The sequence below is a fragment of the Sarcophilus harrisii genome, chromosome 2 (genome assembly GCF_902635505.1).
Source record: "Sarcophilus harrisii chromosome 2, mSarHar1.11, whole genome shotgun sequence".
Lineage (NCBI taxonomy): Eukaryota > Metazoa > Chordata > Mammalia > Dasyuromorphia > Dasyuridae > Sarcophilus > Sarcophilus harrisii.
This window is the reverse complement of record NC_045427.1, coordinates 34,540,268-34,684,446: the sequence shown is the minus strand read 5'-3', so window position 1 is coordinate 34,684,446 and position 144,179 is coordinate 34,540,268. Positions and strand designations below refer to the sequence as shown.

Below are 144,179 nucleotides of genomic sequence, written 5' to 3'. Positions count from 1 at the left end.
GGAAGAGCAATCTGAGTGATTTATTATAAGTCTGCAGAGCTCAGATTTTAAAAGGTATTATTCCTTACGTGAAATCAGAATCTTCCTTTTCATTCCTATCACTTGGTTCTGGGACTCCTGATTCTTCCTTCTGGAAATAAGCAGAACAATAGTGACTTCCTCCTTTACATGCTAGACCTTCAAGGACCATCCTAGTCTCCTCTGCAATGAGCAATGAGACAGGTAGTGCTAATATTGTAATGGAGAGAGAAGAAATAAATGTCTCATCAGATCCTGCAAATCTTTAAAAAATAATGGAGAACAGAGTCTTTTTTTGAAAGTGGATTGATTCCATTCTTTGGGTTTTAAAGGAGAATGCAATGTGAGAGTAAGAAGGAATATGCTAATGTAAAAAGAAGGAAGAAAGGGGAAGAACTTGGTATTTCCCCCATTGGTTTCTGTCTCTGATCCAAGATATTATGTAAGTTACAACCCCAGGCTTCCTTGAGCCAGTTCCTATATGATGTCAGCTAAAGGGATTCATCATGCTTCTGGCCCTGCCTAGATACTGTGAAATCAGGCACAAACTCTTCTGCTTGGTCTGCAAAGAGTTTCATAGGCTTGAACCAACCCAGCTCCCCAGGTTTGTTGATCATTATTTTCTTTTGTGAGCTCCATATCCAGGCAGAATGGCCTTCTTCATGTTCCCACATAGGACATTCCATCATATATCTCTATGTCTTAGAGCACAATGCTTGAAATGCATTCATTCCCCATGTTTACTCAACACTTGCCTTCAAGGATCTATGACCCAAGTCAGGGAAATTAGAAAACCCTCTGATAAAGCCCTTGTGTAACTACAGATCTCTTGGGTAAGGACCCAGTAAATTCTGGATCTTAGATGTTAAGAAATCATGAATCAAAACTTCAAAACCAAAGAGCAAAGTAAAAACAAAAAGAATTCATTAATCACCTTCAAAGAACCTCAGAAAAAACTGGGGTTGTCAGTCCAAATCCAGAACATACACATCAAATAAAACTCTTGGAAGCATCCAGAAGGACACAATTCCAAGACCAAGGAACCAGTCAAATTTACACAAGGCCTTGCAGCTTCTACTATAAATCAGAGACCTTAGAATACAATATGTCAAAAAGCAAAAGACCTGGACCTTCAACCAATAATAGTTTGAAAAACTGGACAGAATCCTATGGTGACAAAATTGACTCTAAAGGATAAAAGACTAGAGATGAGTAGGAAAGTTGAAGTACGGAGTCAGGACTTTAGAAAGACCAATTTATTTGAGCAATGTGATAGGTAGTGCTAATATTATATTGGGGAGAAAAGAAACAAATGCCTCATCAGATCCTGCAAATCTTTAAATAATAATAGAGAACAGTGGATTGATTCCATTCTTTGGTTTTTAAAGGAGAATGCAATGTGAGAGTAAAAAGGAAGGAAGAAAGGGGAAGAACTTGGTATTTCCCCTGTTTGGTATATATGAGAAGAATATACAAAGGAGGAAGTAGTGAGGGAATGAGAATCCAGGGAACCATACATTTATCTGTAATGGGACAAGAAAAGTTGATCACATTTTCATTGAAACTTTTAATACAGGAAAAATATCAAACTCAATAGGAAAATAATGGTGGGAGAGAATGATAAGTGAGGATGATATCCTCTTAACCTTGTGATTTTGCTGAGTTGTTTCTAAGTTTTCATGATCCCATTTGAGGTTTTTCTGACAAAAATATTGGAGTGGTTTGCCATTTCACACAAAGCATAATTTGGAGGGTCATGGTAGATGTCAGCAGGCTCTGATGAATAATGTTACTGGATACTGAAAATTGGGATTAAAAGATGTTATTGATGATTATGTGAAGAGAAGGGAAAACAGGCCGGTCCTGTGGCCAACATCAGAGATAACAAGTGGACAGCCAGAATGTTTCACCAGCATTCTGGAGATAACAGGGGAAGGTAAGAGAAACCTCCATTTCATCGAGTGGATATGGCTAGGAGTTACAGGATGGACAGCTGCTGTGATTGACATTGCTGATGGGAACTTCTGAATCCATGGCATTAGCAATCCATTGCAGCATCCTCCACTTTGCTTTTCTGTAAGCATGAGTACAATTGAATCTCTCAACCTGGACCTGATAGTGCTTTTATTAATGAAGCAACAAAAGAAATTAGGACCCTTCTACATTTAGAAAATCTTTATTTTCTTTTCTTCCAATTTGTTTTGTTATTACATACACATATCTACATATATTCATTGATATGTATTTGGAAGTATAAGCCTCCTTGATGGGATTCCCTGCCCTTCTCTTCATCCCTTTTCATCTTATGTGACTCCTATCAAATCATCTGTAACACAGTTCAAACACTGAACTGAGAGGTAAATCCAGAACTCAGTATTTTGTCCAGCCTAATTTGACATAGGGAGACAGACTGGGAGGTCCGGGGACACTGGGATCAAGTTAAGCTAAGAGTATGTTGCATGCAGAGCATACTCGGAAAGAAAAATATTTCAGACATAAGTAGCACATGTTTAATAGGGGAAATAAAGCATTGGGGATTCCTCCTGGCAGGAGGGGAAATAAAGGAGGGAACAAGGATGTATATTGAGATGTTGAGATGACCCTGAAGATAATTACAAAGGCAATCTAGGAAAGCCTGGCTTCTCATCCTGGGTATCTTCAAGTTGTTAATCAGGCCCATCTGGGCACATCATAGTTACCTCAACTATGGTAATAAGACATTTTGGGAAACTAAGTTGCTTTGATGAGTGCTTTAGCCAGTGAAAGGGAGAGAATAAGCTTGTTTCAGAATTCACATTAATTTTAATTTCTATCTCTTCACTTTGCTGACATCTCCCTTTCTATGCCTACTAGAACCCAAGGGTACTTTCTTATACCTTTTACAAGGATGGGAAAGGACACTTGGAGATAAAGAAAGAATGCACCATGAAAAGTAAAAACTCCAGAGACTGCCACTGTACACAAACTCAAAAGTGAGAGGCAAGATTGGCTGGCAGAAATGGAGCTGGAAAGATCAGCTCTTTTTTTTCTTCCTTTGAATGTGTGGGTCTTAGAGAAAAGAAGAAAAAGTTTAAATGTGAACTATGAACTAGAGAAAGTGCAAAGCATTGGAAATTTTTTAACAAGTAACCACAATTCTTGCATTCAAGAAACTTACTTATGAAGGAATAGTGTACAGAAAGGGAAGGTGAAAAGCAGGGAGAAAGGTGCCAGTCAGCCTGAGTAGCCTACAGAGCTCTAGGTAGAAAGTAGTGACTTTAGTTGTAAAGTTCAAATTTCAGCCCCCCCATAAAGTAAAGGTTTAACAGGATTTTAGTGCTTCACCAACCACCCCTCCAATCTGAGGAGAAATGAGGGAGATTAGTCTTGGCAAAGATATTGGAGCGTCTGCCACTTCCTTCTCTAGTTCTTTTTACACATGAGGACACTGAGGGAAAAAGAGTAAAGTGACTTGTCCAGGGTCGCACATTTAGGAAGTATCTGTGACCAGAAGTGAACTCAAGAAAATGAGTCTTCCATATATGAACTGATGCTAAGTAAAATGAGCAGAACCCGGAGATCATTATACACAACAACAAGATGATATGAGGATCAATTCTGATAGACGTGGCTCTCTTCAACAATGAGATGATCCAAACCAGTTGCATTTGTTCAGTGATGATGAAGAGAGCCATCTACACCTAGAGAGAGAATTGTGGGAACTGAGTGTGGATCACAACATAGCATTTCTACTCTTTCTGTTGTTTGCTTGCATTTTTTGCTTTCCTTCTCAGGTTTTTTGAACTTTCTTTCTAGATCAAATTTTTCTTTTGCAGCAAGATAACTGTATAAATATATATATACACATATTCTATTTAACATATATTTTAACATATTTAACATGTATGGATGTGCCAGCCATCTAGGGGACGGGGTAAGAGGGAAGGAGGGGAAAAGTTGAAACAGAAGGTTTTGCAAGGGTCAATGTTGAAAAATTACTCATGCTTATGTTTTGTCAATAAAAAGCTATAATAATAATTTTTAAAAAATAAAAGCAGTACTTTATGACTCCAAAACAAAAAAAGAAAAAGAAAAGAAAATGAGTCTGGAGGCAGCCTTCGTTTCAGTTAAAATCAATAATTACTCCAAATGCAGCCAGGTGATAAAAGTTCAGATCTTTTATTGTCTCCAATATAACCCAGTTAGCTCAGAGGCCTATCTTTCTGCTTGGTTCCAAGAGCTCTTGCAGCTTTGTCCTTTGTCTCTGCTTTCTTCAGCCTCCGGCCAGCACCAAGGTGGAAGATGCAATGAATCTCTCTTGTCTCGGAGAGAGGGCTTGTGGGCTTCCTCCCAGAGTGCTCCTCTCCGACCCCTGGGAATGTTCCCAAGACTTCACACCAGGTACTTTATAGAGTAGGAATGCAGGGGCATTACTAGAATTCTGCCATTATTTGGACTGTTAAGAGTGATAGGTTATAGATAATATTATGGTTGCTATTTTTTTTTTTTTTTTTTTTTTTTTTGCTGAGGTAATTGGGGACTTGCCCAGAGTCACACAGCTATGAAGTGCTAAATGTCTGAGGGCAGATTTGAACTCAGGTCCTCCTGACTTCAGGGTTGGTGCTCCATCCACTGCACCACCTAGCTGCCCCACTAACATTAGGTTTGCTATTGCCAATATTTCTGCCACCAGCCATTCTAAGTGCCTAATGAGTGATGATGATTACACCTGACTCCATCTCTTTCCCAGTCTGCAGACATTCCTTCTGAGCTTTAAAGATTCTGATGGTTATTGTACCTGGGCAGGGATGGGCAAATCTCCCACATACATATACAGACACACTGCCTCAGCTTCAAATGGCATTACAATTACAATAAACTTTGCATTGGAAATAGGTTCCAGCCTGCAAATTCTTTTGAGCCACCTCTTAACACCAATGGGTGACTTCAACCTTCTGGGATCCTTTCGAAACCTCAACAATGGGACAGTGAGAAGACACACCCACAGACACACTCACTTTCTTCCTCTCTGACTGTATCTGTCTCTCTCTCTGTCTCTCCTTTCTCTCTGTCTCTCTCTTTCTTTCTCCCTTTCTCTGTTTGTCTCTTTCTCTCTCTTTGTGCAGAACTAGTATTGCTGAAGAGTGACATGGCACCAAGTTTCTCTTATTGCAGTTTTTCTGACACGGAACAATCATGACAAGATATCATTTTTTATGTGAGTACCCAAGGGGAAAAATAAGTTCTCTAAGTTCAGGGAAGCAATTCCTAGGTGGACATACACATGTGACAAATTCACAAGATCTTGTTCTTAGCCAAAATGGTACATTTATTTAGGAGAAGAAATAGGCAACAGGAGTGATAAATATGAAATAAAATTGGGAGTTCAATAGGGTTACCAAGGAAAGGAGTTTAGAAGAAGCAATTAAAAAAAAATAAGACATGACATATGAATATGCCACTGACTGGCAGATTAAATCCATAAAAGAGTTTGGCGAACTAATCACATTAATTATACTTTGGAGAAAGACGACATTAAAGGGAAAATCCTAGGAGAAGGGAGATAGAGAATACCTCAAAGCAGGCTTAGTTCTGTAGCAAAGATCTTCATTATAAGTACATTTTTTAATAGGAGAAATATAATATTGGGAATTTTTAGGGGAGGAGGGGAAGTAAAAGAGGGAACAGGAATGTGTACTGACATGTGGAGACTACCTAGAAGATACTGAAGAGGTGTGAGGAAGTAGCAACTCCTGAGAAACCCTAGGGTCACCTGTCCTTGGGAGTGCCACAACGAGTGCTGGCTGTCAGTTAGAGTTCCATGATGGGAACTGCTTCAACCCTATCACTCCTCACTTGTGCCTCTACCAGATCTTTCTTTTTTCTGTAAAACTGTGTAATTGTTTCTGGCTCTTTGTTAAAATTCCTTTGGAAATTAACCCTCTGTCAAGCAGCTTATGGAGACTGAGGGTGCAAATTCTTTCACCAAACCTGCAACATGACTTAGGGATCCCAATCTTGTTCAGTGTCTTCTGCCTCAACATAATAAGGGCAGTCAGGGAAAGCTCTTAAAGTTGCTAATCAAGGTAGTCTGGCCACTTTGGGATTACCTTAACTATGGCAACCAGACAGTGAAACTAAATTCTCAGAATTAGAAATGAGTGTTTTATCATTTCCAGAGAAAGGGAGAGAAAAAACTGATTTCACAATTCACATCAGTTTTAATAACTACTTCTACTATTTGCTGACATCTCCCTTTCCATGCCTGCTAGAATTTCCCTGCAGCTTATATAAAAGGGAAGAAAGGACTTGGAAATAAAGAATACACTATGGAAAGGTGTATAAGTAAAAACTCCAAAGACTGCCACTGTCGACAACTTCAACAAAACGGGAGGCAAGATAAACTGGAAGAAATGAAGCTGGAGAGAATAGCTCTTTTTTTTTCTCTTTTTTTTTTTTAAGTGTAAAAGTGTAGGTCTTAGGAAGAAGGAAAGGTTATGAAAAATGAGAGGATTTTCAATTTGCAAGGGATTCAATTCAAAAAATTAAATAAACATTTATGAAATCTCTACTCTGAGGCAGGCATAGTGCAGAGCACTGGGAATATAAAAGAAAAAAAAAAAAAGCCACAACAGTTCTTGCACTCAAGGGAGTTATCTATGCAGGAAGACCATATAGAAAAGGAAGATGAAAAACAGGAAGTAATGTGGCTTATGACTCAGAGTTTGGCAGCAAAAGTTAGAGTTCAGTCGTGTGAAGATTTCAGAATGGTCATTCCTTTAGTCAAAAGGTACATTTATTTAGGGGAATAATTTACAGACAAAATGAAGGGATACAATAAATACCAGGAATGGTAAATATGAAATAGAGAGGGAGAGCATATGAAAGACAAGCTCCTCAGTGGAACTCACTGTTACCACTAGAAAGGGAGCACCCATAAGGTTGGGGCATGTCCCAAGCAGGCAGGCTAAATCTGAAAGGGACTTAGCCCCCTACAAGAGCTAGTTAGCTGTAAGGAGAAGGGGAGATAGGAAGTATAGTAGAATTAGGGGAGAGGCATGTGGCATGGGGGAAAGAGAAGGGGAAAGACACCAGCAGGCAGGATGCTGTGGTGGACTGACCCAAAGGAAGGCAGCAGCCATGGGAGCGCCCCCAAGAAGGTTTTTACAGGGAACATTTCACCTCAGGGCCATGGACTAGGATTCCTGACAGGACATGGCAAGGTGAGACTGCTCTAGACCTCTATAGAGGGTGGCTCTCTGGGGTCTGACATAACTTGGATTTCAGACTGGTCTGCTTCCCCAGAGGGCGAGACCATGGAGTCTCGCTTCTGGGAAATCTAGTCTCGGAGATGGCACGCAGGAGCAAGGGTGACTTCAATTCACCAGAGCTTAAACTGACTTTGATTAAGCACCAGCTACAGGGGTAGAGCTGAGGTCCTTCTCAACTCTACTTTCTCAAGCCTGCCACAGGGATTAACTTTTATCACTTCCTCTGTTAACCACACCCAACATTGAAGACTTCATCACTTAGTACTCCACCATCTAGCCCTCCAATCCTAGGGGAGGTGAGGGAGATACAATGTTTAGTTTTAGCAAAGAAACTGGAGTGTCTGCCATTTCCTTCTACAGCTCATTTTACAGATGAGGAAATTGAGGCAACAGGGGGAAATGACATGTGTGTGTGTGTGGGTAACACTGCTAGAAAGTGTTTGAGACCAGGTTTGAACTCAGGAAAGTAAATCTTCCTGACTTCTGATCAGGCAACTTAAAGAGTAGGAATGTGGGGACGTTACTAGAATTCTCACGTTATAGTATTAAGAAGAGTGGTAGGTACAGGTGATACTGTATTTCTTACCAATAATTCTGTCCCTAGCCATACAATCACTGCCTAATGATTGAGCGCTGATTCCATCTGACTCCACCTTACTCCCGTCCGCAGCCATTCCCCCTGAGGGTTAGAGAGGGTTATCTTATCTGGGCAGTGATGGACAAGTCTCAGACAGACACCGCCTCAGCCTCCGCACGTGTGACAGGAGAAGCTGGGCAGAGGCCCGGCCCCCGAGAGCCGCTCCAGCTCCGGACCCGCCTAGATCACCGCCATAAAGCGCTTGGCAGGTAACAGCGCTGTTCACCTGCGCGCTAGGACCAGGGCTGTCTAGGAGCGGAGCATCCTATGACGTCACTCTGCCCCACGGAGCGCTAGAGCCTGGACAAGGAGATTCTAGAAGCATCAGAAATATCTGCGGATAAATTGGGTATTTATTTTGCAAATGTTTTAAAATCACTTCTCGGTGTGTGGCCTTACCTCTCTCTGCCCGCTCCTTAGGGACAGGGACTATCTGGGTCAGCCTCCTGGCACCTCAACTCTACCCCCGTAGCTGGCGCTTAATCAAAGTCAGTTTGAGCCCGGGTGAATTCAAGTCACCCGTGCGCCAGCGCGCCATCCCCAGGACTACATTTCCCAGAAGCAAGGAGGGAATTCTCGGGTCGGACGGATGGCAACAAGGACCAGGTTACCTCTACGCAGGCTCAGTTGGGGACACGTCTATTTCCATCCTTTCCCGCTTAGCTTCCAGAGCTGGGAGACGGAGGAACAGATCCCAAGAGTCCTGGGTTCTAATTCTGTCATCGAGGTTACCTGGCGGCGTGACCTGAGATAGACCCTTGAGCCTCACTTTTTTCTTCAGTTTAAAAAAGCCTCACTTTTTTGTTCATCCTTAAAAGGGGCGCACTACGTACGTGAGGACTAGCTGCAGCCTGCATTGATTAAGCACCAACTGAGTGCCAGCAAGGAATATGTAGATACCTATAGACAATAAGCACTGATCGAGCGCCTGTGGAAAAAGGCAAACAGAGGCCCCGCCCTCTCGGGTCTGCGCACCGAGGGAGAAGCTGGGGCACCTTATTGAGGTAAGGCAGGGAGAAAAAAGCCGAGGGGGGCGGGGGAGGGGGGTTGGAGTCAGGGGGGTGTGGTTGCAAAGGTCCACTTTGACCCGTTTTTGTGAGCCTGAAAGATAACAGCCAACCCTCTGCAAAGACCTTAAAAGGTGGGTGTCCAGATTTAGGGTCCAGGTGTGTACATTACTGGGAGTGAGATAAAGGGGAGGGTGAGAGGAGGGCGGGATCCCTGGGTGGGGGAGGGTAAGGAAAAGCCAGGCAAGTGAAAGACACCAGGAGCGGAGTTAGCCGGGACAGGCAAGGGGAGACTTCCGGCTACATTGTAACAAGGAGCCGCGGGAGAGTTTATTAGAAAACCACAAGGGAGGCCTTGAAACCGACTGATTCCCGCAGGAGAGAAATGCACATCACGTGTCAGCGCCGCTGGTGGTGTTTCAGATGCGTGTGTGTGTCCGGGCAAATGCGGGAGTGTGTGACGTGTGTGTGTGTGAGATGAGGTGGGAGAATGTGGCAGTTCCTGGGAAGCTCTAGGGCTGACCCGTCTCGCAGTGTCACACACGGTGCTGGCTGGGGGAGAACCACCTGTTGGTCTGTAAGCCCAGTGGCTTTAATTCGGTGCTGGGAGCTACCCCACCCCTACCACTCCTCAGTTGCACCTCTAAGCCATAAAATGAGCGTATCCGTGACTTCTTTCCTATACAATTACCTGGCTCTCTGCTAAATTCCCTTGGAACTTTAGCCAGCTTCAGTTGGCGTTTTAAGTATAATAAGCCTTTGCTCCTTTGCTTGAAGACGAACAGAGTTTACGAATTCTTTCCCCGTACCCGGGATTGGGTTTGGGGACCCTGATATTGTTGGGGTATCTTCTGCCTGAACATGTGGGTGTAGATGTTTGTGTGTGGGTGCTTGTAGGTGTATAAAAGTATATGGGGGGGTACGGATAAGTTGTCTATCTGTGTGTGGATATACATTTTTGTATATAGATGTATGTATGTGTTGGGTATGGATGGGTTATATATGTATGTATACATGTAGGTGTATGTAAATGTGTATATAGATCTAGATATGTGGGGAACGGTACAAATGGCTATATGTGTTTATGTATTCATGTAGGTGTAGCTAAGTGTAGATAGATAGTTGTGTGTGCTTTTGTGTATGAATATGTGAACATCAATCAATGTATCCGCTTAATTGTAGCTGCTTAGGGGAAGTAAATAGGATGAAAGGAGAAAAAAGAATAAAGCAAAAAGTGTATTGTAGGGAAGAAAAGCAAAGAAAACATGGACATTCATGAATATGTCTTGTTGTCATATATGCTTTCTTGAAATGGAAATTTATTGTAACATATTTTGAATCGTCTCTCATGTTCTGTGCACATGACAATTTTTTTTTCTATTTTCTGTCTTTTCCCATTTCTTTTCTTTTTTATATTGTATTAAGTTTTAAATATTTTTTTTGGAAAAATGTTTTGTAAAGCATTCAACATAGTTATCTCATTTAATTCTCACAACAGCCCATTTTTCAGATGAGTTAAGAAGCAAGGAAATAAATACACATTGAGTGCCTTTTATTCGTTAGGCATTGTTTCAAGTATTTCTTAGAATATTATCTCATTTAATCTTCATAACAACCCTGAGAAGTAGAAGCCACTGTTATGTCCATTTTTCAGATAAACTGAAGGGAAATAAGTAGGAGCTATGATTATCTTCAAGTTATAATTGGAGAAACTGAGGCATACTGGTGGAGAGACTTGTCCAGGACCATACAACCAGTTAATTCTTTGTGCATTATGATGCTGAACAAAAAAGGAGTTAGCCAGGTAATGATCCTTTCTAAACTTAGATACAGCTGGTCTTCAGTGCTCTGTATCAAGGAGCCTTGCCAGTCTGGCAGGAGTCAGCTGTGATGTTGTATCCATCTACAAGGATGAAAGAGAACTTTTGTCCTTGGAAAGGATACAAATGGATAATGGAAAAATCCAATTCACTTGGAGAGGCTTCTGGGGATAATCACTAGCTGTCCTTCAAGGCCTGTTCTGGCCAAGTTCAGAATCAGATCAGGAACAGGTCTTGAAGTTTTGATGAAAAGAATTCTGAGGTTTTGTCCCAGGTCACAGAGAAATGATGCTCTGCGCCTGGAGAGAAATTAATCTCCCCAACCAATGAAATGATGCCAAGTTTGAAAAAATGTATAGATGTGTAGGTACTACATCCCTACTGATCTCTTACTATCTGAGAATACTTTGCGATCTGGAGAGGAGCTTTGTTGTGGAGTTGTGTCACTTGTATCAAGCTCATTCTCAGTCTTTCTTAACAAAGGTGCTGGAGTCCTTTCCAGCTCATTTTATAGAAGAGGAAGCTGAGGCAAAAAGGATTGAGTGACTTGCTCAAGGTCATCTAGCTATTAATTATCTGGGGCTGAATTTAAACTCATATCTTCTTGCCTCCAGCCTAGTTGTGTTTTTACTTTGCTACCTACCTGCCTGGGAAAGGAATATAGACTTCTTCAAGTCCAACCCTCTCATTTTATAGGTCTGGAAAGTTAATGTGACTTGGCCAGGCTCACAGGGATGGTAAATGCCAGATCCTACTAAGATAGGATTTGGAGCCAGTTCTTCCAAAAGTTTTACTTTTCTCTTTCTTTACTTTTCTTTTTCTTGTACTTTTCTTTCTCTTTTCTCATTGTTTAATTACTCTTCTCTTTGTATTTCTCAGTTGTATTTGTCTGTTATGTGTGAGTATATATAACTACATATCTCAGTATAACTAGAATATTTATTTACTGACCGCTTCCTTAATCAGTTCTTTTAGACACCAAAGGATTTGTATTTAGTATTTATTATTGCTGTGTTGTCTTCAATTATGATAATTCTATTTTATGCAGTACTTGAAAAAGTGGGCATTTGTGTGTCCTGGTGTCAGACTTGAATGTGAGGTTTCTGAAGGTGATGTGGGATGTCCCTACACCTTTTGGTAGAATCTGCACAAAGTCTGAATTCTTGCTCTGCTGGTAATGACTATTGGTACTAGTAGCAGGTCAGCCCTGGGAAGCAAAAGTGTATTCTAAGGTAACTCTGTCATCTTTCTAGGGAGACAAGACTTGCATAAGGTCAGAATCTCAAAGAAAACACTGAAGAAGGAATGATTTTGGAGGACCATGGCCTTAAAGAAAAAGGTAAGAATATAGACATATATAGGGAAAGAAGAATAAACATTGCCCGGCCTAACTTGTCTCTTGAGTATCTCTCTTGCATCACAGTCCACCTGCTGGACGCATCCCAAGTGAAACATGTCCAAAAGAAAGCTCACCTTCCCCCACAACCCCCTACCTGGCATTCCTCCAGACTTCCTGTTTCTTTGCAGAGTGCATCATTCTTCTAGTTACTTTATTCTCAATCTTGGAATCATCGCCACCTCCTTCGGCACATTGTCCATTCTTTCTCCAAGTCTTCTGCCTTCATGATATTTCTTTTTTAAATTTTTTAAAATTTCATCTTGTTTTTCCTCACTTAGGTGTTAAAACAATCTTTTACAGTCGTTGGTTTTTCAATTTTGAGTTTCACATTTTATACCTCCCTCCCTGCCTTCCTCCCTCAAGATAATACTAAGCAATCTGAGATAGAGATATATCTATACATACAAACACAGACATATTATACATGTTCTGTCATGTAAAGCATTATGCTATTCATTTTGTGGAAGAAAACTCATACAAGGAAAGAAAGAAGAGGTCAGAAAAAAAGTGAAAGATAGTATTTTGGGTCTGTATTCATATATCATTCTTTCTATGGCATTGGATAGCATTTTTCATCAACATCATCTTGCTAAGAATAGGTAAGTAATTCACCATCGAACATTATACTGTCCTGCTGTTACTGTGTGCAATCTTCAGGTTCTGCTCACTTCACTTTTCACAATTCATGTGAGTTTTCCAGGTTTCTCCATGACAGTCATGTACCGTAACATGTTCAACCATTCCCCAATTGATGGGCATCCTCTCAGTTGCTAATTTATTTTCCAGAATGGCTAGAACAATTTGCAGCTTTTCCAGTAGTATATTAGTATGTCTGACTTCCCCTAGACCCTTTAATACTGACTTTTTTTTTAACATTGGTAGTTTAAAATCATCTTTTGCCAATTTGTTGGATAGCAAGCAAAACTTAAATGGTGTTTTTATTTGAATTTCTATCATTAGCACTGTGGAACATTTTTTTCATTTGTCTGGTAATCATCAGTGTTTTCCCATATGAAAACTGTTAATCATGAGTACTCAGGAACTAAGTTTTGCATGACTACACTTGTGTAATCTATATCAAATTGCCTTCTCAGTGAGGAGGGAGGGAAGGAGGAAATTTGGAATTAAAAAAGTTTAATGAATATTTAAAATTGCCTTTATTTGGAAAAAAATTTTAAAATTTTCATCTTTTATCATCACTTAAATGTTGTAGACTGCTCCTTGGTCTGATATATTTCTTCCCATCCCTATATATCTCAGATAGCAAGCTTTTATTAGCAATATTTGGTGCATTGAGGTCTGCCCCTATTCATTACCTTCAAAAATAATTATATAACTAACAAAAACAGTAAGAACCCATTAAGAAAAGTCTTTGGTAATAGGCTATATACTTAATTGTTTTTACAAAATCTAAAAAAGGGTAGGGTTGGAAAAGTCCCTCTTTAATATAATCAAAAGTGCTTATCTAAAGACATGACCTTATTTTAATCTGTACTGGCAAAATACCAGAAAACTTTCCCTATAAATATGAGAATAAAGCAAGGATATTCTGCTCTCCAGACCACTGTTTGACACAATTTTCTAAATGCTAAGTATAGGAATAAGGGAAGAAAGAAAAGGTACAAATAGATTGGCAAAGAAGAAAAACAGTATTTCTACTTGTAGACAATGTGCAAATTTCTGTAGAAAACCCCAGAGAATCAGCATGGAAAATTAAGTCATTCATAACTTCTGTCAAATAACAGGATATGAAATAAATTCAGAAAAATCACCGCTACTTCTTTACAGATTTAGAAAAACAGTAGCAGGATCCAGGTCTGAAAAGAGAAAGTTCATTCAAAATAATTATTAGATGCCTAAAGCCTTTGGGAATTCGCCTGTGAAGATCTTGAAGACACCCCATGACATCCCTGTGACAGAGCCGAGTTACATGTATGGGACTGTGGGTGACCGGACCACTAGGAGTTGGACTGCTCTGCCACGGGTCAGACACAAGTCATCCCAAGGACCCTTTGCAGGGGGCTTTTCCCCCTGAGCACATCTCGTGTTTCTTCTGAGCGAATCCAGCTCTTCTTCCCTGGTGGAGCCTGGCGCCTTCTGCAAGGGCACGCCGTGCTGGGCAGTCCTGGGCCAGTGTCTCCCTTGTCAATCACTCATTCTGAAGCTGGAGCTGGTTTGGAATCTCAGCTGGTGAAAGGTCCCTTCCACGGCGGGAGGCCGCATAGCGCTGATCGGCCCGGGCTCCGGGCCGCGTAGGTGGTTGTAATCACTCATGTGTAATGGTGAAATACTAACGATGAGGCCCACGCAGGGAGGGGCCCCGCTGTGTGTACTTTAGAACCCCCACCGCACGGCCTCTGCCAGAGGAAAGGCACCTGCCTGAGGCCGCACGTGGGGGTGACCGAGGCCTGGGCTGGGGCAATGCGCTCTGGAGGCCTCAGATTTCCCCGGGAGGGACCAGCCGGCTCTGGGGATGGAGGGCGGAGGTTGGCGAGCGTCCAGCTAAGGGCCCAGGCTTAAACGGAGTGGAGACGGAGGGGGCTTCGGGGACCCTCTGGTTTTGATGGGAATGTGCCCCTTGGGTCATTGGAGGGGAGGTGCCCGTTCTCTGCATTCAGTGTTTTATACCTTTATAAGCATATGCTCCATTTAATATGATCTTGTCTTATCTGAGCATCCTCTTAATTTATTTCTGATTCCATCTGTTGTCCACATTCTTTAATTCTTTTTTCAATAATTCATTTCCAAACTTATTCTAGCCTTATTACACAATTATAACTTATTTTCACAAACCAATTGATGTCATTACTGTGTTTCCAATTTCCCTACATAATTGATTTAAACTGCAGTGACACCATCGAATTTCTCTTGCCTTCATTTGCTTTCTGATTTCAAAAGAAGTTTTCTTTTTCTGGGAACACAAAGGGATTTACTGCCAATCAGAATCCCACTTAGGGATTGCTTGGTGCCCACAGGTTAGTTGTTTAAAAGCAGTAAACAACAGAAATTTGTTTTGTTCTTTTATTATATTTTTTTTTTAACCAAGGGGAAGTTCTTGTAGCTAGCTGGCTGAAAATGGGGACCCTACCAATTCCACTGCTGAATCTTCCTGGTCTTAACAAAATGAAAGTAAGAAAAAGAAAGGAAAAAAAAAACCTTGTTCTATTTTTGAAAAGTTAAAAGCAGTGGCACTCTATTAAAGTGTCCATGGTCCCCTGTAATGAAGAGAATCTCATCTTTTCCTCGTGGTCAGAAATCCTTCTTCTTCCAGGGCCCTATTTTTATAAAGATGTTCAGTTATTTCAGAACCTCTATGTCAAACATAGAATATTTGCATTGGTTGACATGTGATGCACAAGCTAAAGTAAGCCATGTGTCCACAGGGTCACAAGTTCAGGGAAGAAAAGAGTATCTCCATATAAGATGGACAGTCTTCTTAATTTGGGTAGGAGGAAATGGTCAATAAGCTATCCCAGTCAGTGATCTAAGGGTTATAAGAGGGTCATCTGCTGCTATTGGACAAGTGATTGACTCAAATTTGTAAGAATACAAGCCATTTCCCAATGGAAAAATGGTCAATGGACATGAGCAGACAATTCTCAGATAAAGAAATTAAAGCCATTTCTAGTCATAAAAAAATCCTCTAAATCATTATTGATTAGAGAAATGCAAATTAAAAGAATTCTCAGGCACCATTTCACTTCTCAGATTGGCAAAGATGAAAGGAAATTAATCGTTGGTGGAGTTGTGAACTGATCAAACCATTTTAGAGAGCAAGTTGTAACTTTGCCAAAAGTCTATAAAATTGAACATGCCCTTTGATTCAGCAGTGTCTTTACTGGATCTGTATCCCAAAGAAATCGTAATAAATGGAAAATAAACGGCATGTGCAAAAATGTTTGTAGCAGCCTTTTTTTGTACTGGCAAACAACTAGAAAATGAATGAATAAGTTGTACTATAAGTGTAGTGGAATATTATTGTTCTATATGAAATGATGACCAAGTTGATTTCAGAAAAACCTGGAAAGACTTACATAAAGTGATGCTATGTGAAATGATCAGAAGCAAGAGAGCATTGTAGACAGCAACAAGATTATGTGATCATCAACTGTGATGGACTTGGCTCTTTCCAGCAGTGAGGTTATTCAAGGCAATTCTAGTAGACTTTTGATGAAGGGAACCATCCATATCTAGAGAGAGAAGACTTTGGAGATTGAGTGTGGATCAAAGCATTGTATTTTCACCATTTTTGTGAGTGGTGGTTTGCTTGTTCCTGTTTTTTTCTTTCTCGTTTTTTCCTCTCTTGTGATCTGATTTTTCTTAAACAGCATGATAAAGGTATAAACATATTTAGAAGAATTTCACATGTTTAGTCTATATTGGATTACCTGCTATCCAGAAGAGGGGGTGGGAGGAGGGAGGAATAAAATTTGGAACAAACTGTTTTTCATTGTTGAATGCTGAAAAATTTCTTTGATGCATTTTGTAAAATGAAAAGCTATTATTATATAAGAAGGGAAAAAAAGGGAAATTAAAAAAATAACTTCACTTTTTGGCTGTATTTTGAGATCCAAATGTCTTTCTCCCTTCCTCCCCACTCTGCATTAGTAGATGGGTTCTGAATTCTCTCTCATTTCGCAAGTCAAGATTCTGTTGTGTTTTAGAAATTACTGACATTCCAAGATGTTGCTGTGGAATTCACCCAGGAGGAGTGGAGCTATTTGGATCCTGGCCAGAAAAACATGTACAGGGACGTGATGCTGGAGAACTATGAGAACTTTGTCTCTCTTGGTAAGGTAGCTTGTTCTCAATTATTCAGTCAGGTTTGAATCTAAGATGTGAAAGAAAGGTTTGCAAGAGTTGAAGGGGAAAAGCAGGGAATGGCAGAAATGGGGGAGCATCCCATGGTGACCTGCAGAGATGGCAGGGAGAGCATCACGTGTGAGTCACTGCAAGGTCAGAGAATTCCATCTGTCCATGGCTGTGGGGGGCTGAGGAGCTTGGCTGAATTTGAGTTTCCTGGACAGGGAGGGAGAGTTACATAAATACCTTTCACATCAAGAATACCCTCAGACCTTTGGGCAGTTTTTGAGCAGTTGTTGCTCTTCCCAGACAAAAAGTCTTTCTTTGTCCAGGCTGGAAATCAGCAGCTTCATTCTGCAGCCCTGCAGGCTCTCCTTTCACACTCTCTGCTCAGCCAGGCTTCAGGTTCTCCATAGAGCCCCAGGGCAGAGAAGGAAAGACTTCTCCCAGCAGATGTTTCCCCATCTGTCCTGTGTCTGCACCAAAGGCTCTGTCCCCTCCCTCACGTTTGCTGAGGGAAACTTCCTTCAGGGGTCATTGATGCTTCTGCACTGGCATTTCTAGACATGTTCCTTTTCTGTAGAGAGAGACCAGGACTGAGTTCCAAAGTGTCTCTGTTCTCAGCACTTCCCACTTATTTCTCCTTGAGCAGGGCTTCCAGTAACTAAACTAAACATGATTTCTCGGCTGGAGAGACATGGAGCCCCCTGGCTATCACGGGAAGAAGACTCCAGATGCATTTCTGAGGGTGAGTAATAACCAGGCAGGCAGGGGATGCAGTCCCCTGAGAACCAGCCCTGGACTGAAGGAGTCTCAGGGTTCTGAGTTCCAGTCTGACTCAGACACTTCTCAGCAGTGAGACCCTGGAGAGATTGCTTTACCCTCTGGGTCTTCTCTCTGACATGATGTGGAGAAGGAAATGGCAGACTCCTCTGAGATATGAATCTCTGCCAAGAAATCCCTCAGAGGGGCTTACAAAGGGTCAGATGCAGCTGAAATCCCCTGGCCCAGAAATCTAGGCGGAAACTCACTGCCAGCAGGAGCTTGGCTGGGTCATTAGAGTGAGTTACCTTGGAAATGTTGGGCCTGGAGCTCTCTTTCTTTCTTTCTTTTTTTTTTTTTTTTAATTTTTTTTATTTATTTATTTTAAATAGCCTTTTATTTACAGGATATATGAATGGGTAACTTCACAGCATTAACAATTGCCAAACCTCTTGTTCCAATTTTTCACCTCTGACCCCACCCCCACCCCCTCCCCTAGATGACAGGATGACCAGTAGATGTTAAATATATTAAAATATAAATTAGATACACAATAAGTATACCTGACCAAAACGTTATTTTGCTGTACAAAAAGAATCAGACTCTGAAATATTGTACAATTAGCTTGTGAAGGAAATCAAAAATGCAGGTGTGCATAAATATAGGGATTGGGAATTCAATGTAATGGTTTTTAGTCATCTCCCAGAGTTCTTTTTCTGGGCATAGCTGGTTCAGTTCATTACTGCTGGAGCTCTCTTTCAACGTCCATAGGCCTGAAGAGAAGAGCTGTGGTTGTCCATCCTGCACTCCTCCTGTAAGCTCACCTTTCATGTCAAGAAATGGTTTTCTACTAAATCTGCCCTTGTATTTCTCTCTTGTCTCAGAAAAAGCTGTAATTTTTGTAAGAAATTTGTAAGAAAATTGTAAGAAAATTGTCTTTAAGTCATTACTTACTTTAATAATAACTAGAACTGATATACTGGGAACAGATTTAGGAGTGTTTACCAGTGTTTGGGATGTATGGTGTTTGTATCATTCCCATTAAGGCCTGGAGAAAGGCATAAGATCTTAACTTGCCCATGGTGACCTACCTCATAAGTGTCACAACTGGCACTCACACTTTGACTTTCTGTCTCAACAAATTGAGGGATTTTCCTAGTACAAGGAAAGATAGGGCATAAAAGCAGGTTCTAAGCATCTGACATCTTACCAAATGTAAAGAGCTTCCTAGTTAGCAGACCTGGGTTCAGAGCCTGCCTCTAACACTAAGTAAGTGTGACATTGGAGAATTCACTTTACCCCTCAGTGCTCCTTTTCTAGTGAGACCTTGAATCCTGTCCATCACTTTGTGACCTTGTTTGGGGTTTTCTTGGTGGAGATTCTGAAATGGTCTACCATTTCCTTCTCCAGCTCATGTGACAGATGGAGAAACTGAGGTCAGCAGGATTAAGTACCTTGTGCAGAGACCCTCAGCTAGAAAGTGTCTGAGGCCAAATTAAACTCAGGAAGAGGAGTCTTCTTGACTGGAGGTTCAGTGCTCTATATGGTGTGGTGGTGACTACTCCCTGTTCAGTGTTTTAGGCAGCTTTCAAGGTATAATTTTCATAGAAAGTGAAAACCTGTTTTGGTCAAGGGATTTTCTTCATAAAATCAGAGTTTCAATCACTGTCTCTTCTTCAGTGTTACCAGAGATCAACTTGAAATGTAATACTCTGGTTTTAGAATTGTTGTTTTTCTCTCTGAAAATTTAAATGTTTTTGAAATTTTGGGCAGTTGTATTACTTTCCCCTCGCCCATTTTTGGTTTCAGCTTCCTCTTGATCATGTTTCTTCTACCTTGTCCATGTCACCAAGAAGGGTGTCTACCCTTCTTCCTAATGGAGATGACTGAATCTAGAGTGTAAAGTAATTTTCTTCTCCCACACACAGTGGATACTGACACTTTTTTGTGTTACTTTCAGATTCCTCTGTTGAAAAAAGAGAATGTGAAAACAAGGAGTCAACTCCAAAACAATATATTACTACTAATGAGACATCCATAGAGAGACTCATAAAGGATGATCTCTGCAATTCTAAATTGGGTGAAGCTTGGAATTATGGTACTGGATTAGAAAGGCAGATAAACAACCCAGAAAGACAGTCCATGAAACTAATCGTTAAGCACTGCAAAACTTCATGTAACAGAATTTCCATGGTGAAGAACCTTTGTAAGTTTAATAAATCTAGGAACTTTTACATTCATCACTCAAAACTTAATCATTCCCATAGAGTGTGTTCTCAAGGAGAACCTCATCGAATTAATGAATGTGGTGAAATCTTCCACATCAATTCATGTCTTAATGTACATGGAGGAATTCATACTGGAGTGAAATCTCATAAATTTGGTGAATGTGGTAAGGCTTCCAGCTACAATTCAGACCTTGCTATTCATCAGAAAAATGTTGAAGAAAAGCCTATAAGACAGTGTAATACAAGTAGGAAAACTTTTAGTCAGAAGAAATACGTTTCTCAACAAAAGGAATTACCTACTAAAGAGAAACTCTATAAATGTAATGAATGTGGGAAAACCTTCAGATTTAAAGGATCCTATTATAGACATAAAAAAATCCATTCTGCAGTGAAACCCTATAAATGTAAAGAATGTGTAAAAGCCTTCACGTGTAAGCAACACCTTCGTAGACATGAAATTATGCATACTGGAGAGAAACCCTATAAATGTAAAGAATGTGGAAAAGCCTTCAGTGAAAAGGGATTCCTTAATAGACATGAGAAAATCCATACTGGAGAGAAACCTTATAAATGTAAAGAATGTGGAAAAGCCTTCAGCGACAAGGGATCCCTTAATAGACATGAGAAAATTCATACTGGAGAGAAACCACATAAATGTAATGAATGTGGAAAAGCCTTCAGGGACAAGGAAGACCTTAATAGACATGAGAAAATTCATACTGGAGAGAAACCCTATAAATGTATTCAATGTGGAAAAACCTTCACATGTAAGAGAAATCTAGATGTGCATGAGACAATTCATTCTGGAGAGAAGCCTTATAAGTGTAATGAATGTGGAAAAGCCTTCAGATATAAGGGAAACTTTTATTCACATAAGAGAATTCATACTGGAGTGAAGCCCTATAAATGTAATGAATGTGGAAAAGCCTTCTGGAAGAAGGGAGGGCTTAATTCACATAAGATAATGCATACTGGAGTGAAACCCTATAAATGTATTCTATGTGAGAAAGCCTTCAGCTGTAAGAGACGCCTTGTTCTACATGAGGCAATTCATACTGGGCAGAAGCCCTATAAATGTAATGAATGTGAAAAATCCTTCATCCGGAATGATCACCTTAAAAGGCATGAGAGAGTTCATACTGCAGAGAAACCATATAAATGTAATAAATGTGGAAAATCCTTTAGGTGTAAAGAAGGGATTTATGGACATGAAAAAATTCATACTGGGCAGAAGCCATATAAATGTAATGAATGTGGAAAAGTCTTCAGGCAGAAGGGAGCCCTTAATTCACATAAAAGAATTCATACTGGAGAGAAACCCTATAAATGTAATGAATGTGAAAAAGCCTTCAGGGAGAAAGGAATACTTAATAGACATAAGAAGATTCATACTGGAGAGAAATCTTATAAATGTAATGAATGTGGAAAAGCCTTCTATCATAAGGGACATTTGAATAGACATAAGAAAATTCATAAAGAAATGAAACCACAAATGTAATGAACGTGAAAAAGTCTTCAAATGTATGGGAAATGTTAACTTACATAAGAGAATTGATATTGAAGAGAAACTAAAAATTAAGGATGTGGAAAAACTTTTTAAGTGGTAGAGAAATGTTAAAAGACATAAATTCATACTGGAGGGAAATCCTTTGAATGTACTCATGTTGAAGCAGACTGTAATCAAGAGCCGAATTTTGAATGTTATGAAATTGAGCAAACTTTCTATACGTCTCAAACTTAAGAAACATCAGATAATCCATACTGCAGAAAAATCTAAATGTAAAGAATATGAGAAAGGAGAATCCTACGATATGTTGTTTGCAAGAAACACATTTGACACAGAAACACACATAAAGATTAAAGGTAAAAGGCTTGAACAGAATTTATTTTTGTTCATCTGAAATTTTAAAAAAGCAGGGGCAGCAAGTCTGATCTCAGATAATACAAAAATAAAAATAGATCTTATTAAAAGAGATAAGGAAGGAAAGTACTTTTTTTAAAGATTACCATAAAAATTAAGGTAGTAAAAATGCTAAATATTTCTTATTCCATGATTTGTGCCGTCTCCCTAAATCACTTCCTCATTCCTTTGGATTTATTCTAGTACTTACTTCTTTTGAATGTTTCATATCCCCCCTAATAGAATATGAACTCATTGAGGGCAGGACATGTCTCACTTTCATATTTGTGCTGTCAGCCCCAACTATATAGTTCCTGCCACATAATATTTAGTTGTAAATGTTTTGATTTTTTTTTTTAATTTGTGCTATATTTCCACATCTGAGATTGCTGCTTTTGAACCTGTTCCATCTTCCTAATGTATCTTCTATTAGATTTGGCATCCCAGTGAGCTCTGCTGATAAAAAAATTACAGAACCTTATTGTTAGAAGGACTTTAGCCTATATGTCATTTACAACATAACTTATAAGTGGTCACCACTTGTATTTTTGTTTGTTCATTTCTGACTGTTTATGACATCATTTGGAGTTTTCTTTGCAAAAATATTAGCCCTATCTTTCTCCAGCTTATTTAAAAATGAGAAAACTGAGGCAAGTTGGTTTAAGTGACTTCCCTAAGTTCATACAGCTACTTGGTATCTGAGGCTAGATTGAATTCATGAAAATAATTTCAAGGTCAGTGCACTATCCATTGTAACACCTAGGTACCCAAAAGTGTACTAGGAAGAGCAATCTGAATGATTTATTATATTTCTGGAGAGCTCAGATTTTACAAGGTATTATTCCTTACCTGAAGTCAGAATGTTCCTTTTCATTCCTACCACTTGGTTCTGGGACTCCTGATTCTTCCTTCTGGAAATAAGCAGAACAATAGTGACTTCCTCCTTTACATGATAGACCTTCAAGAGCCATCCTAGTCACCTCTGATTCAAGATTTCCTGTAGGTTAAACCCCCAGGCTTCCTTGAGCCAATTCCTATATGATGTCAGCTAATGGGATTTGTCTTGCAGCTGGCCCTGCCTAGATACTGTGAGACCAGGTACAAACTCTTCTGCTTGGTCTGTAAAGAATTTTTAACCAACCCAGCTCCCCAGGCTTGATCATTATTCTGTCATGTATCTCCTGGTCTTTGGGCACAATGTTTGAAATGCAATGAAAAATATAGGTACAAGTATGTGATTCTGTAGGCCTTGGGCCTCATTTCCCTCCATGTCTATTAGGTAATTACAATGTAGCATGCTATTATTCCACCTCTGTTATGCAGTTGTTGAATAACCCTGGGAACAAACACAATTAATAGGATAACGTCCTGGGTGGATTCTGGCCAAATCCAACAAGAACACAAAATTTATATACTGGAATTAGCCATTCCAGGAGTAAAGCAGTACTCTTGACAAACTCTGGCAGGACTGGACCCCCTTCTGGATTCACTCAAGAAAGTTAAGTCAGTATTACTAACATTTGACCACCTTTGTTCCCTGGGCTATTTGAGTCAGGATAATTCAATTCCAAAACTGGAATCTCATCCATGGAGAGAATGCTCTGCCTGGGACCTTGCTGGTTGGGACTTGCAGAGCTGTAATCCAGGATTCCCCAGCCAGAAGTCTACAAAGTTAGTGCTCAGCCAACTCAAAGATGTATTCTTTCTCGTCTCCCCCTCTAGTCTATGTATCTCTTTGTATTGTAGAAATTATATTAATCATAGGATGCATTAAGTGCTTTCGTTGCAAGAGCTGTCAATTCTTGTTTTCCTTTTTTATGATTCCTTGTTATCCATTGTTATTTTACTCTTTTTGTTGTTTTCCTTGCATTTTATTTTCATTCTCATTTTGTCCAATTTAATTTGATTTTTCTTGTGCAGCAAGATAATTGTATAAATATGTATACATATATTGGTTTTAATATACATTTTAACATGTTAAAAAAAAAAGTGAAAATGCTATGTTGTGATCCACACTCAGTTCCCACAGTCCTCTCTCAGAGTGTAGATGGCTCTCTTCATCACAAGATCACTGGAACCGGCCTGAATCATCTCATTGTTGAAGAGAGCCATTAGGAATTGAATTATAGAAATTTATCACAAGGTTAATACACTATGACCAAGTGGGATTTATACTAGGAATGTAGGGCTGGTTCAAGATTAGAAATATTATCAGCATAATTGGTCACATCAATAACTAAACCAATAGAAAGCTTAGGATTATCTCAACAGATGCAAAAAAATTTTTTTCAACAAAATATAGCACCCATTCCTATTAAAACCACAAGAGAGAATAGGAATAAATAAAGCTTTTCTTACAATGATAAGTATTATCCATCTAAAACCATCAAAAGGCATTCTATAAAATGGGAATAAGTTAGAAACTTTCCCAATAACATGAAGGGTGAAACAAGGTTGCTACTATCACCATCACTATTCAATACTGTATTGGAAATGTTAGCTTTAGTAATAAGAGAAAATGAAATTGAAGGAATTAAAGTAGGTAATGAGGAAACAATTGTCACTCTGCAGATGATATGACAGTATACCTAGAGAAGAATCTAAATACTTAACCACTTGAGCAGAGTTTAAAATATAAAATCAGCCCAAAAAATATCAGCAACATTTCTATATATTAATGATCAATTGTGATGGATGTGACTTTTTTCAACAATGAGGTGATTCAGGCTAATTCCAATGGAATTGTGATGGAGAGAGCCATCTACATCTAGAAGGAGAATTATGGGGACTGAATGTGAATCACAATATAGTATTTTCCACTTCTTTGTTATTTGCTTGCTATTTGCTTGCTTTTTGTTTTCTTTCTTTTTTTTCCCCTTTTTAATGTGATTTTTCTGGGCAACATGATAAATGTGGAAATATGTACAGAAGTATTGTATATATTTAACATATTGGATTACTAATTATCTAGGGGAACAAGAGGAGGAAGAAAAATTTGGAATACAAGGTTTTGCAAGGGCAAATGTTGAAAACTATGTTGGATTGTATTTTGAAAATAAAAAGCTATTTAAAAAAAATTTTAAATTTACTAATTAAAACCAGGAACAAGAAACATAGCGAATTTTCACATAAAATAACTCTAGACAATATAAATGCTTGGGAGTCTATCTACCAAAACAAATCTAAGAATTAGATGAACACAATTACAAATTGCTTTTCACATAAAGCAGTAAGCACCTGGAAAAATATCAATTGTTCATGTGTAAGCTGAGTGAGCCGATATAACAAAAAATAACAATTCTACTTGAATCAACTTAATTCATGCTGTCTATCAAACTACCAAAATACTCTTTTCTAGGCCTAGGGAAAAATAAAAAAATTCATAGGGAAGAATAAAAGGTCAAGAAAATTAAGGGAATTAATGAAAAAAAAAAAAGATAAAAGTGGCCTAGCTATTCCAGATCTCAAACTATCCTATAAAGTAGCAATGATCAAATCTATCTGGTACTGGCTAAGGCAGACTTGTGGATCAGTAGAATCAACTAGATACACAATACTCAAGTAGTAAATGACCTTAGAAGCCTACTGTTGTACAGACTCCAAGACACTTGCTTCAGAGATAAGAACTCACTATTTGGCAAAAAAATATCTAGGAAAACTGGAAAACATTGTGACAGAAGATCAAGACCAACATCTTACACTGTATAACCAAGATAAGGTCAAAATGTGTACATGATTTAGACACAGTGATACCAAAAGAGCATGGAATAGTTCTATGGAAAAGTAAAGAATTTTTGATCAAACAAGAGCTAGAGAGTATTATAAGATGCAAAATAGATAATTTTGATTATACCAAAATTAAAAAGGTTTTGTACAAACAAAATCAATGTAATCAACATTAGAAGGAAAAAAGAAAACTGGAAAACAATTTCTACAGCAATTGTCACTGATAAAGGTCTCGTTTCTCAAATACACAGAGAACTGAGTAAAATTTGTAGGAGTACAGGTCATTGCCCAGTTGATATGTAGTCAAGGGATATAAAGATGCAGTGTTCAGATGAAGAAACTAAAGCTATCTATAGTCATATGAAAAAGATGCCTTAAATCACTGGATTAAAAAAAAGGAAAACAATTCTGAGGTAATATCTTATGCCTTTAAAATTGGCTAACAAAAAAGGAAAATGATCAGTGTTGAAAGGGGGTGTGGGAAAATTGGGACATTCATGCACTGTTGGTGGAATTGTGAACTGATCCAGTCATTCTGAGGGCAATTTGGAACTATTTCCAAAAGGCAAACAAACTATGCATACCTTTTGACCAATATCACTATTAGGTCTGTATCCCAAAGAGATCATAACAAAGGTAAAAGGACCAATATGCACAAAAATATTTAGAGCATTATTTGTAGTGACAACACCTGAAAATTGAGAGGATGTCCTAGATGAATAAGTTATGCTATGAATGTAATGGATTACAATTGTTCAATAAGAAATAATGAGTAGGCAGAGTTTAAAAAAAAAAAAGCTGGAATCATTTATGAATTGATGTGATGAGGCTAGTGGTAGTGAAGAGTGAGAATTGGGGTGAGGAATCCCCTCTGGTCGGCACAGGTCCAATGCAAAAGAATTCACAAACCCAAAAAGTTTGTGTGACAAAAGAGATTTTTATTGGCACTGAGAAGCCAGCTTTGCTAGGAAGACAGCCTTCTTAGTGGGTAAAAGGTCCTGTTAGGAAAATAACAAAGGTTAATACTAAGAAGAGAATATCTTCACAGTGGGCAAAAGTCCTGGCAGGCAGCATTTCCAAGAAGAGAACTTCCTTGGCAAAGCAAATTCCTATTTCTGACTTCTGCAAAGATTTGGGGTTCAGAGTTGTCTTTTTTATTAGAAGTCTCAGCCTTGGGCTCTCATTCAAAATTAAGTGAGATTCCTTCAATATTGTCAATGCCAGGGGCTTAGATTTCCAGTTGAAAAGAGATTACTTATCTTGGAGTTTCAAGCCACTCTATATCAGGCTGAAATCTCCAACTGAATGAGACCACCTAACTGGGTGTTGTCTGGGAAAGATATGCTTTTCCAAGGGGCTGGGAGCTCCCCAGGACCCCCAAAAGATCTTAGTTTACTTCACAATGAAGTAAGCAGAACCAAGAGAAACACTGTACTTAGTAACAACAACATTGTGCAGATGATCAACTTTGACAGACTTAGCTCTTCCCAGCAATGCAGTGATTAAAGAGTATTCCAATAGATGGGATGGAAAATGCCATCCACAACTACAAAAAGTATTGAGAAGACTGATTGCAGATCATACTATTTTCATTTTTTGGGGGGGATGTTTCTTTATCATAATTTTCCCCCTTTGATTAGATTTTTCTTTCACAACATGACTAACATTGAAATATGTTTAAAATGATTTGTACATGTATAAGCTTATATCAATTTCCTTGCTGTGTTAGGGAGGAATTAGCAGAGGGAGAAAAATTTAGAACTTAAAATCTTATTAAAAATCAATGTTGCAAATTATCTTTACATGTATTTTGAAAAAAAATTTAAATATATTAAAAAGAGAAAAAGTAAAAATGGAAAGATTTCTTTGAAGCAATATAAAAGGAAGAATAAAGAGAATGGAATTAAAAAAAATTAAATGAAAGCCAAAAGATATGATAATGATTTTTTGGAAAAGAAAAAAGAAAAGAAACATAAAGGAATCAGATAGTAGTTTGCTATGGATGATAACATTTGAAAATTGAATCATCAATTGAATTGATGATAAAATATAAATATTGTGAAATAGATTTCCTTAGTTGTAATGATTTAAGGTTAAGTTGAAAATAATAAGTAAAACATGAATATTTAACAAATTTGAATACTGAAGAAAAGGACCATTATTTTTAATCAACATGTTGTGGGAAATCATAGGAAATAGAGCAGAACCAGAGCATTGTACAAAGTAATAGCAGTACTGTGACAATGGCCAATGGTGAAAGACTTATTTCCTCTGGTCAATATAAGGAACCAAGACACCTGCATAATGAAATTCCCCCTTGAGAAAGATCTAATGAAACCCTGGGTCAGATGGAAGCATACTTTCTTCATATTCCTTATTTTTCTTTTTTGTTGTGTATTTCCTTTTGTAACATGACTAATATGAAACTATGTTTTTCATGACTTCACATATGTAATTAATATTATATTACTTACTTTCTCAAGGGAAAGGAAGGAAGGAGGGAGACAATTTAAAATTCAAAATTTGAAAAAAAATAAATGTTTAAAAAATTTAAATCATAACTGGGAAATGTTTAATAAAATAAAATATATTTTAAAAATAACATTAGCATTTCCACATTAGGAGTACAACATAGTACCAAATGTGATACATGAGAAAGTACAAATGGTATTTTGAAAAGTATTAAGTACCTACCATGTGTTAGTTACTGGAGTTAAAAAGACAAAAGTGAAAAGTTCCTGCTGCTAAGGAATTTATAATCTAGCCCAGGGAAAAAACATACAAATATATAAGAAGATACCAAATAGATACAACATGATGTGGGAAGTGAAAGGATCAGGAAAGGCCAGAAGTAGAAAGTGTTACAGATAATATCACACAACACTATCTATATATTTTATGCATTTCTGAGTTTCTAAATTTTTTTCCGTTTTGTCTGCGGCTTCTGTAGAACTCTCCCCAAATTCCTATTTAGTTTCTTAGGGTGACTTGCAATGTATATGGACATCTCAATGAGGAAAAGTCTCAACATAGAAGTGACACCTGTACTTCAGCTGATCATTGTTGTGCTCCTGGGAGCTGTTGGAATACACAGGAGCCACCTGACAGTGGCTGCTGGAGATCCAACCCAGACCTACAGAATGGATGTCCTCTTGTGAGAGGATGATACAAGGAGACAGAGGCCGTTGCTGTTCTCTGACCTCTATGATTGAGAGGCCGTTGCGTTGTCTGACCTTTGTCCTCTTCCCTCTGCCTCCAATTAATCTCATTCCTAGCCTGCAACACCTGTGTCAGCAAAGGCTGCCCTGCAACTCCTTCAGATGCTATGATCCACAGCTGTGGAGGCTCTCAGAGAATTGACCTGTTCCTTAACAGATCATATTTGAGGAGTAAATACATATGGAGGCTAGAGATGGAGAAAGGAAAGACAGTGTAGCCCGATGAGCATGTGCATGGAAAAGATTCATACATAGGAAAGCTGGAAAGGTAAGTTATTTACACTTCTTTTTTTATTTTATTTTAACACTTCTTTAGATGCCCTTAATCCACTTATTTTTATGGTAAATTCTTACTTTACTTTCCCTTTCTCAAGAATTCTCTTTGAAGTTGTGTCCAAGCTGAATGACTGCAAATATTCTGGAATCGTTTTCTTCTGCATTTGTATCTTCAGTATTCTTGCTACCAGGACAGCTCTTCATGGTGTATGTGTGTGTGTGTGTGTGCGCGCGTGCGTGTGTTTTTCTGACTTCACACTTGATGGGCTGGATTCTGTGGCACTTGTGGAGGTGAAGTCTAGGGTGGTCTTGTTGTTGCTCCCGTGGAGTAAAGTGTTGTCTTATCCTAGGAGTTCAAAGAAAGACTAAGGACCTTCAATTTCTGTGAGCTCCCACAGTGGTCAGACCAGGGCAAAGTCTGATCCTTTACTTTGAGCTCTGTAAGTTTTTGGCCTGGGTTTGAGTCTGAGCCCAGAAGATGTAGCTGGACTCTGCTCCTCCTAGCAAACTGGACACCTCTGTGGCGTCTGGGGCATTCCTGGTGGTTTCTCTGCAGGCTGGGCTGGAGAGGAAACCCTGCTTCGTGCCTGAGGGCTAAGCTACATCACTGCTGCTGCAGTTGACTTCTGAACTTCCTCCTTTCTCCTTACACAGAAGCACTACTCTCCCCTCAGCGCATCTCTTCAGTCTTGTCTGATTATTGTCTTAACGAAATTGATAGGAACTATATATTTGTAACTACTAAAGAACTAAAAAGAGCTTTAGTAGAGAAATTACGCAAGTAGAAGAAAGAAAGAATAGTGTTGCATGAGGAAATAAAAAAAAATTAAGAATGAGTGGATGGCTAAAGAAAGGTGGAGTAAATTCAAGGTTTGAGGATTTGGGAGTTTTGAAAAGGAAATTTCAGAGGGTCTTAATCTCACTGAAATAGAAAAGATTTAGGGATATTCTTAAGTAATGTTCCCTTGATAGTTGCTGCATGTATTTCTTCCCTAATCAATATGAAACTACAAAATACATTTTATAAAATGCATGCTGATTAATTGAGAGAAAGGATTATCTCTATGCTCTGGTTTCAATAGTTATATATATATATATATATATATATATAAACACTAGTAATTTATTTACTTTTTTTTTTTTTGGCTGTGGCAATTGGGATTAAATGACTTGCCCAGGGTCACACAGCTAGGAAGTAAAAAGTGTCTTTAAGTCAGATTTGAATTCAGGTCCTCCTGATTGATGGCTGATGGTCCATCCACTGTACTACCTAGTTTCCCCTAAGAACTAGTAATGTAGAAAATTTAAAGGAATTGGTTTGAGTTTTTGGATAATCCTGAAAAAAAGCAGTAATGGGAACTAGGAGGGTCATCATGAATTTTTTTTTTTAATATAAGCCAGCTAAAAATAATGGAACTTTGTGTGAAATGAAGTTTATTTATTGCCATTAGTCATCATAAATCAGTTGTCTGGATTAGAGATATTGTACAGGTAGTAAATTAAAGAAAATCCAATCAGTCCTTGTATACACAAAGAGAATAATAAATATTTATTTATACTAATCTCCCAGGGTTGTTGGAAGAAACACAAGTTATGAAGTACTTAAAATAGTGCCTGTCTTGTATAAATGATGAGGCTATCCTATTACGATTTTGTGGGAATACAATTGAGCAAGTTGCTATCTCATTTATAGGTACCTTTTCTAAGTGCTATGAAGTATTAACAAAATTGGAAAACACAGGCTAAACATATTAAAGTATTACTAAAATAGCTTAAGCAACTTTCAAGACAGAAAAAGACTGGCATGTGGCAGACACTGCATAAACTGCTATGATTAGCATGAAAATGACAGGACTAATAAGGCTTTCTATGAATCAATATATTTGAAGGGTATTTAAATATCACATGCTTGATGATTTTTTTTCTTTTCTTTTTTTTAAATAACTTTTTATTGACAGAACCCATGCCAGAGTAATTTTTTACAGCATTATCCCTTGCACTCACTTCTGTTCCAATTTTTCCCCTCCCTCCCTCCACCCCCTCCCCCAGATGGCAAGCAGTCCTATACATGTTAAATAGGTTACAGTAGATCTTGGATACAATATATGTGTGCAGAACCAAACAGTTTTCTTGTTGCTCAGGGAGAATTGGATTTAGAAGGTATAAATAACCGGGGAAGAAGAACAAAAATGCAAGCAGTTTACATCCATTTCCCAGTGTTCTTTCTTTGGGTGTAGCTGCTTCTGTCCATCCTTGATCAATTGAAACTAAGATAGATCTTCTCTTTGTCGAAGAAATCCACTTCCATCAGAATAGCTTGATGATTTTTTAAAGCAAGAAGGCTAGAAAAACTTTCTCTTTCTCTTTTCAATTTGAATGTTGTTACATTATAAATATATCTGATATAATTATTGGAGTGCATTTTTAAAAAGTAATAAATAATAATAATAATAGTAAATGACTTACTGTTGAGAAAAAAGCCTGGTAAAATCCTCTTAGGAAACAAAACCAATACATCTGAAATTAGAAGAGAAGAAGCAAACTTTTACAGCCAGTGTTTCTGATAAAAGCCTCATTTCTAAAATATATAAAAAACTGAGTCAAATTTAAAAGAATACAAGTCATCCCCCAATTTATAAAGGGTCAAAGGATATGAACAATTTTCCATTTCACACCTATCAGATTGGTTAAGATGATAGGAAAAGATAATGATAAATGTTGGAGGGAATGTGGGAAAACTGGGACATTAATACATTGTTATTATGGTGAAGTTATGAACTGATCCAATCATTCTGGAACTATGTCCAAAAGGCTTTAAACTGTGTATACCCTTTGTATTACACAATATTTGTATTCTACAAAGGGTAACTGTGATACAAAAATGTTTGTAGCAGCTCTTTTTGTGGTGACAAAGAATTAGAAAATGAGTAGACGCCCATCAGTTGGAGAATGGCTAAATAAATTATGGTATATGAACGTAATGGAATATTATTGTTCTATAAAAAATGATCAATAGGCTGATTTTAGAAAGGCCTGGAAAGCTTTATGTGAACTGATGTGGAGTGAAATAAGCAGAACCAGGAAAACATGGTATCCTGGGCAACAACCAGATTGTGCAATGATCAACTATGTTAAACATGGTTCTTTTCAAAGACCAGTGATCCAAGGCAATTTCAATAAACTGTGGATGAAATCAGTTCCAATGGAGCAGTAATGAACTGAACCAGTTACGCCCAGCGAAAGAACTCTGGGAGATGACTAAGAACCATTATATTGAATTCCCAATCCCTATATTTTTGCCCACCTGCATTTTTAATTTCCTTCGCAAGGTAATTGTACACTATTTCAAAGTCCGACTCTTTTTGTACAACTTTAATATATTTAACATCTACTGGTCATCCTGCCATCTAGGGGAGGGAGTGGGGGGAAGGAGGGGAAAAATTGGAACAAAAGGTTTGGCAATTGTCAATGCTGTAAAATTACCCATACATATAACTTGTAAATAAAAAGCTATGAAAAATAAAAAATAAAAAAATGAAAAATAAAATAAACTTTGGGTGGAAAATGTAATCTGCATCTAAAGAGGAAACTATGGAAACTGAATAGACATCAACACACACTTTATTCACTTTTGTTCTTCTTTTGTTCTGATTTTCCTCTCCCAATAATGAATCACATGGAAATGTATATAAAAATGAATGTACATATATAACTAAAAATTTTTTTGTTATACATGTAATTGGGGGAAATAAAAAAAAAGCTCAAATGAAAAAATCAAATCAAATCCTCTTAAAAGATCTTTGTCTGTGAAGTGCCTTGAGATGCACCCTACTGACAGGGTATAGTGAAATTCTGCACTACCATTTAAGGAACTAAGACTTCCCCTGCCCAAAGTGAAGAAATAATATTTTTGAATAATAAAATTGATGTCATGTGGGATCATTTGGACACTGATGTATCTTTTAATGCTATGATTGAACTAGCTGTTCACTGTGCTTGAACTAGTAGTGAAGAAGTAGAAATAGCAATGCAATGCTAAACAGGCACTCCCTCCCTCCCAGAACTTTCATCACCAGTTATACATCTTTGGTGTATAAAGAGGTATTACTGTATCACATATGGGATTTAATTAGGCAAGAGTGAACCAACTTCAGACATCATCCCAGTGGCAACCTGTGTGACAGCCACTTGTCCAACTTTGGCAACTCTGAATCAGCTTCCTTTAAGTCACATTGCTACCTTGTGTCCCTCTTTGAGCACCTGCAGAAGATTATGATTGTGCCCAAGGCAGCTCTTGACCAAGGTTGAACATGTGCACAGCTCCCTCTGACACCGTAAGCCTTCACCAAGGGAATTGTGCCCATATATGACCTACTTGTCATCTGGATTCTGTTGAGGGAATCTTGTCTCAGTCTTATCCCAAATCTATGCTAGAAATGGCTGATGTTCTCTCTTTAGCTTTATCTGCAGACCAAGGGGGAATGAATGCAAGATAAAAAAAAAAATTCTAGAGGAGATTTTGAGGCTAATATATGAGAAAAACAATTATCTAGTCCTAAACTAAAATTAGTGAAATTTTGCTGTTTAAGAAACAGCAATTTGGGGCTCTTCTGAGTCTTATATCCAGGTATTAATGTCTTGACTCTGCATAAGGCTGTGGGTTCATCATTCAAGAACAATGCCATGTGCCCCTGCCTTCTGAGGATTGCCACAGGTGATTGTTTGTCTCTTGGAAAGTTGAGAGAACTTCCTTGCAAAAGTGAAGGTGGGATTCTCTTGAACCATCCCCATCTTGGTAAATAAGAAATTTCCCCACCTGGGTAATTCTGAACCTCACCAGGACATCCTGATATATCACTGACTGCTTATGGCTCATACCTGAAAACAAAGAGAACTAACACAGCTGTGTCCCTGCCTTTCTCTTCACATAGTAAATCCCATTGATAAGGACAAGTATGAAAAAGAAAAAGATAAAATGAATTCTATGGGTGTTTAATTCTACATGCTAGTTTAGTAAGGGATCAGTTTGAATTGTCATTTGAATCACAGATAACAGCACTATGAAGCCTTACAATTGGTGGATTATTTAGTTTATAAGATGACACTCTATAACAGTCTTTCATTATGATGACATGATTAGTGTGAGACATGATACAATTTGCAAAGTTGGATTAAGAATTTTAATGTAAAAAATTGTTTGAACCATCTATTTAATAGTATTAAGAAAAACAAAGATTCATTTTCCAATTCAGGCCTTCATGATGCAACAATTAAAAGTCTCTCATCATGTTAATTGTGTATTTTTAAGAGTCTAATTTCTGTTTTAGCTCTATTTTATATTAAGTTTGAGTTAAATCTTACCACCTTACATACAGATAAAGAAGGAAGAAGTCTCTTTAGAGCTCATCTAAGAACATGACTTATTTGAGAAATATAAAATAAAATGCCTTGAATTTTTTTCATCTACATAAAGGAAATATAAGCCTTAATAAGTGAATCCATCTAAAGCTATGATTATTTCAAACTTGTTGTTAGAACCCATGGGATTGTAAATGATATTATTCTGAGTATGATTCTAGGTATGATCAATGATTCATAATGCCATCAACTCTATGGGATCGACATCCATGAATTACAGGTGGAGTATTCAAGGGGAAGACCATTACACAGGAAACACAGCGCTCGACTCTTATTACATCATGCAATCAATCAATATAAAATGTTTTCAGTAGGAGATCTATATCAGTCATGACTATAAACAGGAAAAACACAGAGAAAAAAAATTAAAAGTCCTGTTAGCTCTTTCCATAATAGCTTGGCCAGTCAAATTGTAAGCAGTCCTAGTAACGTGTCTAATAACAATTTCTTGCTTCATGAAAAAATATTTTTTTCCTGAGGCAGTTAGGGTTAAGTGACTTGCCCAGGGTCGCACAGCTTGGAAGTGTCAAGTGTCAAGGTCAGATTTGAACTCGGGTCCTCCTGGCTTCAGGGCTGGTGCTCTATCCCTGTGCCACCTAGCTGCCCCCATGCAAATATTTTTGAAACATAAACTGGTCCATTGTCAGTCTTAATTCCCTTGGGGCACCAACCAAAGCAAAGCAATGGAATAATTTTTTTTATATGAATAACTTTTTCACCGCCTTGAATGGTTGCCCAAAGAAAGGTACAAAAAGTATCTATAGTAACATGTACACACTGACCTCTAATATGTGTGACATCCATTTGCCAAATTTCATTAGGGGAAAGTCCTCAAGAATTAATTCTTACAGGGGTTGATGAAATAAATGGAACACATTTGAGACATTTCTTAACTATCTGCCATGCTTGTTCCTTAGAAATGCTGTAGAGATGTCAAAAGGAATGTGAAGATAAATGGAATTTATCATGTGCCTCAATAGAAGTCTGACATATTTGCAGTGAAACAGCCTCACCCACAATTTGATTACCTTCAAATATGGAACCTTTCCAGCAGTATGAGACCTGACTGCAGGATATAAAAAGGATGATTTCTATTAAATATAACTGGTTGAGCTTTCTTTATTAAATCTGCTATTTGCATGTTTTTATCACATATAGCTTGCTCTATTTTCTGTAAAAGTCCTACTGTGTATTCACTGTCAGACATTATATTAAGAGGTTCTCTATAACATTCAAGGGCTGCTATGACAGCAAAAAGTTCATTCTTTTCAGTGGATTCATATGGAGCATCTGTTACTAAACCCTAAGTAAGTAACTAGCTATTAGTTGGTCCAATTTTTCAGGATATATTGCAACACAGTAGTTTTTTGTCATGTCAGTAAACATATTTGGTCCTTCCATGGGGGAGATACTTACACTTTATTCATTGCAGATATGTCCAAATGTCGTAATTAGAATAAGTAAGTAAGGATGAAGAAGGCATCTTCTTCAATGTGCACAGAGGCACATTGACTAATTAAAGGCCACAACAGAAAGGATTGTTGTAATTCCTCAAGGTCTTCTCTTGACAGTTTAAAGCTAACAACAGGCTGCTTTCCTGTCAGTAATGCTGCTCTTTTTATAGCCTTAAGGGCAGACTTAACCAATTGCTTCCAAGTTATTTTCAAAAGTTTTCTTGAAAGAGCAGTAAACTCTTTCTAACAGTGCTTATCCTTGTTGAAGGGCAGCAAAAGGCAAATCAGACACTTCCGTGGTCTGGGTATCATCTACCCTATCAGTATCAGAGGTCTCTACCAGATGCATAATGGATTGGATTGCCTCTGACTCTGCAGGAGACCATTCCCTAGCTGATGAAAAATTGCAATCTCCTTTTAGAATCTCATGTAAGGACTGCATCATACTAGAAGGAGTAGGGTCTGGCTCTAATCCATTGAATGGAACCTACTAATTTTTGAAAATCATTCAAGGTTTTTATTTTTTGTGCAATCGATCATAGGTGGCTTTTGAGTGATAATTTGGCCTTTTATACTAAACCCTAAGTATGAATATGAGGCAGTAGTCAGAATTTTGTTCTGGTGCAATATGCAGACCGTATTTCTCTAATTCTTTGGCTATCTGTACTGAAACCTGATTCAGTTTCTGTTTATCTAGATGTGACACCAGAATATCATCCATATAATGTATAATGTATGTGTTGGGCTATTTTTTCCTAATCAATTCTATTGTTCTCAACACATACTATTGGCACAAAGTGGGACTATTGGCCATATCCTGGGGTAAAACCTTCTATTGATATCTTTTCATTGGGTCTTTCATGTTAATTTGTGGCACAGAAAAAGCAAATTTTTCATGGTCAGCAGGATGTAAAGGAATGCTGTAGAAACAATCTTGAATATCTATTATCCATATGTAATGATTTTTTGGTATCATATTTGGGGATGACAAACCTGGTTGTAAAACTCCTAAAGTTTCTAATGTGACATTTACCTGACTCAAGTCTGTATAATCTAATAATCTAAATTTCCATAACTTCTTTTTAATAACAAAAACAGAATTCCAAGGACTAAAGGATTCCTCAATATGTCCTAAATGGAGTTGTTCTTTCATCAACATTTCCAAAGCAAGGAGTTTTTCCATATGTTTCCATATGTCATTGATCCACCCAGATAGGCTGGGTGTTTTTCCACTTCAAAGGGGGACAAGTACACCCTAGGAAAAATTCTCATTTGTCAATCTTAGCCTTAAGTATTCCATAATGTCTCTTTTCCATAGATTCACTCTAAGCCCAGGAACTATTAAAGGCTTAATAATACTTTGCATTCCACCTACTTCTAATCATTCTTTCACCTAGTGTACCATTTGATTTCCGCCCACTTCATTTACTTTTTGAATGGCCTATTCAAGTTCCCAGGAAGAGGGCCATTCATCTGCTCTAATGACAGTTCAATCTGCCCCAGTATCCAAGATTCCTCTGAATGTCTGTCCCATTAATCTAATATTATACTAGGGCTTCCTCAAATTTATATAATGTGCTACTCTTAAATCAATGCCTTTCTCTTCTAATATGTTCCCTAAAGCTACAGGCTGTTGATTATTGATGTAAGTAGTTTCATCATGGGGGTTTGTAAAGATTAGATGAGATTCCCCCTGATCGAATTAATGAAAAAAAAAATCAAATGATGGTGGCTTAGCTGTACCAGATCTAAAATTATATTATAGAGCAGCAGTTACCAAAACTATTTGGTATTGGCTAAGGAATAGATTAGTTGATCAGTGGAATAGATTAGGTTCAAGGGATAAAACAGTCAACAAATATAGCAACCTAGTCTTTGACAAACCCAAAGATCCCAGCTTTTAGGATAAGAACTTACTGTTTGATAAAAATTGCTGGGAAAATTGGAAACTAATATGGCAGAAACTAGGCATTGATCCATACTTAACGCCGTACACCAAGATAAGGTCAAAATGGGTTCATGACCTAGGCATAAAGAATGAAATTATTAATAAATTAGAGGAACATAGGATAGTAGTTTACCTCTCAGACCTGTGGAAGGGGAAGGTCTTTATGACCAAAGCAGAACTAGAGATCATTACTGATCACAAAATAGAAAATTTCGATTATACCAAACTGAAAAGTTTTTGTACAAACAAAACTAATGCAGACAAGATTAGAAGGGAAGCAATAAACTGGGAAAATATTTTTACAGTCAAAGGTTCTGATAAAGGCCTCATTTCCAAAATATATAGAGAATTAACTCTAATTTATAAAAAATCAAGCCATTCTCCAATTGAAAAATGGTCAAAGGATATGAACAGACAATTCTCAGATGAAGAAATTGAAACTATTTCTAGTCATATGAAAAGATGCTCCAAGTCATTATTAATCAGAGAAATGCAAATTAAGACAACTCTAAGATACCACTACACACCTGTCAGATTGGCTAAGATGACAGGAAAAAATAATGATGATTGTTGGAGGGGATGCGGGAAAACTGGGACATTGATGCATTGTTGGTGGAGTTGTGAACGAATCCAACCATTTTGGAGAGTAGTTTGGAACTATGCTCAAAAAGTTATCAAACTGTGCATACCCTTTGATCCAGCAGTGTTACTACTGGGATTATATCCCAAAGAGATTATAAAGAAGGGAAAGGGACCTGTATGTGCATGAATGTTTGTGGCAGCCCTTTTTGTAGTGGCTAAAAACTGGAAACTGAATGGATGTCCATCAGTTGGAGAATGGTTGAATAAATTGTGGTGTATGAAAATTATGGAATATTACTGTTCTGTAAGAAATGACCAACAGGATAATTTCAGAAAGGCCTGGAGAGACTTACATGAACTGATGCTGAGTGAAATGAGCAGGACCAGGAGATCATTATATACTTCAACAACAATACTACATGATGACCAGTTCTGATGGATCAGGCCATCCTCAGCAATGAGATCAACCAAATCATTTCTAATGGAGCAGTAATGAACTGAACTAGCTATGCCCAGAAAAAGAACTCTAGGAGATGACTAAAAACCATTACATTGAATTCCCAATCCCTGTATTTATGCACACCTGCATTTTTGATTTCCTTCACAAGCTAATTGTACAATATTTCAGAGTCTGATTCTTTTTCTATAGCAAAATAACGTTTTGGTCAGGTATACTTATTGTGTATCTAATTTATATTTTAATATATTTAACATCTACTGGTCATCCTGCCATCTAGGGGAGGGGGTGGGGGGGAGTAAGAGGTGAAAAATTGGAACAAGAGGTTTGGCAATTGTTAATGCTGTAAAGTTACCCATGTATATATCCTGTAAATAAAAGGCTATTAAATTAAAAAAAAAAAAAAAAAAAAAAAAGAGATTCCCCTTGATCCAACATGATAGTATGAATGATACCAGGAACATATTCAGGATTGTTTAAAATTAGCACCTTTCCCTAAATAGATTGCACAGACAGACTGTGGTGTGTGTGTGGAATTTGGAAGTTCCTTAAACTGTAAATTGTCCTTTTGGTGACTGCTGGGCCCACACTGTTCTGTACTCACTATTCAATTCGTTTGCACAGGAAAGATTTGTAGCGCCCCTCCCAATCCTGTTTCCCAGCTTCTTTCTACACTGTTTTGTATAATGTCTTGGCTTTCCATACTTAAAACAATTGCCTACATTTTTACTGGTGTTATTTTTATAATCCTTGACATGTTCAGCTGGCTTTACCACATCTATAGCATTTTCGTTCAGATGGAAATGCCTTTCCCTCTTTTAGGGCTCTGGTTCACACCTCAGCACTATACAATTTTTTTACATCTTTTATATATGTCTTCTATGCTGGTGTCTCGAGGTAGACCTATCATCACCTTTTTAAAGTCGGTATTAGTGTTCTCCTTAAGCATAATTAAAATTTTAAAATTTTATTTATTTACAAAACATATGCATGGGTAATTTTTCCAACACTGACCCTTGCAAAATCTTTTGTTCCAAAATTTCCCCTCCTTGCCCCACCCTCTCCCCTAGTTGGCAGATAGTCCAATGTATGTTAAATATGTTAAAATACATATTAAATCCAATATATGTATCCATATTTGTACAGTTATCTTGCTGCACAAGAAAAATCTGATCAAGAAAGGAAAAGAAAAACTGAGAAAGAAAACAAAATGTAAGCAAATAACACAGTGAGTGAGAATGCTGTGTTGTGTTCCACATGGTTCTCTCTCTGGGTATACATACATGGCTCTCTCAAACAAGTGGAACTGGTTTGAATCATCTCAATGTTGAAGAGAGCCATGTTCAACAGAATTGATCATCCTATAGTCTTTTTGTTGCCATGTATAATGATCTTCTCATTCTGCTCATTTCACTTTACATCATTCATGTAAGTCTCTCCAGGTCTCTTTGAAATCATCCTGCTAATCGTTTCTTATAGAGCAATAATATTCCATAACATTCACATACCACAATTTATTCAGCCATTCTCTAACTGATGGGCTCAGTTTCCTATTTCCTGCAGTATGAAAAGGGCTGCCACAAACGGTTTTGCACATACAGGTCCCTTTCCCTCCTTTAAGATCTCTTTGGGATATAATCCAGGAGAAAAACTGCTGAAATCAAAGGGTATGTACAGTTTGATAACTTTTTGAGCATAGTTCCAAATTGCTCTCCAGAATGGTTGGATGTGTTCATAGTTCCACCAACAAAGTATTAGTATCCTAGTTTTCCCATATCCCCTTCAACATTCATTATTATCTTTTCCTGTCATCTTAGCCAATCTGAGAAGTGTATAATGGTATCTCAGAGTTGTCTTAATTTGCATTTCTCTGATCAATAGTGTTTTGGAGCAACTTTTCATGTGACTACAAATAGTTTCAATTTCTTCATTTGAAAATTGTCTGTTCATATTCTTTGACCATTTATCAATTGGAGAATGACTTGATCTATTAGAAATTTGAGTCAATTCTCTCTATATTTTTTAAATGAGGCCTTTATCAGATCCTTTGGATGTAAAAGTGTTTTCCCAGTTTATTGCTTCCCTTCTAATCTTGTCTGCATTAGTTTTGTTTGTACAGAAACTTTTCAATTTAATATAATCAAAATTATCTATTTTGTGATCAATAATGATCTCTAGTTCTTTGGTCACAAATTCCTTTCTCCACAAATCTTAGAGGTAAACTATCCTATGTTCTTCTAATTTATTTATAATCTCATTCTTTTATGTCTAGCTCATGAGCCCATTTCAACCTTATCTTGGTATACAGTGTTAGGTGTGGGTCTATGCCTATTTTCTGTCATACTAGTTTTCAATTTTCCCAGCAGTATTTATCAAATAGTCAACTAGATTGCTATAGTCATTGACCATTTTGTTCTGTGAATCTAACCTATTCCACTGATCAACTTCTCTATTTCTTAGCTAGAACCAAATAGTTTTGATGATACACACACACATATATTTATAATATAGTTTTAGATCTGGTACAGCTAGACCACCTTCATTTGCTTTTCTCTTCATTAATTCCTTTGAAATTCTTGACCTTTTGTTCTTCCAGATGAATTTTGCTATTTTTTCTAGGTCAGTAAAATAGTTTCTTGGCAGTTTAATTGGTATAGCACTAAATGAATATATTAGTTTAGGAAGTATTGTCATCTTTGCTCGACCTATCCAAGAGCACTTGATATTTTTCTACTTGCTTAGATCTGACTTTATTTGTGTAGAAAGTGTTTTGTAGTCTTGCTCATATAGTTCCCAACTTTCCCTTGGCAGATAGCTTCCCAACTATTTTATATTATTACTAATTCTGAATCCCAAAGAGATTATTAATAAGGGGGAAAGAACGTGTATAAAAACATTTAGAGCAACTATTTGTGGTGATAAAAAAAAAAAATTAGAACCTGAGAGGATGGCCATCAATTGGGGAGTAGCTGAATAAGTTGTTATATATGAATGTAATGAATTACAACTGTTCTATGAGAAATAATGCACAAGGGGCAGCTAGGTTGTGCAGGGAATACGTGGTACCAGTCCTGAAGTCAGGAAGACCTAAGTGCAAATCTGACCTCAGATACCTAAATCTTCCTGGCTGTGTGACCCTGGGCAAGTCACTTAACCCCAATTGCCACAGCAAAAAAAAAAAAAAAAAAATGAGCAAGCAGATTTCAGAAAAACCTGCACAACTACGTAAATTGAAGCTCAGTGAAGTGAGCAGAACTGTACACAGCAACACCAACTTTGTGTAGATGATCATCTCTGATGAACCACAGTCTTCTTAGGAATACATTCATCCAAGAGAATTCTAATACACTTGGGATTGAAACTATGAAGACTGAATGCAGATCCAAGCATACTATTTTCACTTTTTTTTTCTTATGGTTTTCCCTATTTATTTTTTCTCACATAATATGGAAATATTTTAAATGCTTGTACATGTATAATCTATATGAAATTGTTTAGGAAGGGGAAAGTGAAAAAATTTGGAACTTAAAATCTTACCAAAAAATGTTGAAAATTATTCTTATATATAATTAGAAAAAAATAAAATATTGCTAAGTGGAGGGAAGGACATTAAAAATTGTCTTTACATTTAATTTAAAAAACTGACATAATAATAAGGGCTAGTATTTATGATGTGGACTTTAAACATCATAATAAACATCATTTGTTCCCCATTATCAGGATGATGAAACAAGACCACCATGTCTTATTTACACAGAATGATGGGAAGTTGAAATTTACTTGATACTGTAATCCATTTCTGTGCCCAATCTTCCGAGATCTTTAAATACCTTTTGCCCAGAAGTGTCAATCTCAATTCATTCCTCCCTAGTTCCAGTCCCCCCACTCCTCCACATCCCCTGGTTATATGACTATTCCCCAAAATCCAATTACTCAATCACTACGATTGCCAAAGGTGTTATATCAGCTTGAGCTAGTAAAGATATTTTCATATAAGATAAAGTGTTCCTGCTGTTTGAAAGCTTTCTCAATACATTCTTAACATTTAGATTTCTCACCAGTATAAATTATCTGGTATTTCTTAAGGTTTTAACTGCACAAGAAAATTTTCTCAATTTTTCATTTTTTATTATGCAAAGTATGGATTTCAGCTATAGTCTGCTTCAACATCAGTACATTCAAAGGATTTCCCTCCAATATGAATTAATGTTTTTTAAAAGTTTTTATGCACTTCCTTACATTGTTACGGTTTTTCTCCAATATGAAATGTTTTATGTAAATTTAGATTTATATTTGAAAGTTTTCCTACATTCATTACATATATAGACTTTCACATCAATGAGTTTTCTTATGTCTATTAAAATGTCCATGATGTTTGAAGGCTTTGCCACATTTATTACATTTATAACATTTCTCTTTAGTATGAATTTTCACATGTCTATTTAGGTGATTTTTGTCCCTGAAGACTTTTCCACACTCATTACATTTAAAGGGGTTCTCTCCAGTATGAATTCTCTTATGTGCACTAAGACTTCCCTTCCGCAGGTAGGCTTTTCCACACTCATTACATTTAAAGGGTTTCTCTCCAGTATGAATTCTCTTATGTGCAGTAAGGCTTCTTTTCTGCTGGTAGGCTTTTCCACACTCATTACATTTAAAGGGTTTCTCTCCAGTATGAATTCTCTTATGTGCATTAAGGCTTCTTTTCTGCCGGTAGGTTTTTCCACATTCATTACATTTATGAGGCTTCTCCCCATTATGAATTGCCTCATGTACATCCAAGCCTTCTTTAAACCTAAAGATTTTTCCACATTTATTACATATGTATGGTTTACCTTCAATATGAATTTTCTCATGCCTCTTAAGGTGATCCTTCCGAGTGAAGCCTTTTCCACATTCATTACATTTGTAGGGTTTCTTCTCAGAATGACCTGCTTCATGTGCCTCAAGACCTTTCTTAAACCTGAAGGCTTTTCCACATTCATTACATTTATAGGGCTTCTCCCCACTATGAATTACTCCATGCACAACCAGGACTCTCTTTAAGCTGAAAGCTTTTCCACATTCTTTACATATATATGGTTTTTCTCCAGTATGAATTTTCTTATGCATCTTAAGGCTATCCTTCCGGAAGAACGCTTTTCCACATTCATTACATTTATAGGGTTTCTCTCCAGTATGAATTCTCTCATGTTCATTAAGGGATGTCTTGAACCTAAAAGCTTTTCCACATTCTTTACATTTATAAGATTTCAGAGAAGTATGGATCGTCTTGTGTCTATTAAAGGTTTTCTTAAGGCTGAAAGTTTTCCCACATTCATTACATTTATAGGGTTTCTTTTCACTAGGAATTCTTTTCTGTTGAGAAAGATAACCTTTCTGGCTAAAAGTTTTGCTATCATTATTACATTGTTTAGTAGGCTTTTCTTCCAGAAGATTTTCCTGATGAACAGTAAGGTATGAATTGTAACTGGAAGCCTTATTACATTCACCAAATTTAGGAGATTTCACTAAAGCGCGAATTCCTCCATGTACACTAAGGCAGGAACTGATGTTACATTCATTAATTCTATGAGGTTCCCCTGGAGAACACACTCTATGAGAATGATTCAGTTTGGACTGGTGACTGAAAACCTTCCTGTATTTATTAAACTTACAAAGGTTCTTCAATATGGAAATTCTACTACATGAAGTTTTGTTGTGCTTAACTATTACCTTCATGGACTGTCTTTCTAGATCATTTATCTGTCTTTCTAATTCAGTATCATGATTCCAAGCTGCTCCCAATTTAGATTTGTAGAAATCATCCTTTATGAGTCCCTTTCTGGATATCTCTCCAGTGGTAATATACTGTTTTAGAGTTGACTTCTTGGTTTCACATTCTCTTTTTTCAACAGGGGAATCTGAAAGGAACACAAAAAAGTGTCAGCACCCAGTGCTCAATGTTGTGGGGAAAAGAAAACTACTTTATGCTCAATTCTAGATTCAGTCACCTCCATTAGGAAGAAGGGTAGAGACTGATTTGGACGAGGTAGAAGAAAAATGATCAAGAGGGAGCTGAAGCCCAAAAATAAGTGAGGGGAAAGTAACAGAACTGCTCAAGACTTCAAAACTGTTAAAATTTTCATAGAGAAAAACAATAATTCTAAAACCATACATGATTACATTTCAAGTTGATCTCTGATAACACTGAAGAAAAGATAGTGATTAAAGCTATGAATTTATAAAGAGATTACCTAGACCAAAATAGGTTTCTACCTTCAATGAAAGTTATAGCTTGAGAGCTGCCTAGAACATTGAACAATGAGGTGTGACCACTGCAACAGAGCATTGAACCTCCAGTCAAGAAGACTTATCTTCCTGAAAACACACTTTCTAGCTGAGACCCAGGTCAAGTCACTTAATCCTGTTGGCCTCAGTTTCCCATCTGTCACATTACCTGAAGAAGGAAATGGTAGACCATTCCAGAATCTGTAAACTCCAAAAAGGATCACAAAGTGTTGGACAGGACTCAGAATCTTGATACAAAAGAGCATTGAGAGATGAAGTGAATTGTCCAATGTCATACTTAGTGTTAGAGGCAGGCTCTGAACCCAGTTCTGATAACTAGGAAGCTGGTGCTCTTTATATTTGGTAACAGTTCAGACCCTTAGAGCTTGCTTTCATGTCCTATGTTTTCATCTATTAGGAAAATCCCTAAATTTGTTGAGATAGAAAGTCAAAGTGTGAGTGCCAGTTGTGACACTTAATAGTTAAGTGACAATGGGCAACTTAAATGTTATGGAATTTCGCAAACTTTCCACTAAAATGGGAATAAGAAAAACACCATACATTCCAAATATTGCTAAACATCAGTAAATATGCTACTAGTATATTTGTTATCCTTATTACAATTTTTTAAGGAAATTGCAGAGTCTTTTAATTTTCTAAATTAAAAATTTTAATTTTCACAACATATGCAATAATTTTTAACATTCACCCTTGTAAAACCTTGTACTCCAAAATGTTTTTCTCCTCCATTCCCCTAAATCCCTCCACTATCCAGCAAGTATTCCAATATCTGTTAAACGTGTAATTCTTCTATACATAATTCTTATAGTTATTATTAAATTCAGTAATGACATTAATTACAATTTTATATGAAGCAGTGGAAAGAGAAAGCTGACTAAACAAATTGAAGATGAGAAAGGGAAAACAGGAAGTAGATAGAAGGTATAGATGGCATCTTTATAGGATCTGTCACTAAAAAGAATGAGACAAATTGAAAGGAAGATAAAAGAGACAACAAGCTGGAACAATGATGTGATTTTTTTAAATAGAGGTCAGACTTACTTACACCTGAAAGTTCTTTTCCCTTATCTCTCAGAAAAGACTCATCAAAGAAAAAAATAATGTAAGGATTTAAGAACAGAAAATTGTCATAGAAATAAAGGATATTATCTAGCATATATGTGAAAGGTTAAGCATGATCAAGAAGAATTACAGCGTTTTCTGAGACTAGAGAGAAATACAAGGGCAGATTTGCTAGAAAACCATTTCTTGACATAGAAGGTGAGGTTACAGGAGGAGTGCAGGATGGACAAGCACAGCTTCTCTCCTCAGGCCTATGGACCTTGAAAGAGAGCTCCAGGCCCAACATTTTCAAGGTAACTCACTCTCATGATCCTGTTAAGCTTCTACTGACAGTGAGTCCTGTCCCTGCCTAGATTTCTGGATTAGGGGTTTTCAGCTGCATCTGACCCTTTGTAAGCCCCTTTGAGGCTTTTTGGCAGAGATTCTTATCTCAGAGGAGTTTGTCATTTCCTTCTGGCTGGAACTCAGAACTCTGAGGTTCCTTCGATCCAGGGCTGGCACTCAGGTGTAGCAGGCCTGAATTCTGAAAAGGTGCACTTGAATCTAAGACAGCAGAGTGCTTGTAGATAAGTATCTGCTGGTTCTCTATACACATACTTGACATAATATAATGATGTGGTCTAGTTGGTGTATACTTAGGATAATGTGGTGATGTGATGCTCTACAGCTACATGTGCCTAATGTGGTGTGGTGATGTAGTCATACTGGGGTATTTAAGGGAGTCCCAGAGACAGTGGTTTCTCTTGGCCGAGGCGATCTCAGCCACAGAGAAGACTTCAGGCTCCAGACTCCATCTTTGACCAGCCACGTGTCTGCTCTCCTACCTCCTTCACTTCACTCCCCCACTAAGCTCAAGGCCTCAGGCTGATCCCAAAGCCCACCAGAGAGCTAGTCTGGACACTACATATTGGCACCCAATGAGGACTAAGGACCAGCACGCAGCTCGACTGATTCGATCTTAAGTTCACTGGAGAAGTCCCTGTGACCTGGAAAAAGAGTGAATATTAAAATAGACAAACAGGAATCTTTGGTAAGGGCTAAACTAGTAACTTTCGTTTCTTAGCTGAAATGGGGCTAATACCAAGAGAAGAACCTCCTCCACCCCAAAGGAAATATGAAGAAAGCATAGTTAGGTTAATGAAGAGCCAAGGTTTGTTAGTAACTCAGGATCTGATCCTTGGATTTTTAGAAACATTAGAGTGCACATCCTCTTGGTTCTCAAAGGAAGAAAGATTAGAACTAGACAAGTGGAAACTACTGGGAGAGCAACTATTTGAAGATTACAAAAATAATGGTACTGATTCAATTCCTGAAGAAACATTCTATATATAAAATATAATACAAATGGCTTTAAGGAATTATATAAGCTTTAGAATAAGGAAAAAGAAGAAAGAGCAGGAAGGGGAGGGTTTAAATAAATAAAACAGCTGAACAATGAAGTGTGAGGAGAAAGAGGAAGAAGGAGATGAGACTGAACACAGCTGGAGGATATAACCAGGCAGACCAAGTTGAGTACCATGCCATGCCCCCCACCTCCCCCTGACCCTCCCCCCGCCCCCCACCCGCATACCCAAGGAGGTGCCCTTAGTGCATTCCCCATCTCTTGACCTTCCTCCATCAATTTTGCCTTTATGGTTGGAATTAGGAGGAAGAGTGGGAAGGGCAGTGACCCATCACTATCGCCCATACAGAAGCCCTGCCAACCCCCTATAACTCCATTACAAAAGGCATTACTTAAAAGCCCAAGAAGAAGGGCAGGATACAGCTGATTTGAGAATACAAACATATCCTGTGATTGAACAGCTTAACTCTTCAGGTCAAGAAAAAAGAAGATATACTCCTTTTAATCTGAAAATTATCAAAGATCTGAAGAAGGCTTACACTCTTTATGAGTCTACATCGTGTCATGTTAAGATGTCATTACAGAATTTGGCTTGTGAAGTTTTAACCCCTAATGATTAGAAATCTATAGCAAGTACATGTTTAGAACCTGGACAAGACTAGTTGTGGCTTTCTGAATATAGTGAGCTCTGTAGGATACAAGCCCAACAAAATAGGCAAACTGGAGTTAATATACCAATCACCTGTGACCAACTAACAGGTATAGGTTCTTATGCAGAGGCTTTACCACAGATTAATTACCCCATAACAGCCATATGAACAAATTGCTTCTGCTGCTATCAAAGCATGGGGCACCCTCCCAGGTAAACAAGATAGAGGAGAAGCCTTCACAGAAATAGCCCAAGGTCCAAACGAAATCTTTGGTGATTTTTGTGGGACATCTGCCAACAGCTGTCATACGAACTAATGGTGAAAATGTAGTAACAGACATTATGATAAGATAACTTGCTAAAGAAAATGGTAATGAGGTTTGTAGAAGAATTATACTGGGAATATACAAGGATGCTCCTTTAGAGGAGTTCATAAGACGATATGCCACAGTGGGCACAAATATCTTTTATACCCAGGCTATGATGCAGACTTCCCAAGATTTGAACATGGGAAGACAGGGACCCTTTTGGCAAGGGACTTCTAGAGAGAATTGTCAATGCTTTCACTGTGGTAAAGTAGGACATCTGAAAGCTCAATTTTGGCATAGAGACAGAATGAGAAAACAGGGTGGGAGAACAATACCCAAAACCCCATGTCCAAAATGCAACAGAGGCTTCCATTGAGCATCAGAATGTAGACTGACTCAGGGAAACAGGATGAGGGGTCCAGCTCCAGGGTCCCAGGCAAAAAACACTTGGAGTATGATGGCAGCCACTATTACACCCAGAAAATCTTTAGAAGTTCTGTACTCAGACATGACCAATCAGCCAAGAAGCAATCTGATGGGAGAAAGGAATTACACAATTAATCAGCCAGGAAGCAACCTTATGGAAGAAAGGGATTACAATTGGGGAGAATAGACTTGTATGCAGCTGGGACAACTGAGATACCTCCCTGGAGAAGTGAAATCTGTTCCTCTCCAGCCTATGAATCCCTTGCCTCCAGGCACAGTAGGCTTGACCATTTCACCTCCTGAGAGTACTTACAAAACAGTGTCCATTCATACACTGATGTGGGAAACTAGGGAATGTATAGATAATATCCCAGTCACTAATAAAGGTAGACAATGTGTGACTTATCAACCAGGAGAAGTAGTAGCATCAGATTTACTGATACAGACTCCTAATAGGCAATCTGTTGATAGTTGCCCAGGTTCTGATTCCAAGCAGCAGAATCCAGGAATATTCTGGACTACAGCAGTTACAACTGACCATCCCATGCTCACTATCTATATAAATGGCATACCATTGGAAGGGTTGGTAGACACAGATGCAGATTGTACAGTCATTAGAGGGACCAGCTGGCCCAGTCACTGGCCAAAGACTAAGGCAGACATCTATATGTCTGGGGTAGGAAGAGCAATAGCAGCTGAAGTTAGTGCTACATCTTTGAAATGGACTTTTGAAGGTAAACAGGAGTTTTTACTCCTTTTGTAGTTGAAAAATCCCCATCAATTTGTGGGGAAGAGATGTTTTACAACAATTAGGATTAAAAATTAGTACTTTGGTTTTTTAGGCAGGGCTGCTGTTGAAGGCCTGCCAACACTTTCACCTGTTCCTATCCAATGGAAAACTGATACACCAGTGTGGATAGAACAGTGGCCCTTAGGTAGCGACAAAATTCAGGCCTTATTAGATATAATACAGGAGCAACTTGACCAAGAACACTTATAACCTTCTCTAAGTCCTTGGAATTCCCCTGTATTTGTTGTAAGAAAGAAATCTGGAAAATGGAGGATGTTGATTGATTTAAGAAAGGTAAATGAATAGATGGAAACTATGTGAACTCTTCAGCTTGGACTTCCATCTCCTACTGAATTGCCAAAAAGCTAGCCTGGACATTACAGGTTCTGATAAAGACCTCATTTCCAAAATATATAGAGAATTAACTCAATTTATAAGTAATCAAACAATTCTCCAATTGATAAATAGTCAAAGGATATAAATAGACAATTTTCAGACAAAGAAATGGAAACCATTTCTAGTCATATGAAAAGGGGTTTCAAATCATTATTGATCAGAGAAATGCAAATTAAGACAACTCTGAGATACCACTACACACCTGTCAGATTAGCTAAGATGACAGGAAAATATAATGGTGAATGTTGGAGGGGATGTGGGGAAACTGGGACACTGGTACATCGTTGGTGGAGTTGTGAACGAATCCAACCATTCTGGAAAGCAATTTGGAACTATGCTCAAAAAGTTATCAAACTGTGCACACCCTTTGATCCAGCAGTGTTTCTATTGGTTTTATATCCCAAAGAGATCTTAAAGAAGGGAAAGGGATCTGTATGTGCAAAAATGTTTGGGACAGCCTTCTTTGTAGTGGCTAGAAACTGGAAACTGGATGGAAATGAATGGAGAATGGCTGAATGAGTTATGGTATATGAATGTCATGGAATATTATTGTTCTGTAAGAAATAACCAGCAGGATGATTTCAGAAAGGCTTGGAGAGACTTACATGAACTGATGCCAAGTGAAATAAGTAGAACCAGGAGATCATAATACACAGCAACAAGATTGTATGATGATCAATTCTGATGGACATGGCTCTCTTCAACAATGAGAGGATCCAAATCAGTTCCAGTTGTTCAGTAAGAAGAGAACAAGCTACACCCAGTGAAAGAACTATGGGACATGAGTGTAGACCACAACATAGCATTTTCACTCTTTCTGTTATTGTTTGCTTGCATTTTTGTTTTCCTTCTCAGGTTATTTTCAACGTATTTCTAAATCTGATTTTTCTTGTGCAGCAAGATAACTGTATAAATATGTATACATATATTGTATTTAACGTATACTTTAACATATTTAACATGTATTGGACTATCTGCCATCTAGGGGAGGGGTGGGGAGAAGAAGGGGAAAATTTAGAACAGAAGGTTTTTCAAGGGTCAATGTTGAAAAATTACCCATGCTGTGTATATTTTGTAAATAAAAAGCTATAATAAAAAATTATTAAAAATAATTAAAAAAAAACATATGCATGGACAATTCTTCAACATTAGACCTTGCAAAACCTTATGTTCCAATTTCTATCCCCTTCCCCCACATCCTCCTCTAGATGGCAAGTAGTCCAATGTATGTTCAACATGATAGAAATATATGTTAAATCCAATATATACATTCATATTTATACAATTATCTTGCTGCGCCAGAAAAATCAAATCAAACCAGTAAAAAAAAAAGAGAGAGAGAGAGAGAGAGAGAAGCAAAATAAAATGCAAACAAACAACAACAAAAAGACTGAAAATTCTATGGTGTGAACCACGTTCGGTTCCCACAGGCCACTCTCTGGGTGTAGCTGATTCTCTTCATCACTGAACAATTAGAACTGGTTTGAATCATCTCATTGTTGAAAAGAGTCATGTCCATCAGAATTGATCATTGTATAATAGTGATGTTATATACAATGATCTCTTGGTACAGTTGTGCTGTGGTATTTAAGGGAGTCTGAGAGACAGAGGTCTCTCTCGGTCGTGACGATCTCAGCCACAGAGAAGACTTCAGGCTCCAGAGTCCAGACTCCATCTTTGACCAGCCACGTGTCTGCTCTCTTGCCTTCTTCACTTCACTCCGCCACTAAGCCCAAGGTCTTAGGCTGATCCTGAGCCCCACCAGAATGCTAGCCTGGACATTACACTCGGGAGACTGCACTCCCTGACTGCCTGGTTATTACTCACCCTCAGAAATGCATCTGGGGTCTTCTTCCCCTGATAGCCAGGGGTCTTCATGTCTCTCCAGCCGAGAAATCATGTTTGGTTTAGTTACTGGAAGCCCTGCTCAAGGAGAAATAAGTGGAAAGCGCTGAGATAACAGAGACACCTCAGAACTCAATCCTGCCATCTTTGGCTCATCCCCATACTGGCCATTCCCATCCCTTAGAATTGACTAGTTCTGTATTGACAATTACATATTTCATGTCTCTCTGGATGGTACAGAAGCTCCATGAGAGCAGAGCCCAATTTTTACCTTTGTTCTCTCATGACTACCATAGTTCTTGGTATAAAGTCAGAGCTGAATAAATCCTGATTGAAAGACTGAAAAGAAGTTAGCTTACCAAGAGAGACAAAGTTCTCATAGTTCTCCAGCATCACGTCCCTGTACATGTCCTTCTCACCAGGATCCAAATAGCTCCATTCCTCCTGAGTGAATTCCACAATAACATCTTGGAATGTCAGTAATTTCTAAAACACAACAGAATCTTAGTGTGAGAGATATCAGAAATGTCAAAAGCCATTTACTATTCTAGGGTGGGTAAGAAAGTAGGGAGACACTTGAAACTCAAAATGTTACCCAAAAATGAAATGTTTTTTTTAAATTTTTATTTCCTTTTTCATATTTAATGCTAACTTTTTTCAAATATGCATGAAAAAAAAATTTTTTGGCTGATGCAAATGGGGTTAAGTGACTTGCTTAGGGTCACACAGCTAGGATGTGTTAAGTGTCTGAGGTCAGATTTTAACTCATATCCTCCTGACTTCAGGGGGTGCTCCATCCACTGTGCCACCTAGCTACCTCCGAAAAGATATTTTTCAGCATTCACCCTTGCAAAACCTTGTGTTTCAATTTTTTTCCCTCCTTCTCCACCTCCTTCCACTCCTAGACAGCAAATAATCCAACGTAAGTTAAACATGTACAATTCTAAACATATCTCTACCTTTATCATGTTGTGTTAGAAAAACCAGATCAAAAGGGGGAAAAAATGACAAAATAAAACCAAGAAATCACCAAAAAAGGTGAAAATACAAAGCTTTGATCTGCATCTGGTTTCCATAGCCCTTTCTCTGGATGCAGAGAGCTCCCTCCATCACAAATCCACTGAAATGCCTTGAATCACCTCAGTATTGAAGAGTCAAGTCCATCACAGTTGATCATCACATAATCTTGTTGCTGTGTGCATTGTTCTCTTGGGTCTCTTTTCACTTAGCATCAGTTCATATAAGTCTTTCCAGGTTTTTCTAAAAATCAGCCTGCTTATTTTATCTTACAGAACAATGATATTTCATTACATTCATATACCCTAATTTATTCAGCCACTCATTTTCCAGTTCCTTGCCACTTCAAAAATTTTTGCACATTTGGTTTCTTTTCTGTTTTATGATTTCTTTGGGATACAGATTAAGTAGAGACACTGCTGGATCAAAGGATATGCAGAATTTTAAAGCCATTTGGGCATTGTTCCAAATTCTTCTCCCGCTTAGTTGGATCAGTTCTTAACTCCACCTATATATTAGTTTCCCAGTTTTTCATTTATCATTATCTTTTCCTTTCATCCTATGAAATATGAACATGGTTATCTCAGAGTTATCTTAAATTGCATTTCTCTAATCAATAGTGATTTAGAGCATTTTTGCATATGACTAGAAATGGCTTTAATTTCTTTTTCTGAAATTTGTTCATATCCTTTGTCCATTTATCAGTTGGGAAATTGCTCACATTATCATAAATTTGAGACAATTATCTACATATTTTAGAAATGAGGCCTTTATTAGAAACACTGGATGTAAAAAATTTTTTTTCTTGGTTTTCTCCTTTCTTTCTAGTCTTAGGTACATGGTTTTGTATCTACAAAACCTTTTTTATTTAACGTAATCAAAATTATCCACTTTGCATTTCATAAATGTTCTCTAGTTCTTCTTGGCCATAAGTTCCTTCCTTCTGCACATATCTGAAGAGCAAACTATCCCTTCTTCTCCTTAACTTTTATATCAAAATCATGACCCCATTTCAAACTTCTCTTGGTATATAGGTTGTTAGGCGTTGGTCACTGCCTATTGTCTGCCATACTATTTTCTAGTTTTTCCAATAATTTTTTTCCCAGTAATACTAAACAGAATAGGAATAAATGGACCTTTCCTTAAAATGAAAAGTATTATCCATTTAAAATCATCTGAAAGTATTCTCTGTAATAAATATAAGCTAGAATTCTTTCCAATAAGATCAGGGTAGATAGAAACAAGAATGCCCTTTACCATCATTATAGTCCTGGAAATGTTACCTACAGAAAGAAGAGAAGAAAAAGAAACTGGAAGTATTAGTATAAGGAATGAGAGTGTGTATGTGTGTGAAGTAGTGAAGCTGGTTGTGGTCCCTTTAAGAAACTGTATTTCCTATTGATTTGTGATTCCTTTCAGATTCCCAGCCCCTCCTGGTTGACGCATTATCAGTTCAGGAAGCCAGAGCCTTTGATTCACAAATCCTGGTCAAAAGTACCCCTTTGAGCTTGCCCTAGCCCCCACTGCATTTGAGCCAACTTGGGCTCTCCCAGCCCCCCTAGTTCTGATCTGCTCCCGTGGTCCCAGCCCCCATTCTGACTTTCGGGTTTCCCATCTCCCACCAAGACAAGCAATATAATGAACTTCCATCAACTAAGGTCTTTGCAGATGGACCTTGGCAGCTCCCTTTGCCACTAGGACTTTCTGCCCACTGAGAACTGCATTCTCAGTGTGTTGGAATCTTTACAAAGTGTTAAGACATTTCTTTACAAAGTGTTAAGACATTGGAGTTGATTTGATCTTAGAAGAAGATATTTTGGGCCAGAACTTGAACTAGGTACTAAGTACAACTGATGGAAACAATGCTTGTGTTCACACCTTTAGAGAGCTCTAAGAACTCAATGGAGTTCACAGTTTGGGAGATTCAGGGTCTAGAAAGAGATATCTGAATTCACACATTCCTTAGGACCAGAGACCACTCTGGGAGATAATCCAGAATCCCTCTCCCTCCAGAAGGTGAGTTAACCTTTGGGAGATCACATAAATATAGGGAGCTTTTGAAGCTTGAAGTTACTTCTTCTGGTGGAACTGACTGGAGGTAAAGAGAGATTCATTGCATCTTCCAACTTGGTGCTGGCTGGAGGCTGAAGAAAGCAGAGGCAGAAGCCAAGGACAAAGCTGCAAGATCTCTTGGAGCCAGGCAGAGAGATAGGCCTCAACTAACCGGGCTAATTTGGAAGGAGAAATAAACGTTTGCATTTTTACCAGCTGGCTGCAATAATGGAGTAATTATTTATTTCAACTGAGACTAAGGCTGCCTCCAGGAAGACTATCACATCAGTGCAAACTCCATTTTCCATCGATCTGCCTGCTGGAATACTCTTTCCAGGGCCATCCTCACTTTACCCTCACCTATTTCCCTAACTAGACTGTATGCCTCTCTGTCAGGATTTCTAACCTTACTTCCAATTCTTATAATAAGCCTCTATTTTCAATCTAGGTTTTCAAGTCTGTAAATTCCTTTATAGAGAACCTCTGCGCCGCCAGAAGGGAGTCCCCAAAACTCCCTACCCTTGTACCTAATACCAAGGGGGTGCAGGGGAGCCAAACCTCTCCATTTGGTTCCCTAAACGCCAATCCTGCCACTAGACTTTATATTTAACTCCCTGACCACCAGAAACCCTCATCTCATTTTGGTTCCCAAATCTAAACTTCATCAGTATCATTTTGCAGACAATATGATGGCATCTTTAAAGTATCCAACATACACATAAACACCAACATGAATACATACAAATATATAATGCATATATGAATATACAATTGCATACATCTACATGCATACACACATACATATAACTCATGCATTTACACAGACATACACAGTCATCTAAAATAATACCAGCAGGGCTGACACAATGCACGTTTCTCTCCTGATGGAATCACTCAGTTTTCCTTTGTCAGAGAACAAGGATCCCAAGCCCTCCCTTGTAGTTTATCAATAAACTCTATGTGGAATGCTTGTTACAATTTTGCTGAAAATCTCCTCTTCCCTGTTCTTGCTAACTCTGGGCTATTCCCTATCCTCCCCCACCCACAGATCCCTCTCTCTTCCTCCCTTCCCTTTATCCCGCTCCCATTAATCTGAACAACCACCTTTTAAGGTCTTTTAAATGGTTAGCTGTGATCATTCATGCTCACAACAATGGGTCAAAGTGGGCCCTTGAACCCACATCTCTCCTGCCTCCAAGTCCCCCACCTTTCCCCCTTTTCATTCATGGCTTCACAATAAGGTACCACAGTTATGTCCCCATACACTGAGACCTTTGAAGGAAAGGATTCTTTATAAAGCCTTTTTCCATAGGCATTTAATCTGTGCTTGTTTGTTTAGATTCTAGCTGGCACACAGTAGGTGCTTAAGCACTACAGGTAGTTCTTGGATTGCAGTCCACCCCCTTTTAACTGCTAAGGAAAAAAGTGGGGTCCAAGGGACTAGCTCAGGTCACACTGAGGAGGTCCTGAATGTTGTTCTCAGGCCGTCATCCTCTCTACCCAGTAACTATGCCCTTTTAAACACTTTGGCACATTTATCCTTGGCCACCCAAGGGAACACTTCACTGTTTCCCATGCTACCAGGCTCTGCTCCTTAGCTCTGTTTCAGCCTTTGGTCACCTTCACATGACCATCACGTGGCAGCTGCAGTGACCAGCTTCCGGGATCTGACTCCGAGCCTCACTGGATAACCCACTTCAGTCGCCTCCTGGCCCACCCTGCAAATCAGTCCTATGTCCATTCCCAGTAGGAAGGGGATCCAGAAGATGAGATCATCGCCCTATATCCCAAAAGACTTTGGGCTCCATTTGTTTGGAGGGAAACTGATTATTGGGATGAAGAGACCCCAGCAAAATGCTACCCAGGGTCTGAGTGGCCCCCAGGAAGGCGCACCCTTCCTTGTTGTGCTTATCTCTGCTATTGATGAGGGTATCTATGAAGAGGTTAGGCAGCAATGAGTGGGGTTCCTTCTCTCCCAAAGGCAGAGTTCTGAGTGAAGGAATTCGCTAAACCCAGAGGCTATGGTAAAAAAGCTTTATTGTTAAAGAAACACCAAGAAGGATTCTCTTGGGGGAACATACCATCCTCAAGGGAGAAGTGACCTGCAAAAAGTCACTTTCTGAAGATGCATTTTATGGATGACTCAAGTAAATGTGAAATCTTGCCTGGGGTTACGGCTTCCCCCCAGAAAGCTTATCTTGCTCATGAGATGAGAGTCCATTTGGGGTTGTAGATCAAAGAGGACATTTTTTTGGTGATTTTACATAATTTTACAGGGCTCACTCAGGTCATACAGAGTTCATTCTCATCACTATGGTGCCCTGGTGATTGACTTTACATATCTATGATGCCACCAAACTCGGGCTTCAGTTCCTCTCTAACACTGCAAGGCCACAGACTCCCGTATTTCACTCCCACTTTCCTGACACTACTTTCGGCCTCTAAAATTTCAGCTTTGGTCTCATAGACCCTCTTCTGTTTGGGGATCCCCAAACCACTTTTCCATAGATTTAACAGGTTAGAACAACGGGGAATAATGAGCTCCTCACGGTGTTATTAAATGGATGCCTGCAGCAAACAGGGAGGGAGCACTGACGGAGATCAGCTCAGCTCCATGGTCTCAAACTGCGAGGTCCTGCTCAGGCCACTCTCTGTAGAGATCTCAGGCACTCCCCCTCTCCCCCAAGGCCGGTCAGAAGTCCCAGTTATGGCCCTGAGGTTAAATTTTCCCCACAAAACCTCCTCGTGGGCCCCCGCTGGCTGCCGCCTTCCCTTGGCTCAGACCTGCGGGGCCCTCCGCCTCCAGGCGTCTTTTCCTTCCCCTCCCCCTACGCCAAGTGGTTTCTCCCCTAACGCCATCATGTTTACCATCCCCCCTTCTCACAAAGCTAACCCGCTCTGGCAGGGCTGAGTCGCTTTCAGGATTTAGGCTGCCAGGACCCGCCCCAACCTCCAGGGGGCTCCCTCCCTAGTGGGCAACAGCGAGTCCCGCTGAGGAGCTCGTCTCCCCTACGCTGCCCGACTCTATTTCTTGTTCACCATTCCCGGTGACCGTGGAACGCCTTCCTTTTCTGCATAAATACGCAGACTTGTCCTAACTGAACCTACATTTGCCGAAAGAGACGGGTCCCTGTGGATCCTTCACACCCCAGCTTTCGGGGCCTCCCACCGCCACGTTTGGGTCTCAGACCCCGAAGAGGGAGCGGAACCAGGAGCCGGCGTCCTGGGGGCCCATCCTCCCTCCCCCAGCTCCGCCCCTTCCCGCCAGTTGGGCGGCCCCAGCCGGAGCCTCCCGCCCACAGTCACTCACCCTCGAGGGGAACATGTCTCCCCAGTATTCTCCTGAGGCAGAGGGACGGGCCGAAAACAGACACCTCCCCGACTGCGCCTGCCCAGAGGCAGCCGGGCCTTGCGTCGGAAACGGACTTTCCTCTCCGCCTTCGGGGATGCAGTCCTGCCGGGGCGCGCAAGGGCACGCGCAAGGCACGAGGCCTTCAAGAGGGGCTAGGCGGGGTGAGGGGCGCCCACCCGGGGCTCTCTGGCCTCGAGGCGCTTCCTCTGCTGGGAGCTGGGCGGGAGGGGGAAAGCAGCACAGAGAAGCGGCTGTGAAACATCGCCCGCAGAAATTGCTAGAAACTCCGTGCGCAGGCTTAATAGGCCCCTCTGCCCCTAGACAGCCCTAGTCCCAGCGCGGTCTGAGGGCATCTCTATGTGACAGGCATCCCTGTCCAGCAAATTCACATTCAGCCAAGCTCCTCAGCCCCCCACGGCCATGGCCTGATGGAACTCTCTGACCTTGCAGTGCTCACACGTGATGCTCTCCCTGCCATCGCTGCAGGTCACCATGGGATGCTCCCCCAACTCTGCCTTTCCCTGCTCTCTGCTCTTCAACTTTTGCAACCCTAGTTATGTGCACAAGCCATAGCTAGAATGAGGCTTTTCCTTAACCCCCAGCTGCTATTGCCAGCCCTTTGGAAAAGACTTGTTTTATATTGACAAATACTGACATACTTGGATCTCGTTGTATAGCATAAAAGCTCCATGAGGGCAGGACCTGTCAAATTTTTACCTTTCTCCTTCTAGTAATTACCACAGTTCATGGTACTCACTTAGAGACAAATATATGCTGACAGAATGACTAAAAAGCAATTATCTTACCCAGAAAGACAAAGTTCTCATAGTTCTCCAGCATCACGTCCCTGTACATGTCCTTCTGGCCAGGATCCAAATAGCTCCATTCCTCCTGGGTGAATTCCACAGCCACATCTTGGAATGTCAGTAATTTCTAAAACATGACAGAATCATAACTTGAAAGATGAAAGAGACTTTAGAAGTCACCTACTAATGTGGGGTTGGAAGGAAAGGAGGGAATCACTTGAGTCTTAGAATGTCGCCAAAAAATGAAATAAATTTTATTTTTTTAATTTCCTTTTTCTTTTTCTTTTTTAAATAAGCCTTTTGTTTTTCAAATTGCAGGCAAAGAAATTTTTTAACATTCACTCTTGCAGAACCTTGTGTTCCAAATTTTCTTCTTCCCCCGACTGTTAACAGCAAGTAATCCAAACATGTGCAATTCTCCTACATATATTTCTACCTTTATCATGCTGTGCAAAAAAAAAAAAAAAAAAAAAAAAAAAAAAAAAAAAAAAAAAAAAAAACCATCATAAGGTAGAAAAAATGAGAAAGAAAAAAAAAAAACCCAGCAAGCAATTACCCACTAAGAAAGTGAAAACACTATGCTTTGATTCACATTCAATCTTCGTAGTCCTTTTTCTGGGTGTGAATGGCTCCCTTCATCACAAATCTACAGCTTTGAATCACTCATTGCTGTAAAGAACTAAGTCTATCACAGCTGGTCATCATATAAACTTGTTGTTGCTGTCTACAATGCTCTCTGGGTTCTATTCACTTCACTTTGCATCAGTTTACATAAATCTTTCCAGGCTTTTCTTTGTCACTACAAAAAGGGCTGCTTTTTTGCACATGGTTCATTTTCCATTTTATTATGATCTCTTTGGGATATAGACCCAGTAGAGATATTGCTGGATTAAAGGTATGGTCAATGTTTTAGCCTTTGGGCAGTTATAAACTACTCTCTAGAATGGTTGGATCAGTTCACAATTCCACCAACAAAGTATTAGATTAGTGTTCCAGTTTTCCAACCTTTCAACATTTATCATTAAATTCCTCTCATGTTCGCCAATCTGAAAGGTATGAAATACTACCTCAGGGTTGTTTTAACTGGAATTTGTGTAATCAATAATGATTCAGAGCATTTTTTCACATGACTAGAAAAGGCTTTAATTTCTTTGTCTCAAAATTTGTTCATGTCCTTTGGACATTTATCAATTGAGAAACAGCTTATATTCTTATAAATTTGAGTCAATTCTTTACATATGTTAGAAATGAGGCCTTTATCAGAAACATTACACGTAAAATATTTTCCCCACTTTATTGCTTCCCTCCCAATCTTGGCTGCAGTAGTATTGTTTGCACAAAAAGTTCTTAATTTAATATAATCAAAATCATCCACTCTACATTTCACAGTGTTCCCTCGTTCTTCTTTATCTATAAATTCCTTCCTTCTCCACAAATCTAAGAGGTAGACTATCCCTTGTTCTCTTAAGTTTATAATATTATTCTTTATGTCCAAATCATCAACCCATTTCAGTGTTCACAGTTGGTCAACACCTAGTTTCTTGTACTCTATTAGAGTGCCAATGACCACAGTCAAATATCCAAAGGATATTTAGGACCAGAACATCACTGAACAAGGTTATTTATTTATTTATTTTTATTTTAAAATTGATTTTTTTATTATAATAACTTTTTATTGATAGAACCCATGCCAGGGTAATTTTTTACAACATTATCCCTTGCACTCACTTCTGTTCTGATTTTCCCCCTTTCTCCCTCCACCCCCTCCCCTAGATGGCAAGCAGTTCTATATATATTGAATATGTCGCAGCATATCCTAGATACAATATATGTGTGCAGAACCGAACAGTTTTCTTGTTGCACAGGGAGAATTGGATTCAGAAGGTAGAAATAACCCAGGAAGAAAAACAAAAATGCAAACAGTTTACATTCATTTCCCAGTGTTCTTTCTTTTGGTGTAGGGGCTTCTGTCCATCAATGAGCAATTGAAACTGAGTTAGGTCTCTTTGTCAAAGAAATCCACTTCCATCAGAATACACCTGCATACAATATTGTTGTTGAAGTATATAATGATCTCCTGGTTCTGCTCATTTCACTCAGCATCAGTTCATGTAAGTCTCGCCAATCCTCTCTGTATTCATCCTGCTAGTCATTTCTTGCAGAATAATAATATTCCATAACATTCATATACCACAATTTACCCAACCATTCTCCAACTGATGGACATCCATTCATTTTCCAGTTTCTAGCCACTACAAACAGGGATGCCACAAACATTTTGGCACATATAGGGCCCTTTCCCTTCTTTAGTATCTTTTTGGGGTATAAGCCCAGTAGTAGCACTGCTGGATCAAAGGGTATGCACAGTTTGATAACTTTTTGGGCATAATTCCAGATTGCTCTCCAGAATGGTTGGATTCATTCACAACTCCACCAATAATACATCAGTGTCCCAGTTTTCCTGCATCCTCTCCAACATTCACCATTATTTTTTCCTGTCATCTTAGCCAATCTGACAGGTGTATAGTGGTATCTCAGAGTTGTCTTAATTTGCATTTCTCTGATCAACAGTGATTTGGAACACTCTTTCATATGAGTGGTAATAGTTTCAATTTCATCATCTGAAAATTGTCTGTTCATATCCTTGAACAAGGTTATTTTTAATGCTATATCAATCTTGAATGATTTTGATGTACGCAACCTTTGTTGTAAAAGGAATTGTAATGCCCCATTTTACTGAATGAAAACTGGTAGGGTTTTTTGGTTAATCAACATTAATTACACTATGATCTTATATTTCCTATATTTTTCAGTTAACTATGAAATAGGAAACATGTGTCTCTTTGTTGAATAATGATAGTGTAAGTCAACTTGTCTCCTGCAAATACTCCTTCAATCTATAAAGAGATGGTTCTAAAAAAGGTCTCTAATAATAACAGAGGAACAATACAGATCAGTAAACATTGATGTTCTCCAAGTCATGTTTTTAAAAATGCATTAAGGCATGAATATTTTCCTATCTTTATGAAACTATCTCTCTATTTTTATCAAGCCTTAAAAACTCTTATAGCTTTGTATTTTCCTGACAAACTACTTCCATGTAAACTTAGTTCAAGATGGCTGTTTTTTCCAGCTTTATCATGCTCAGTGCTATTTCCAGCATCCTACTTTGAGGTTAGAGTGTGGCAGTTCCAAGTGTCTAATGGTGAAACATAAGGGATATAACAATTTTCAGAAATCTTTTCCATTATTCTTCTCCAATTTTCATCCCAAAAATGCACCAGTTACAACTGCTTAGTTGTATATTTTATCAAGCCTACTTTAAACTGATTATGCTTCCATGACCTTTTTTGGGGGGTGACTTAAGAGATGATACTGCTCATAAGTGTCTATCATCCTTTTTTGCAAGATTTCATAAATGAGCATATATTATAATCTGGTATTGCCTCTGGCAAGTAAGTTGAATATTCATTGTATCATATGAATAGCAATAATTAGTTCATAGGTTTTTTTTTCTTTTGATGCTTACATTTATTCAAGGTGGTTTCTGTTCTTTCTGAAACTTGAAATCACATTTGCATACATCAACATAGGACACGTATGTCTACATATATACATATGCATATATATACACTTATATTTTAATGTCAGTGAGATTTATGGAATATACATATATGTATACATTTATTATATAGTCCATATGTTTAACATATATTGAATTACTTGCCATCTAGGGGAGGAGGTGGGGTAAAGGAAGTGAAAACATTTAGAATACAAGATTTTGTATGGGCGATTGTTAAAAATTATCCACGTGTATTTTGAAAATAAAAAGTTTTAATTAAAAGGAAAAAGAAAAGCAATGATTTGATATCAACAAGTGCAAAAGAATTGAAGAAATGATTTGGCAAAAACAGGATAGCTAAAAAAGGTTCAACTGCAAAATTCATATGGAATTCATACAAACCTATAAAGTCAAAAAGATATTCAAAGGAGAAAGGCCAGAGGGAATGAACAGAATTCACACAAGAGGAAATACAACTGGTAAGTAAATACTTTAAAATTTACAACCACTAATTAGGGAAAGAGTTAAAGAAAGAAAAACTTATAAGAGGCATGATCATACATATACTCCTTCAGGAATCAAAAAGAAATAAAAGTGAGGAAAACAAGAAGTAGGTACAAAGATATGTTTCTGGTGGTATACAAAAGTTTTACAAAGAAATCTGATAAGTCCTCTGACCTTCCATGGCCAGGGAGTTCACAAATACGGAGCATCCACTAATCACTGTGCTGTGCAAGGGACATGAAAATAGTGATCAGTTCTAGTAGCTATTACACAATCTCTTTTCCTCCATTAACACAACAGAAAAGAGTCTTTGTTTTTTCTCCTAGGGTTTACTTACAAGAAAAAAATAATAATCAAAAGTAAACAAGAAAAAAGCAGGGGAATCATTGAGTTGAGTCCACTGAGAACTAAAGCGTGATCCTTTAAGAGAAAAGACCCACACATTCAAACTAAAAAAACGAGGGGGAAATGAGCTATTCTCTCCAGTTACATTTCTTCCAGTTTATCTCTCCTCTCATCTTGTTGAGTCTACAGTGGCAGTCTCTGGAGTTTTTACTTATACACCTTTCCATGGTATATTCTTTATCGCCAAGTCTTTTTCCTCCTTATACATAAGCTGTAGAATAAGGGAAATTCTAGTAGGCATGGAGAGATGTCAGCAAACAGTAGAGGTAGTTATTAAAACTAATGTGAATTCTGAAACCAGTTTATTCTCTCCCTTTCTTTGGAAATGATAAAACACTCATTTCTCATTCTGAGAACTTAGTTTCCTTGTCTTGTTGCCATAGTTAAAGAAACCACAAAGTGGCCAGACTGTCTTGATTAACAACTTTAAGGGCTTTCCCTGACTGCCTTTGTTATGTTCAGGCAGAAGACACCCCACAAGATTAGGATCCCTAAGTCATTGTTGCAGATTTGGCTCAAGAATTTGCACCCTCAGTTAGTGTCCATAAGCTGCTTGACAACACGCTAATTTCCAAGGGAATCTTAGCAAAGAGCCAGAAACAATGAGACAGTTTTACAGGAAAAAGAAAAATCTGGTAGAGGTACAAGTGAGGAGTAATAAAGGTGAAGCAGTTCCCATCATGAAACTCGCTTCCTGAAGAGCAGATTGTTGTTCTCTGACAGCCAGCACTCTTTGTGGCACTCCCAAGGGCAGGTGGCCCTAGGGTTTCTCAGTTGTTACTTCCTCACACCTCTTCAGTATCTTCTAGGTAGTCTTGACACCTCAGTACACATCCCTGTTCCCTCCTTTATTTCCCCTCCTCCCCTAAAAATTCCCAATATTATATTTCCCCTATAAAAGATGTGGTTATAATGAAGATCTTTGCTTCAGGACTAAGCCTGCTTTGAGGTATTTTCTATCTCCCTTCTCCTAGAGTTTTCCCTTTAATGCTGTCTTTCTCCAAAGTATAATTAACTGTGGTTAGTACACCAAACTCTTCAATGGATTTAATCTGCCAGTCAGTGGTATATTCACATGTCATGTCTTCTTTTTTTTTTATTGCTTCTTCTAAAGTCCTTTCCTTGGTAACCCTATTGCACTCCCAAATTAATTTCATATTTATCACTCCTGGTGCCTATTTCTTCTAAATAAATGTACTATTTTGGCTAAGAAAAAGATCTTGTAACCTTGTCACATGTGTATGTCAAACTAGAAATTGCTGCCCTGAACTCAATTTTCCCCTTGCGTACTTACATAAAAAAACATAACTTGTAATCTATGATAGATATCTTTTCATGGCTGCTCAGTGTCAGATATACCATAAAATAAGAGAGACTTGGTGCCCTATTGCTCTTCAGCAACACCAGTTCTGCCCAAAGAGAGAGAAACGGATACACAGGGAATGAGAGAGAAGGGGGGGGGGGGGGGGGGGGGAGATAGACAGAGTATGTATATGGATGTATATATTTGTCTTCTCACAGTGGGGGAATAAGATATTTACTATTTTGACTACTTCATTGTTTATGGTACCCTTTATCAAAATGTACATTCCTTATCTCTTTTAATATGTTCGCTTTTTATTTTTGCTTCATCAGAGATCAGAATTGCTACCCTATTTTTTTTTTTTTAAATTTCAGCTGGACAATAATAAATTCTATTCAAGCCTTTTACCCTTAATCTGCGTTTCTCTGTGTCAGATGTGTTTCTTGTTAACATATTTAGGGTTCTGCTTTTTAATCTACTTTGCCGTTTGCTTCCATTTACTGGGAGAGTTCACCCCATTCACATTCACAATTGCCAGCTCTGTATCTCTCCATCCTCTTTTCTCCCCTGTATATACTTGTGCTTTCCCCACCCACCCTATCCTTTAGTCTTTTTTTTTTTTACTCACCTACTTTATTTCTTATCACCCCTCCCCCTTCCCTTAGTTTTTTAACCCACTCCATCCCTTACCTTTTCATCTGTCAACCTTTTCCCCTAGTGTTTCTATCCCACCTTCTTTCCTGCTTCTCCCTTTTCTTTTCCTTTCTCCTCCTACTTCTGGATAGGGTTAAATAGATTTCTATACCCAACTGAATACATTTTTCCCTCTTAGAACCAAAATTCATGAGATCAAGGTTCAGACAATGAACATCTCCCTCTTTTCTTTTCCTCAATTTTACTAGGCCTATTATATGCCTCTTCATGTATTCTAATTGCCCCTTGTGCCACACCATCCAACTTTTTCCAGGACAGAGCTTTTCCTACCCCTTAATGTCTTTTTCTTTGACTTGATCACATCAGAATCCATTCACAAGCACACCCTCAGTCCATGTGCTACCTCCTCAGTGACAGATAACAGTTCTCAAGAAGTACAGATAGTTTTCTCATTTAGGAACATAAAAGGGTTTGATCTTTAAATAATATATATTTTCCCCATTTACTTTTCTATGCTTCTCCTGAGTCCTGTGATTGTAGATTAAATTTTCTGTTTAGTTCAGGTTTTTTCAGTACAAACGATGGAAAGTCTCTTACTTCATTGAAGCTCCATCACCTCCCCTTAAAGAAGATACTCAGTTTAGCTTGATAGTTATTTTTTGGTTGTAACCACAGGTCCTTTCCCTTCTGGAATATGGTATTCCAGGCCCTGTGATCCTTTATTATAGAAGCTTCCAGATCCTGGATAACTGTCCAATCTATTATAGCTGATTGAATTCATGAAACCATTTTCACATAGAAGAAATAACACTGAAAAAGTGCCTATCCATTATGTGTTTTACTGGATCTATTAAGTTTTCCTGCTGATTGAAAGCTTTCTCACACTCTTTACACTTAGTTATCCTCTAGGATGAATTAACTGATGTATCTTATTTTTTTAACTTTTTATTTTCAAAGCATACACACAAATAATTTTTTAACTTTGACCAATGTGTTTCAGCCAACACACTGGCCTTGTGTTTCAGCTTTTCCCCTGCTTCGCCCTACCCTCTCATCTAGATGGCATGGGATCCATGTATGTTATACATGTTAAAATGTTAAATCCAATATGTGTAAACATATTTATACCATTCTCTTGTTGCACAAAAAAAATTAGATCAAAAAAGAAAGAATGCAAGCAAACAACATCAAAAATAGTGAGATGACAAGAAAAAATAATGACAAATGTTGGAAGCGATATGGGAAAACTGGGACTGATATGTTATTGGTGGAATTGTGAACAAATCCAACCATTCTGGAGAGTAATTTGGAACTGTGTTTTTTGGGGCTTGTAGCCCAAAGAGGACTTAAAGGATGGAAAGGGACACATGTGCAATTATGTTTGTGGCAGCACTTTTTGTAGTGGTTAGAAACGGGAAACTGAGTGGCTGAATAAATTATGGTCTATGACCATAATTTTTAGATGAAATTACATGTGTTATGGAATATTATTGTTCTGTAAGAAATGATCAGCAGGATGATTTTAGAGAGGCCGGAGAGACTTACATAAACTGATGCTAAGTGAAATGAGCAGAAGATCATCTTATACGGCAACAAGATTATATGAAGATAAATTCTGATGGATGTGGATATTCAACAGTGAGATGATTGAGACCAATTGCAATGACCTTGCGATGATGAGAGCCATCTACACCCAAAGAGAGGGGACTGAGTGTGGATCACAACATAACATTCTTACTTTTTTTGATGTTTCTTAAGTTTGAGAAGTACAAGAATGTTTTCTGAATTTCATTACACTGAAAATTTAGATTTCAATTATAGTCTGCTTCAACATCACTGCATTCAAAGGATTTCCCTGCAGTACAGATTTGTGTTTTAAAGTTTCTTTACCACTTAAACATTTTTCCACATTCCTTGCTTTGTTAGTTTCTCTTCAATATGAATTCTCTTACATAAATTAGGGTTTCTCGTGCATTTTAAGGCTTTTTCACATTCATCACATTTATAATTTCATAGAAGTATGAGTTTTCTTATGTCTATTTAGATGTCCCTTATCATTGAAGGCTTTTCCACATTCATTACATTTATAAGGTTTCTCTCCAGTATGAATTTTCTTATGTCTATTAAGGCCTCCTTTCTCCCTAAAGGTTTTTTCACATTCATTACACTTATAGGGTTTCTCTCCAGTATGAATTCTCTGATGTGAAACAAGGCCTCCCTTCTGCCTGAAGACTTTTCCACATTCATTACATTTATAAGGCTTCTGTCCAGTATGAATTCTTTGATGTGAATAAAAGCTTCCCAGAAATCTGAAGGCTCTTCCACATTCATTACATTTATAGGGCTTCTCTCCAGTATGAATTTTCTTATGCCTTTTAAGGTGATCATTCCGTATGAAGGCCTTTCCACATTCATTACATTTATAGGGTTTTTCACCAGGATGAATTTTCTCATGTCTATTAAGGGATCTCTTATCACTGAAGGCTTTTCCACATTCTTTACATTTATAGAGTTTCTCTCCAGGATGAATTTTCTCATGTCTATGAAAATATTTTTTACACATTAAGGCTGTTCCACATTCTTTACATTTATATGGTTTTACTGCAGTATGGATTTTTTTGTGTCTATTAAAAGTTTGCTTAAAGTTGAAGACTTTCCCACATTCATTACATTTACAAAGTTTCTCTTTAGTAGGAATTCTCTTATGATGACAAATGTATCTCCTTTGAGATATATTTGTTCTCCTATCTTTATTACATTGTTTTATAGGCTTTTCTTCCAGAATTTTCTGTGGAACAGCAAGGTTTGAATTGTAGCTGGAAGCCTTACCACATTCACCAAATTCATGAGATTTCACTCCAGTATGAATTCCTCCATGTACACCAAGGCATGAATTGATGTGGAAAATTTCACCATATTCGTTAATCCTATGAGGTTCTCCTTGAGAACACACTCTATGGTAATGATTAAGTTCTGAGTGGTAACTATAAAACTTCTTGTATTTTTTAAACTTACAAAGGTTCTTCAGCATGGAAACTCTGCTACATGAAGTTTTGCTGCGATTAACTACTATCTTCATGGACAGTGTTTCCAGGTTGTTTATCTGTCTTTCTAATCCAGTGTCATGATTCCAATTTTCTCCCAATTTACAATCCCAGAAAGCATCCTTTATGAGTCTCTCTCTGCTAGTAATACATTGTTTTGGAGTTGACTCCTTGATTTCACGTTCTCTTTTTTCAACAGGGGAATCTAAAAGAAACACAAAAAACCATCAGCATACTGCACAATATTATGGGGAGAAGAAAACTACTTTATACTCAATTCCAGATTCAGTCCTCTCCATTGAAGAAGAGTGACTGATTTGGACAAGGTAGAAGAAACATGATCAAAAGGGAGCTGAAGCCCAAAAATAGGAGATGGGAAAGAAACATTTACATTGTCAGAGAGAAAACAGTAATTTTAAAACTTTAGATGATTACATAATTGATCTCTGGTAACACTGAAGAAGACATAGTCATTGAAACTGTGATTTTATGAAGAAAATCCCAAGATCAAACCAGATTTCCATCTTCTATGAATGTTACAGCTTGAGAGCTGCCTAGAATGTTGAACAGCGAGGTGTCCCCACTATACTGCACATAGCACTGAACCTCTAGTCAAGAAAACTCATCTTCCTGAGTTCAAGTTCTTCTCAGCCCCTTTCTAGCTAAGAGACCCTGGTCAAGGTACTTAATCCTATTGGCCTCAGTTTCCCATCTGTCACATGAGCTGGAGAAGGAAGTGGTAGACCATTCCAGGATCTCCACCTACAAAACCCCAAACAGGGTCACAAAGTGATGGACAAAACTCAAGGCCTCCATTGAAAAGGAGAATTGAGGGGTGAAGTGAATAGTCCAATGTCACACTTAGTAAGTGTTAGAGGGGCTCTGAATCCAGTCTGCTAACTAGGAAGCTGGTCTCTTTATGTTCGTAACACATCAGACCCTTAGAGCCTGCTTTCATGTCCTAAATTTTAAATTTAAATTTAATTCACATCTAAAATTTTAAAATTCCAAACAGTAGTGAAACACTAGTAAATCTGCCACTAGTATATTAATTATAGTTATTATTAAAGTTACTAATGACCTTAAAGACAACTTCCCATGAATCAATGAAATGGCTGACAGCACTATTTCAAGGTGGGAAAGGGAAAGGAGGAAGAGGATGGAAGCTGTAGATGGCATCTTTATATGATCTGTCCCTGAAAAGAATGAGACCAATTAGAAGGAAGATAAAACAGGAAAGAAGATGGAGCAATGGTCTGATTTTTTAAAATAGAGGTCAGACTTAATTAAACCTGAAAGTTCTTTAACCTTTATCTCTCAGAAAAGGCTCTTCAAAGAGAAAAAATAATCTAATAATTTGAGAAGACTAAACAGTCAAAGAAATAAAGGATAGGGCCCAGCATATTGTTAGAATGCTACAAGAATTACAGGTTTTCCTGAGACTAGAGAGAAATACAAGGACAGATTTAGTAGAAAACCATTTCTTTGCATGAAATGAGGTTGGAGGAATGCAGGATGGACAACCACAACTCCAATCCTCAAGCCTATGGACCTTGAAAGAGAGCTCCAGGCCCAACATTTCCAAGGTAATTCACTCAAATGACCCAGACAAGCTCCTTGCTGGCAGTGAGTCCTGTCTCTGCACAGATTTCTGGGCCAAGGGATTTCAGCTGCATCTGACCCTTTGTAAGCCCCTTTGAGGGATTTCTTGGCAGAGATTTATATCTCAGAGGAGTCTGACATTTCCTTTTCCACATCATGTCACAGAGGACATGTCTATTATATCTATTAAGGCCTCCTTTCTGCCTGAAGACTTTTCCACATTGATTACATTTATAAGGCTTCTGTCCAGAATGAATTCTTTGATGTGAATAAAAGCTTCCCAGAAATCTGAAGGCTCTTCCACATTCATTACATTTATAGGGTTTTCTCTCCAGGGTTAATCACAAAGTTAAGGGACCTGTCTGGGGTCTCACTGCTGGGACATATCTGGGGTCAGATTGGAACTCAGAACCCTGAGGTTCCTTCAGTCCAGGGCTGGCTCCCAGGGGACTACACCCCCTGCCCTCCTGGTTATTACTCACCCTCAGAAGAGCATCTGGGGCCTTCTTCCCTTGATATCCTGGAGTCTTCATGTCTCTCCAGCCAAGAAATCACATTTGGTTTAGTTACTGAAAGTCCTGCTCAAGGAGAAATAAGTGTAAAGTGCTGAGAACACAAAAGATACCTCAGAACTCAGTCCTGGACTCTCTCTTCAGAAAAGGGACATGTCTGGAAATGCCAGTGGAGAAGCATCAATAACCCTTGAAGTAAATTTTCCTCATTAAATGTGAGAGAAGGGACAGAGCTTTTGGTGCAGACACAGGACAGATGGGGTCATGTTCATCCATTCCTAGTCTGCTGGGAGAAGTCTTTCCTTCTCTGTCCTGGGGCTCTATGGAGAACCTGAAGCCTGGATGAGCAGAGTGTGAAAGGGGAGACTGCAGGGCTGCAGAATGAAACTGCTGATTTCCAACTATACGAAGGACTTTTTGTCTGGGAAGAGCAATAACTGCTCAAAAATTTCTGAAATATTTCAATGCATCTCTGTATAAAAAGTATCTGTGTGACTCTCCCTCCCTGTCCAGCAAATTCAAATTCAGCCAAGCTCCTCAGCTCCCCACAGCCATGGCCAGATGGAATTCTCTGACCTTGCAGTGGCTCACAAATGATGCTCTCCCTGCCATTTCTAAAGGTTACCATGGGATACTTCCCCAACTCTGTCATGTCCTGCTCTTTGCCCTTTAACTCTTGCAACCTTACTTTCATTCACAGCTTAGATTTGATACTGAGTGAATGACTGAAGTTAGCTTACCAAGAAAGACAAAGTTCTCATAGTTCTCCAGCATCACATCCCTGTACATGTCCTTCTGGCCAGGATCCAAATAGCTCCATTCCTCCTGGGTGAATTCCACAGCAACATCTTGGAATGTCAATAATTTCTGAAATATCACAGGATCTTAGCTTCAGAAATGAAAGAGACTTTAGAAATCACCTACATAGCAGGGTGGGGAGGAAGGGAGGGAGACATTTGGATCTCAAAATACTGCCAAAAAATGAAATATAGTTTTTAAATTTTCCTTTTCTTTATTTCTTTTTAAATGACAACTTTTTATTTTTCAGAAGGCATACAAAGAAATTTTTCAACATTCACCCTTGCAAAATGTTTTGTTCCAAATTTTCTTCCTCTTTCCTCCTCTTCTGGAAAGCAAATAATCCAATATAGGTTAAACAGATACAATTCTTCTAAATGTATTTCTATCTTTATCTTGCTGTACAAGAAAAATCAGATCACAAGGGGGATAAAACAAGAAAGAAAAAAGCAAAACAAGCAAAGAACCATCTACAAAAAAAGGTGAAAATACTATGCTTGGCAAATATTCATTCCCCATAATCCTCTCTCTCTCTCTCTCGATGTGTGTAATGTTTTCTTCTCTAAAATATAATGCTCTCTTGGTGCAGGTTTCTTGGGGAGTTTCTGGAGGCAGTCTTAATTTCAGTTCAATGTAGTAATCACCTCAAATGCAGCCAGCTGTCCAATTCTTTATTGTCTCCTTCACAATAGCATGGTTAGCTTTCTTAGAGGCCTCTCTCTCTCCTTGGTTCCAAGAGCTCTTGCCGCTAGTCCTTTGTCTCTTCCAGCTTCAGCCTCTAGTTCCCTCCAAAGCCTTTAGCCAGCATAAAGATGTTAGTTAGAATGAATCTTGACTTCTCCTCTGAGAGTGGGATTGTGGGTTTCTGACATGTGAATCTCCCGAAGTCTCTAGCTGACCTGTCCTTTAGTGGGTTCCTCCTCTCTTAGAGGTGTGAACTAAGTACATAAGCATCCTCTCTATCACATCTAGTGACTTAGCACTTTGTTTCAAGTTCTGGCCTTTAACAGATGTGGATAGTTCCCTTATCACAAGTCTACTGGAACTGCCCCATCACTTCACTGTTGAAAAGAGCCAAGTCCATCCCAGTTGATCATCACATAATCTTGTTATTCTCTACAATGCTCACTTAGTTCTACTCATTTCATTTAGCATCAGCTTATGTAAGGCTTTGCAAGCTTTTTTGAAATCAGCCTGTTCCATCATTTCACATCAAATAGTAATATTCCATTACACTGACAGAACAATTTATTCAGGCATTCATTTTCTAGTTCTTTGCCACTACAAAAAGGGCTGCTACAAACATTTCTGAACATGTGGTTTATTTTCCATTTATGATGATCCCTTTGGGTTACAGACAGTGCTGGGTCAAAGGGTAGCTCATTTTCATAACCTTGGGGCCAAATTACAAAATTACTCTCTAGAATGTTTGGATCAGTTCACACTATTCCACCATCAATGTATTAGTGTTTCAGATTTCTCACATCCCTTCCAGCATTTATCATTAATTTCATTTCATTTTATTCAATCTGAGAGATATGAAATGGTACCTCAATGTTCTTTTAATGCAAGAAAGAAATGCAAGCATTTCTCTAATTAATGATTTGGAGTATTTTTTCATATGAATAGACGTGGCTTCAATTTTATCTGAAAAATGACTATTCATGTCCTTTGACCATTAATCAATTGGGAAGTGGCTTGTATTCTTATAAATTTGATCAATTCTTTACATATTTTAGAAATGAAGCCTTTTTCAGAAAACATTACATATGAAATATTTTTCTCATTTCACTGCTTCCCTTATAATCTGGGCTGCAGTAGTTTTGTTTGCACAACAAGTTTTTAAATTTATCACAATCAAAATCATCCACTCTATATTTCACAATTCTCTCTAACTCTTCTTTGGCCATAAATTCCTTCCTTCTCCATAAATCTGAGAGTTAGACTATCCCTTATTCTCCTAAGTTGTTTATAGTATCACCCTTTATGTCCAAATCATGAACTTCATCTTGGTCTGGTGTTTAGTGTTGGTCAATGCCTAGTTTCTTAGACTCTACACTGGGTCTCCATCATAGTGCCAATGACCACTGTCAAATATCCATATGATATTTAGGATCAGAGCATCACTGAACAGCGTTATTTCCAATTATATTTATCAAACAATTTTGAATGATTTTAATGTATGCAACCCTCCTTGTAAAAGGAAAAGCAAAGCACCATTACACTGAATAAAAAACTGGTGAGGTATTTTGGTTAATGAACAAACAAAAAGTAAAGTGCTTTCTTATGTGTCCCATGTTCTTCAGTTAACTGTGAATTAGGAAAGATGTACCTCTTTGTTGAATATTGATAATTTAAGTGTACTTGTATCCTACAAATACCCATATTTGAAGACATCTTCAATTTATACAGAGAAGCTTGGAGAGAATTACATGAACTAATGCTAAGTGAAATGAGCAGAACCAAGAGATCATTATATACGTCAACAACGATACTGTATGAAGATGTAATCTGATGGAAGTGGATTTCTTTGGCAAAGAGACCTAATTCAGTTTCAATTGATCAATGATGGACAGAAGCAGTTAACCCAAAGAAAAAAAAACACTGGGAAATGAATGTAAACTGTTTGCATTTTTGTTTTTCTTCCTGGGTTATTTCTACCTTCTGAATCCAATTCTCCCTGTGCAACAAGAAAACTGTTTGGATCTGCACACATACATTGTATCTAGGATATACTAGGATATATTCAACATATATAGGACTGCTTGCCATCTAGGGGAGGGGGTGGAGGGTGGGAGGGAAAAATCAGAACAGAAGTGAGTGCAAGGGATAATGTTGTAAAAAAAATTACCCTGGCATGGATTCTGTCAATAAAAAGTTACTATAAAAAAAAAAAAATTATAAAGAGGTGCTTCTCATAACGATTTTGTAATGATAGGAGAGGAAGAACACAGAGCAGTAGACATTTATGTTCTTTCCATCATATTTTTTTAAATATTAAGGCACAAATATTTTCCCATGCTTATGGTACTCTCTCTTCAATTCAATTCAATCATACTGAACTAGAGAACTATTAATTACCATGCTAAACTAGATAACCATTGTCTCATCAATTCCACTGAGTTAGCACCTTGTAAGATCCCTTGTTTCAAGTACGAGAGTTCTGGCCCATAACACCTCTGGCAATCATCTTTCTCTGGGAAATAGGTCACATATTCATTGCATCATAAGAAAAGAAATAGAGTCTCTTTGTTTAACATATACTGGATTACTTGCCAAGTAGGGGAGGACATGCAGGGAAGGAAGTTAAATATTTTAGAACACAAGACTTTGCATGGGTGAATGCTAAAAATTATCAAAGTATATATTTTCTTTTTTTAAAAATATATTTAAAGTCATTCAAAAGTACTTATTTATTGGCCATGTTTTTTTTAATATATATTTAAAGTCATTCAAAAGTACTTATTTATTGGCCATGTTGAACAAAAAAGCAAGAAAAATGAAAGTGTTAAAAAATGTGTCAATCTGTATTCAGATTCCATCAGTTCTATCTCTGAAGGTGATGCCATTTTTCATCATAAATCCCTTAGAATAGTCTTTAACCCTTGTATTGATGAATAATTGTCATTTACAATTCGTTATTGTGTAAAATGGCTATTGCCATATTCTCCTGCTACTGAGCACTTTACTTTGCACTAGTTCATATAAATCTTCCCATGTTTTTCCGTAATCATTTTAGTCATCACTTCTTATAACATACCACCATTTTATCACAATCATAACCCACAATTTATTCAGCCATTCCCAATTTATGGGCATCCATTTAATTTATAATTTTTGCTTCCAAAAAAGATGTACACATAGGTTTCGTTCCTCTTTTAAAAAATCTCTTTGGGCTACAAGATCTGGTAGTGATAATTCTGGATCAAAGGATAGATAGTTTTATAATTCTTTGGGTATAGTTTTAAATTGCTGTCCGAAATGGCTGGATCAATTCAGAATTCCTTCAATAATGCATTAGTTTCCTTATTTTTTTCACATTCCCTCTGGGGTGTCATTTTCCTTTTCTTCTAGTCTGATAGATATGAGATGATACAGAACATTTTTCATGAATACAGATATTTACATGGTCCTAAACCCACTGCTAAGGGCCTCTTGTAATTTCTTCCTGACCAATTATCTAACCAATTTACCCTCTCTGGGATTAGTTTTCCCAAAATGCTTGTTGCTGTTATCACAATTGCTTTTAAGGCCTAATGCTGGTATTCACTAGGTACACTGTCCTGTGGGCTGCCCCCAAATCTGGTGTTATAGGTATTTCCTGCTGACTTTATAAGTTGTCTTGGACTAGGAAAATGTTTCTTTTTTTTTAATTTTGAAAAAAATTTCTTTACAACATTATCCTTTGCACTCACTTCTGTTCCAATTTTTTCACTCCTTCCCTCTACCCCTTCCCCCAGATGGCAAGCAGTCCTATACATGTTTAAGTATGTCACAGTATATCCTAGATACAATATATGTGTGCAGAACTGAACAGTTCTCTTGTTGCACAGCAAAGTATATATTTTCAAAATAAGAATTTTAATTAAAAGAAAAAGAAAACCAATAATTAGACATCAACAAATGCAAAAGAACTGAGGAAATAATTTGGTAGAAACAGGGTAGGGACAAGCTTCAATTTCAGAAGTCACAAGGAATTGATACAAACCTATAAAGTCAAAAGGATATTCGAAGGAGAAAGACCAGAGGGAATGAACCTAATTCACACAAGAGAAAATACAACTGGTAACTAAACACTTTAAAAACATTTGCAACCACTAATTAGGAAAAGACTAAAACAAAAGAAAAACTTATGAGGCATTATTATATAGTCCTTAAGGAATTAAAAAGAAATAAAAGTGAGAAAACACAAGAAATAGGAACACACATATGCTTTTGTTGGTATACAAAAGTTTGAGAGAGAAACCTGACAAGTCCTCTGACCTTCCATGGCCCAGGAGTTCACAAATAAGAAGCATCCAATCTATATCTCATCACTGTACTGTGCAAGGGACACCAAAATAGTGTTCAGTTCTAGTAGCTACTTCCCCACAATCTGTTTTCTCCCATTAACGCAACACAAGAGTGTCTTTATTTTTTTTCCTAGGGTTTACTTACAAGAAAAAAATAATCACAAATAAACAAGGAAAAGGCAAATGGTTTCCAAGGCTTCCAAGAATAAAGAGAATCATTGAGATATGCCCAGTGAGATCTAAAGTGTGATCCTTGGAGAGAACAAATTGAGTAAATTTGATTATTGAAGTCTGAGGTAGAAGAGAACCAGGAAATAATGGAAGAGTGTAATAGAGCTCTGTACTCAGCTATAAATGCTTAGAAGGATTAGGTCCCCGATTCAGGAGTTCAAGGAAGCTTAGGAAAGAGGGAAAGATGAAAGCCCAAGGTACAACATCAAAAGATTTGTGGGTTAGTTTCAAGAGCAGGCAAAGCTACCCCCACTTTCCTCCCACTAGAATAGAAAGTCCCTGAGAGCAGTGACTGTCTTGTGCCTCTTTTTGTATTCCCAGTGCTTAATACAGTGTCTAGCACACAGATTTAAAAATATTTATTGATTTTGGGGCAGCTAGGTGGCATAGTGGATAGAGCACCAGCCCTGAAATCAGGAGGACCTGAGTTCAAAGATGATCTCAGATATTTGAAACTGCCTAGCTGTGTGACCTTGGACAGGTCACTTAATCCCAACTGCCCCAGCAAAAAATAAAAAAATAAATAAAGATTACTGATTTGAAAGAAGATCATTAGAGAAAGTGATACACTGTCAGGAAAGAGAACTCTATCATTCAAGTTCTCTAGAGTAATATCCAAAATCCTTTCATAAGAATTCAAGGACTTCTGCAGCCTAATACCATCTCTTTTATAACATTCCTAGATAAAGGCAGCCATTGAAAAGTAAGATAGAGAACCAGCCTGAGCTACAAAGATTCCAGTGCAAGAACCTTCCAAGGCTTATCATGTACCTTGGGTATGCTATTTAAACTCTCAATACTCAAGGAAACTAAGGCAAGAATCTATGGAGCAATCCTGAGCTTCATCTCTAGGTGATTTCATCCTACATGGATAAAACTAGATCTAGTTCATTAAAAAAAAATTCACTACCACTCTTCCCAAGAGGCTTTCACTCCAGCCAGTCTTCTTGGAGGTTCCTCTAAGGGCACATTCACATTAGGTAGGGATGGTCCATAATTGCTTCTTTTGGCTTTGTCTTGAGATTAACTATTCATCTGGAAATCGACTTTATTCCAATCAGTATTAATCAATTTGATACAACTATATCAAAGTTTGGTATATATAAGGTACCAGAGCAGTGAGCTACAGATTCTCTATTGTTTCACTACAGGAATATAACTGAAGCTCTCCTTGTTTTGTCTTGTCACCATAGCGTGACAGGGATTACAACTACATGAAAAATCCCCCAAAATATTTTTGAATGTCTGGACCAATCACTTGTCTAATAGCAGAAGATGACTCTGTTATGGCCACTTAGGTCATTGACTGTGACCAACAGTCTTGTTGACCAACTTTTTAAACATAGGTCAATGTTTTTTTTTCCTTCCTTTTTTAAACTTTCATTTGTTAAGACCAGAAAGATTCAGCAGTGGAATTGCTATTTCCCCATTTTCAGCCAGCAAGCTACTACAAAAACTTCCCCTTATATAAAAACAAAACAAAACAAAATAAATTTCTGTTGTTTGGTGCTTTTAAACAACCAACCTTTGGGCACCAAGCAAGCCCTAAGTGGGATTCTGATTGGTGGTAAAACAAAACGTGTTCCCAGAAAAAGAAAACTTCTTTTGAAATCAGAAAGCAAATGAAGGCAAGAGAAATTCAATGGTGTCACTGCAGTTTAAATCAGTTATGTAGGAAAATTGGAAACACAGTAAAACGTGTAATGACATTAATTGGTTTGGGAAAATAAAGGTATAAAACACTGAATGCAGAGAACGGGCACCTCCCCTCCAACAACTCAAGGGGCACATTCCCATCAAAACACTGTTAGGACCAGAGGGTCCCCGAAGCCCCCTCTGTCTCTGCTCCATTTAAGCCGGGGCCCTTAGCTGGACGCTGGCCAACCTCTGCCCTCCATCCCCAGAGCTGGCTGGTCCCTCCCAGGGAAATCTGAGGCCTCTAGAGAGGAATCGCCCCGCCCCCAACCCGGGGCCCTCCGCACGTGCGGCCTCAGGCAGGCGCCTTTCCTCTGGCAGAGGCCGAGGGGGAGGGGGGGCCCTCCCTGCGTGGGCCTCATCGTTAGTATTTCACAATTACACATGAGTGATTACAACCACCTTCTCGTCCCAGAGCCGTGGAAGGGACCTTTCACCAGCTGAGACACAAACGTCTCCCTGGGCCCAGAGCTCTAGGCCTCAGGCTCTGAGAGGGTCCCAGCGTTCTCCCCCCTCCCCCTGCTCCGGCCCCGGGTGCAGTGTTCCTGTGAGCCACAGGAGGGCAGCACGTTAGGGAGAAGGAGTTTCCCGGTGGGCGTGTCAGAGCCAGCCTGAGGCTGAGGGAGCATCTGGTCAGGAGCTAGCGCCGGGAGGACTCCCAGGGTGACGGTGACGCACTGACCCGCCGCAGGACAAGGCACTAACACACTCTGGGACTGGCCGCCTTGTTGGAACGCCAAGTGTGTGCTCGCCAAAAGAAGCTGTTTCATGGAGAATTCACGGGGGACAAACGCCATGAGGCGGTCAGTGGCAAGGGCGCTCTTCTCATGGATCTGGAAAGACTAGGGACATATCACGGGCATGTATTTGTGTGTGGAGGAGTCTCTCTATCTCAGATTGCTTAGTGTTATCTTGAGGGAGGAAGGCAGGGAGGGAGGTGAAAAATGTGAAACTCGGAAATGAGCAGGACCAGGAGATCATTATATACTTCAACAACAATACTATATGATGACCAGTTCTGATGGATCAGGCCATCCTCAGCAACAAGATCAACCAAATCATTTCTAATGGAGCAGTAATGAACTGAACTAGCTATACCCAGAAAAAGAACTCTGGGAGATGACAAAAACCATTACATTGAATTCCCAATCCCTATATTTATGCACACCTGCATTTTTGATTTCCTTCACAAGCTAATTGTACAATAATTCAGAGTCTGATTCTTTTTGTACAGCAAAATAATGTTTTGTTCATGTATACTTATTATGTATCTAAGTTATATTTTAATATATTTAACATCTACTGGTCATCCTGCCATCTAGGGGAGGGGGTGGGGGGGTAAGAGGTGAAAAATTGGAACAAGAGGTTTGGCAATTGTTAATGCTGTAAAGTTACCCATGTATATATCCTGTAAATAAAAGGCTATTAAATTAAAAAAAAAAAAAAAGAAAAATGTGAAACTCAGAACTTAAAACCCAACAACGTTAAACATTGTTTTCACATATAAGTGGGAAAAATAAAGGAAAATTTACAAAATAAAAGAAAGAAAGAAAGAAACACCATGCTGGCAGAAGCAAGAAGACTTGGACAAAGAATGGACAATGTGACGAAGGAGGTGGCAATGATTCCAGGATTGAGAGCAAAGTGACTGGAAGAATGATGGGCTCTGCAAAGAAACAGGAAGTCTGGAGGAATGCCAGATTGGGGGTTGTGGGGGAAGGTGAGCTTTCTTTTGGACATGTTTCATTTGAGACACGTCCAGCAGGTGGACTGTGATGCAAGAGGGTTTCTCAGAAGACAAATCAGACCAGGCAAGGCTTGTCCTTCTCCCTATCATGTCTGTATTCTTACCTTTCTTTTAAAGGCCATGGTTCTCCAAAATCAATCCTTCTTCAGTGTTTTGAGATTCTGACCTTTCCCAAGTCTTGTCCCCCTAGAAAGATGGCAGAGTTACCTTAGAGTACATTTTTACTTCCCAGGGCTGACCTGTGACTAGTATCAATAGTCACTACCAGCAGAGCAAGAATTCAGACCATGTCTGTACAGATTTTACCAAAAGGTGCAGGGACATCCCACAGCAGCTTCAGAAACCTCACATTCAACCTGGAGCATCAGGACACACAAATGCCCACTTTTAAAATACTGAATAGGATAGAACTGGAATGTTCTCGTTTAGCTTTCTGGAAGTTTCGGGACCAACCTTGTTTTCAGCAGAGTAATCACTACCAGAATAGCCAGGGATAAAGTCCAAAAGTCTTTATTGTCTCCTTCACATTCTGTTTCCTGCCTCGGGCTCGGCTAGCTTTTTGGAGGCCCTCTGAAATGGGCCCTCAGTGGAGGAATGCAGGAGAGCCATTACTGTGGTCTCTATCTTGAAGTCTATCTGAGTCCAAGAGCTTGAGCTCCAGCCTCCAGTCCTCTGTCTTCTCCTTCTCTGGCTGACTTTGTCCCCAGTTTATATATTCTATCACAATTACATCATTACAGTATATTGAGTATAAACCAACCACATCATATCACTAGGGAACAATTATTTGTTGTAAGATTAAATCAATCATGCTGAACTAGAGAACTTGCATACTAAACTAGATAACCATTGTCTTATCCATTCCACTGAATTATCACCTTATATAAATCAATCATACTGAGCCTTAAGTATATTTCTCCAAAGTTCCTGCCCTTTATAGAACAATTATCATAATTGAAGACATCACAAACAATAATAAATACTAAATACAAATCTTTTCGTATCTAAAGGAGCTGATTAACTAAGAAAAAGGTCAGTAAAGAAAAACTCTAGTTATATTGAGATTTGTAGTTATATAAACTCACACATATATACATTTGAGAGATAGAAAAGAGAAAAGTAAAAAAGAAAAGAGTAATAAAAATGAGAAAAGAAAAAGAAAAGAAAAAGTTATTGGAAAAAAAGATAGAGAAAGAGCACACAGAAAGAACAGTAAAGAGTCTGGAAGAACTGGCTCCAAATCCTATCTTAGTAGGATCTGGCATTTACTAGCCATGTGAGCCTGGACAAGTCACATTACCTTTCCAGACCTATAAAATGATGGGGCTGGACTTGAAGAATTTTATGTTCCTAGCTCCTGAGTGTAGAGCCCATGTCGGGTGCCAAAATGTAGTGTCTTTTCTAGAGCCCCCAAATTGGGGTGCCAAAACCTACCATCTGGACTAGCTCTCTGGAGGATCTCTAGAGCAGCCAGAGTCCTTGGTCTTAGTGAAGGAGTGATGGAGGCAGGACAGCCACTAGGAGGATGGTCAAAGATGGGAGTGTCTCATTTCCAGTCCTCTCAGCCCTTAAATGCCTCAGAATAATTACATCATTACAGCATACTAAGCATGTGCCAACCATTATCTCATTAATCACACTGAGCACGTGCTAACTATATGCACTAGGCTATTGATACTTAAAGGTCTCTTACAGTAAGTATCCCTAGCTTCAAGTAGAACACAGCTGGTCACCATCTCCCCTGCCCCTTTCAGGAAAGATGAGAACACCAAAGGGAGGGGGCCACACCCCCTGACATCTCAGGAAGCATGAAGAGTCCTTAAGAGAGATGGGGAGCCAAACCAGACATTATCAGCAGGTTCCCTCTGGGCTGAAGGGTCTTTATCTTACCCAGAGTTCCTCCACTATCAGAAGCCCTCTACAAATTACTACCACTATTGTACTGGAAATGTTAGCTACAACAAGAAAAAGAAAACTGGAAAAATTAGCATAGGGTATGAGGGGAAAAAATACTACTACTCTTTGCAGACAATATGAGGGCATATTTAAAGAATCTACTTAACAAGTGTTGGGGATTTTGCCCCAAACTTTATAATCTTGGTCTAATCCTCACCCCACTTTTCAAAAGATTTAACAGATTAAAACAATGGGGAAGGATGAGATTGAATATGATGGTGTTTTGGACCAAGAGAAACTAAAGAATTGATCCCTGTAGCAAGTAGGGAGAGGACATTGATGGAGATCAGCTCAGCTCCATGGCCCAAAACGCTGCGAGGTACTGCTCAGACCCACCCTCTGCAGCGGCCTCAGGCTCCCCGCTGTACCTTCTCAGAAATCTTTGTCATATCCCTTCGGTTAAATTTCCCCACAAAACCTTCTTCTGGGCCCTCCCATAGATGACCTTTTAGGTCATTCCCTCCGAGGCACCCTGGAGATATATTCCTTTCCCCTCCCTCCTGCCACATGATTTCTCTCCTAACTCCACCCCGCTTCCCATCCCCCCTCTCACTACAGCTAACTAGCTCTCATAGGGGGCTAAGTCCCTTTCAGGGTTTGCCTGCCAGCTTAGGACATGTGGGTAACAGTAAGGAGTTTGTCTTGCCTCCGCTCTCCCACGCTTCCACATTAACCATTCCCGGTGCCTACGGAATGCCTTCGTTTTCTCAGTAACCTCTCCTAACTAAGTCTACGTCTGGCAAAGAGAACGGCCATTGCGAATTCTTCACAGGACCCAACCTCAATTTTGGGGCCTCCCATCACCTGCTCTCCACAAAACACACAATATCTGGTTCTCAAACCACATTAAAGAGGCAGAATTAGAACCCAGAGCCCTCGAGGCTCCTTTCCCCCTCCCCGGCTCGGTCAATTCTTTACAACTGAGCTGCCCGAAGCCAGGGAGCTCCCGCCAACCAGACACTCACCCAGGTGGACCTAAGTCGCCACTAGCTCCTTCTCAGTCAGTGTAAAAGATTGAAAACGGACACCTCCCCAACTGTGCCTGCTCAGAGACAGCGCGGCGCTTCCGCTTCCGGCGGTTCCTCTCCTATCTTTTAGGAAATGTAGTCTTGCGGCTGCCGCGCAGGCGCATAAGCAAGTTCAGGGAACCGAGCCTTAAAGGGACCCTGCTTCAGGGACTAGCCGGAGGAAGCAAAACGCGCTAACCGAGATGGTCTCTACGTTCAAGGCGCTTCTTCTTCTGCTGGGAGCTGGATGGGAGAGGAAAAGCAGGCACAGAGAAGCGGCTGTAGGATATTGGCTAAATAAATATCCAATTCTCCCGCAGAAATGTCTGGTGCTTCTGGAAACTCCGTGCCCAGGTCTTAGCGCTCAGTTCGGCAGAGTGACGTCATAGGCTACTCCTCCCCTAGACAGCCCTAGTCTTAGCGCGCAGGTATACAGCGCTTTTACCTGCCAAGAGCTTTACGTCCGTGATCGAGATCAGATCCACAACTGGAGGGGATCTCAGGGGCCGGCGTCTGCCCAGCTTCTCCTGTCACACGTGCGGAGGCTGAGGCGGTGTCTGCATGAGACTTGTCCATCACTGCCCAGGTAAGACAACCGTCGGAATCCCAATCCTCCCACTTCTGAGGGAGACGTTCGGGACGCACGCTTCCTCGCGGCATTCCCTCCGCGCCCCATCCCGCTATTTTTCGGCGTCTGAGCTTCTGCTGTGCCAGAAAATTCCCCTCTGTATCACTCAAGAGGAATGTTTGGGGACCTGGAGAAAGTTGGAGTCAGACGTGACTCACAGTGACTCGTTAGGCACTTACTACATAACGGAAATAGTGTTACTATCAAATACAATATTACCCATTGATGTGGCTGATACAGTATCAGATGATGTGGTTTGTAGGCAACAAATATTGAGCGTCAGTCAGGAGAGGAATTCACGATGGCCATTCTCTTAGCAAAATACAGGTTATTGACAAGAGGTTACAAATTGAAGAGATAAAATAGTCACAAGGAATGGTAAATATGAAATAGAGTGCAAGAGAACAGAGCAAGGAAAACATTTTAATGATCAATGAAGGAACAAGCACATTCCCTAGTATAACTTGCAATGATCCAGGAGAAAGGAAGCATGCAATGAGGTTGGAGTGTGCCCTTAGGATTTAGTAATCCTAAAAGTGATTTAATAGCCTAAAAGAGGCAGTTACCTACAAAAAAGAGAAGTGGAGTTTGAGAGGAAACGCCTTAAGCCATAGTGAAATTAGGAGATGACAGGTAGTATGGGGAAGAGATAGGGGAAAGGACAACACCAGAAAGTCTATCCCACTGCTCAATTTCTCCTGATAGACATCAAGAAGCTGAAGCTGTGTGTGTGTGTGTGTGTGTGTTAGAGAGAGACTTGAGAATCACTGGATCACTGCTCAGGTATAACTATCAGAATCTCTAAAACTCAGGAGGAATGTCTACAGACTGGGAAAGAACCCTAACCCTAAACCCTAACACTAGGTCTTTAGGCATAGATGATAGGATAATGGACAAAAATATAGTTAGTATCAAATTTAATATTACCTGTTACTTAGGACTCTTATTTAGAATCCAAATAATGTCAGAATTCTGGTACCATCCTCACATTTCTACTCTTTAATGTACTTGGCCTAAAGTCAAAACTTATTTTCCTGAGTTCAAATCTGATGTCACATTCTTTTTGTGTAACCCTGGGCAAGTCAATTCACCTTGTTTGCCTGATTTCCTCATCTGTAACATGGGGTGCAGAAGGAAATGGCAGAATACTCTAGTATTTTTACCATGACTAAACATTATCTCTCTTATACACCCATGGATTGGAGAACTGGATAATAGAGCATTAAAGTGCCAACCTTTATTTTATGAAATGTGGAGAACTAGACTTTCCAACTAAACTCTACTTTCCATCTAGAACTCTCTTGGGTGCGTGCAGGATGGCTGGTACCTTTCTGCTTTTCAGTTTCCTTTTGTATACATTATTCCTCCATAAGTAAGTAAGAACTGTTTTGTATTTTTTTTTATTATCTTTTGATTCTGCTCATTTAACTTAACATCAGTTCATGTAAGTCTCTCCAAGCCTCTCTGAATATCTCTCTGAAATCATCCTGATTTTTGTTTCTTATACAACAATAATATTTCATAACATTCATATACCACAGTTTACTCAGCCATTCTCCAGCTGATGGGCATCCACTCAGTTTCCAGTTTCTAGCCACTACAAAAAGGCCTGCCACAAACATTTTTGCACATGTGGGTCCCTTTCCCTTCTTTAAGATCTCTTTGGGATATGCCCAGTATACTGCTGATTCAAAGGGTATGCACAACTTGATAACTTTTTGAGCATAGGTCCAAATTGCTCTCCAGAATGGTTAGATCTATTCACAACTCCACCAAGAATGTATCAGTGTCCCAGTTTTCCCACATCCCCCCCAACATTCATCCTTCTTTTCCTGTCATTTTAGCCAATCTGACAGAGTTGTCTTAATTTACATTTCTCTGATAAATAGTGATTTGGAACATCTTTTCATATGGCTAGAAATAGTTTCCATTTCTTCAGCTGAAAATTGTCTGTTCATGTCCTTTGACCATTTATCAATTGGAGAATGACTTGATTTCTTACAAATTTAAATCAATTCTCTATATCAGTGGTCCTCAAAGTGTAGTCCAAAGAATTGTTGTCTCTGAAACCCTTTCAGAGGGTCTACAAATTCAAAATCATTTTTTATTTCTAATATAGTAAATAGCTATAAATATAACCCATGTGAACAAAAACTATTTGAACAGGTCCTCAATAGTTTTTTAACAACATGAAGTTATTCAGAACAAAACTTTGAGAACCACTGCTCTATATATTTTGGAAATGAGGCCTTTATCAGAACCTTTGACGTAAAAATGTTTTCCCAGTTTGCTTCCTTTCTAATCTTGTGTGCATTAGTTTTGTTTGTATAAAAAAATTTTAGTAATATAATCAAAATTGTTTATTTTGTAATCAAAAATGCTCTCTGGTTCCTCATTGGTCATAAATTCCTTTCTCCTCCACAGATCTGAGAGGTAAACTATCCCATGTTCTCCTAATTTATTTATAATCTCATTCTTTTTACCTAGATCATGAACCCATTTTGACCTTATCTTGGTGTATGGTGTTAAGTATGGGTCAATGCCTAGTTTCTGCCATACTGATTTCCAATTTTCCCAGTTTTTGTCAAATAGCAAATTCTTATCCCAAAAGCTGAGGTCTATTAGTTTGTCAAACAGTAGATTGCTGTAGTTATGGACTATTTTGTCCTGAGAACCTATCATTCCACTGAATAATTGGTCTATTTTTTAGCCAGTACCAGATAATTTTGGTTACTGCTGCTTTCTAATATAGGTTTAGATCAGGTACAGCTAGGCCACCTTCATTTGACTTTTTTTTTTTTCATTAGTTCCCTTGAAATTCTTGACCTTTTATTCTTCCCGATGAATTTTGATGTTATTTTTTCTAGGTCAGTAAAATGTTTCTTGGGAGTTTGCTTAGTATAGCACTAAATATATAGATAAGTTTAGATAGTATTGTCATCTATATTCTTTTCACATATGCCAAATAGGAAAAATACTAAGTTTTGCCCCCTTCTTCCTTCTTTCTACAGTACCATATTCCTTTTTACGCTCACCAGGCCTTCTCCTTTAAAAAGCAAAAAAATGAAATCAATGCACTTTCAAAAAACACTATTCTTTTTTTAACTCCATTATTCTTTAAAGATCTATAGGATCTGATGAGACATTTGTTTCTTCTCTCCCCATTGGAATATTATCACTACCTGTCTCAATGCTCAAATAAAATGATCTTTCTAAAGTCCTGTGGATTTCTGGTTCTGTACTTCAGATTTCCTACCCATCTCTAGTCTTTTCATCAAAAATGCTCAAAGTCTTTTAGTCAATTTTGTTACATAAGATTGTTCAATTTTTCAAACTTATTGAAGGCCCAGATCTTTTGCTTTTTGACATAGTGTATTCTACTATGTCCTCTTGTTTCTAATATAAGCTACAAGGCCTGTTGTAAATGTTAACTATGGTTCCTTGGTCTTTGAATAGCATTGTTCTGGATGCTTCCAAGAGTTTTCTTTGTTGTAGATGTTCTGGATTTAGGCTTAGAAACCTAATTTTTTCTCAGAGGTTCTTTGAAGATGATTGGTGGGTTCTTTTTTTTTTTTTTCTTTGCTCTCTGGTTCTAAAAGGCCTGAATATTTCATTTTGTTGACTTTGTAACATCTAAAATCCAGACTTTACTGGGTCCTTACCCAGGAGATTTGTTCCTACTCAAGGACTTTATTGAGGGTTCTCCAATTTTCCCTGATTCGGGACATAAAACCTTTGAATGCAACTGTTGACTAGACATGAGGAATGAATGCATTTCTAACTTTGGGCTCAAAGACCTGGAGATACATGATGGAATCCCATATGTGAGAACATGAAGAAGACCATTCTGTCTTGAATATGGCATGCAAAAAGGAAATTTTTTTTTATATGACAATATTGGATTGCTTTTATTTTTCTTCCCCCATTGTTGGAATAGACAGGAGCCACCTGACAGTGGCTGCTGGAGATACAACCCAGAATGGATCTCCTCTCGTGAGAGGATGATACAAGAAGACTGAGAGGCCGTTGCTGCTCTCTGACATCTCTGACTGAGAGGCCGTTGCATTGTCTGACCTCCCTCCTTTTCCCTCTGCCTCCATTTAATCTCATTCCCAGTTTACAACACCTGTCAGCAAAGGCTGCCTTGTAATTCCTTCAGATGCTATGATCCATAGCTGTGGAGGCTCTTGGAGAATTGACCTGTCCCTTAACACCCCTTTCCTCCAATCTTGCTTTCATTGGTTGAAAAAAAGGGAATGGAAGAAAGTATTAAGACAATTAGATAAATAATGGGTAGCAGAATTATCCAGACTACAGTCCCAGGAGGAATGGAAACTAAAAGGAGGACTTGACTGGTTACCACTTATTACACAGACCACACACTGGCTGTTTCTTCCTGATCTACAAACCAGTTTAAGTCTACATCTTCACACTTTCATTTTATCACCGTCTCAATATCATCCCCATCTCATTAACTCCTTTCTCATAGCTGTCAGGCAAGTAATCATAATCAGCCATCATTCCCCTCCCCACATGGAGAGCCAAGATGAATTCCAGAACAAACAGGTTATTTTTTTCCCACTATAATGTTTCTGAGAATTTTGGCTTCTCTATGTAAATCTCTCAAAACCACCAAAACTTGTAATATCTGATAGTTTCTTGGACAATCCATACTCTTCTCAGATTTTTTGTCTATTTCTCTAGGGACAAGGCTTTTCTTCATTCCTTATTTCCTCTTTTTGTCCCTTCTTTTCCTTCCTTCCCTCCATTCTTTCATTTTTCTCTTCCTCCATCTCTTGCCACAAAGTAAAATAATGATCAACAAGCCTGGGCAGCTGGGTTGGTTCAAGATTATAAAATTCTTTCCAGGCAAAAAGAGTTTGTACCTGATCTCACAGTATCTAGAGCAGGGCCAGGAGCAAGAAAAAACACTTTAACTGACATCATATGGGAACTGACTCAATGAAGCCAGAGGGTTTAACCTAAAGAAAATTTTGGATCAGAAGAGACTAGGATAGTCCTTTGGCCATCTTAGTCTTTGACTGCCCTATTCCTGACTGAGCAGTTGGTCTGTCTTTAGGCAGGCTTTTGGGGGCAGAGGCCAGGGCTAATCCCAGTGCCAGACTTGGGTTGGATACCTGATTCGGTACCAACCCAACTACAGCTCCTGGCTTCTGGGTTCCAGCAATCTACCACCTCAGCCCCCCTGGTAGCAGGGATGACTTGGGCCATTAAGCACAGCCTTTACGTCAGGCTTAATATTGCTGTCCTCCTCTTATTTGTGCTCCCCTTCTTTTGATTTCTCTACCTCAGTATCTGGTGATGAACTCCAGATTTCTCAGACACCAGCTTTTTACACTGCACTGCTGTTGTAGACCATCATGTGGTCAGTCATTCCCCACCTGATTTCTCTAAGACTTATTCCATGCCAGGAGCCTGAATCACGTCACTTTGAACTGCCTTAGGAAGATTCTCAAGAGCATCTGGGAGATGAATACACCAGACCCCGAGAGCCTTTCCTGCCTGAGCTGCCCAGCTTTCCAGTTGTGCTGCAGAGGGCACAACTCCAGGTGGCCATTTTGCTGGAATGCCCAGTGTGCACTTGCCAAAAGGAATCATCTTATGGAGAACTCACACATGACAACACGTGTTCATGAGGTGGTCGGTGAGGCAAGGGTGCTCTCAATGGATCAGCAAAGAGTTTTAGAATCGAGTGTTTGACAAGGGAGACACTGGCCCAAGACCGCCCAGCACGGTGTGCACCCACAAAAGGCGCCAGGCTCCACCAGGGAAGCTGAGCTGAATTCGCTCAGAAGAAACATGCGATGTGCTCAGGGGGAGAAGCCCCTTTCAAAGGGTCCTGGGGACGACTTGTGTCTGATCATTCCATCTCATTTGTTCCTCTCTCCTTATTCCCACCTTGACATCTGTTTTCTTACCTTTTTCTTAAAGGCCATGGTCCTCCAAAATCATTCCTTCATCAATATCTTCTTTGAGCATATACAGATTCTTACCATTAAAAAACACAATTTCCAATACGGATCATCCCCTTCAAAGCTGAGAAAAGAGCCACTAAAATGGATTTTATTTATTGTTGTGCAGTCATGTGCAACTCTATGACCCCTTTTTGGATTTTCCTGGCAAAAACATGGAATTGTTTTGCCATTTCTTTCTCTAGCACATTTGACAGATGAGGAAACTAAGGTAAAGCAGGTTAAAGTGACTTGCCAAGGGTCCCACAGCTAGGAAGTGTTTAAAGCCAAATACAGACTCAGGATGATCAATCTTCCTGACTCCTGATAATCTAACCACTGCCAAGGCAGCCAGCTGCTAGTTGGCTTGTTACAAACAAAACTAGAGAGTCATAAAAGGAATCCTTATACAGAAGTGGGATCCAAGCAGTGAAACCTCACACATGTTAGGAGCCATAACACTACTGAAAAGGTGAATTTTCAGGAAGCCTAGAGGCCCACATATTGGGAAGAAAGTGTCTTGAACCTTACCCTACATAAAGTCTTCATTTCTCAGGTAAAACACTAGAGAGCAGAGGAGGAGTCGCACACTTCAGCCTTCCACACCTAGGAAGTCAGAATTAGGATATGAACACTCCTCCTTGGACACAACTCCAGGGGTTGGCCTTGATGGGGGTGAAGCCTGAAAACATTCCTTCCCAGACAAGTTAAGTGGCTTCATTCAATTGGAGATCTTGATCAAATCACCCTCCATTGATCTTTTGAGAGTGGCCCCCATCCCCTTCTAGGGGTTCCCAGACTCTGGGAAAAGCCTTCAAAATGATTTTATTCAATTGCAGATCTGTGATTTTTCATTAGGAATTTGCTGCCTAAAAAAGCCTCCTTCTTAGTGAACAATAAAAAATCCTTTTTTCCCAAATTTCAACACTCGTGAATTTTTCACATTGGACCCACATCTCCAAAAAGAGAGGATCTCTCCCCCTATTCCTGCACCTGAACAGCCTGATTTAGGCTAAGATATTTTTTATTTTATCTCATTTGCCTTCAGCCAATCATTGTAATTAAGTAATTGTCTATACACAATGAGGAGATTTTATGGAAAATTTCTTCATATCTAATTTATTAGTAATTTACACTAATAATTATGATGAATGTATCCAGAAATCCACCACTGAAAATATCAAATCATGTACTACCTTGGCATAGATTGAATTTCTTTTGCTACTGTCACTCAACATAGTATTGATTAAAATTTCAATTTCAAACTAATGGAATAGTCCTAATTAAAACCATATCAAATTTATAGACTAAAATTCCAATTTACACCCAGTTAACATTTTTAAATCTACCAAATCAATGTTTCCAAAAATTTTGAATATAAAGTATTTGAATGAATTGTAATGCCAGAGAAACTGAGGCAAGATAGAGATTAGAGAGTTTTTAATATATTTTATTTGAGAGGGAGAGAGTGTGCTGGGACCAAAAGAATTCATGTTTTGATCCCAGAATTGAATGAGACTTTGGTCTCCAAGAATCCAGCCTTGAATGTGAGGTTCCAGAGATTCTTTATGGGGTTTTGGTGATTAAGAACAATGACAGAATGGGAGGAGGCACTGTATATTCTGATAAACTGGGAAGATCTGGGGTCATGATGTCTAAGATAGGTCTTTCTCCTTATCTGGATCAAACATCCTGATGATTAGGAGGGACTGGTGGTGTTGGAACCCCAGGGATGAAGGCAGAACAATTCAAGGAATGGAGGAAGAACAATTCAGGGAAACTGAAGAAGAAGTGAAAGCCTCAGGAAAATTGAGGCAGGACCATAAAAGGAAACTGGTACAACAGGATGAATATTCTTTTGAAAAGATAAGAAAAAAATTCAAACCATGACTTTTCCTAACCATACTCTTATTGAAGTAATACTAATTAATGAAATAAAACATAAAATGTGAAAAACAATCAAACCAGAAAAACCAGAAACCAAATTTCTATTAAAGTTTAGAAAACACTTTTTCTAAAGTATTATTAAGCAATGATATGAACCCCCAAAAGGGTGAAACCCTGCTGATAAAACTCTCAGGTACAGGCAGGCTGGTACATGGAGTTGCAAAATAACTTAAGATGCCCTTGTCTAGTTCAAACCCCTGACTTTAGAAATGAGGAACCTGAGGCCCAGAAAAAGTTGAATAAGTTACCCTAAGTGAGGAAGACAATAAGTCAGAAAGCCAGGATTCTCCCCAGTTCTTCTGATCACCAGAGCCTTACCAGCCTTAATCACTGAATAGGCATTCCTAGTCAAACCTGTTAAAGATGCTAACTTAATGCCTCCTCCTGCTTCCAGGGCTATTTCCAATCATCCAGAACTGTTATCTGGCCACTGGACCCAGATGGTTCTGGAGAACAAAGGCAGGCTGGTAACCTTGCACAGCCTTCCCTCCCTCAGTCTAATTTATTTTTCTCTCAGGACATCCCCTCCCTGAGGTAATTAACCTTCAGGAATGAAGGACAAGAAACAACCTTGTTAAGCAGGAGGACTCTACCTAGGATGTGTAAAGTTTTACCTTCTTTCTCCATAACAGGGATAATGACACCCAGAAGACAAGGCTTCAATATCAGTACATTAAAAGGATTTCCCTCCAGAAGGAATTTCTTTATTTTTTAAAGTTTCTATACACTTCAACAGTTTTCCACATTCCTTGCATTTTTAAGGTTTCTCTCCTACGTGAAATCTCTTATGTAAATTAAGGTTTTCCTTACATTTGATGACTTTTCCACATTCATTACATAGTTTCACATCAGTATGAGTTTTCTTATGTCTATTAAGAGGTTCCTTAACTTTGAAGGCTTTTCCACATTCATTACATAGTTTCATATCAATTATGACTTTTCCTATGTGAAGTAAGACTTCTTTTCTCCCTAAAGGCCTTTCCACATTCATTACATTTAAATGGTTTCTCTCCAGTATGAGTTCTCATATGTGAAGTAAGGCCTGTCTTGTCCCTGAAGGCTTTTCCACATTCATTACATTTAAAGGGTTTCTCTCCACTATGAGTTCTCTTGTGTGAATTAAGGCCTGCCTTCTGCTGATAGGCTTTTCCACATTCATTACATTTAAAGGGTTTCTCTCCACTATGAGTTCTCTTGTGTGAATTAAGGCCTGCCTTCTGCTGGTAGGCTTTTCCACATTCATTACATTTAAAGGGTTTCTCTCCTGTATGAATTCTCTTATGTGAACTAAGGCCTCCTTTCTGGCGGAAGGCTTTCCCACATTCATTACATGTATAGGGCTTATGCCCAGTATGAATTACCTCATGTATATCAAGCCTTACCTTAAACATGAAGGCTTTCCCACATTCTTTACATATATATGGTTTCTCTCCAGTATGAATTTTCTTATGCATATTAAGGTGATACTTCTGAGTGAAAGTTTTTCCACATTCATTACATTTATAGGGTTTCTCTCCAGTATGAACATTTTTATGCATATTAAGGCGATACTTCTGAGTGTAGGCTTTTCCGCATTCATTACATTTAAAGGGTTTCTCTCCAGTATGAATTCTCTTATGTATATTCAGGGTTCCCTTGCGTTTGAAGGCTTTCCCACATTCATTACATTTATAAGGCATCTTTTCAGAATGAATTGCCTCATGTATATGAAGGATTCCCTTAAACATGAAGGCTTTTCCACATTCTTTACATATAAATGGCTTCTCTCCAGTATGAATTTTCTCATGTCTCTTAAGGTGATCGATCCGAGGGAAGGATTTTCCACATTCATTACATTTATAGGATTTCATTCCAGTATGAATTTTCTTGTGTTTAATAAAGATTTCCTTAAGGCTGAAAGTTTTCCCACATTTGGTACAGTTATAGGGTTTCTCTTCAGAAGAAACTCTATTATGTTGAGAAAAATATCTCCTCTGCCTAAAAGTTTTACTACCATTATTATATTGTTTAATAGGCTTTTCTTCTTGAAGATTTTTCTGTGGAACACTAAGGTATGGTTTGCAGCCAGATGCATTATCATATTCACCAAATTTATGAGCTTTCACTCCAGCATGAATTCCTCCCTGTACACTAAAGCATGAACTGATCTGTAAGGATTTGTCACATTCATTAATTCTATGAGGTTCTCCTTGAGAACACACTCTATGGGAATGATTCAGTTTTGAGTGGTAATTGAAAGGCTTCTTGTACTTATAAAACTTACAAAAATTCTTCACAACGGAAATTCTGCTACATGAAGTTTTGTTATGCTTCATTACTAGCTTCATGGACTGTCTTTCTAGGTTGTTTATCTGCCTTTCTAATCCAGTGTCATAATTCCGAGCTGCTCCCAATTTAGATTTGTAGAAATCATCCTTTATGAGTCCCTGTTTGGATGTCGCTCCGGTAGTAATACAATATTTTGGAATTGACTCTTTGGTTTCACATTCTCTTTTTTCAGCAGGGGAATCTGAAAGGAACATAAAGTGTCAGCACTGGGAGCAATGTTGTGGGGAAAAGAAAACTACTTTATATTCAATTCCAAATTCAGTTCTCTCCATTGAAGAAAGGTGACTGACATGGACAAGGTAGAAGAAACATGATCAAGAAGGAGCTAAAGCCCAAAAATAGGTGAGGGGAAAGTAACAGAACTGCCAATGACTTCATAAACATGTACATTTTCAGAGAGGAAAACAATAATTCCAAAACCAAAGATGATTATATTTGAAGTTAGTCTCTGATAACACTGAAGAAGACATAGTGATTAAAACTCTGATTTTATGAAGAAAATCTCTAGACCAAACCAGGTTTCCACCTTCTCTGAAAGTTACTCAATCTGAAAGATTGAGAGTTGTCTAGAATATTGAACAGTGAGCTGTGACCACTATACTGTACAGAGCACTGAACATTCGGGCAAGAAGACTCATCTTCCTGACTTTAATTTAGCTTTAGACCCTTTCTAGCTGAAGGACCCTGGTCAAGGCACTTAATCCTGTTTTCCCATCTGTTACATGAGCTGGAGAAGGAAATGGTAGACCATTCCAGGATCTGGAAATGGCAAACAGGGTCACAAAGTGATGGACAGGACTCAAGGCCTTAAAAGAAAAGGAGCATTGAAAGGTGGACTGAATAGTCCAGTGTCATACTTAGTAAGTATGAGAGGCAGGCTCTGAACCCAGGTCAGCTACCTGGGAAGCTGGTGCTCTTTATGTTTGGTAACATGTCAGAACTTTAGACTCTGTTTTCATGTCCTAAATTTTAAATTTAAATTTAATTCACATCTAAAATTTTAAAATTCCAAACACTAGTAAATCTGCTACTAGTATATTAATTATAGTTATTATTAAAGCCAGTAATGACTTAAAGACAATTTTCCATGAACCAGTGAAATAGATGACAGCACCGATTTAAAGTGGGAAAGGGAAACTAGAAAGTGGACAGGTTAGATGACATCTTTATAGGAAATGTCACTGAAAAGAATGAGACCAATTAAAAGGAAGATAAAACAGGAAAGAGGATGGAGCAATGGTGGGATTTTTTAAGTAGAAGTCAGACTTAATTACACCTTAAAGTTCTTTAACCTTTATCTCTCAGAAAAGACTCTTCAAAGAGAAAAAGTAATCTAATAATTTAAGAACTCTAAACTGTCATGAAAATAAAGGATAGGACCCAACATATGGTTAGAAAGCTAACCGTGATCAAGAAGAATTACATGTTTTTTGAGACTACAGAGAAATACAAGGGCAAATTTACTAGAAACCATTTCTTGACATGAAAGGTGAGGTTACAGGAGGAGTGTAGAAAGGATACCCACAGCTCATCTTCTCAGGCGTATGAACCATGAAAGAGAGCTTTAGGCCCAACATTTCCAAGATAACTCACTCTGATGACCCAGTCAAGCTCCTGCTGGCAGTGAGTCTCTGCCTATATTTCTGGGTCAGGGGTTTTCAGCTGCATCTGATTCTTTGTAAGCCCCTTTGAGGGATTTCTTGGCAGAGATTCATATCTCAGAGGAGTTTGCTATTTCCTTCCAGGGTCTCACTGCTGGGAAGTGTCTGAGGTCAGATTGAAACTCAGAACCCTGAGGTTCCTTCAGTCCAGGGCTGGCTCTTGGGAGACTACACCCCCTGCCCACCTGGTTATTACTCACCCTCAGAAATGCATCTGGGGTCTTCTTCCCTTGATAGCCAGGGGGCTTCATGTCTCTCCAGCCGAGAAATCACAGTTGGTTTAGTTACTGAAAGCCCTGCTCAAGGAGAAACAAGTGGAAAATGTTGAGAACAGAGAGAGACACCTCAGAACTCAGTCCTGGTTTCTCTCTACAGAAAAGGGGAATGTCTGGAAATGTAGAGAAGCATCCCTGAAAGATGTTTCCCTCAGCAAATGTAAGGTAAGGAACAGAGCCTTTGGTGCAGACATATGACAGATGAGGTCACGTTCACCCATTCCTAGTCTGCTGGGAGAAGTCTTTCCTTCTCTGCCCTGGGGCTCTATGGAGAACCTAAAGCCTGGCTGACCAGAGAGTGTGACAGGAGAGCCTGCAGGGCTGAAGAATGAAGCTGCTGATTTCCAGTTTGACAAAGAAGGACTTTTTGTCTGGGAAGTGCAATAACTGCTCAAAAATTGCTCAAAGGTTAGAGGGCATCTTTATGTAAAGGCATTATGTAAAGGCACTCTCCCTCCTTGTCCAGAAAATTCAAATTCAGCCAAGCTCCTCAGCCACCCCATAGCCATGGACAGATGGAATTCACTGACCTTGAAGTGGCTCACACAAGATGCTCTTTCTGCCATCTCTTCAGGTCACCATGGGATGCCCCCCCTATTCTACCATGTCCTGCTTTTTGGCCTTCAACACTTGCACCCCTAGTTACTGCATAGGTTATATTCAATCCAATTGAATGAATGAAAACAAGGTACCTTACCAAGAAAGACAAAGTTCTCATAGTTTTCCAGCATCACGTCCCTGTACATGTCCTTCTGGCCAGGATCCAAATAGCTCCATTCCTCCTGGGTGAATTCCACAGCAACATCTTGAAATGTCAGTAATTTCTGAAACATCACAGGATCTGAGCTTGAGAGATGAAAGGGACTACATAAATCACCTACATAGCAGGGTGGGGGAAAAGGGAGAGAGACATTGGGATCTCAAAATGTAGCCAAAAAATGAAATAAATTTAGTTTTTTAATTTCTCTTTTATTTCTTTTTAAATAATAACTTTTTATTTTTCAAAATGCATGCAAAGAAATTTTTCAACATTCACCCTTGAAAAATGTTTTGTTCCAAATTTTCTTCCTCCCTCATCCCTCCCCCACTTGTGGAGAGCAAGTAATCCAATGCAGATTAAACATATGCAATTCTTCTAAATATATTTTTATCTTGCTATACAAGAAAAATCAGATCACAAGGGGGAAAAACAAAAAAGAAAAAAAAAAAAACTAAGCAAACAACCACCTACAAAAAAAGTTGAAAATACTATGCTTTGATCCACATTCAATTCCCATAATCTTCTTTCTCTGGATGTGGACAGCTCCCTTATCACAAGTCTACTAGCACTGTCCCATCGCCTCACTGTTGAAAAGAGCCAAGTCCATCACAGTTGATCATCACATAATCTTGTTACTGTCTACAATGCTCACTTGGTTCTACTCACTTCACTTAGCATCAGCTTATGTAAGGCTTTGCAGGTTTTTCTGAAATCAGTCTGTTCATTTCACATAGAACAGTAATACTCCATTACACTCACAGCACAACTTATTCCGGCATTCATTTTCTAGTTCTTTGCCACTACAAAAAGGTCTGCTATAAACATTTCTGAACATGTGGTTTATTTTCCATTCATGATGATGTCTTTGGGTTTATAGAGCCAGTAGAGACAGTGCTGGGTCAAAGGTCATACCAGAAATGCAAGGCTCATTCAAGAGTAGCTCAGTATCAGCATAATTGATCATATCAATAACAAAACCGACAGAAGTCATATGATTCTTAATGGATGCAGAAAAACCTTTTGACAAAATAAAGTATTTATTCTATTAAAAAGACTAGACAGAATAGGAATCAATGGAGTTTTCCTTACTATGATAATTATTATCCATCAAAAATCATCAGAAAGCATTTTCTGTTAGGAATATAAGCTAGAAATTGTACAATATTTCAGAGTCTGATTCTTTTTGTACAGCAAAATAACGTTTTGGTCATGTATACTTATTGTGTATCTAATTTATATTGTAATATATTTAACATCTACTGGTCATCCTGCCATCTAGGGGAGGGGGTGGGGGGGTAAGAGGTGAAAAATTGGAACAAGAGGTTTGGCAATTGTTAATGCTGTAAAGTTACCCATGTATAATATCCTGTAAATGAAAGGCTATTAAATAAAAAATAAATAAATAAATAAATAAAAAGGAATGTAAGCTAGAATTCTCCCCAAAAAGGTCAGGGTAGGTGGAAGCAAGAATGCCCATTACCATCATTATTATATTGGAAATGTTAGCTACAGCAAGAAGAGAAGAAAAAGAAACTGGAAGAATCAGCATAGGGAATGATAGAAAAATACTACACTCTTTGCAAACAATATGACTGCATCTTTAAAGACTCCTATATACACACTCAAAGATACCTACATGCAGACATACACACATAAATACACATGGATACATTGAAATACACTTATATTGATGTACACACGCATATATGTAACCACACATGCATTTATACCGACATACATATGCATCTAAAATAATACCAGCAAGGCCAACACATAATCCCTGAAGGAATCACTGGTTTTTCGTTGTTAGAGAACAAGAGTCCCAAGCCCTCTCTTGAGGTTTTTCAATAAACTCTACCTGGGATTCTTGTTACAATATAGCCGAGTCTCCTTTTCCCTGTCCTTGCTTAATTTTGGGTTATTTCATATCCTCCCCCACCCACAGATCCCTCCCTCTTCCTTCCTCCCTTTTTATCCCACTCCCATTAATCTGAACAACTTTTAACACTTTTAAGGTCTTTTAAATGGTTAGCTGTGATTATTCATGCTCACAACAATGGGTCAAAGCGTGCCCTTAAACCTGCACCTCTCCAGACTCCCAAGTCCCCCTCCCCCCTTTCTTTTTACTCATGGTTTCCCTCAATAAGATATCACAGCTATCTCCCCATACACTGAGATCCTTGAGGGCAGGGCCTCTTATTGCCTTTTGCCATAGGGGCTTATTCAGTGCTTATTGTTTGGTTATATCTTCCTTGCTGGCACACAGTAGGTGCTTAATCAATGCAGGCTACAGGTAGTCCTTGGACTGCAGTCTACCCCCTCTTAACTGCTAAGGAAAAAAGTGGGGTTCAAGGGACTAGCTCAGGTCACACTGAAGAGGTCCTGAATGGTGTTCTCAGGCCGTCATCCTGTTGAGGTTAGGAACCGAATGTTGAGGTGTAGACCACATGTGTTGAGGTCTACATTTGGGATACCTAAATGAAATTAGGGTTTAGTTAGGTCTAGTGGCGGGTTTGGGGTACAGGGAGTCAAACAGAGTTCCCCTGCAACCCCCTTAGATTCGGTGCAAGGATACGGCGGTATGTGAGGTCTAGAAGCGGCGCGGATTCCCAATAAAAGCATTTATTAGCCCAGAGAGCTAGATTAATAAAAGAGGTTTATTATTGAGTCTAGAAGTAGGAGATAGGTGAAGGTAGAGATAAGGAGGGCACTGGACAGAGGGCCCAGTGGACAGAGGGTCCTCACATGGCAACCATGTTTGGAATCTCTGCAAAGAGGGGTTCCCAGTGTGGTCCTTTTAAGTCAGAGACTTAGCTCGAGGGGCTTTGGGGTGTAGCCCCAAAGTTGGCTCAGATCCGGGTGGGGCTGGGACAGGTCGGGACCTTCTATTGGAATTCAAAGGGACCAGGATTTGTGAGTCAAAGGGTAATTTACATTAGCTAGGGGGGGGTTGGGAATCAAAGATTGGAATCTTTCCCACATCATTCCCCACTCAAGCAGTTGGAACTTAAATTCATTTAAGGAAAAAGACATGGGGCAAAGTCAGTTATTGAGACAGAATTGAAGATTTTCTCCTTCCAGGATTTTCCAAGTTCAGGGGTCCCCTCTTCATCTCCCCCTCAAGCAGTCACCTCTAAAGGCATGTGGGAAAAGGGGCGCTGATCTCCTCTTAACTGCTTCGAGCTGGCAAGGGCCGTAGAGATTTGGGGTTCATGCCAGGAGGTGAGGCGTGAGGTGTGGGATTTGGGGATGGCAGCAGGGCATCTAAGGGGCGTTTGTCCCGGTCAGTTGTTCCCAGTCAGTTGTCCCCAGTCAGTTGTCCCATGTTCTCCAGGCTGAAGGGCAGTTGCGAGTCCAAAGATTGAAGCCCAGATCTTGGGAGCTGGCTAAAACCGGGGTGTCATCCAGGGTGGAGATGCAGCAGGAAATGCATCAGGCTGCCTGTAAGAACCCATCTAACAAGGAGAAGTAGGAGAAAATGCTGGGAGCAAAAGATTATTTGTCTACAGTAAAAGTGTTAAATAGCCTAGAGTTTAGCCCTTTCATTCTTAATTTCCAGGAAAGCTAATTTCTCCTGGGGTTGATATTAAAGGGTGTGGACTAAGAAGTCAGGGTAGGCAAGAGGCCTATATCTCTAGTCAAGATAAGAATGCAATTTAAGCTCTTAGAAATCTTTTAACTGTGCTGCCTTCTCTTTAAAAGAGTTGGTTCCTAATAGCAAAGACCTGAGCCTCCACTCTTCCCCACTCTTATGGGGAGGGGAGAAGGGTCAGAGGGAGTGTTAAAGTATCTCAGCACTGCCAACCCAGCTTACCGGCCCCTGAGGTGCTGGGATTGTCCTGGGATAAAAGGGAAACAGGCCAGACTCCCCAATCCCTACCGGGAGCAGGACGCCGGAGACCAATCAGCCCTTGTGGTGTGACGCAGTTTCTCCAGTGTTCCTCCTGCTCGAACTCAGGAAGAGACTGGGGTCTCTGGACAGTCCGGACATCACAGGCCCTAAGTCTGGGAGAGATTTATTAAAAGGCGCTTCTGCCATGAGGCAGAAGTTGCCTGAGAAGAAAGAGCTGAGAGTCTAGGTTGGAGGTAAAGGAAACCAAGAAACAGGTTTTAGCAGCAGAGTGGAAGAAAATGAGTTTTGGACCCCGAAAAGTTGAGGTGGTGGTGGGTCCTAGATTTCATTAGGTTCAGTTTTTCAGCTTTAAAAGAGACAAGTGTGCTGGGTGTGTTTTGGCTAGCTGCTTTTGCCTGAGGGCACAAGTGTTAATCAGTCCCAGGATTAGAAAGAAAAAAATCACTTTAAAGGATGGACTGGTCCAGAGAGAGATTGGAATTCAGCTAATCTATTCAGAATTAGGTGTTGAGATTAAGGCATTTTTCCTAGCCCAGTGATTGACACAGCTTAAAATGTCCAGGAATGAGGGAGGGAAGTTCAATCATCTGCAAACCCCAAGACTTTCCATTCTATAATGTAACCTTCATAGACGTCTCAGAAGTGCCAAAGGGCCTCTAGAAGGCCCATAGCCAAAGAAAACCAGGATTTCGTCCCTACGACGTCTCCTAGGCAACTAATTTCCCCAAGACTCCCGGAGTCTGCCAGCAAGCTCAAATTAGCTCCAGACTTTGAGCTGTCCCCCATTATAGAAGGGTGATGTGGTGGGCTTGCCTCGGTGAACACCTCCTCAGAGGGCCACCATCATTAAGGGCAAGGTAGCGGAGAAGTGTGCTAGGAGTGGGTGTGGTGTAGTAGGAGTGCGTATGATCTCCACTTCAATAGCTCCTCACTTAACTCTAGACAGTATGCATATTCTATAGCCCTCGGGCTCCTGAGCCATAGTGTATCAAGGAATGGGGGAGGGACACAGGGTACAAGTCTAGAGAGCTTGAGAAAAGCACAGACAGGAAAGACAAGACTTCTCTCCTAAAGGCCTTCACCGAATTCTTAAATGGCTTCAGTTTCTCCCATTAACTCATTTCTTGCTGCAGTCAAGGAATGAGGGGAGAAAAGAAAAAAAAAACCTATCTTCTAAAGAATTTAATTTGCCTCGACCTGGAATTTTATTCCCCAGCCATCGTTCCAAAGGTCTTTCTTGAAGCTGCAACCTGGCCAGGGTTGGAGCCCAGAAAATAACCTTTTAATTATTGGCAGGGACATAGAATGCCAATACAGAAAATAGAACAGAGTGTACTAAGAGCAAAAGGTCTTAGGACTGAAAAAATTAGGAGCGTAAGAGTTCCCACCTGTAGGGTTAGGTAGGAAAGTGAGAGCCAGAGACAGACCTAGCCTGGTTTACCTAGGTTATCTTTCCACAAGCAACTGAGAAAAGGTTTTAAGTAGTGCCCTGAAGCTAAGAAAAAAACCAAGAGCAGTTTAAAATCCCCTGTCTTTGTAGACAGCCCCATGCAAAAGCGCAATTTGAGGCTTTACAGTTAAAGCCGGAGGGGGGCATTGCTCTAACACAGGATGACCAAATCAGAAACCAAGTCCCATTTAAAATGTTATAGCTGAGTATGCTTCCTGAGGGTGGAGCTGCGGCTTTAAGAGCCAGGTAGTTCAGATTGCCAGCAAAATTCTGTTTTAAAGTTGGTGAAAACCTTTCCAGAGATTTGAGAAGATTAAGATTGAGTCCCCAATCTCCCACTGTATAGTTACCCAAGAAGGGACAGGATAGGAGTATTTAAACGGCAGGTTGCCGCCACATGGGAGAGGTCTGAAACAGGCCCTGAGTTCACACCCCACCCATGGAAGAGGGAGAGGAAAGGCCAGAGCGAGGGGTGAAAGAGATGCCATCTACTCCAGCACGGTGCATCCTGAATGGAGAGGGTTCTCTCATTCCATTGGAACTTGAGGGCGGGTGCCATCTAAGCCCCAATCTTGCTGGAGAGCAAGACCTGAAGGAGAACTGTCACCCCTGTCCAGGGAGTAGCAGCCGTGGCAAGACATTCTCTAACTTCACCCCAAGTCAGGGACCTTTCTCCTGGCTGGGGCCTGACCATTAGAAACTCCATTGCATTTAACAGTGGAGGGAGAAGGCTCAAACACGGCTCCTCTTACATTTCTCCGGTTCTCCCAGCAAGACAAGAGAGCACTGGCCTGGGACCCCTGAGAAGGGGTCCCAGCAGCCAGTGTCTCCTTGGTCTGGGGAGGGGTGTTAAAGAGAACCTTCCGGTTCTTGGAGTCCCAGCCTAGAGCAGGCTTTAGTGATAAAAAAGATTAGAAGTGCATTAGATGCAAAGGAAGGGCCTTAGTGTCTTAAAAGGATTTGACAGAGGGAGTTTCTCAAGTAAAGAATCTCTCCAGGAAAGATTTTAGAGGCAGGAGTGTCTAGATTTAGGACAGTAAAAACTTTTAGTTTTCAAAATCCTTGCAGCCTCTCTCCTATCTCTTAGAGACAGAGCCAACAAAAGAGGCCTTTTGTCAAACTGCAGCAATTCCTCAAGAATTGTGCCAGAGCTTAGAGCTCCATAACACCCAAGCCCAACCCGAGGGCGGGCCCACTGAAGATTAGAAAGAAAAGTCTTTACCTTATCCAGAGTTCCGGATTTGCCTGGTCAGAATAGAGGCCTTTTTCACCTGAAAGTCAAATAGGGCGAGACGGAACGCAGATATTCTCTACCTTTAGAGAGAGAGAAGAAAGAAAGAACGCAGATTCTTCCCAGAAGAATATTGCCTGAACAGCTCAAAACCCAGATTGGTTCTGAGTGCCCCAAAAAGGTTGGGGTTCAGTTTGGTTGCCAAATTATCTAGCTTCCGGTGTTCGTTTCGTCAGGGAACCAAATGTTGAGGTTAGGAACCGAATGTTGAGGTGTAGACCACATGTGTTGAGGTCTACATTTGGGATACCTAAATGAAATTAGGGTTTAGTTAGGTCTAGTGGCGGGTTTGGGGTACAGGGAGTCAAACAGAGTTCCCCTGCAACCCCCTTAGATTCGGCGCAAGGATATGGCAGTATATGAGGTCTAGAAGCGGCGCGGATTCCCAATAAAAGCATTTATTAGCCCAGAGAGCTAGATTAATAAAAGAGGTTTATTATTGAGTCTAGAAGTAGGAGATAGGTGAAGGTAGAGATAAGGAGGGCACTGGACAGAGGGCCCAGTGGACAGAGGGTCCTCACATGGCGACCATGTTTGGAATCTCTGCAAAGAGGGGTTCCCAGTGTGGTCCTTTTAAGTCAGAGACTTAGCTCGAGGGGCTTTGGGGTGTAGCCCCAAAGTTGGCTCAGATCCTGGTGGGGCTGGGACAGGTCCGGACCTTCTATTGGAATTCAAAGGGACCAGGATTTGTGAGTCAAAGGGTAATTTACATTAGCTAGGGGGGTTGGGAATCAAAGATTGGAATCTTTCCCACATCAATCCTCTCTACCCAGTAACTACATCCTTTTAAACACTTTGGAACATTTATTCTTGGCCACCCAAGGGAACCCTTCACTGTTCCCCAATGCTACTAAGCTATGCTCCTTAGCTCTGTTTCAGCCTTTGGTCACCTTCACATGACCATCACGTGGCAGCTGCAGTGACCAGCTTCCACGATCTGATTCAGAGCCTCAATGGATAACCCACTTCAGTCACTTCCTGGCCCACCCTCCAAATCAGCTTGATGAGGAGAGCCTGAAACTGAAGGGGGATCCCAAAATTCTCTCTCTGGAAAACCCTGTCTGAGGGAAAGAGAATAAAGAGCTTCATTCTGTTATCCTGAGAGAAGGGTACCCTCACTGATAACACTCAGGAATAATTAAGATCCCTCTTGAGGCAGAGATTAGCCCAGAGACACTCATTCAATTCTAAGATTTTCTATTCTGATGCCAGTTCCAACTGTACCCAGCCCCCATCAAAAGCAACCTCCAGCTTCTAGCCATAAAATGAGCCAACTTGGGGCTTTAGGTCCTTGCCGAGAGCCTAACATGCCATGCCATGCTATGCAAAGGAACCGCTCTCTCCTTGACATAGGCTGCAACTCTCTGCCCGCTGAAATGATATTCTTTTTCAGCATTACCCCCTCTTTATCTCTTTCTCACCTATTTCCCTAGCAAGACTTTATACCTCTCTGTCAGGATTTCTTTACTAGAAACTTTACTTCTCTGTCAGTACCTTGCCACCAATGAATTCATTCTTTCTATTCATGCATACAAAGGCTGACTTCCCAATGCCAATAATAAACTTCTTTTACCAGACTAGCTTTTCAGGTTCATAAATTCCTTTATGAAGGACCTCTGCACTGCCAGAAAGGGTTCCCACAAGTCCCTACCACACGCCAAATCCTAGAAGAATCAAGGGGACTCTGCAACCAAAACTCTTCATTTGAGGACACAACTGTGAGCCTCTTCATTTGATTCCCTGATCCCTGAACCTGCCACTAACCTCATCAAGCTCTATGTACAACTGATACATTGTTGGTGGAATTGTGGATACATCCAGCCATTCTGGAGAGCAATTTGGAATTATGCTCAAAAAGTTATCAAACTGTGCATGCCCTTTGACCCAGGAGTGTTACTATTGGGCTTATATCCCAAAGAGATTTTTAAAAAGGGAAAGGGGCCTGTATGTGCAAGAATGTTCATGGCAGTCCTCTTTGTAGTGGTCAGAAACAGGAAACGGAGTGGATGCCCATCAGTGGGAGAATGACTGAATAAATTGTGGTATATGAATATTATGGAATATTATTGTTATGTAAGAGATGAACAGCAGGATGATTTCAGAAAGGCCTGGAGAGACTTACATGAACTGATGCAGAGTGAAATGACCAGGACCAGGAGATCATTATATACTTCAACAACAATACTATATGATGATCAATTCTGATGGATGTGGCCCTCTTTAAAATGAGATGAACCAAATCAGTTCCAAGAGAGCAGTAATGAATTGCACCAGCTACACCCAGTGAAAGAATTCTGGGAGATGACTATGAACCACTACATAGAATTCCCAATCCCTCTACTTTTGTCCGTCTCCATTTTTGATTTCCTTCACAGGCTAAGTGTACACTATTTCAAAGTCTGGTTCTTTTTGTACAGCAAAATAACTGTTTGGACATGTATACATATATTGTGTTTAACTTATACTTTAACATATTTAACATGTATTGGTCAACCTGCCATCTGGGGGAAGGGGTGGGAAGGAGGGGAAAAGTTGGAACAAAAGGATTTGCAAAAAGGATTTCTCAATGCTGAAAAATTACCCATGCATATATTTGTAAATAAAAAGCTATAAATAAAATAATAATAAAAAAAAGCTCTATGTCCATTCACAGCAAGAAGGGGATCCAGAAGATGAGATCATCCCCCATATTCTAAAGGACTTTGGGCTCCATTAGTTTGGAGGGAAACTGTTGGGGTGAACAGACACAAGCAAAATGCTACCAAGGGTCTGAGTGGGCCCCCAAGAAGGCACGCCCCGATGTTGTGCTCATCTCTGCTACTGTGCCCTGGTGACTGACTTTGTATCCCCATGATGTCACTAAACGTGGGGTGTTCATCTCTGTAACACTGCAAGCTCACAGAGCCCAGTATTTCGCTCCCACTTTCTGGACACTACTTTGAGCCTCTAAAATTTCAGCTTTGGTCTCATAGACCCTCTTCTGTTTAGGGATCCACAAACCACTTTTCCAAAATTTAAGATTACAACAATGGGGAATGGTGAGCTTGACGTCATGGGGTTTTGGAGCAAGAGAAACCAAGAGAACTGGTCCCTGGAGCAAGCAGGGAGAGCGCACTGATGGAGATCAGCTCAGCTCCATGGCCTCAACCACTGGGAAGTCCTGATGAGAGCCAGCTCTGCAGAGGCCTCAGGCACCCACTTGGCCCTGTCAGAAATCCTGGTCATGGCCCGGAGGTTAAAATTTCCCCCACAAGCCTTCTTGTGGGCCCTGCCGAAACTGCTGCCTTCCTTTGGATCCTTTCCTGCAGCGCGTGACTGATTCCTTTCCCCTCCCCCCTTGCCTCGAGGTTATTCCCCCAATTCCACCACGCTTCCCATCCCCCACCCCCTACAGCAAGCTCTCACAGGGCTAAGTCCCGTTCAGGGTTTACCTGCCGGTTTAGGACCCGCCCCAACCTCACGGGGGCGCCCTTCCTACGGGTAACAGTGAGTCTTTCCTGCGCTCCCCCACTCTATTTCATGTTTACCATTCCCGGGATTTAGTGAATCCCTTCATTTTGTGTGCGATCTCTCCCAACTAAATCTACATCCGCCCGAGAGTGCGGCCGCTGTGACTCCTTCCCGCGGCGCAAGCCCGACTCTGGGGCCTCCATCCCCTGCTGTGCACAAGCCCCACAGTGTCTGGTCCTCAGACCATAATAAAGGGACAGAATTAGAACCCAGGCCCCGCGAGGCCCCTTTCCTCCTTCCCAGCTCGGTCCTTTCGTTCCAGCTGGGCTGTCCGGAGCCAGAGAGCTCCCGCCGCCCAGACACTCACCCTGCGGCGATCATATCGCCCCAACCTCCTCCTTAGTCAGTGGAAAAGATTAACAGCCACTTCCCAATTGCGCCTGCTCAGAGATAGCGTGGCGCTTCCGGCTTCCGGCGGAACCCCAGATTCCTCTCCTTGCTTCTGGGAAATGTAGTCTTCTTGCTGGCGCGCAGGCGCAGAAGCGAGTTTAAGTCATGGGTTCTTAAAGGGATTTGGTTAAAGCTCCTGCTGCAGGGACTCGGCGGCGGTGGTGAGGGGCGCTAACCGAGGTAGTCTCTACCTTCAAGGACTTTCTTCTGTTGGGAGCTAGATGGGAGAGGAAAAGCCAGGATAATATGGGCTAAATGGCCAATTCACCCGCAGAAACTTCTAGAATAACAGTATGCAAGCTCTAGCACTCAGCTGGCCATAGAGTGACGTTATGAGACGCTCCGCCCCTAGATAGCCCTAGTCCTAGCCCTCCTATGGACTATCACACGTGCGGAGGCTGAGGCGGTGTCTGCATGAGACTTGTCCATCACTGCCCAGGTAAGACAACCCTCGGAATCCCAATCGTCCCACTTCTGAGGGAGACGTTCGGGACGCACGCTTCCTCGCGGCATTCCCTCCGCGCCCCATCCCGCTATTTTTCGGCGTCTGAGCTTCTGCTGTGCCAGAAAATTCCCCTCTGTATCACTCAAGAGGAATGTTTGGGGACCTGGAGAAAGTTGGAGTCAGACGTGATTCACAGTGACTCGTTAGGCACTTACTACATAACGGAAATAGTGTTACTATCAAATACAATATTACCCATTGATGTGGCTGATACAGTATCAGATGATGTGGTTTGTAGGCAACAAATATTGAGCGTCAGTCAGGAGAGGAATTCACGATGGCCATTCTCTTAGCAAAATACAGGTTATTGACAAGAGGTTACAGACAAATTGAAGAGATAAAATAGTCACCAGGAATGGTAAATATGAAATAGAGTGCAAGAGAACAGAGCAAGGAAAGACATTTTAATGATTAATGAAGGAACAAGCACATTCCCTAGTAGAACTTGCAATGATCCAGGAGAAAGGAAGCATGCAATGAGGTTGGAGTGTATCCTTAGGATTTAGCAATCCTAAAAGTGATTTAATAGCCTAAAAGAGGGAGTTATCTACAAAAAAGAGAAGTGGAGTTTGAGAGGAAACACCTTAAGCCATAGTGAAATTAGGAGATGACAGGTAGTATGGGGAAGAGATAGTGGGAAGGACAACACCAGAAAGTCTATCCCACTGCTCAATTTCTCCTGATAGACATCAAGAAGCTGAGGCTCTGTGTGTGTGTGTGTGTGTTAGAGAGAGACTTGACAATCACTGGATCACTGCTCAGGTATAATAACTATCAGAATCTCTAAAACTCAGGAGGAATGTCTGCAGACTGGGAAAGAAATGGAGTCAGATGTAATCAATACTCAATCTTTAGGCATGGATGATAGGTTAAGGGACAGAAATATAGTTAGTATCAAATTTAATGTTACCTATTACTTATCACTCTTATTTAGAATCCAAATAATGTCAGAATTCTGGTACCATCCTCACATTTCTACTCTTTAATGTACTTGGCCTGAAATCAAGACTTATTTTCCCGAGTTCAAATCTGGCCTCATACACATTCTGTGTGAGCCTCACCAAGTCAATTTAGCCTACCTGCCTGATTTCCTTATCTGTAAAATGGGCTGGAAAAGGAAATTGCAGACTCCTCCAATATGTTTGCCACAGTCAAACATTGTCTTGCATACGCTTGGATATGAGGGCTGGACAATGGAGCATTAAAGTGCTGTCCTTTATTTTATGAAAGGTTGACAACTAGACTTTCCAACTAAACTCTCTACTTTCCATCTACAACTCTGTTGGGTGTGTACAGGATGGCTGGTACCTTCCTCCCTGCTTTTCAGCTTCCTTTTGTGTACAGTATTCCTCCATAACTAAGTTCCCTGATTGTAAGAACTGTTTTGTTTTTTTTTTAAATTATATTCCCAATACTTTGAACTGTTTTTGGCTTATAGCAAAGAATTAATAAATGTTGAACTTGTTGAATTGAATCCCGTTCACATCTAAAATCCTCAGATTTTTCGGCACCTTTCTTGCTTTTCACTAAGACCCACATTCAAACTTTAAAAAAAAAAAAAAAAAAAAAAAAAAAAAGTGCTATTCTTTCCTGCTTCATTACTGTCAGTCTATCTTACCTTGCACCTTAAGGGATCTGTCTAGACTGGCAATCTATGGAAGTTTTACTTATACATCTTTCCATGGTGGATTCTTTCTTTGTCTCTAAGCTCTTTCACACCCATATATATAAGGTGTAGGGAAAGCACCCTCCTTACAGGCATATAAGGGGAGAGGTCTGCAAAGAGACAGAAATTAAAACTGAGGGGAATACTGAAACCAGATTAATCTCTCCCTTTCATTGGAAATGCTAAAATAGACATCCTGCCCATTTAGTTTCCCAAACTGTCTTATTCTCATAGTTAAGATGAACATGATGTGCCCAGATTGTCCTGATTAACAATTTAAGATACTTAAGAAAGCCAGGCTTTCCTAGATTGTCTATTCAAGGTAGTGTCTACATTTCAATATACACCCTTGTTCCCTCCTTTATTTTCCCTCCTTCCTTGAGAAAACCCCAATGTTTATTTCCCCTATTAACCATGTGCTTGGGATGAAGATCTTTGCTCAATGCTTTTCAGGATTTAAGCCCATTACCAGGTACTCTCTATCTCCCTCATCTCAGGGTCTTCCCTTTAATACTGTCTTTCTCCCTACTATAGCTGTGTTTAGTCTGCTAAATTCTTCTATGGATATAAGTTGCAAATCAATGGCATACTCATGGTATATTCCTTGAATCACTTCCCCAAAAGTCCTTTCCTTGATAACCATTTTGTTCTCTTAACTTTTACATATTAATCACGTCTGGTCCTTCTTTTGCCTCTTCATTTTGCTTGTAACCTATTCTACTAAAAAAAAAAAAAAATGTAAACTTTGAGAGAAAACCCTTGGGAAGTTGTGATATATGTATTTAGAAAATGCTACTCTGACCTCATCACACAGAACTTATTTTTGTCCTTTGTAATTCATATAAAAAAAATTAGCACAACTTTGAAATCTGTGATGGATGTTTTGAGATGGTTGTTTCATGTCATAAACGTTTTCTTGTCATCAAAATCTGAATGTGTTAGACTAACAAAAATGGGCAGAACCTGATAAGTGCTGCTTATGTCTGAAATATTGTTCTCTGAGGAAAGAGACTGAGTGTCACATTGTTCTTCAGGAATCTTGATTGCCAAGCAAAAAGAGACACACACAGAAAGAGACAGAGAGAAAGCCAGACAAACAATGACTTTCCCCCCAAGACTAACGTCATTTGCCTTCTGAAAAGTCTTTCACTGCTCAACTGTCTAATTTGTGGCATACAAAGGAGCTAATAAAACTTTTATTAAAAATGGAAATAAACATTCTATTCCCTTCACAAGGATCTTTATTTAAAATAAGCCATATCAGTCCCATTGAACAAGTCTATTCAGAAATACATCACGATAAACTAAGAGTACATACAGATCCTTAGCACTATAAAACACAGAATTCCAGTACAGATCATCCCCTTCAGAGCTGGGAGAAGGGCTGCTAAAATGGATTTTATTTATTGTTGTCCAGTCATGTGTGACTATATGACCCCTTTTTGGATTTTCCTGGCAAAACATTGAATTGTTTTGCCATTTCTTTCTCTAGCACATTTGACAGGTGAGGAAACTAAGCTAAAGCAGGTTAAAGTGACTTGCCAAGGGTCAGACAGCTAGGAAGTGTTTAAAACCAAATACAGACTCAGGATAATCAAGCTTTCTGACTCCTGGCAATCTAACCACTGCTGAGGCAGGAGCTGCTAACTGGCTTGTTACAAACAAAATAAGAGTCATAAAAAGAATCCTTGTACAGAAGTGGGATCCAAGCAATGTAACCTCACACATATTAGGAGCCATAACGCTACTGAAAAGATGAATCCGCAGTAAGCCCAGAGGCCCACAGATTTGGAAGAAAGTGTCTTGCCCCTAACCCTGCCTAAACTTCATTTCTCAGGTGAAAATATTAAAGAGAGCAGATGAGTCACATACTTCAACCTTCCACACCTAGAAAGTCACAGAATTAGGATGTGAGCACTTATCCTTGGACACAGCTACAGGGGTTGGCCTTGATGGGGGTGAAGCCTGAAAGCATTCCTTCCCAGACAAGTTAAGTGGCTTCATTCAATTGGAGATCTTGGTCAAATCACCCTCCATTGATCTTTTGAGGTTGGCCCCCATCCCCTTCAGGGGGTTCCCAGACTCTGGGAAAAGCCTTCAGAAGGATTTTATTCAATTGGACATCTCTGTCTCATGGTCCTTTATTGATTAGCCTAAACAGCTGCCAGCCCCAGGCCAAATTTTGCTCATAAAATAGGGATCTGTCAAATGCAACTTCGTCAAATTCCTCATTAGGAATGTGCTCCCTAAAAAAGCTTCCTGCTTAGTGAAAAATAAAAAATCCTTTTTTGCCACAAATTTCAGGGTTCATGAATTCTTTCACATTGGACCTGCATCTCCAACCAGAGGGGATCTCTCCCCCATTCCCACACCTCAACAGCATGATTTAGCCAAATATAAGGAATTTTTTATTTACTCTCATTTGCCTTCAGCCAATTATTTTAATTGAGGAATTGTCTACACACAATTAGGAGGTTCTATGGAAAATTACTTCATATCTAATTTACTGTGGAAACCATTCTTTCTTACACGAATAATCATGATGAATGTATCCAGAAATCCACCACTGAAAATGTCAAATCATGTACTACCTTGACATAGGTTGGATTTCTTTTGCTACTAATCTCATTCAACATTACCATTGATTAAAATTTCAATTCCAAATTAAAGGAATAGTACTAATTAGAACCATATCAAATTTATAGAGTAAAATTCCAATTTACACCCAATTAACATTTTTAAATCTACCAAATCAGTTTCCCAAAATTTTGAATTTGAATAAAGTATTTGAATGGATTGTAATGCCAGACAAACTGAGGCAAGATAATGATTAGAGAGTTTTTAATATATTTTGAGAGGGACAGAGTGTGCTGGGACCAAAAGAATTCATGTTTTGATCTCAGGGCTGAATGAGACTTTTGTCTCCAAGAATCCAGCATTGAATGTGAGATTCCAGAGATTCTTTATGGGGATTTGGTGATTAAGAAGAACAGTGACAGAATGGGGGGAGGCACCGGACATTCTGATAAGTTGGGAAGGTCTGGGGTCATGATGTTTAAGATAGATCTGGATCAAATATCCTGATAGGTGGGAGGGGGGTGTTGGAACTAGAGGGATTAAGGCAGAACAAATTAGGGAAACTGAGGCAGGACAATAAAAGGGAACTATGACACAATACAATAAATCTTCTTTTGAAAAGATAAGAAAAAAATTAAAACCATGACTTTTCCCCAATTATACTCTTATTGAAATAATACTAATCAGTGAAATAAAATTGAAAATGTGGAAAACCATCAAAACCAGAAAAACAACAAACCAAATTTCTATTAAAGTTTAGAAAATATATGTACTTTTATTAAGCAATCATATGAACCCCAAAAAGGGTGTGACCCTACTGATAAGACTCTGAAGTAAAGGCAGGCTGGTGCAGGGAGTTGCAAAAATACTTAAGATGCCCTTGCCTAGTTCAAACCCCTGACTTTATAAATGAGGAACGTGAGGCTCAGAAAAGGTTGAATATGTTGCCCTAAGTGAGGAATACAATAAGTCAGAGAGGCAGGATTCACCCCAAGTCTTCTGATCACCAGAACCTTACCAGCCTTAATCACTGAATAGGCATTGCCTAATCAAACTGAGACCTTTTAAAGATGATAACTTAATGTGTCCTCCTGCTTCCAGGGCTATTTCCAATCATCCAGAACTGTATCTGCCCATTGGACCCAGATAGTTCTGGAGAACAGAGGTAGGCTGGTAACCTTGCACAGCCTTCCCTCACTCAAGTCTAACTTATTTTCCTCTCAGGGAATCCCCTCCCTGAGGTAATTCATCTTCAGGAATGAAGGACAAGCAACAACCTTGTTAAAAGGACAACTCTACCTAAGATGTATAAAGGTTTACCTTCTTTCTCCATAACAAAGATAGTGACACCCAGAAGACAAGACACATAGCCAAGACTTGAAACTCTCCTTTCTTCCTCCTTCCTCAGAGGAAACTAAGCTTGGAGTACCAGCTGATATATGTAATAGGGAGGTTGAAAATAATCTTCATATATTGTGAAGACCGAGTTAGCATCCCAGATACCTTAGAATCAGCCAGAGTCAGGATAAGCAAAAGTCGTTGGTCTTTTTTCTTGGTCTTTAGGGGTAGGAGTGAATTGGATGGACGCAGAATCTCCACAACCTCTTCTTTTCCTTTCCCGCCCAGAAGTGACTCTGGGTAGTCTTACTCCATCCCCTAGTCCCTCCTACAATACTCTGTATACACCAATTATCAAGCCAGTACAGAATAGTGGGAAGGGTCCTTTTCCAAGTGTATGCTTATAGAATATTGTCCAATTCGTAATTAGCCTTAAGTGCTCGGTTGTCCAATCTCAGTCCATTAAATCAAGATTTTCAGCCCTTTACAATATTAATTGGAAAAAAATAAAACATAACTGAGTGATGGGAGAAGATTAAAAATTACCTTTAATTTAATTAGAAAAACTGAGATAATAATAAGGACTAGTATTTATGATCTGGACTTTAAACAATTTCATCTGGTCCCCATTATCTGGATAATGAAACAAGCAGAACTTGTTTTATTACAATAGAATCATGTGAAACTGGAGTTTACTTACTTTCTAATCCATACTGTGTTCAGCCTCTGAGATTATCTAGTTATCTTGAAACAACTTTTGCACAGAAGTGTCAATATCTCAAACTACTCCTCCTTGGATCTTGTCCCCCAACTCCTCCATGTCCACTGGTTATATAAGACTGTTCACCTAAATCCAATTGCTCAATCAGTATGACTGCCTAAGGTATTATATCAGCTTGAGCCAGTGAAGATAGTTTCATGTAAAATAAAGTGTGCCTGTTATTTGAAAGCTTTCTCACATTCTTTACCCTTACATTTCTCACCAGGATGTATTATTTGATATCAGTTAAGGTTTGAACTGTACAACAGTTTTCTCAATTTCTCATTTTTTATTTTGCAAAGTTTGGTTTCGGCCATAGTCTGCTTCAACATCAGTATATTGAAAGGACTTCCCTCCAGAAGGAATTTCTTTATTTTTTAAAGTTTCTATACACTTAAAGAGCGTTTTCCAAATTCTTGGCATTTTTAAGGTTTCTCTCCAATATGAAATCTCTTATGTAAATTAAGGTGTTCCTTACATTTGATGACTTTTCTACATTCATTACATATATTGAATTTCACATCAGTATGAGTTTTCTCATACTGTTAGTTAAGATGTTCCTTAACTTTGAAGGTTTTTCCACATTCATTACATAGTTTTATTCATTACATAACTTACAAAAGTCAGTTATGACTTTTCCTATGTGAATTAAGGCCTGCTTTGTCCCTGAAGGCTTTTCCACATTCATTACATTTAAATGGTTTCTATCCAGTATGAATTCTCATATGTGAATTAAGGCCTGCCTTCTGCCTATAGGTTTTTCCGCATTCATTACATTTAAAAGGTTTCTCTCCAGTATGAGTTCTCTTATGTGAATTAAGGTCTGCCTTCTTCTGGTAGGCTTTCCTGCATTCATTACATTTAAAGGGTTTCTTTCCAGTATGAATTCTCTTTTTTTTTTTTTTTTTTAATAGCCTTTTATTTACAGGATATATACATGGGTAACTTTACAGCATTAACAATTGCCAAACCTCTTGTTCCAATTTTTCACCTCTTACCCCCCCCCCCTCCCCTAAATGGCAGGATGACCAGTAGATGTTAAATATATTAAAATATAACTTAGATACACAATAAGTATACATGACCAAAACATTATTTTGCTGTACAAAAAGAATCAGACTCTGAATTATTGTACAATTAGCTTGTGAAGGAAATCAAAGATGCAGGTGTGCATAAATATAGGGATTGGGAATTCAATGTAATGGTTTAGTCATCTCCCAGAGTTCTTTTTCTGGGTATAGCTAGTTCAGTTCATTACTGCTCCATTAGAAATGATTTGGTTGATCTCGTTGCTGAGGATGGCCTGATCTATCAGGACTGGTCATCATCTAGTATTGTTGTTGAAGTATATAATGATCTCCTGGTCCTGCTCATTTCACTTAGCATCAGTTCGTGTAAGTCTCTCCAGGCCTTTCTGAAATCCAGTATGAATTCTCTTATGTGAATTAAGGCCTCCCTTGTGGTGGAATACTTTCCCACATTCATTACATTTATAGGGTTTCTGCCCAGTATGCATTACCTCATGTATATCAAAACTTCCCTTAAACATGAAGGCTTTCTCACATTCTTTACAAATATATGGTTTCTCTCTAGTATGAATTTTCTTACGCATATTAAGGTGATATGTCTGAGTGAAGGCTTTTCCACATTCATTACATTTATAGGGTTTCTCTCCAGTATGAATACTTTTATGAATATTAAGGTGATACTTCTGAGTGAAGGTTTTCCACATTCATTACATTTATACGGTTCCTCTCCATTATGAATTCTCTTATGTATATTCAGGGTTCCCTTGAGTTTGAAGGCTTTCCTGCATTCATTACATTTATAAGGCATCTGTTCAGAATGAATTACCTCATGTATGTCAAGGATTCCCTTAAACATGAAGGATTTTCCACATTCTTTACATATAAATGGTTTCTCTCCAGTATGAATTTTCTAGTGCCTCTTAAGGCACGATATCGATACAAGTGAAGGCTTTCCCACATTTATTGCAGGCTTTGTTCTCAGCAGAATAGACACCACAAAAATAATCAGGAATAGAGTCCAGAGTCTTTATTCTCTCTTTCACAGTCTGCGTCTGTCACAGTCTGACTCAGTCTCAGTCTGACTCAGTCTCCTCTAGCAGTCTGCCAGTCTGCCAGTCTCAACCAGGCTCCATCTGAGTCTGACTTTGTCCCCAGTTCTCCTTACATACCATATTACAATTACATCATTAGAGAATACTGAGTATATAAGCCAATCTAGAATGACTATATCATCATATCAAACTAGAGTGATTATATCATTACACCACATTAGATATATGTGATCTAGAGAATCGTTATCTCATCAATTCCACTGACTTAACAGCTTCTTTCCAGTATACTTCTCCAAAGTTCGGCCCTCTACATCCACCACTTTCTTTTGTTTTAGAACACATGTGGTCATGCCCTCCCTGACTTCTCAGGAAGGTGAGAACACCAAACCAGATGTTGTTAGCAGGATTACTCTGGATTGAAGGGTCTTACTTGAAACAGGTATATATAAATGCTTCAGCATAGGAGGTATTAAACAATCACATAGTAATATAACACAGTCTAGTAGTGTTGTAAGAAACAACATGGATCAACATGAGGCATTATTAATGCAAGCAGAGATGTAACAAACAATATGCATGACCATAGTGCTATGAGAAACTATATGGATATACATGATCATAATTCCTAGAAGGAGGGTTATATAAATAACAATCACACATACACCTCTTTCAGCAACCAAGAGATAGTCCAAAACCAATCTATTGTCCATTACTTCATGTCTTAGGGAATCCTACCATTCCTGCAAGTATTAAAGTCCTGCAAGAATCTCATCATGTGTTAGGAAATCCAATGATTACTGCTGGTTTTAAAGTCCTGCAGCAGTCTTATTGACAATGTTTAATGTTCATGAGTCAGTGACCATAAGTGCCATGCTCTTTCAGTGGTGGGCACAGTCAGCAATGGAAACACCCAATGGTATTTGGGTGTGCTCCGTCTCTCTCTGATGAACAAGGTGAATACAGCTCATTGACACCCATCTGATTCCTTCTCCATCTGTAGAGATACAAACAAACTCTCTCCCCCAAGCAGTTAACCTATCTGGTCCCTTCTTTTCACCACTTTCTGGATCTCTCCACATCATCTGGCAATTATCTAAAGATAGTAGAGCTGCTTGCACTGGACACTACCCTTCCGGTAGGTTATAAAACCTATCTGCTGGAGCCTGTGCATCTTTATCAAAAATCAAAAAATTAATAGTGTAGAGGGCTAAATTTAAAAGTTCTCTAGGGTTCCCTGTGCTTCCCCTTTCTTTTGTTTTTGGAGGAGTGTCTTGATGTCTTTGTTTCTCCCCTCTACTATTGCTTGTCCTTGAGAGTTAAAATGTATGCCAGTATGCTGTAAAATCTGATACTGTGCACAAAAGTGTAGAAAATGTTTAGAAGTATATGCAGGTCCATTATCTGTTTTTATTGCCTGTGGCACACCCATGATTGGGAAAGCTTGTATAAGGAATTCAGTAACCACTTGGGCCATCTTTTTTACTGCTGGTATTGCAAAAGTAAATCCTGAAAAGGTGTCTACTACAACATGGATAAAAGACAGACGACCAAAAGACTTATAATGGGTCACATCCATTTGCCAAATTTCATTAGATCTCAAACCACGAGGGTTCTTCCTTAGAGGGAAAGTAGGAGCGTGGAAAGTAAGGCAAACTGTACAGCTTTTTTACTATGCTCCTAGCTTCCTCTGTTGTTACCCAAATTGCAGACGTAAAGCTCAAGCAGCCTGATGATATTTAGAATGAGATTCTTGGGCTTCCTGAAATACAGGAATATTGGCTCACATGGTAAGAAGGCAATCTGCCTTTGAATTTCCACAAGAAATAGGACCTGGAAGTCCACTATAACAGTGGACATGCAAGATATAAATCTTACCTGGATGCTTTCTCACTTGCTCTTGAAGTTCATTAAAGAGCTGATGTATATTAGAAGCTACAAATTTTATATGGGCTGTGGCAATTCTTTGTACCACACGTACTGAAGAGGCCAAATCAGGTATTATGTTTGCATTTCCTGGATAATAAGAGCTAGCATGATTGCATACAATTCATTCTGCTGAATGGACTGAAAAAGAATTCTGACTACTCTCTTTATAGTTCAGTCACGAGAGTATACAGCACAAATATTATGTTTGGATGCATCTGTAAAGATAGTTCATCCTTTAAGAGGAATTTTAGAAATCTTTTCTTCAAGAATCCATTGCCAATGATGTAATAACCAGATTATTTTTCATGGAGACCAGGGTGTAAAATTTGGAACTGTGGCCAATAAAATTTGGTACTCTGACATGGTTTCACAGCATACATTGATTTGTGCATTGGTATAAAAGGTGTATATTTTGTCAGGTCTTATCCCAGGTAATTGTACTACTCGCTTAATGTCCTTTAACAAAATTCTAGCCACTGAGTAAGGAGTAAGGCTTTGTTATGGTTGTGCTCTGAGGTTCACCCACTTTATCCCACTGTCTCCTTGATGGAGGAATGCTGTGGGTGCCTCTTTTGTAGCAAAAACTGATATTTCCAAGGATTTTTGAGTCACTCTTTCAACCACATTGGATAAAGTCAATTCAACTTCTCTCAAAGCCTCTTAAGCTTCTTTTGTAAGCTGGCATGATGAACTTAAAGCACTGTCTCCCCTTAAAATGTCATAATGCTTGTAACTGATACTGGACGCATCCATTGGATATCTCTGAAAGTCATTTAAAGGTGTTCAACTTCTCTGTTATTAAAAAAAGTTTTTGTAGTGTAAGCATCTTAGGAAATACTTCATATCCTAAATATTGAAAAGGAGCGTGCCTTTGAATTTTTTCTGGAGCTATATGCATTTTGTAGTTCCTTAGTGTTTCTATTGTCTTTTGTAGACATGCTTCTAACATTTGCTCCTCAGGTGCACACCCCAAGATATCATCCATGTAATATAATGACTTTTGGAAATGCTTTTCTTACTGGAGCAGCAGCAACATACATTTGACACTTAGCAGGGCTATTTTTCATTCCTTGTGGCAAAACTGTCCATTCATACATTTTATAAGGCTCACCTAAATTAAAGGTGGGTACTGAAAAAGCAAATCTTTTCATATCCTCCTTATCCAGAGGGATAGAATAGAAACAATCCTTAATGTCTATAACCCAAAGAGGCAACGCATTCTCTAGGCAATTAAGTAGGAGACAGAAGTTCAGGCTGAAGAGTTCCCATAGTTTCCATCTGTTCATTTACTTTTCTTAAATCAGTCAACATCCTCCATTTTTTAGATTTCTTTTTTATAACAAATACAGGGGAATTCCAAGGACTTAGAGAAAGTTATAGTGTCCTAAGTCAAGTTGCTCTTGTACTATAGTTAATAAGGCCTGCATTTTACCACTTGTTAAGGGTCACTGTTCTATCCACACTGGTGTATCAGTTTTCCCTTGAATAGGAATAGGTGAGAGTGCAGGCAGGCCTTTAACAGCAGCCCTGCCTAAAAATCCAAAATACTCAATTGTAATCCTAACTGTTGTAAAATGTCTCTTCCCCACAGATTGATGGGGACTTTTTCTACTACAAAAGGAGTGAAAACTCCTGTTTCCCCTGCAAAAGTCCATCTCAAAGAAGTAGCACTAACTTCAGCTTCTATTGCTCCTCCTATGCCAGACATATAGATGTCTGCCTTAGTCTTTGGCCAGTGACTGGGCCAGCTGGTCCCTCTAATGACTGTACAATCTGCATCTGTGTCTACCAACCCTTCCAATGGTATGCCATTTATATGGATAGTAAGCATGGGATGATCAGTAGTAACTGCTGCAGTTCAGAATATTTCTGGATTCTGCTGCTTGGAATCAGAACCTGGGCAACTAACATCAGATTGCCTATTAGGAGTCTGTATCAGTAAACCTGATGCTACTACTTCTCCTGGTTGATAAGTCACACATTGTCTACCTGTATTAGTGACTAGGATATTAGCTATACATTCCCCAGTTTCCCTCATCAGTGTATGGATGGATACTGTTTTGTAAGTACTCTCAGGAGGTGAAATGGTCAAGCCTACTGAGTTTGGCGGCAAGGGATCTGTAGACTGGAGAGGAACAGATTTCACTTCTCCAGGGGATACCTTAGTAGTCCCAGCTGCATACAAGTCTATTCTTCCCAATTGTAATACCTTTCTCCCATCAGGTTGCTTCCTGGCTGATTGATTAATCTCTTTCTTCCATCAGATTGCTTTTTGGCTGATTGGTATGTCTGAGAAGTGAACTTCTAAAGACTTTCTGGGTCTAGCATTGGCTGCCATCAAGCCCCACCTGTTTTTTGCCGTGGGCCCTGGGGCTGGGATCCCCATTCTGTTTCCCTGAATCAATCTACATTCTGAGGCCCAATGCAAGCCTCTGTTGCATTTTGGACATTGGGTTTTGGGTCTTGTTCTACCACCCGTTTTTTATGCCAACATTGAGCTTTCAGATGCCCTACTTTACCACATTGAAAGCCTTGATGAGTCTCTCTGCAAGTCCCTTGCCAAAAGGGACCCTGTATTCCCATGTTCAGATCTTGGAAAGTCTGCGTCATAGCCTGGGTATAAAAGGCATTTGTACCCACAGTGGCGCAGCATGTTATGATCTCCACTAATGGAGGATCCTTATGTAGTCCCAGTATTATAATTCTACAAATCTCATTATCATTTTCTTTAGTGAGTTGTCTTATCATAATTTCTATTGCTACATTTTCACCAATAGTTTATATGACAGCTGTCTGCAGATGTCCCACAAAATCAGCAAAGGGTTCATTTGGACCTTGGGCTATTTTCATAAAGGTTTCCCCTCTCTCTTGTCTTCCTGGGAAGGTGTCCCATGTTTTGATAGCAGTAGCAAGAATTTGCTCATATGCTGCTATAGGATAATTAATTTGAACTAAAGTGTCTGCATAAGGACCTATACCTGCTAGTCGATCAGGTGGCTAGTATATTAACTATGTTTGCCTGTTTTGTTGGGCTGGTATCCTACATAGTTCAGAAATATACTCAAAAAGCCACAACAAGTTTTGTCCAGGTTCTAAACATGTCCTTGCTATAGATTTCCAATCATAAGGGGCTAAAACTTCAAAAAACAAATTCTCTAATATCATCTTAAGATGATGTAGACCCATAAAGAGTGCAAGGCTTTTTCAGATGTTCGATTATTTCCAAATTTAATGGAGTGTATTTTCTTTAATCTTGACCTGAAGAGTCAGTCTCTTCAATCACAGGGAATGCTTCTATTTTTAAATCAGATATATTCTATCCTTCATTTTTAGCTTTAGTTAGTGCCCTTTGTAATCATGTCACAGGAGGTGGACAAAGCTGCCGCATGGGTGGTGCTGATGGTGTCACTGCCCCACCCCCTTCTCCTCCTCCCTCTACCCATCTTCAAAGGTGAAATTGAGGGGGGAGGGTCAGGAGATGGGGAATGCCCTAATGTTGCCTGCTCTGTGTAACTGAGCTGTGAAAGTGAGAAGCACCACACTCTTTAAACTTACAGGTATGTTACTTAAGATCCAATTCTCCATGCCTTTCAGCTGCTTTGTCAGTACCATCCCCGCCTCCGCCCCGCCCCCTTTCTCCTCACACTTCCTTGTGTGGCTGTTCTTAAAACTTTTCCCTTTTTAGAACTTGTGGGATTCTTTAAAGCCAGCTGTATTATATTGTACATAAGGAATGTTTCCTTAGGAATTGAATCAGAACCCTTTGCTTCATAATATTTAATTAGTTGCTCTCCCACTAGTTCCCACATATCTGGCTCTAATTTTTCTTCCTTAGAGAGCCAAGACGTGCACTCTTAATATATTTAAGTGTCCATTGACTTGCTTCCATGTTACCAACAAACCTTGCTTCTTTATTAACCTAACTATGCATTCTACACACTTCCCTTGGGGTTGGGGAGGGTCTTTTCCTAGTATTTGCCCCATTTTAGCTAAAAAACAAAAGTGACTAGTAGTTTAACCCTTAACAAAGTTTCCTGCTTGTGCATTTTTATATTCACCCTATTTCTGGGTTATGGGGACTTCTGCACTGAACTATCAGTAGTGTCAGTCAAATTGTTGAATGTAGGTCTTTACAATCCCATGATGGGCGTCAAAATGTAATGTTCTGACTAGCTTTCTGGAGGTCCTTCAGAGAGGCCTTGTTCTCAGCAGAATACACACTATGAAAATGATCAGGAATAGAGTCTAGAGCAGGGGTCCTCAAACTACGGCCCATGGGCCAGATGCAGCAGCTGAGGACCTTTATCCCCTTCACCCAGGGCTATGAAGTTTCTTTATTTAAAGGTCCACAAAACAGTTTTTGTTTTTACTATAGTCCAGTCTAAGGGACTCCAACAGTTTAAGGGACAGTGAACTGGCCCCCATTTAAAAAGTTTGAGGACCCCTGGTCTGGAGTCTTTATTCTCTCCTTCACAGTCTGTGTCTGTCATAGTCTGACCCAGTCTCCTCCAGCAGTCTGCCAGTCTGAACTAGGTTCTGTCTGAGTCTGACTTTTGTCCCCAATTCCCCTTAAATACCCTACAACAATTACATCATTACAGTATACTGAATATAAGCCAATCTAGAGTGATTATATCATTATATCAAACTAGAGTGATATCATTATATCAAATTGGAGTGATTATATCATTATACCATACTAGATATATGTGAACTAGAGAACTATTATCTTCTCAATTCCACTGAGTTAACACCTTGTTTCAAGTATACTTCTCTAAAGTTTGGCCTCTACAATTATGGAATATTATTGTTGTGTAAGAAACAACCAATAGGATGATTTCAGAGAGGCCTGGAGAAACTTACATGAACTGATGCTGAGTGAAATGAGCAGAACCAGGAGATCATTATACATGACAAGAAGAAGACTATATGATGATCAATTCTGATGGACATGGCTCTTTTCAACAATGAGATAATTCAAACTAGTTCCAGTTATTCAGAGATAAAGAGAGCCATCCACAGGCAGAGCGAAGTCTGTGGGAACTGAATGTGGACCACAACATAGCATTTTCACTTTTTATATTGATGTTTGCTTGTATTTTGTTTTCTTTTTCAGGTTTTTTTCCCCCTCTTGATCTATTTTTTCTTGTGCAGCAAGATAACTGTATAAATATGTGTATATATATTTTATTTAACAAATATTTTAACATATTTAACATGTATTGGACTACCTGTCATCTAGGGGAGGGGGTGGAGGTAAGAAGGGAAAAATTTGGAACAAAAGGTTTTGCAAGGGTCAATGTTGAAAAATTGCCCATGCATATGCTTTGTAAATAAAAAGCTTTAATAAAATTAAAAAAAAAAAAAAAAAAAAAAACAAGAAATGGCAAATATTGGAGAGGCTATGGGAAAAGCAGCAAAATTAACAAAGTCATTACTGGTGGAGCTGTTAAAAAAAAAAAGATACACACACATATATACCTATCCACATATACACACACAGAAATACATATATGTGTGTGTGTGTGTGCGCGCGCATATATGTATAGGTTTATATATATCTTCACACATATTCATGCACACACACACACATATATACATAATTGTCCTGTGATGAAATGTAAAGAGTATTTACTTGAACTCAGAAAGAACCAGGATAGATATCTGGGTTCAAATTCTGTGATACCTATTAGTTGCCAGTTTCTCAGCTCCAAACGTTCACAGTGAAAATTGGACAATCAGTTCTCATAACCCATTTTGAGTTGACAGCACCACTTCTACTTATAACCCTGCTCTGTCTAGCATAGTTTCACAAAAGTATAATTAATTAATATATGATAATTAGGGTAGCCCAGAATATACAGTGTTGGGCATATGAGTTGTGAAATGTCAAATGTAACATCATTACTTTTATAATATTGTTTGTATAGAAGCAACTGTCTCATTTACATGTGGTTTCATTTAATGCATTTTCATTAATTTATGCCATTATGACTATATTTTTTGAGTCTTCCTCAGCATGTTTAGCTCTTGTACAAGGCCTACATGAAAGGAGAGCCTGCAGGGCTGCGGAATGAAGCTGCTGATTTCCAGCTGGATAAAGAAGGATTTTTTGTCTGGGAGGTGCAATAATGGCTCACAAACTGCCCAAGGTCTGAGGGCATCTCTATGTGAAAGGTATCTGTGTGACTCTCCCTCCCTGTTCAGCAAATTCAAATTTATCCAAGCTCTTCAACCATCCACAGCTATGAACAGAAGGAATTTACTTACCTTGCAGTGGCTCATACCACCAATGCCCAATATGCTGCTAATAATTGTTGTTCAAAAGGAATATAATTTTGTCCTGCAGGGGGCAATTTTGGGGACCAAAACCCTAGGGGAACATTCTTCCCCTACTGTTTTTGCCACAAACTCCAGTCTGCATATCCACTTAAAACAGATACTTGTAATTCTACAGGCCCCTCCTTTACAGGCCATAAATCTAAGCCAGTCTGATAGCAGCTTTAGCTTCCTCAAAGGCCAGTATCTCCTTGTCTCCCCACTCAAATTCATATTAGTTTTTGGTGACCTTATAGAAAGGCTGCAAGATCTGGCCTAAATGGGGAATATGATTCCTCCAGAATCCAAATAAGCCCATAAATTTTTGTGCTTCTTTTTTATCCCAGGGAGGAGAAAAGTCCAATATTTTTTGTCTGGCCTTCGGTAATTTTTCTCTGTGGCCTTTATTCCAAATTATCCCTAAAAACTTTACACTCTCGGCACAACCTTGTATTTTATCAGAATTTATTTCCCATCCTTTCCCTTTCATATGTTCTATAAGCTGTGCTAGTCGTTGTTCAGCACTCTGAGCAGTAGTGGTCTATATCATAATATCATCAATATAATGGGTTAAATTTCACATCAGATCAATTAAGTTCATCCAAGTGTTCAGCCACTATCCGATGACAAATAGTGGGACTATGTAAAAAACCTTGGGGAAGTCTGCCCTGCCAGATAAATGCAAATTGGTCCCACTGCTTAGGTTCTATAGGAATAGTAAAAAATGCATTAGCTAAGTCTATTACTGCATACCAAGAACCTGGATATGACTGCACAGCTTCTATTAATCGTATCTGGGACAGCTGCATATAAGGGAGGGATGACTTTATTTAATTGTCTATAATCTACTGTCATCCTCCAGGATACATCAGATTTTCTTACAGGCCAAACTGTATTTCTTACAGGCCAAACTGGATTATTCCAGGAAGTAGTTGTAGGAATTAACACTCCAGCCTGCACATATTCCTTTATGGTTTGAGTAATTTCTTCTGTCCCTCCTGATATCCTATATTGCTTTTGACTAACAATTCTTTTTTTTTTTTTTTTTTTAATTTAATAGCCTTTTATTTACAGGATATATACATGGGTAACTTTACAGTATTAACAATTGCCAAACCTCTTGTTCCAATTTTTCACCTCTTACCCCCCCACCCCCTCCCCTAGATGGCAGGATGACCAGTAGATGTTAAATATATTAAAATATAAATTAGATACACAATAAGTATACATGACCAAAACGTTATTTTGCTGTACAAAAAGAATCAGACTCTGAAATATTGTACAATTAGCTTGTGAAGGAAATCAAAAATGCAGGTGGGCATAAATATAGGGATTGGGAATTCAATGTAATGGTTTTTTTGACTAACAATTCTTGAGGGAACAGGGACAGAGACTGGAGGCATTAGTAATATTCCAACCACTATAGCTATTTGCAAAGTCCTTATAGCAAATTGATATTGTCCATCAGGTAAATGTAAGGTCATCCCTTTTAATATATCAATTCCTATTATATACTCAGGAATGGGTACAGTTACTACTATATATTCTTTTTTAGGGAATGGTCCAATCTTCATGTTCAATGACACTTGTCTAGCCCTAACTTCGTGTCCATCTAGCCCCAAAATAGTTATTGGAATTCCATTTCTAAATTTAGTAGGATTCCCATAAATCAATGTGGCCTCCGCCCGTGTCCACCAAAGCATGAGTTTTAGTAGTAGATCCATTTTTCCAAAATATTACTAAAGGTACATGGTGTCTATGATCAATACGTAAGGCTTGACCTTTATACTATTCCCCTTTTAGATGATCTAGAGAAGGATAAAGGGAGGTGGGTGGTACAGTGGGAGTTACATTTAAAGCAGTATTTGTCCTTTATTCCCCACCTTCTTTTTATATTGCTGATACATATCAGAGGTAGTAATCCTATCTATCTCTTCTCTTTTTACTCCTGCCTTTAAAAGAGCAGTAAACATTTCCTTTCTAGACATTCTGTTATTAGAATTAAACCCATTCTTGGGTTTATTCCATTCTCTGGGAGCAGATTCATCTACATCTTTAAATTCTCCCAGATCTCTCAATTGAGATAACTTATCAATCACTTGTCCCAGAGATTCCCCCATGGCTACCACTAGGAGAGTCAAGATTAGCTGTTTGTAGGCAGGAGCTGATTTTACAGTAGGAGCTCTATATAAGGCTATTGCTGGGGTGTCAGTGTACGAGTCAACAGCTCCCACTAAGACTGCAGTTTTCATAACTTCCTCTTTCAGTCTTTGAATTCCATCTCTCAAAGTATACCAGGGGCAAACAGCATTAGGCCACATGAAGGAGTCAGGATACTGATTTCTCAAACCTAGAGCCACTAGTTCTAAAAGAGTTGTATTACTACCATTCTGATTAAGCCCAATTTGACTATGATCTCTAATGGCTTGTTGTACAAAAGGATTTGAAGTTAAACTGATGAATTTTAAACAATCCTGAGGATCTAGCCGGACTCTACCAGCTCCTCTATCACTTAATCTAATCAGCCATGAGATGGCGGGTTCCCCTATTCTCTGACAAAGCCTACTAAGTAAATCAGTAAGTTCCCTCTGTGAAAAATCCTCAGTAATCTCAGTAACTTTTGGTTGATTATTGCCTTCCCTTTCAGCCCTTCTTCTGATGGGTTTAGCCTCTTCCTACACTTGAGGAAATTCATCTTCTATTATTTCTTCCCCTCTTTCATCATCCTCATCCTATATATCTCCATCCCATTTGTCAGGATCCCAATCCATTTTTGCAGAGGCAATTACAGCATGCACTTTCTATTAACTTTCCCTCTCCTGTTCCTATACTTATATGGAGCTACCTGGATAGCCGCTTTTTCAGCAATGCCTTGATAATTATAAGCTTGATCTCCCAAAATGAAATTTTGGCATTGTAACATTGACATCTGTCCCTGAAATTCAGACATTTCCATCTGAACTTTCTCTTCCTCTTTCTTATCTAATTCCAGACAAACCTTTCTATATCCTGTTTAACAAAGCCCATCCTCTCCAACAGATACCATTCATTATCTTCCCTTTCTCTATTGGAATGTTAATTAAACATTCAGCTAAGTGAGGTGGCTTGCCTTTTCTCACTGGGCTACTCCAGTTTTCACACCATCCCTTATTGTGTGCCCAGTTTTTCACTAAGGAAGAAAAGGGTGTGTCTTCCCAACCAGGAACTTCAACTGGTTTGGGGGGTGGGGGGGGAGAGAGGGGGATCATTATTTTTCTTAAAGAGAGGCATTTATACAGCAAATCCTGCTGACTATGCCAATTTTTCTTATGTGATTTTAAGGAAAAGTTCGGATTCGCTCCTATTAATGACACTCTCTGACTCAAAGTGAAAGTAAAATTTAATTATACAATACATGGAATAGATTGCATACAACAAACACAGTAAATAATACATAAAAGAAAAAGAATAATGAGAATTATGATTAAAATAGAAGCAAAATGAAAAGAAAACATCACCTATCCAAGGGAGCACTGAAAAGTGGCTGGGGGCCTTCAAACTTGATTGGGAAAAATCTTGTCCCAGGCAGAATAATATCTCCATGGCTGAAGCCCAAAGACGATTAAAACTGGACTGAATTTATAGGGCTTGAAAACAAAGAAGGCACAGAGCCAACTTGCTTACATATAGAATGTTATGTATAGGAGAAGGAAATTGCAAATGGGCTTCAAGATATGGCTTGATTAACATAGATATCAGGGAGGGGACCAACCCACACTGACATCCATTGTGTCCTAAGGAGTGTTTAGTCCAAGGATTGGAGAAGTGAAGCCAAACACATGTGGCATGTTCCCTGTCTCATATGGTTAAAGAAAGGTTAAGTTCCCATGGAGAGAGTCACATTCTTAAAATGGTTTGAAATGAACTTACTAATAAGAAGGCATTTCTTATTCAGATGTATAAGAAAGTTTTCTCATTTTCATTATATTCAAACTTTGGATCTTCATTATACTCTGCGTCAATATCATTGCATTCAAAGGATTTTCCTTCCAGTATGAACTGACGTCTTTTAGTTTCTCTACCACTTAAGTTTTTCCACATTCCTTGGATTTTTAGGTTTTCTCTTCAATGTAAATTCTCTTATGTAAATTAAGGTTTCCCATATATCTGAAGCTTTCCAACATTCATTACATTTATACTTTCACGTAAGTGTGAATTTTCTTATGTCTATTCAGATGTCCCTTATCATTGAAGGCTTTTCCACATTCATTACATTTATAAGGTTTCTCTCCAGTATGAATTATCTTATGTCTAGTAAGGCTTCCTTTCTGCCCGAAGGCTTTTTCACATTCATTACACTTATAGGGTTTCTCTCCAGTATGAATTCTCTGATGTATAACAAGGATTGCCTTCTGCCTGAAGTCTTTTCCACATTCATTACATTTATATGGCCTCTGCCCAGTATGAATCCTCTTATGCACATAAACTCCTTCTCTACAGCTAAAGGCTTTTCCACATTCCTTGCATTTATATGGTTTCTCTCCAGTATGAACTGTAGTATGCCTTTTAAGGTGCTCACTCCGGATGAAGGCTCTTCCACATTCATTACATTTATAGGGCTTCTGCCCAGTATGAATTGCCTTATGTAGCTTAAGGCTACTCTTACAACTGAAGGCCTTCCCACATACATTACAATTATTGGGTTTCACTCCAGTATGCCTTTTCTTATGTAAATTAAGATCTCTATTTTTCCAGAAGGCTTTTCCACATTCATTACATTTATATGTTTTCTCTCCAGTACGAATTTCCTCATGTCTATTGAGGGATGCTTTGAACCTAAAAGCTTTTCCACACTGATTACATTTATATGGTTTCTCTCCAGTATGAATTAACTTATGTCTATTAAGGCTTTCTTTAAGCCTGAAGGCTTTTTCACATTCATTACACTTATAGGGTTTCTCTCCAGTATGAATTCTCTGATGTGAAATAAGGCCTCCCTTCTGCCTGAAGACTTTGCCACATTCATTACATTTATATGTCTTCTGTCCAGTATGAATTCTCTTATGTAGCTCAAGGCTACTCTTACAACTGAAGGCATTCCCACATACATTACATTTATTGAGTTTCACTCCAGTATGCCTTTTCTTATGTGAATTAAGACTTCTATTCTTCCAGAAGGCTTTTCCACACTCATTACATTTATATGGTTTCTCACCAGTATGAATTATCTTATGTGTATTAAGGTTTCCTTTCTGGCTGAAGGCTTTTCCACATTCATTACACTTATAGGGTTTCTCTCCAGTATGAATTCTCTGATGTGAAATAAGGCCTCCCTTCTGCCTGAAGACTTTGCCACATTCATTACATTTATATGTCTTCTGCCCAGTATGAATTGTCTTATGTAGCTCAAGGCTACTCTTATGACTGAAGGCATTCCCACAAATATTACATTTATTGGGTTTCACTCCAGTACACCTTTTCTTATGTGAATTAAGATTTCTATTTTTCCAGAAGGCTTTTCCACACTCATTACGTTTATATTGTTTCTCTCCAGTATGAATTATCTTATGTCTATTAAGGTTTCCTTTCTGCCTGAAGGCTTTTTCACATTCATCACACTTATAGGGTTTCACAGCAGTATGGATTTTTTTATGTCTATTATAGGATCCTTTAAAGCTGAAGGCTTTCCCACATTCATTACATTTATAGAGTTTCTCTTTATCAGGAATTTGCTTTTGTTGACAAATATATCCCCTCTGACTAAAAGTGTTTCTACCTATATTACATTGTTTTATAAACTTTTCCTCCAGATTTTTCTGATTAGCACCTGGGTCTGAATTGTAGCTGGAAGCCTTACTACAGTCACCAAATTTATGAGCTTTCACTCCAGTCTGAATTCCTCCATGTATTGTAAGGCTTGAATTGATGTCGAAGGTTTTGCCACATTCATTAATTCTATGAGGTTCTCCTTGAGAACACACTCTATGGTAATGATTCGGTTCTGACTGATAACTATAAAACTTCTTGTACTTTTTAAACTCACAAAGGTTCTTCACCATGGAAATTTTGTTACATGATGTTTTGCTTCGCTTAACTATTAGCTTTATGAACTGTCCTTCTGGGTTGTTTATCTGATTTTCTAATTCAGTGTCATAATTCCAAGCTTCGCCCAATTTAGAATCCCAGAAATCATCCTTTACAAGTCTCTCTCTGGATGTCTTTCTGGTAGGAATATACCGTTTTGGAATTGACTTCTTGTTTTCACATTCTCTTTTTTCAACAGAGGAATCTGAAAGAAACACCAAAAAATGTCAACAACCACTGCTCAATGTTGTGGGGGAAAAGAAAACTACTTTATGCTCAATTCTAAATTCAGTCACTTCCATTAGGAAGAAGGGTGACTGACATGAACAAGGTATGATCAAGAGGGAGCTAAGCTGCCCAACAGTTCAAAAATGTTTAAATTTTTAGAAAGAAAAACAATAATTCTAAAACCACAGATGATTATATTACAAGTTGATCTCTGCTAAAACTGAAGAAGAGATTGTGACTGAAGTTGTGATGAAGAAAATGCCGTACAGCAGGTTGCTATCTTCTATCAAAGTAATAGCTTGAGAGCTGCTGAGACCATTGAACAGTCAAGAATGTAAAGGACAGAACCCAGCATATGAAGTGAAGGCTAAGCATCATCAAGAAGAATTACAGCTTTTTCTGAGACTAGAGAGAAATGCAAGGGCAGATTTACCAGAAAACCATTTCTTGACATGAAAGTCAAGAAGTAACATGAGGTTACAGGAGGAGTTCACAATGGATAATTACAGCTCCTCGTCCCGGGCCTATGGATCCTGAAAGAGAGCTCCAGGCCCAACGTTTCCAAGGTAACTCACTCTAATGACCCAGTCAAACTCCTGCTGGCAGTGAGTTCTGTCCCTGCCTATATTTCTGGGTCAGAGGTTTTCAGATGCATCTGATCCTTTATAAGGGCCTCTGAGGGATTTCTGGGCAAAGATTCATATCTCAGAGGAGTTTGCCATTTCCTTCTTCACATCATGTCACAGAGGAAACCCACAGGAGTAAGGGACCTGTCCAGGGTCTCACTGCTGGGAAGTCTCTGAGGTCAGAGTGGAACTCAGAACCCTGAGGCTCCTTCAGTCCAGGGCTGGCTCTCAGGGGACTGCACCCCCTGCCCGCTTGATTATTACTCACCCACAGAAATACATCTGGGGTCTTCTTCCCTTGATAACCAGGGGGCTTCATGTCTCTCCAGATGAGAAATCACAGCTGGTTTAGTTACTGGAAGCCCTGCTCAAGGAGAAATAAGTGGGAAGTGCTGAGAACACAGAGACACCTCAGAACTCATCCTGGTCTCTCTACAGAAAAGGGCCATGTCTGGAAATGCCAGTGGAGAAGCATCAATGACCCCTGAAGGATGTTTCCCTCAGCAAACATGAGGGATGGGACAGATCCTTTGGTGGAGACTCAGGACAGATGGGGTCATGTTCACTCATTCCTATTCTGCTGGGAGAAGTCTTTCCTTCTCTGCCCTGGGGCTCTATAGAGTACCTGAAGCCTGGCTGAGCAGAGAATGTGAAAGGAGAGCCTGCAGGGCTGCAGAATGAAGCTGCTGATTTCCAGCTGGACACAGGACTTTTTGTTGGGGAAGAGCAACAACTGCTCACAAAGTGCCCAAAGGTCTGAGGGCATCTCTATGTGAAAGGTATTTGTGTGTGCTGGATGATGACCAGTTCTGATGGATCGGGCCATCCTCAGCAACGAGATCAACCAAGTCATTTCTAATGGAGCAGTAATGAACTGAACTAGCTATACCCAGAAAAAGAACTCTGGGAGAGGACTAAAAACCATTACATTGAATTCCCAATCCCTATATTTATGCACACCTGCATTTTTGATTTCCTTCACAAGCTAATTGTACAATAATTCAGAGTCTGATTCTTTTTGTACAACAAAATAATGTTTTGGTCATGTATACTTATTATGTATCTAAGTTATATTTTAATATATTTAACATCTGCTGGTCATCCTGCCATTTAGGGGAGGGGGGGGGTAAGAGGTGAAAAATTGGAGCAAGAGGTTTGGCAATTGTTAATGCTGTAAAGTTACCCATGTATGTATCCTGTAGATAAAAGGCTATTAAATAAAAAAGGAAAAAAAAGGAAAAAAAAATAAAAATAAAAATTGGACATAAAAAAAAAAAAAAAGACTCATCTCAAGTTCAAATATGGTTTCAGATGCTTGTTAACTCTGTAACCCAGGACAAGTCACTTTATCCCAATTTGCATCATTTTTCTCATCTATAAATTTTTTTTTGGAGAATGAAATGGTAAACTACTTTAGTATTTTTTGCCAAAAGAATCAGACATGACTAAAAAATGACTGAATAACAAAATGTAATTATGCTACATTTATTTAACATAAGGTTTTTTTGTTTTATTTTTGTTGTTTTTGCAATTTCTAAATCAATAATAAACTAAGTTCTTTTGTGAAAAAAAAAAAAAAAAAAAAAAAGAAAGGTATTTGTGTGACTCTCCCTCCCTGTCCAGCAAATTCAAATTCAGCCAAGCTCCTCAACCCCCCACAGCCATGGACAGATGGAATTCTTTGACCTTGTAGTGGCTCACACGTGATGCTCTCCCTGCCATCTCTGCAGGTCACATTGGGATACTCCCCCCACTCTGCCTTTCCCTGCTCTTTGCTCTTCAACTTTCGCAACCCTAGTTATCTGCACAACTTAGCTGAGGGAAAGCCATAGCTAGAATGAGGCTTTTCCTTAACCCCCAGCTGCTATTGCCAGCTCTTTGGAAAAGATTTGTTTTATATTAACAAATACTGACATGCTTGGATCTCGTTGTATAGTATAAAAGCTCCATGAGGGCAGGACCTGTCAAATTTTTACCTTTCTCCTTCCAGTGACTACCATAGTTCGTGGTTCTCACTTGGAGACAAATGCTGACAGAATGACTAAAAAACAATTATCTTACCCAGAAAGACAAAGTTCTCATAGTTCTCCAGCATCACATCCCTGTATATGTCCTTCTGGCCAGGATCCAAATAGCTCCATTCCTCCTGGGTGAATTCCACAGCCACATCTTGGAATGTCAGTAATTTCTAAAACATAATAGCATCTTAATTTGAGAAATGAAAGAGACTTTAGAAGCCACCTACTAATGGGGGTTGGAAGGAAAGGAAGGAATCATTTGAATCTTAGAATGTTGCCAAAAAATGAAATAAACTTTAGTTTATTTCCTTTTCCTTTTTTTCTTTTTTTAAATAACAGCCTTTTATTTTTCAAATTGCATGCAAAGAAATTTTTTAACATTCACCCTTGCAAAACCTTGTGTTCCAAATTTTCTTCTTCCCCCAACTGTTAACAGGAAGTAATCCAAATATACGTTAAACATGTGCAATTCTCTATTTATTTCTACCTTTATCATGCTGTGCAAAAAAAAAAGAAAAATCATCATAAGGCAGAAAAAAATGAGAAAGAAAAAGAAACCCAAGCAAACAACTACTCACTAAGAAAGTGAAACACTATGCTTTGATTCACATTCAATCTTCATAGTACTTTCTCTGGGTGTGAATGGCTCCCTTCATCACAAATCTACAGCTTTGAATCACTCATTGCTGTAAAGAAATAAGCCTATTACAGTTGGTCATCATATAATCTTGTTGTTGCTGTCTACAATGCTCTCTGGGTTCTATTCACTTCACTTTGCATCAGTTTACATAAATCTTTCCAGGCTTTTCTTTGTCACTACAAAAAGGGCTGCTTTTCTGCACGTGGTTCATTTTCCATTTTATTATGATCTCTTTGGGATATAGATCCAGTAGAGATATTGCTGGATTAAAGGTATGATCAATGTTTTAGCCTTTGGGCAGTTATAAACTACTCTCTCGAATGGTTGGATCAGTTCACAATTCCACCACAAAGTATTAGATTAGTGTTCCAGTTTTCCAACCTTTCAACATTTATCATTAAATTCCTCTCATGTTCGCCAATCTGAAAGGTATGAAATACTACCTCAGAGTTGTTTTAACTTGAATTTGTGTAATCAATAATGATTCAGAGCATTTTTTCACATGACTAGAAAAGGCTTTAATTTCTTTGTCTGAAAATTTGTTCATGTCCTTTGGACATTTATCAATTGAGAAACAGCTTATATTCTTATAAATTTGAGTCAATTCTTTACATATGTTAGAAATGAGGCCTTTATCAGAAACATTACACATAAAATATTTTCCACACTTTACTGCTTCCCTCCCAATCTTGGCTGCAATAGTTTTGTTTGCACAAAGTTTTTAATATAATCAAAATCATCCACTCTGCATCTCACAATGTTCCCTAGTTCTTCTTTATCTATAAATTCCTTCCTTCTCTACAAATCTAAGAGGTAGACTATCCCTTCTTCTCCTAAGTTTATAGGATCACCCTTTATGTCCAAATCATCAACCATTTAAGTGTTCACAGTTGGTCAACGCCTAGTTTCTTGGACTCTATTATAGTGCCAATAACCACTGTCAAATATCCAAAGGATATTTAGGATCAGAACATTGCTGAACAAGGTTATTTTCAATGCTATATCAATCTTGAATGATTTTGATGTATGCAACCCTTATTGTAAAAGGAATTGTAATGCCCCATTTTACTGAATGAAAACTGCTAAGATTTACTGAATGAAAACTGGTAGGGTTTTTTGGTTTGGTTTGGTTTGGTAATCAACAATAATTACACTGTGATCTTATATTTCCTATATTTTTCAGTTAACTATGAAATAGGAAACATGTGTCTCTTTGTTGAATAATGATAGTGTAAGTCAACTTGTCTCCTGCAAATACTCCTTCAATCTATAAAGAGATGGTTCTAAAAAAGGTCTCTAATAATAACAGAGGAACAGTACAGATCAGTAAACATTGACGTTCTCCAAGTCATGTTTTTAAAAATGTATTAAAGCATGAATATTTTCCTATCTTTGTGGAACTTTCTCTTTATTTTTATCAAGCCTTAAAAACTCTTATAGCTTTGTATTTTCCTGACAAACTGATTCCATGTAAACTTGGTTCAAGATGGCTGTTTTTTCCAGCTTTATCATGCTCAATGCTATTTCTAGCATCCTACTTTGAGGTTAGAGTGTGGCAGTTCCAAGTGTCTAATGGTGAAATATAAGGGATATAACAATTTTCAGAAATCTTTTCCATTATTCTTCTCCAATTTTCATCCAAAAAATGCACCTATTACAACTGCTTAGTTGTATATTTTATCAAAGGTACTTTAAACTGATTATGCTTCCATGACTTTTTTTTTTTGAAGATTTAGTAGATGATACTGCTCATAAGTGTCTATCATCCTTTTTTGCAAGATTTTATAAATAAGCATATATTATAATCCAGTATTGCCTCTGGCAATCATCTTTCTCTAGCAAGTAAGTCAGATATTCATTGTATCATATGAATAGCAATAATTAGTTCACAGGATTTTTTTTCTTTTGATGTTTACATTTATTCAAGGTGGTTTGTGTTCTTTCTGAAACTTGAGGTCACATCTGCATACATCTACATAGCATATGTATGTCTACATATATATATATATATATATACACACATGCATATATATACATACTTATATTTTAATGTCAGTGAGTTTTATGTAATATACATATATGTATACATTTATTATATAGTCCATATATTTTACATATATTGGATTACTTGCCATCTAGGGGAGGAGGTGGGGTCAAGGAAGTGAAAACATTTAGAATACAAGATTTTGCATGGGTGAATGTTGAAAATTATCCATGTATATATTTTGAAAATAAAAAGTTTTAATTAAAAGAAAAAAGAAAAGCAATAATTTGATATCAACAAGTACAAAAGAACTGAGGAAATGATTTGGCAAAAACAGGATAGTTAAAAGGTTCAATTGCAAAATTCATATGGAATTCATACAAACCTATAAAGTCAAAAAGATATTCAAAGGAGAAAAGCCAAAGGGAATGAACAGAATTCACACAAGAGGAAGGAAATACAACTGGTAAGTAAACACTTTAAAAATATTTGCAACCACTAATTAGGGAAAGAGTTAAAGAAAAGAAAAACTTATAAAGAGGCATGATCATATATTCCTTCAGGAATCAAAAAGAAATAAAAGTGAGGAAAACAAGTAGTAGGTACAAATATATGTTTCTGGTGGTATACAAAAGTTTTACAAAGAAATCTGATAACTCCTCTGACATTCCATGGCCAGGGAGGTCACAAATAACGAGCATCCATGCTGTGCAAGGGAAATGATAATAGTATTCAGTTCTACTAGCTATTACACAATCTCTTTTCCTCCATTAACACAATAGAAAAGCGTCTTTGTTTTTTCTCCTAGGCTTTACTTGCAAGAAAAAAAAACATCAAAAATAAACAAGAAAAAAGCAAATGGTTTCCAAGGCTTCCAAGAATAAGGAGAATCATTGAGATGAGTCCAGTGAGAACTAAAGGGTGATCCTTTGAGAGAAAAGATTGAGTAAATTTGATTGTTGAAATCTGAGGTGGAAGAAGGGCAGGAAATAAAGTAAAGGTGTGATGGAGCTCTGAACTCAGCTATAAATGGACAGAAGGATTATTTCCCAGCTTCTGGAGTTCAAGGAATGAGGGAAGAGGGGAAAATGAAAGCCTAAGGTGCAACATCAAAAAGTTTCTGGATTAGTGCCAAGGGGAGGCAAAGCTACTCCCACTAGAATAGAAGGTCCTGGAGGGCAGGGACTGTCTTGTGCCTCTTTTTGTATCCCCAGTGCTTAGCACAGGGTCTAGCACACAGTAGATTATTTCAAAATATTTATTGATTTGGAAGATGTACTAGAGAAAGTGATACACTGTCAGGAAAGAGAACTCATCATTTAACTTCTCTAGAGTAATATCCAAATCCTCTCATAAGAATTCAAGGGCTTCTGCAGTCTAATACCACTTCACTGCTGGGTTTTGATGGCTCAGAGAGTTTCCACCACAATAGTTTCTGTTATTGTCAGAAACCCTAACGGTCTTCTTCTCTCAAACTGTTTGAGGTTTTATCTCCCCATCTCACCAGGTTGGAAAGACAAGCTGCTCACAAACTTGATGTACTATTCTTTAAAAAATGTTATCTTTTCTGGAGCAGATTTCTCAGGGGGCTTCTGGAGACAGCCTTCATTTCAGTTCAGTGAATTCATCCCAAATGCAGCCAGGAATTAAAGTCCAAATCCTTGATTGTCTCTTTCCAAGTCTTGTTTCCTTTCCTGGGGCCGGGCCTGGTTAGCTTTAATAGAAGCCTATCTCTTTCCTTGGTTCCGAGAGCTCCTGCTGCTAGTCCTTTGCCTCTGTCAGCTTCAGCCTCCAGCTAGCACAAAGGTAGAAGAGGGAATGAATCTGTCTCCTCCTTTGAGAGTTTCTTTTTTTTTTTTTTTTTTTTTTTTTTTTAATTTATAGCCTTTTATTTACAGGATATATACATGGGTAACTTTACAGCATTAACAATTGCCAAACCTCTTGTTCCAATTTTTCACCTCTTACCCCCCCCCTCCCTAAATGGCAGGATGACCAGTAGATGTTAAATATATTAAAATATAACTTAGATACATAATAAGTATACATGACCAAAACATTATTTTGCTGTACAAAAAGAATCAGACTCTGAATTATTGTACAATTAGCTTGTGAAGGAAATAAAAAATGCAGGTGTGCATAAATATAGGGATTGGGAATTCAATGTAATGGTTTTTAGTCATCCCCCAGAGTTCTTTTTCTGGGTATAGCTGGTTCAGTTCATTACTGCTCCATTAGAAATGATTTGGTTGATCTTGTTGCTGAGGATGGCCTGATCCATCAGAACTGGTCATCATCTAGTATTGTTGTTGAAGTATATAATGATCTCCTGGTCCTGCTCATTTCACTCAGCATCAGTTCATGTAAGTCTCTCCAGGCCTTTCTGAAATCATCCTGTTGGTCATTTCTTACAGAACAGTAATATTCCATAATTTTCATATACCACAATTTATTCAGCCATTCTCCAACTGATGGACATCCATTCAGTTTCCAGTTTCTAGCCACTACAAAAAGGGCTGCCACAAACATTCGTGCACATACAGGTCCCTTTCCCTTCTTTATAATCTCTTTGGGATATAATCCCAGTAGTAACACTGCTGGATCAAAGGGTATGCAAGTTTGATAACTTTTTGACATAGTTCAAACTACTCTCCAAAATGGTTGGATTCGTTCACAACTCCACCAACAATGAATCAATGTCCCAGTTTTCCCACATCCCCTCAACAATCATCATTATTTTTTCCTGTCATTTTAGCCAATCTGACAGGTGTGTGGTATTCTTAGAGTTGTCTTAATTTGCATTTCTCTGATTAATAATGACTTGGAGCATCTTTTCATATGACTAGAAATAGTTTCAATTTCTTCATCTGAGAATTGTCTGTTCATATCCTTTGACCATTTTTCAATTGGAGAATGGCTTGATTTTTTATAAATTAGAGTTAATTCTCATATATTTTGGAAATGAGGCCTTTATCAGAACCTTTGACTGTAAAAATATTTTCCCAGTTTATTGCTTCCCTTCTAATCTTGTCTGCATTAGATTTGTTTGTACAAAAACTTTTCAGTTTGGTATAATCAAAATTTTCTATTTTGTGGTCAGTAATGATCTCTAGTTCTGCTTTGGTCATAAAGACCTTCCCTTCCAGGTCTGAGATGTAAACTATCCTATGTTCCTCTAATTTATTAATGATTTCATTCTTTTATGCCTAGGTCATGAACCCTTTTTGACCTTATCTTGGTGTACTGCGTTAAGTATGGATCAATGCCTAGTTTCTGCCATATTAGTTTCCAATTTTCCCAGCAATTTTATCAAACAGTAAGTTCTTATCCCAAAAGCTGGGATCTTTGGGTTTGTCAAAGACTAGGTTGCTATATTTGTTGACTGTTTTATCCCTTGAACCTACTCTATTCCACTGATCAACTAATCTATTCCTTAGCCAATACCATATAGTTTTGGTAACTGCTGCTCTATAATATAATTTTAGATCTGGTACAGCTAAGCCACCATCATTTGATTTTTTTTTCATTAATTCCCTTGAAATTCTTGACCTTTTGTTTTTCCATATGAACTTTGTTGTTATTTTTCTAGGTCATTAAAATAGTTTTTGGGAGTCTGATTGGTATAGCGTTAAATAAATAGATTAGTTTAGGTAATATTGTCATCTTTATTATATTTGCTCGCCCTATCCAAGAGCATTTAATATTTTTCCAATTGGTTAGATCAGACTTAATTTGTGTGAAAAGTGGTCTGTAATTTTGCTCATAAAGTTTCTGATTTTCCCTTGGCAGATAGATTCTAAATATTTTATATTATCAGTAGTTACTTTAAATGGAATTTCTCTTGTAACTCTGACTGTTGGATTTTGTTAGTGATATATAAGAATGCTGATGACTTATGTGGGTTTATTTTATAACCAGAACTTTGCTAAAGTTTGGATTATTTCTAATAACTTTTAGCAGAATCTCTGGGGTTCTCTAGTATACCATCATGTCATCGGCAAAGAGTGATAATTTGGCTTCCTCATTGCCTATTCTTATTCCTTTAATCTCTTTCTCAGCTCTTATTGCTATAGCTAGCGTTTCTAATACAATATTAAATAGTAACGGTGATAGTGGGCAACCTTGTTTCACTCCAGATCTTATTGGGAATGGTTGCAGTTTGTCTCCATTACATATGATGCTTACTGATGGTTTTAAATAGATGCTGCTGATTATTTTAAGGAAAAGTCCATTTATTCCTATACTCTCAAGTGTTTTAATAGGAATGGATGTTGGATTTTATCAAATGCTTTTTCTGCATCTATTGAGATGATCATATGGTTTTTGTTAATTTGGTTATTAACATGGCCAATTATATTGATAGTTTTCCTAATATTGAACCAGCCCTGCATTCCTGGTATAAATCCTACTTGATCATAGTGTATTATCTTGGAGATGATTTTCTTAGTCTTTTTGCTAATATCTTATTTAAGATTTTAGCATCAATATTCATTAGGAGATTGGTCTATAATTTTCTTTCTCTGTTTTCAGCCTACCTGGTTTAGGTATCAGTACCATGTCTGTGTCATAGAAGGAATTTGGTAGGACTCCTTCATTCCCTATTTTATCAAATAATTTATATAGCATTGGGGCCAATTGTTCTTTAAATGTTTGGTAAAATTCACATGTAAATCCATCTGGTCCTGGATTTTTCTTAGGGAGTTGTTTAATTGCCTGTTCTATTTCTTTTTCTGAAATGGGACTATTCAAGCAATTTACTTCCTCCTCTTTTAGTCTGGGAAGTCTATATTTTTGGAGGTAGTCATCCATTTCACTTAGGTTATCAAATTTATTGGCATAAAGTTGAGCAAAATAACTCTTATTATTTCTCTAATTTCCTCTTCCTTGGTGGAAAGTTCTCCTTTTCATTTTAAGACTACTAATTTCATTTTCCTCCCTCCTTTTTCTAATCAGATTTACAAAGGCTTATCTATTTTATTGGCTTTTCATAGAACCAACTCTTAGTTTTATTAATTAGTTCAATAGATTTTTTACTTTCAATATTTTTAATTTCTCCTTTTAATTTTAGAATTTCCAATTTAGTATTTGATTGGGGTTTTTAATTTGGTCTTTTTTTAGTTTTTTTGGTTGCAAGCCCAATTCATTAATCTTTTCTTTCTCTGTTTTATTCAAGTAAGCCTCTAAGGATATAAAATTCCCTCTTATTACCGCTTTGGCTGCATCCCACAAATTTTGGTATGATGTCTCATCATTGTCATTATCTTGAGTGAAATTATTAATTGTATCTATAATTTGCTGCTTCACCCAATCATTCTTTAAGATGAGATTGTTTAGTTTCCAATTACTTTTTGGTCTATTTCCCCCTAATTTTTTGTTGAATGTAGTTTTATTGCATCATGATCTGAAAAGAAAGCATTTACTATTTCTGCTTTCTTGCATTTAATTTTGAGGTCTTTATGTCCTAATATATGGTCAATTTTTGAATAGGTTCCATGAACTGCTGAGAAGAAAGTATATTCCCTTCTATCTCCATTCAATTTTCTCCAAAGATCCAACATACCTAATTTTTCTAATATTCTGTTTACTTCTTTAATTTCTTTCTTATTTGTTTTGTGGTTTGATTTGTCAATTCTTGAGAGTGCAAGGTGAGATCTCCTACTATTACAGTTTTGTTGTCTATTTCTTCTTGCAACTCTCTTAACTTCTCCTTTAGGAAGCTGGAGCCATACCACTTGGTGCATATATGTTTAATATTGATATTGCTTCGTTGTTTATGTACCCTTTAGCAGGATGTAGTTTCCTTCCTTATCTCTTTTTAATTAGATCAATTTTACTTTTGCTTGATCTGGAGATGAAGGATGGCTACCCCTTGTTTTGACTTCACCTGAAGCATAATAGATTTTGCTCCAGCCTTTTACCTTTACTCTATATGTATCCCCTGCTTTAAATGTGTTTCTTGTAAACAACATATTGTGGGTTCTGACTTTTGATCCAGTCTGCTATCTGCCTCCTCTTTATGGGGAGTTCATCCCATTCACATTTGGTTAGAATTACTAAATCTGTATTTCCTGCCATCCTAATAACCCCAGATTGTTGCTTTACTTATTCTTGCCTCCCCAACCCTCTTTCCCCCTTTTAAACTTATGTACCCTCTTGTATCACGATCATTATCCTCTTTATAATCCCTCCTCCCCTTTGAGTCTTTTTCCCCCTTCCTTCCCTTATTACTCTTTTTCTTTTCCTTTTCCTCTCCCCGTTTTTAATGAGGCGGAGAGGAATTTTCTCTAAAACAAATGTCAATTATTTTTCCTTTGAGCCAACTCTGATGAGAGTAAGATTCACACAATGTTCCTCCCCTCTCTAAATTCCCTCAGATATGATAAGTTTCCTTAGCCTCTTTGTGGGATGTGGTTTCTCTTTTTATCCCTCCTTCCCACCTTATTCTGCCATCATCCCTTTTCCATATCTATCCCTTTTTATGTTATATCAGTACTATCAAATTTTACATGTATTTTTTGATATCCACAACAGAAATACAATTCTCAAGGAGTTATTTTTACCTTTTTCTGCATCTCTTGAGTTCTATTCTTGGAGATCAAATTTTTGTTTAATTCTGGTTTTTCTTCAGAAACAAATGGAATTCATTTGTTTCATTAAATGTCCATCTTCTTCCCTGGAAGAAAATGCTCCAGCTTAGCTGGGTAGTTTATTCTTGGCTGCATCCCAAGTTCTTGTGCCTTTCGGAATATTCATGATTCAGGCCCTTCTTTCTTTCAATGTAGAGGCAGCCAGATCCTGGGTGATCCTTATTGTGGCACCTCGGTATTTAAATGGTTTTTGGCTGCTTGTAAAATTTTTTCCTTTATCTGATAGTTTCGAAATTTTGCCACAATATTCCTTGGTAGTTTTATTTTGGGTTTCTTTCAGAAGGTGTTCGATGAATTCTTTCAATGCCTATTTTACCTTCTGATTCTATTACATCTGGGCAGTTCTCTTTGATGATTTCTTGTAAAATAGTATCTAGGCTCTTTTTTTTTTCATCATAGTTTTTCGGAAAGTCCAATAATCCTCAGATTATCTCTCCTGATCTATTTTCCAAGTCTGTCATTTTGCAAGTGATAATTCATGTTTTTCAGTTTGTCATTTTTTGGTTTTGCTTGACTGATTCTTGCTAGTCTCAATGCATCATTAGTTTCAATTTGTTCAGTTCTAATTTTTAAAATTATTTTTCTTCATTAGCTTTTTTACTTCTTTCTGTATATGTCCAATTGAGTTTTTGAATGTATTGTTTTGGTCTGTGGAATTTTTTCCATTTCACTAATTTTTTTTAGTGAATTATTTTCTTTTCAATTCACGATCCTACTTTCTTAAGTGTTCTTTGTCTTTTCCAATTCACGGATCCTACTTTCTAGTGAATTCTTTATTTTTCAATTCACAATTCTTACTTTCCTGTGATTTTTTATTTTTCCAATTCCACAATTTGCACTTCCTGGGAATTTTTAACTTTTCCAATTCGTATTTCAGGGAAGTTGTTGCTCTTTGTAAGGCTTCTTTTCCTTTTCCCATTTATCTTCTAACTCTCTTTTGAGACTTTTAATGGTCTCTTCTATGAGAGCATTATGTAAAGGAGGACAGTCTGATGCATTTTGCTGTTTGAGGTCTCTTCAGGTTTGCTGACCTGCTCTTTTCTGCATAGAAGCTGTCGATTGTTCTTTTTCATCTTTTTATTCATGTTTTAAAGCCTTTGGGTGGTCTCCTAGGAAGGGGTTACCAGCTTCCTCTGCAGAGCAGGGAAAGATTTAAAGCATTCGGCTCCGAGGTATGGGGTGCTCTGGGTGAGAGTTTTCCCTTCCCCCAACAGGAAGTGGATTCAGCACTGGCCTGAGCTATCAAACGGCTATAGTAGGGCTGAGTGGATTATCGTGTGCCCCTAGGCTAGAGACTAAGTGGTGAAGTGTCACTGCCCCAGGCCGGAGCCTCTTGTGGGACTGTGAGTATTAGCAGCTGAGCGCAGACCGCAGACAGCCCGGAACTCTGCCCCAGTGTCTCTGCCCAATCCAAATCGGCCCTGGAAAAGCTCTATGGCCCCAAGCCGAGCTCCCCACTGAGCAGAT

At 38.8% G+C, this 144,179-nt stretch overlaps 3 protein-coding genes across 12 annotated transcripts in view; 1 reads left to right on the top strand and 2 right to left on the bottom strand.

Annotated features, from left to right (window-relative positions):
• Positions 1-8,456: 8,456 nt before the first annotated feature.
• LOC111718892 (zinc finger protein 260-like) lies at positions 8,457-21,829 on the top strand. The gene is made up of 5 exons (XM_031949852.1): positions 8,457-8,909; positions 11,986-12,071; positions 16,796-16,922; positions 17,587-17,682; positions 19,657-21,829. Exons 2-5 carry the CDS (start codon positions 12,054-12,056, stop codon positions 21,420-21,422), a joined length of 2,007 nt encoding a protein of 668 aa, XP_031805712.1. The 5' UTR covers positions 8,457-8,909; positions 11,986-12,053; the 3' UTR covers positions 21,423-21,829.
• A 21,153-nt stretch (positions 21,830-42,982) lies between these two features.
• On the bottom strand, positions 42,983-107,393 carry LOC100919647 (gastrula zinc finger protein XlCGF26.1-like). 10 transcript variants are annotated; one of them, XM_031949865.1, is made up of 9 exons: positions 83,230-83,350; positions 80,413-80,494; positions 71,566-71,692; positions 70,796-70,891; positions 68,683-68,916; positions 59,240-59,366; positions 52,372-52,498; positions 51,995-52,090; positions 42,983-44,806 (listed from the first exon to the last, which is right to left on the bottom strand). In XM_031949865.1, exons 6-9 carry the CDS (start codon positions 59,258-59,260, stop codon positions 43,239-43,241), a joined length of 1,812 nt encoding a protein of 603 aa, XP_031805725.1. In that variant the 5' UTR covers positions 59,261-59,366; positions 68,683-68,916; positions 70,796-70,891; positions 71,566-71,692; positions 80,413-80,494; positions 83,230-83,350; the 3' UTR covers positions 42,983-43,238. The 10 variants fall into 10 exon arrangements, with proteins under 10 accessions (XP_031805725.1, XP_031805727.1, XP_031805726.1 ...); XM_031949867.1 differs by lacking the exons at positions 70,796-70,891; positions 71,566-71,692; positions 80,413-80,494; positions 83,230-83,350 and adding an exon at positions 96,008-96,204; XM_031949866.1 differs by lacking the exons at positions 68,683-68,916; positions 70,796-70,891; positions 71,566-71,692.
• A 20,474-nt stretch (positions 107,394-127,867) lies between these two features.
• Positions 127,868-144,179, bottom strand: part of LOC105749182 (zinc finger protein 665-like) — a 24,854-nt gene continuing 8,542 nt past the window's right edge. The window contains exons 3-5 of the mRNA XM_031949848.1: positions 133,485-133,611; positions 131,692-131,787; positions 127,868-130,774 (exon numbers count right to left, since the gene is read on the bottom strand). Coding sequence (XP_031805708.1) covers positions 128,679-130,774; positions 131,692-131,787; positions 133,485-133,611 — 2,319 coding nt within the window. The 3' untranslated portion in view covers positions 127,868-128,678. The remainder of the gene's footprint in view (positions 130,775-131,691; positions 131,788-133,484; positions 133,612-144,179) is intronic.

Bases quoted from the DNA above. Each gene is read 5' to 3' on its own strand.
- LOC111718892 (XM_031949852.1), top strand. The intron at 16,923-17,586 runs GTAAGGTAGCTT...CTCCTTGAGCAG, and splicing joins TGAGAACTTTGTCTCTCTTG to GGCTTCCAGTAACTAAACTA. The intron at 17,683-19,656 runs GTGAGTAATAAC...TGTTACTTTCAG, and splicing joins CTCCAGATGCATTTCTGAGG to ATTCCTCTGTTGAAAAAAGA.
- LOC100919647 (XM_023495461.2), bottom strand. The intron at 96,104-96,779 runs GTAAGGTACCTT...CTCCTTGAGCAG, and splicing joins TGAGAACTTTGTCTTTCTTG to GGCTTTCAGTAACTAAACCA. The intron at 94,328-96,007 runs GTGAGTAATAAC...TGTTCCTTTCAG, and splicing joins CCCCAGATGCATTTCTGAGG to ATTCCCCTGCTGAAAAAAGA.